We start from the raw sequence: 144179 nt of genomic DNA, 5'->3' as shown, positions 1-144179 counted from the left end.
CACTTGTGGGGGGTTTACACTGTTTAGGCACATCAGGGGCTCCCCAAACGCAACATGGCGTCCGCTAATTATTCAAGCAAATTTTACATTCAAAAAGTGAAATGGCGCTCCTTCCCTTCCGATCCCTGCCGTGCACCCAAACAGTGTTTTTTCCACACATATGGAGTATTTGCGTGCTCAGGGGAAATTGCAAAACAAATTTTGGGGTCCATATTTTCCTGTTACCCCTGCGAAAATAAAAAAAAATGGGTCTAAAGTAACATTTTTGTGAAAAAAGTTAAATGTTAATTTTTTTCTTCCACATTCCAAAAATTCCTGTGAAGCACCTGAAGGGTTAATAAAGTCCTTGAATGTGGTTTTGAGCACCTTGAGGGGTGCAGTTTTTAGAATGCTGTCACTTTTGGGTATTTTCTGTCATAAAGACCCCTTAAAGTGACTTCAAATATGATGTAGTCCCTAAAAAATTGGTTTTGTAAATTTTGTTGGAAAAATGAGAAATCGCTGGTCAACTTTTAACCCTTATAGCTCCCTAATAAAAAAAAATTTGGTTCCAAAATTGTGCTGATGTAAAGTAGACATGTGGGAAATGTTATTTATTAACTATTTTGTGTGACATATCTCTTTGATTTAAGGGCATAAAAATTAAAATTTTTGAAAATTGCAAGATTTTCAAAATTTTCGCCAATTTTTTTTTTCCACAAATAAACGCAAGTGATATCGAAGAAATTTTACCACAATCATGAAGTACAATATGTCACGAAAAAACATTCTCAGAATCAGGGGGATCCGTTGAAGCGTTCCAGAGTTATTACCTCATAAAGTGACAGTGGTCAGAATTGTAAAAATTGGCCTCTCCCTCTTCCTCCACAGCTCCGGTGTCTTCCACATCTTCTGACTCTGTGACATCTCAGGGAAGAGAGCAGGAAGACGACGACGCTGAGGAGTCCAGAGCTGCAGTGGCCAGCGAGGAACAAGGAGAGGTAAGTATTTGATTATTTATTTTTATGTTTAGAGCATTATATGGGGCATTATATGGGGCCCATTCTGCATAGAGCATTATATGGAGCCCATTCTGTATGGAGCATTATATGGGGCCCATTCTGTATGGAGCATTATATGGGACTCATTCTGCATAGAGCATTATATGGGGCCCATCCTGTATGGAGCATTATATGGGACTCATTCTGCATAGAGCATTATATGGGGCCCATCCTGTATGGAGCATTATATGGGGCCCATTCTGTATGGAGCATTGTATGGGGCCCATTTTGTATGGAGCATTATATGAGGCCCATTCTGTATGCAGCATTATATGGGGCGCATTATTCTGTATAGAGCATTACATGGGGCCCATTATTCTGTATGGAGCATTATATGGGGCCCATTATTCTGTATGGAGCATTATATGGGGTCCATTATTCTTTATGGACCATTATATGGGGTCCATTATTCTGTATGGAGCAATAAATGGGGTCCATTATACTGCATGGAGGACTATGTGGGGCTCATAATACTGTATGCAGGACTATGTGGTGCCCATAATACTGTATGGAGGACTATGTGGTGCTCATAATTAGAGATGAGCGTTGTTCTACTCGAACTGTTCGCCAATCTCAAATTCGAGCTGTTTTGGGCGGTGTTCGAGCCGTTCGGCGAACACGAACAATTTGAGAAAAATTCGGCTGTTCGAGGTTATGTTCGATAACTGTTCGTGCACCAAAATCATAACTGGATTTTTTCTCAGTAATGATGAAAATTAATGTTAATACGCAGTTTGAGTGTACAGCGGGGTGGGGGGAGGGGCAGGGGATGGATCTCTGCAGGAACAATGAAGATCTCCATTTTTTTTTCTCTTTCCCGCATTTACAGTGGAGAGGTGCAATCTGTCAGCCTATCAGCAGCGCACACACGGAGCGAAGTGCTTTTTTTCACACAAGCAAGGGCATGTGTCATTGGCAGTGTATGTCACATGTCCTTGCCCTATAAGACCAAGCCATTTTCCCCGTCGCCACCATTTTCTCACTGCTGCAGCTGCGTGTTAGACGGCACCGCTGTTGCTGTGTGCGCTATACCTTGTTAATTTCAAGCCAATTTTCGCACAAATCTACAGATAGCTTGGGAGTAGGGAATAGTTGTGATTGCAGTCCTTTTAAGGACTAGGTTACAGCATTTCCTACGACTTTTATCAGGCAGGTCTGTGCTCTTAAATAGATAGGTTGTGGGAGTAAAGACTAATTGTAATTGGAGTCCTTTTCAGGACTAGGTTACATCAGTTCCTATCAGTTTTTGCCAGGCAGGTCTGTGCCAGTGCTGTGCAAGTTTTTTTCACAGCATTTGGCTGAATCTAGCAAAGCTAATCCTTTTTGGCCTATTGCAGAGTGTGTTAGTCAGTGGAGTAGCCTATCTGTGTTGCAAGATATACCACCTGTGTATAGAATACCAATTTTTTTACTGCACCTAGTGAAGTAAAATATTTTGGGCATAGCATCATTCTATTAGTCCATCTATACTGACCTCCATCAGGTTGGAAACTGAATATAATTTTTTTCTGCATCTAGCTCTGAAAAAATATTTGGCCTTCTAGCAGTGTGTCGGACTTTCTCTATTAGTCCATCTATACTGACCTCCATCAGGTTGCAAATTCAAAATAATTTTTATCTGCATCTACAGTACCTCTGAAAAAATATTTGGGCTTCTAGCTGTGTGTGGGACTTGTTGTATTAGTCCATCTATACTGACCTCCATCAGGTTGCAAACTGAATATATTTTTTTCTGCATCTACCTCTGAAAAAATATTGGGCTTCTAGCTGTGTGTGGGTCTTGTTCTATTAATCCATCTATACAGACCTCCATCAGGTTGCAAACTGAATATAATTTTTTTCTGCATCTAGCTCTGAAAAAATATTTGGCCTTCTAGTAGTGTGTGGGACTTTCTCTGTTAGTCCATCTATACTGACCTCCATCAGGTTGCAAACTGAATATATTTTTTTCTGCATCTACCTCTGAAAAAATATTGGGCTTCTAGCTGTGTGTGGGTCTTGTTCTATTAGTCCATCTATACTGACCTCCATCAGGTTGCAAACTGAATATAATTTTTTTCTGCATCTAGCTCTGAAAAAATATTTGGCCTTCTAGTAGTGTGTCGGACTTTCTCTATTAGTCCATCTATACTGACCTCCATCAGGTTGCAAATTAAAAATAATTTTTATCTGCATCTACAGTACCTCTGAAAAAATATTTGGGCTTCTAGCTGTGTGTGGGACTTGTTGTATTAGTCCATCTATACTGACCTCCATCAGGTTGCAAACTGAATATATTTTTTTCTGCATCTACCTCTGAAAAAATATTGGGCTTCTAGCTGTGTGTGGGACTTGTTGTATTAGTCCATCTATACTGACCTCCATCAGGTTGCAAACTGAATATATTTTTTTCTGCATCTACCTCTGAAAAAATATTGGGCTTCTAGCTGTGTGTGGGTCTTGTTCTATTAATCCATCTATACAGACCTCCATCAGGTTGCAAACTGAATATAATTTTTTTCTGCATCTAGCTCTGAAAAAATATTTGGCCTTCTAGCAGTGTGTGGGACTTGTTCTATTAGTCCACCTATACTGACCTCCATCAGGTTGCAAATTCAAAATAATTTTTTGTATGCATCTAGCTCTGAAAAAATATTTGGCCTTCTAGCAGTGTGTGGGACTTTCTCTATTAGTCCATCTATACTGACCTCCATCAGGTTGCAAACTGAATCTAATTTTTTTCTGCATCTAGCTCTGAAAAAATATTTGGCCTTCTAGCAGTGTGTCGGACTTTCTCTATTAGTCCATCTATACTGACCTCCATCAGGTTGCAAATTAAAAATAATTTTTATCTGCATCTACAGTACCTCTGAAAAAATATTTGGGCTTCTAGCTGTGTGTGGGACTTGTTGTATTAGTCCATCTATACTGACCTCCATCAGGTTGCAAACTGAATATATTTTTTTCTGCATCTACCTCTGAAAAAATATTGGGCTTCTAGCTGTGTGTGGGTCTTGTTCTATTAATCCATCTATACAGACCTCCATCAGGTTGCAAACTGAATATAATTTTTTTCTGCATCTACCTTTGAAAAAATATTGGGCTTCTAGCTGTGTGTGGGACTTGTTGTATTAGTCCATCTATACTGACCTCCATCAGGTTGCAAACTGAATATATTTTTTTCTGCATCTACCTCTGAAAAAATATTGGGCTTCTAGCTGTGTGTGGGACTTGTTGTATTAGTCCATCTATACTGACCTCCATCAGGTTGCAAATTGAATATAATTTTTTTCTGCATCTAACCCAGCCAATAGTTTTGGCCTAATACCACAGTTTGGCCACTCAGCTCTGCTCGGTTACCATCCATTGTTTTTTTGTGCAAACAACTCCAGAGTTGTGAATTAGTTAACCACCAAAATGAGTGGAAAAAGGCCTGCTGCTGGTGGAAAGGGGAATAGGCGTGTTGGGAAGGGGAAAAAAGGTTGTGTCCGTGGGGTAGGTGTTAAAGCAACAGTAACATCTGCAGAAGAAAGACCATCTTCCAGCCAAACTAAAATGTCTACTTCTTTTAGCGGACAATGTGATAAGATCCCTTTCTTACGGCCACGCCAATCGCTACAAATTCCAGATGAGGCACAAAAACAGCAGGTGCTTCAACGGATATCAAGTGCTCCTTTAAGTGGGCTCTCCTCCACATCAACTTCAACATCACAAATACTCCAGTCCTCAAAGGTGTCACCCAAATCGCACTTGCTTCCTCACAGCTCCCAAATCTCCAGCTGCCCGTCTGAGTATGAGGTAGAACAGATGGTTGAGTCTGCAGAGCTGTTTACTCATACTATAGCCTGGGAATCAGAGGTCGACTCCAGCGCTTCTGTGAATCCAGACGAGGAAATGATCTGCACTGATGCCCAGAATCTTTATGAGTCGGATCCAGGACCAGACGCAGAAGGTTCTGACCATAATGTAGACCCTCATTCCCAAACTGTAACTCCTGTTGGTGGAGACAATGAGGAAGACGATGATAAGACTCAAATACCTGATTGGAGCGACAACTTTAGTTTTTTGTCAGGGCAGGAACAGGTTGGCTCTGAGGACGACGGGTGTGATAACACACAGGGTGATGATGATGAGGTTGGAGATCCCACTTACTGTCAACCCACAGTCAGCCAAGAGATGAGGTCAGCAGAGGAGGTGGAGGAAGATGCTAATGACGACGAGGTCAGGTTGCGCCTTCCTGGACAGAGACGTAGTACTGGAAGCACGTCAACAACTGCATCCTCAAACACAACTCTGCCTCTCACCACAAGTCGTGGTGGCTCTTCAGGTCGCATGGGTGCTAAGCCTTGCATAGCCTGGGCATTTTTTCAGATCGATAAAGATGACCCAACTCGTGTTATCTGTAACATTTGTCAGCAAAAGCTAAGTAGAGGCCAAAAAATACATAGTTTGAGTACTTCATGCATGAACCGGCACATGGACATGAAGCATAAGTTGCAGTGGGAAGCTCAGTGTGCTACAATGCGGCCTAGCCGGCCGGGCCAACCACCGTCTGCCATATCTTGTGCATCCGCGGCCTCTTCATCCTCTGTGACTGGGGGGACAGCAGTCACACCTGTTTTGGGGCGCAGACCTGCCACCTCTTTACCCGCAACAGCCAGCGTGATTGGCAGGTCATCATTTTCTTTGGAGGTGGTAACACCAGCTGGTGTTGAGCGCTGTCCGACATCGATAGCACCACCTTTGGATCAAGGCAACCTAACATGTCCGCCTGCATCTTCCTCACAGACCGGCAGTTTGCCGGGGACACCCTTATCAACCCCGTCTAAGCACAATAGCCAGCCCTCGGTCCCTCAGATGTGGACAAGTAAAAGACCATTTCTTCCTAGCCATGAGAAAGCTAAGAGGTTGAATTTCACCATCTGCAAGCTCTTGGCTACAGAAATGCTGCCTTTCCGCCTGGTGGACACAGAGCATTTTCGAGACCTTATGTCCGTCGCAGTACCCCAGTACCAGATGCCCAGTCGGCACTACTTCTCAAAGAAAGGTGTGCCTGCGCTCCACCAGCATGTCGCACACAACATCACCGCTTCTTAGAGAAACTCTGTGTGTGACAGGGTGCATTTCACCACAGACACTTGGACGAGTAGGCATGGACAGGGGCGTTACATGTCGCTGACTGGGCACTGGGTAACTATGGTGACAGCAGGACAAGGGGCTGCTGTCCAAGTCTTGCCGTCCCCACGAGTTGTGCGTCAATCCTCTTTATGTCAAAGTTCCTCCACTGCTTCTGCCTCCTCAACCTCCTCTCGGTCTTCCACCTGCACCCAAAGCCTGTCTGGTCATGCCACAAGCTTTCTAACTGCGCAGAAGGGATCCTGCACACCTCCTTACTATGCTGGCAGTAAGGCTCAACGTCATCAGGCGGTTTTTACATTGAAATGTCTGGGAAATGTGAGTCACACAGCTGAGGAGTTGTGGTCAGCTCTGGAGAACCAATTTCATGAATGGTTGTCTCCACTGGACCTGAAACCAGGGAAGGCCGTGTGCGACAATGCTGCAAACCTGGGTGCGGCCCTTCGCCGGGGCAATGTCACACACGTGCCTTGTATGGCTCACGTGTTGAACCTGGTTGTCCAGCAATTTTTAGCCCACTATCCCAGACTAGATGGCCTTCTGCAGAGGGCACGGTCGCTGTGTGCTCACTTCCGCCGTTCGCATCCCGCAGCTCAGCGACTTACATCTCTACAGAAGTCGTTGGGCCTGCCACTTCACCGGCTAAAATGCGATGTGCCTACCCGGTGGAATTCAACTCTGCACATGTTGCAGCGACTGTGGCAGCACCGACAAGCCCTGGTGCAATACGTTCTGACGTATAGCCTGGGCCAACGAGATTCAGAGGTGGGGCAAATCACGCTGGAGGAGTGGTCTCAGATCAGGGACCTATGCACCCTTCTGCACAGTTTTGAAATGGTGACGAAGATGTTTAGTGCTGATGATGCCATTATCAGCATGACTATTCCGGTGATTTACATGCTGGAGCACATGTTAAACAGAATTCGGAGTCAGGTGGTGGCACAAGAGGAGGTGGAGGAAGTAGAGGAGGAGGAGTTGTATGCGGAAGGGCTAACATCTGCAAGGTCCAGAAGGTCGGCAGCACCAAGGTGGCAGGCATGTGAGGGTGGGGGAGATGGTTTTACCAGGGCGCATGGTAGCAGCCAAACTAGTGAGGAAGGTGCAGGAGCCCAGGAAGAAGTGGAGGACGAACTGATGGAAGACTCATCAGATGAGGGAGACCTTGATCACATTTCTGTTGTGCGAGGTTGGGGGGAGAGGACAGAGGAAGGAAGAATGATTGTTACCTCGCCACCAACACAACAGGGACTTGGTGCTCCTGGATGCGCAACACACATGAGTGCCTTCTTGCTGCACTACCTGCAACATGACCCTCGAATTGTGAGAATTAGAAATAATCCTGACTACTGGGTTGCCACACTGTTAGATCCCCGGTACAAAAGTAAATTTGCAGAAATTATTCCTGCCATAGAAAGGGATGCACGCATGCAGGAGTATCAGCAGAGACTGTTGCAGAATCTTACATGTGCTTCTCCACAAAATACCAGTGGTGCACGTAGTGAATCTCACAGTTCCAACTTGCCAACCGTGGGACCGTCAAGTGTTCAGCACTCAAACCGTAACAGAACCACAGTATCTGCTGGTAACATCAATTTTGCGGAATCATTTCACCACTTTTTTAGCCCATCCTTTGCAAGGCCACAGGAGACAAGAAGTCTGACACATAGTCAACGCCTAGAGACGATGGTACAGGAGTATCTCCAAGTAAACATTGAAGCCACGACTGTGTCACTGGACCCTTGCTCTTTTTGGGCTTCCAATCTGGATAAATGGCCGGAGCTAGCCACTTACGCCTTGGAGATCTTGTCATGCCCCGCAGCCAGCGTTCTGTCTGAACGTGTGTTCAGCGCTGCTGGTGGTGTGCTGACAGATAAGCGCACGCGGCTCTCCACTGATAATGTAGACAGACTCACGTTCATAAAGATGAACAAATCATGGATCCGAAACGACTTTTCTACCCCTGTGTCATCCTGGGGAGAGTAAAAGCTTGATGATTGGTTAAAATCACCCTACCAACCGTTTTAAGCTTTCAAATTACTAATCATGTTTATCTGTATCTTGACTGGAAAATAATTTGGGCTTTGTAGCAGTGTGCAGCACTGATCCTATTAGGCCATCTATAATAAGCTCCACCAGATTTAAAATTAAAAATAATTTTTAGCTGCATCTAGCCCGGAAAATAATTTTGGGGCTCCGAGATGCGCAAGACACATAAGTGCCTTCTTGCTGCACTACCTGCAGCATGACCCTCATATTGTCAGAATTCGAAGTAATCATGACTACTGGGTTGCCACACTCTTAGATCCCCCAAACTTTTCGATCAACCTTTTTATTTTAATAAAGACCAAAAAAATGGTCATTTTTGAAATTATAAGCATTAGCAGGTTGTTAGAAACTGAAATCAAACAGTTTTCAACTCAAAACTTTATTCTAGGTGATGTTACATTTTCACATAGGACCCCTTGTTCGAAAGGAGCTTCTGAACTCTCTCGTCCATTGAATTTGTCAGGTTTTGGATGGTTTCTGCTTCAATTGTTTTGCATGAGGACAGAATACCCTCCCAGAGCTGTTGCTTAGATGTGAACTGCCTCCCGCCATCATAGACACTCCTTTTAATGATGCTCCAAAGGTTCTGAATGGGGTAGAGGTCAGGGGAGCATGGGGGTCACACCATAAGTTTGTCCCCTTTTATGCCCATATCAGCCAGAGATGCAGATGTTTTATGTGCAGCATGAGATGGTGCATTATCATGCAGAAAAATGATCTTGCTGTGAAATACACGGTTCTTCTTCTTGAACCATGGCAGGAAGTGCTGTTTGAGAAAATCCACATACATTATGGAGTTCATCTTTAGCGCCTTCAGGGATCCTAAAGGGGCCGACAATCTCTCTCCCCATGATTCCAGCCCAAAACATTACTCCACCTCCTCCTTGTTGGCGCTGTATCCGTGTTTGCGTGGGGTGTCCATCAACCAGCCATCCTCCACTCCATCCATCTGGACCATCGAGCGCTGCACGGCACTCATCCGTGAACAAAACAGTTTTGAAATCAGTCTTCATGTAATGTTTGGCCCACTGGAGCCGTTTCTGCTTGTGTGAAGTGGATAGAGGAGGTCGACAGGATGGCGTATGCACAGCTGCAAACCTCTGAAGGACCCTGCATCTTGTTGTTCGGGGGACGTTGGAGGCACAAGCAGCTTCAAAAACTTGTCTGCTGCTATGACAAGGCTTTTTTGCCGCTGCTCTTTCAACCTGACGTAATTGCCTGTAGGAAAGAGTCCTCAATTTGCCCTTATCAGCACGCACACGTGTGTACTGTGAATCAGCTACATACTTCTTGATTGCCAAGACACTTCATCCTGATCATCGCACAATGTTGATTGTAGTCATGCCTTGACCTAAACACTCCACAATTTGTTGCTTCTCAGCAGCCGACACATCCTTTTTCTTTCCCATTTTGGCAGAAAATGTAGGCTGCTTAATAATGTGAGAGAGCCTTCTTAAGTAGTCTTGCCTTTCATTGGACACACCTGCCAAACTAATTAGCACAGGTGTCTGCAATTGCTTACAGTGATATAAAGAGCCCTGACACACATCACCATCAATGAGTTTAACTGACAAACAAACAAATTCTTCCCTTATCACTCCTAAACACTTTTTGCATAATAATTTGGAACGCAGTGTACATGTGCTTTTCCACAAAACACCAGTGGTTCACGTAGTGAATCTTACAGTTCTAACTTGCCAACCGTGGTCTGTATGGAATTGTTCAATAAAGGGCCCAAAATTAAGATAACATAGATGGGAGAGGTCTCTATGAATAGGAATTCCTAAGTATTTGATACCCTGTGAGGGCCAGGCAAAGGGAAAGTTGGACTGGATGGAATCCTATATGGATTTGGGGAGGGAGACATCGAGGGCCTCAGACTTCGCTGCATTGATTTTAAAATTTTACCATGTAACAAAGTGATCTATTTCAGCCATAACAGCAGGGATGGATATATGTGATTGAGTGATATATACTAGGACATCATCAGCAAATAGAGAGCACTTGTACTCGGTGCCTCCCACCTCAATCCACCTAATATTGGGGTTATGGCGAATTGATGAGAGCAGGTGCTCTGTCACTAGGATGTATAAGAGAGGGGACAGAGGACATCCCTGCCTTGTCCCATTGGTGATTGTGAAAGGTGATGAAAATGTTCTGACGCACCCCCTGGGCCTTGGGACACCCGGAGCCGGACCCTTTTTGGTGGATGCTGGTGGTTGTAGTCTTCGTGGCGGCGACCCGGTTCCGTGGCTCAGGGCGGACAAACCAGTGGCGGAACTATTTATGTGGTTTTGATGTTTAAATGTCCGACTACGCCACCCGTGGATTGCGGTCAGAGTGAACCGCCGCTACAGGGCAGACCGCTGAGGCTGGTGTTGTGGGTGCAGCAGAGCGTAGCATAACTCCCCACGGGAGGAGTATAGCCTCAGGGCAGTGTATGCGGAGGATGGGGGTGATGGTGCAGGGCAGCAGCAGTAACGACACGGAGTCAGTGATGCAGTCCAGGGCCTTTACTCACAGTTCTTATTATCCAGACCACGTCTGCAGGTAACGGCTGCCCACGTCGTACTGTGCTCACCAGGTGAGGGGCTCAGACAACTCCCAGATAACTTTGGAGCACTTCACAGGACCCCCTTTGTGTGTCCTTTGTCTGGCCTTTCTTACCAACACTTCTGTCCGGCTGCCTCGGGCCTCCTCTTGGTAAACTTGGCGCCAGTTTCCCTGACCCTATGTGGTGCCTTCCTAGCGGGTGTAGCGAGGGGCTGCGCCACATAAAATGTCAGAGCCTCCGGTTTCTAGCTGAGGGTCGTTTCCTGCCTCCACTAGTTCGGGGACCGGTCTCCCCCTTTGGCCTGACCCCTCCACGCAGGTGGATTCGGGCGTGCGGTGGCGACTCGCCCGTCCGCACCCCTGGGATCCCTTCATTCCTCGTTCCTGGAGCCTTCTCCGCTCCTCTTCCTTCCTTCTCCCTCTTCCAGGCCTGGGCCTCTGTTACTAGGCCCGCCTCCGGAGCAGAGCTCATGCAGAGCCCCTGCTCCCTGCCACTTCTGCTCAGACTTCTCTGCACTGAACTAAGATGGTGCCCACCTTTTATACTCCCTTCTCAATGCACCCAGGAACTGCTTCCTCCCTGCTCCTGCACTACAGGGTTCCCCTTCCTCAGTGTTCCCTCCCCCCACTCCAGCCAGGGACAGGGACTGTCGTGCCCATCTCAGGGGCATATTGGTCGCCCTGCCCCACGGCAATGTGGTGTAATGCATGCAGGTGTCGGGTCCTGATCCACACTCCATCCTTACCTGAAAGTGAGATATCACACCTCTGGGTGAGGTGCAATACGTCTGTAGCAACCGAGCCCTCAGGGTGCTACAGTTCCATTTATCTTCAGCCTAGGTGACGTATTGCGATACAGGGCCGTGATTTTGGCTATAAAAGGGTCCCCTAGACCCCTACCCCAAGCTTTTTAAGAGAATCATATATGGCGTGCCAGGAGACTCTATGGAATGCTTTCTCAGCATCCAACGAGAGTATCTAATTACAAATTTTTAACTGCATCTAGCCCAGGAAATACTTTGTGCCTAGTAGCAGTGTCTGCTAGTCAGCGGATTATCCCGGCTGTTAAGCAAGCTACACCACCTGTAGTTTAGACACTTAATTTTTTCAAAGGAAATGCTTCGGGACCATGGGATACTTAGTGAAGAGCATCAGGAGGCACCCCAAGGCATAGGGGCTGGGACTGGCAGTAGGATGCCTTGCGGTGGACAGCCGAGCTCGATCCTTATAAAAGCTTTTTAACTGCAGCAGCTTTAGTGGACGCTACTGGAGCTGGAATTACCGCAGCTGCTGGCATGAGACTTGCCCTCCAATAGATCCTTGTAAATGGATTTAAAGTGTATTCATTCAAATTAGAGAGACAATTTAAATTAAAAAGCTTAGAGCTGCCTCCACCACAGGGGGGCTCGCTCGACCCACCAGCGGACAGGCACCAGTATTGGGAGAGGGGGGCTGGCCGTCAGGGTTCACCGCGGCTCTGGCACAAACCCGGCGACACGGAGGTGGCACGGGCAGGAGCGGACTGGCCGTGTCGGCTTCTCACTTTTTGGATTTTAGAAGGGCATGACATGCCTATATCTGTGTCTCCCCCTCCTTTTACTCCTCCACCTCTTTTATTTTCGCATGACTATATGTACTTGTCACTTTTCCATGTGTTAGTTATGTCTTCTGAGCAGTTTGTCAGCTTTTGGACACCTTTGAAGGTGTTTTCTATGTGTTTCTATGTGTTTTTGTTTGCCTGCCATTGGTTTTAACGGTGTTCGAAGGTGTTCGACGAACAGTTCGACGAACAGTTCGGCGAACACACGGGTGTTCGACGAACCGAACTCGAACACTACGGGGGTGGCTCAACACTACTCATAATACTGCATGAAGGACTATGTGGTGCTAAAAATACTGCATGAAGGACTATGTGGGCCCAGAATACTGTATGAAGGACTATGTGGGGCCCATTATTTTGCATGGAAGGCTATGTGGGGCCCAGTATACTGTATGGAGGACTATGTTGGGCCCATAATACTGTATGGAGGACTATGTGGTGCCCATAATACTGTATGCAGGAATATGTGAGGTCCATAATACTGTATGGAAAACTATGTGGTACTCATAATACTGCATGGAGGACTATGTGGGCCCATAATACCGTATGGAGAACTATGCGGTGCCCACAATACTGTATGGAGGACTATGATGTGCCCATAATACTGCATGGAGGACTATGTGGGCCCAAAATACTGTATGGAGGACTATGTAGTGGCTATAATACTGTATGGAGGACTATGCTATGCTCATAATACTGCATGGAGGACTATGTGGGCCCAAAATACTGTATGGAGGACTATGTAGTGGCTATAATACTGTATGGAGGACTATGCTATGCTCATAATACTGCATGGAGGACTATGTGGTCCCATAATACTGTATGGAGGACTATGTAGTGGCCATAATACAGTATGGAGGACTATGCGGTGCTCATAATACAGTATGGAGGACTATGCGGTGCTCATAATACTGTAAGGAGGACTATGTGGGGTCCATAATATTGTACGGAGGACTATGTGGGGCCCATAATACTGTATGGAGGACTATGTGGGGCCCATAATATTGTACGGAGGACTGTGTGGGGCCCATAATACTGTATGGAGGGCTATGTTCTGCCCATAATACTGTATGGAGGACTATGTGGTGCTCATAATACCGCATGAAGGACTATGTATTGGCCATAATACTGTATGGAGGACTATGTGGGGCCCATAATACTGTATGGAGGACTATGTAATACCCATAATACTGCATGGAGCACTATGTGGGGCAAATAATACTGTATGGAGGACCTTAACTGAGGCAAGAAAGGCCTTCAGTTGTTTGGATGTTGTTGTGGGGTCTTTTTTGACATCTTGGAAGAGCTGACGCTGCGCTCTTGGGGTAATTTTGGTCGGCCGGCCACTCCTGGGAAGGTTCCCCACTGTTCCATGTTTTCGCAATTTGTGGATAATGACTCTCATTGTGGGTTGCTGGAGTCCCAAAGCTTTAGAAATGGCTTTATAACCTTTTTCAGACTGATAGATCTCAATTACTTTGTTGCTCATTTGTTCCTGAATTTCTTTGGATTGCAGCATGATGTCTAGCTTTCGAGCATCTTCTGGTCTACTTAATTTTGCAGGCAGGCCTTATTTAAGTGATTTCTTGATTGAGAAGAGGTGTGGCAGTAATCACACAGGGCCCTGTAGGTTTGGATTTCTTTTTCCCTTAATAATAAAGACCTTCGTTTAAAAACTGCATTTTTTGTTTACTTGTGTTATATTAAATAAATGTTTCAGGTCATAATTTTTTTTTTATAAAATTTATTTAAGTGTGACAAACATGCAAAAGAATAAGAAATCAGGAAGGGGCAAACACTTTTTCACACCACTTTGTGTGTGTGTATGTATGTATATATATATATATTATAATATATATATATATATATATACACATACACATATACATACATACAGTGGTGTGAAAAAGTGTTTGCCCCTTCCTGATATCGTATTTTGCGGATTATAAGAAGCACTTTTTCCCCCCAAATTTGGGAGGAAAAAGGGGGTACGTCTTATAATGCAAACTTACGGTATTTTACCTGGGGAGGGGGGGGGCGTCGTCGGATCAGGGTCCCAGTTACATGAGGTTGGTGGCGGCTGCGGCATGCGATCTGCTCATGCTCCGGTGGCCATTTTGCTGAAGCACAGTGCAGGGCTATGTACGGGATAGGGAACCTCGTCTCTGCTGACTTCTGAGGACGGGGCCGCAGCATCACCCCGCTACCACCACCACTGCCTTGAATCAGTGACACCTCTGAGGACGGGGCCATGGCATCGCCCCGCTCCCGCCGCCTCCACCACCGCCTTGAATAAGCAACATTTCCTCTTAGAACGGAGCCCGCAGCATCACCCCGCTACCACCACCACTGCCTTGAATTAGTGACACCTCTGAGGACGGGGCCGCGGCATCGCCCCGCTCCCGCCGCCTCCACCACCGCCTTGAATCAGCAACACTTCTTCTTAGGACGGGGCCCGCAGCATCGCCCAACTACTGCCGCAGCCGCCTCCAATCTCTGGTATGTTGGACCCCCACTCACCCACCGCTGCCACCCAGGTAAAAAGGATTATAAGGCGCACCATTTTATTTAAAAAAAAAAACATTTTTATTCCTATTATGCAACCCAAAATTTGGGGTGCATCTTATAATCTGCAAAATACGGTTTTATATATATACAGTACAGACCAAAAGTTTGGACACATCTTATCATTTAAAGATTTTTCTCTATTATCATGACTATGAAAATTGTACATTCACACTGAAGGCATCAAAACTATGAATTAACACATGTGGAATTATATACTTAACAAAAAAGTGTGAAACAACTGAAAATATGTCTTATATTCTAGGTTCTTCAAAGTAGCCACCTTTTGCTTTGATGACTGCTTTGCACACTCTTGGCATTCTCTTGATGAACGGTGGTAGTCACCGGAAATGGTTTTCACTTCACAGGTGTGCCCTGTCAGGTTTAATAAGTGGGATTTCTTGCCTTATAAATGGGGTTGGGACCATCAGTTGTGTTGTGCAGAAGTCATGTGGATACACAGCTGATAGTCCTACTGAATAGACTGTTAGAATTTGTATTATGGCAAGAAAAAAGCAGCTAAGTAAAGAAAAACGAGTGGCCATCATTACTGTAAGAAATGAAGGTCAGTCAGTCCGAAAAATTGGGCAAACTTTGAAAGTGTCCCCAAGTGCAGTTGCAAAAACCATCAAGCGCTACAAAGAAACTGGCTCACATGAGGACCGCCCCAGGAAAAGAAGACAAAGAGTCACCTCTGCTTCTGAGGATAAGTTTATCCGAGTCACCAGCCTCAGAAATCGCAGGTTAACAGCAGCTCAGATTAGAGACCAGGTCAATGCCACCCAGAGTTCTAGCAGCAGACACATCTCTACAACAACTGTTAAGAGGAGACTTTGTGCAGCAGGCCTTCATGGTAAAATAGCTGCTAGGAAACCACTGCTAAGCACAGGCAACAAGCAGAAGAGACTTGTTTGGGCTAAAGAACACAAGGAACGGACATTAGACCAGTGGAAATTGTAGCGCCGGCGTCCCTGCCCTCTGCTAGGCAGGGACGCTGTTCCCCTCACCTCTCTGGTCCGTGCCCGGCGTCCTCCTCCCGCTCTGCTGGCAGCGCGCGCTCCTTCCCGGCCACTGTGCTTAGGGCGCGCGCGCTCTCCCTCCCTCTTAAAGGGGCCGCGCGCGCCGTCCTAAGGAGTCCCCGGCCAATGGCCGGAGGACTTCACCATATATAAGGCACCTCCTCCAAAATGGAGGTGCCCGAGCAATGTTGTTGCACTGTTCACTACTCTGCTTCAGCCCTCAGGTCCCGTTGCCAGATACCTGCCAGTTTCCTGCCAGCTTGCTGTCTTGTTCCTGCCTGATATTCCGCTACCTGCCTGCTAGCCTGAGGTCCGACGGTCTGCCTTACAACTCCTGTCAGTCTGTCTAAGGACCAGCTTGCCCGCTCACCTGGGAGCGCACTTCAGCTACCTGCCTGCTTGCCTGAGGTCCGACGGTCTGCCTTCCAACTCCTGTCAGTCTGTCTATGGACCAGCTTGCCCGCTCACCTGGGAGCGCACATCTGCTACCTGTCTGCTAGCCTACCTGGAGGCTCCGCCGTCACGTGCTGTGACCACCTGCCTGTCCAGTGACTCCTGTCCGCTCACCTGGGAGCGCTCATCTGCTGCCTGTCCGCTAGCCTACCTGGAGGCTCTGCCGTCACGTGCTGTGACCACCCGCTTATCCAGAGACTCTCGCCCGCTCACCTGGGAGCGCTCATCTGCCGCCTGTCTCTTGGTCTTCCTGGAGGCTCCGCCGTCATATGCTGTGACCACCCGTTTATCCAGTGACTCTCGCCTGCTCACCTGGGAGCTCAAGTCTACCATCAGCCGCCACAGGTCGTACCAACCCTTTACCCAGAGACTGCCCCGGTCACTTGCCGTGACCATCTGCCCGTTCACCCAGAGACTGCCCCAGTCACTTGCCGTGATCTCCTGCCCGTTCTTCCAGAGACTGTCCCGGTCACCTGCTGTGACTGCCTGCCTGGCCGCCACCCGCTCCCTTACAAGGACCACCCCCTTGTATAGTAGCTCAGAGGTTCCGCCTCCCAGACCCGTTACAGAAATCTGTGCTTTGGTCTGATGAGTCCAAATTTGAGATCTTTGGTTCCAACCACCGTGTCTTTGTGTGACGCAGAAAAGGTGAACGGATGGACTCTACATGCCTGGTTCCCAAAGTGAAGCATGGAGGAGGAAGTGTGAAGGTGTGGGGGTGCTTTGCTGGTGACACTGTTGGGGATTTCTTCAAAATTGAAGGCATACTGAACCAGCATGGCTACCACAGCATCTTGCAGCGGCATGCTATTCCATCCGGTTTGCGTTTAGTTGGACCATCATTTATTTTTCAACAGGACAATGACCCCAAACACACCTCCAGGCTGTGTAACGGCTATTTGACCAAGCCTGAGAGTGATGGGGTGCTACGCCAGATGACCTGGGCTCCAGTCACCAGACCTGAACCCAATCGAGATGGTTTGGGTTGAGCTTGACCGCAGAGTGAAGGCAAAAGGGCCAACAAGTGCTAAGCATCTCTGGGAACTCCTTCAAGATTGTTGGAGGACCATTTCTGGTGACTACCACTTGAAGCTCATCAAGAGAATGCCAAGAGTGTGCAAAGCAGTCATCAAACCAAAAGGTGGCTACTTTGAAGAACCTAGAATATAAGACATATTTTCAGTTGTTTCACACTTTTTTGTTAAGTATATAATTCCACATGTGTTAATTCATAGTTTTGATGCCTTCAGTGTGAATGTACAATTTTCATAGTCATGAAAATACAGAAAAATCTTTAAATGAGGTGTATCCAAACTTTTGGTCTGTACTGTATATAATATATTATATATATACACACATACACACACACACATATACACTGCTCAAAAAAATAAAGGGAACACTCCAATAACACATCCTCGATCTGAATGAATGAAATATTCTCATTGAAAACTTTGTTCTGTACAAAGTTAAATGTGCTGACAACAAAATCACACAAAAATCATCAATGGAAATCAAATTTATTAACCAATGGAGGCCTGGATTTGGAGTCACCCCCAAAATTAAAGTGGAAAAACACACTACAGGCTGATCCAACTTTGATATACTGTCCTTAAAACAAGTCAAAATGAGGCTCAGTATTGTGTATGACCTCCCTACAAAGCCTGGGCATGCTCCTGGTGAGGTTGCGGATGGTCTCCTGTGGGATCTCCTCCCAGACCTGGACTAAAGCATCCGCCAACTCCTGGACAGTCTGTGGTGCAACGTGATGTTGGTGGATGGAGTGAGACATGATGTCCAAGATGTGCTCAATCGGAGTCAGGTCTGGGGAATGGGCGGGCCAGTCCATAGCTTCAATGCCTTCATCTTGCAGGACCCGCTGACACACTCCAGCCACAAGAGGGCTGGCAATGTCCTGCATTAGGAGGAACCCAGGGCCAACCGCACCAGCATATGGTCTCACAAGGGGTCTGAGGAACTCATCTCGGTACCTAATGGCAATCAGGCTACCTCTGGCGAGCACATGGAGGGCTGTGTGGCCCTCCAAAGAAAAGCCACCCCACACCATTACTGACCCACTGCCAAACCGGTCATGCTGAAGGATGTTGCAGGCAGCAGATCGCGCTCCACGACGTCTCCAGACTCGGTCATGTCTGTCACATGTGCTCAGTGTGAACCTGCTTTCATCTGTGAAGAGCACAGGGCGCCAGTGGTGACTTTGCCAATCCTGGTGTTCTGCGGTAAATGCCAAGCGTCCTCCTGCCCGGTGTTGGGCTGTGAGCACAACCCCCATCTGTGGACGTCGGGCCTTCATACCACCCTCATGGAGTCAGTTTCTAACCGTTTGTGAAGACACATGCACATTTGTGGCCTGCTGGAGGTCATGTTGCAGAGCTCTGGCAGTGCTCCTCCTTGCACAAAGGCGGAGGTAGCGGTCCTGCTGCTGGGATGTTGCCCTCCTACGGCCCCCTCCACGTCTCCTGGTGTACTGGCCTGTCTCCTGGTAGCACCTCCAGCCTCTGGCCACTACGCTGACAGACACAGCAAACCTTCTTGCTGCAGCTCGCATTGATGTGCCATCCTGGATGAGCTGCACTACCTGAGCAACTTCTGTGGGTTGTAGAGTCCGTCTCATGCTACCACGAGTGTGAAAGCACAACCAACATTCAAAAGTGACCAAAACATCAGCCAGAAAGCATTGGTACCGAGATGTGGTCTGTGGTCCCCAGCTGCAGAACCACTCCTTTATTGAGTGTGTCTTGATAATTGCCAATAATTTCCATCTATTGCCTATTCCATTTGCACAACAGCATGTGAAATTGATTGTCAATCAGTGTTGCTTCCTAAGTGGACAATTTGATTTCACAGAAGTTTAATGTACTTAAGACTTATATTCTGTTGTTTAAGTGTTCCCTTTATTTTTTTGAGCAGTGTACTGATATATATATATATATATATATATATATATATATATATATATATATAAAAAAAATAAATCCTCGAAAAACCGATGCTGGTGCCATCAGTGTTTTGCATCAGTGCTTTCCATCAGTGCACAGTCTGTTTTTATCATCAGTGTTTTTACAGTATGGATAGAAAAAAAAGAAATTATAACGCTTCACCTATACTTTACAATGTTAAACATGTACAGCACATGGATGCCATCCATGTGCTGTACACGTTTTTTACGGATCCATAAACTTGTATTGCCCCTTGTCATCCCCTTTTTTAAAAATTTGGATTTTGGGGTCAGACAACCCTTTAAAGTCTTTTCTTCTCCTGACCTAAGTGCTACGACTACCCTGGGTGAGAGTGTCCTACCTAGTACTGCTCAGCCACATGTCCGCTGCCTTGGCGGTAGTTCAACTCCCGGATAAGATGCTCCATACCCCTGATACAAATAACTTTCTACTGATTATTGTATCTTAAAACCTGAAGAAGGACTTTATGTCTGAAATGCTGCTATAGTAATTAAAGGGGTTGTCCGGTCATAACATTGATGACCTTTCCCTGGATAGCTCATCAATATCTTGTGCATGGACAACCTCTTTAATATTACCATGAAACCGATGATATAACTAGAAATTCATCCGAAAATGTATGATTTTATCTTCAGAGAGTGGAAACTTCAACTTGTCCACAGCACCACAATGGATATTAATAAAAAGATTAAAAAAAAGTACGACCATGGGTCATGTTCTTCATTAGTGTCTCAGCAGGTTCAAAGTTTCATTGAAATGATTTCTCTGTAGGTAATAGCAGGTTTCTGCATCATGCACAATGGGAAACTGAAATTGCACAGCTCTCTATAACAGCAGAATTAAGGTATGTCCAATGACAAAGGTAATCTGTTGTGTCACGTGACAGGAATACTGGGACAAATTTATCAATACAGACTAGTTTACAGACAGTGCAACTTGGACTGGACAGTCTGAAAATTGCCAAATGTATTAAATTGGCTCATTCTGGTTGATACATTTGGTGCATCCTTTGATAATCTTTCCTAAGCTTACATCTGAAATTTGTACCAGAAATTTATGGCAAAATGTAGGCGTATGGGCAGACCTGCAGCGTTACATTGCAGAGAATAATATAATAAATGATAATCAGCACGGATTCATTAAAGATAGATCGTGTCTATCCAACATGTTGGGCTTCTACGAGGAGCGAAGTGCAAATCTGGATGTTGGTAATGCAGAGGATGTGATTTATCTGGACTTTGCAAAGGCATTTGATACTGTACCACATAGCAGCCTTATACTGAAGCTACAGAAGCAAGGACTTGGGGGAACTATATGCAGATGGGTAAGGAATTGGCTAAATGATAGGAAACAAAGGGTCGTCATAAATGGGACATAGTCAGCAGTGGGGACAGCAGGGATCTGAGCTAGGACCGATTCTTTTTAACCTCTTTATTAATGACCTTGGGGATGGGATTGACAGTAAAGTGTCAGTTTTTGCTGACGACACCAAACTATGTAGGATATTAAAGTCTGATCTTGACATTACAATATTACAGAACGATCTGGATAAGATGACTGAATGGGCAAACACTTGGTAGATGAAGTTTAATGTAGATAAATGTAGAGTAATGCACCTAGGGAGGAGTAATCCTATTGCTACATATACATTAAATGGGAGTATACTCGGGACTACAGAACAGGAGAAGGATTTGGGTATTCTGGTTACAAGTAAGCTGAGCAGCTGTACTCAATGTCAAGCAGCAGCCGCAAAAGCAAACAAGATTTTAGAATGTATAGAAAGAGATAAAATCCTGCGATCCCAATGTATTGTTACCCCTTTATAATCATTATAAATCACTGGTGAGGCCACATCTGGAATATGGGATCCAATTTTGGTCTACACAATTTAATAAGGATATTCAGAAGTTAGAGTCAGTTCAAAGGCAGCAACTAGATTATTACAAGGGATGGAAGCCTCTCATATGATGAGAGGTTGTAAAAGTTGGGCTTGTTTTGCTAAGAAAAAGGACTTCTCAGAGGAGATCTCATTTGCATGTATAAATATATATGTGGTCAGTACTGGCACATGACTTATTCCTTCCAAAAACCATACTATGGACCCGGGGGGCACTCATTACGGGTGGAAGAAAGGCGATTCCGGCACCTAAACAGGAAAGGATTCTTTACAGTCAGAGCAGTCAGACTGTGGAATGCCTGACTACAAGAGGTAGTAATGGCCGACACTATAACAGCTTTTATACAAGGGCTGGACGATTTTCTCGATACAGGTAACATTGTGGGTTACAGTTAAATTCGTGACAAAATGTACAATTGGAGAGGAAGGATGAACTTGATTGACCTACGTCTTTATTCAACCTATGTAACTATGGTGTTACTAAGGGACAAGTCGGCAAAGGGAATGTGGTAGTAAGCCATGCCCCTTAGACATACAACAAATAAATGTGATGCACAGCATGTAAAACTTTTTTGTGTGCAAGTTAACCCCTTTACTCCCAGCCTGTTTTCACCTTCCGGACCAGGCCAAATTTTCCAATTCTGACCAGTGTCACTTTATGAGATAACTGTGGAACGCTTCTACATATCCCAGTGATTCTGAGACTGTTCTTTCGTGACACATTGTACTTTATAGTAGTGGTAAAAATTTAGGTTGATATTTTTTGCGTTTATTTGTGAAAATATCGGAAAATTTTAACATTTTGCAATTTTCAAAACTTAATTTTTAAGTTTTTATAACAGAGTAATATCACACAAAATAGTTAATTAACATTTCCCACACATCTACTTTACATCAACAGAATTTGTGAAAAATGTCTTTGTTAGTAAGTTAGCAGGGTTAACAGTTTATCAGCAATTTCTCATTTTTTTAACAAAATCCTTGTTTTTTTTGATCAGGGACAACATCCCGTTTGAAGTGACTTTGAGGGGCCTATTGTGACAGAAAATACCCAAAAGTGACACCATTTTAAAAACCACATATAAGAGATTTATTATCCCTTTAGGTGTTTCACAGGAATGAAGGAATGAAAGCAATGTGGAAGGAACAGATAAAAATATATTTTCCCATAAAAATGTTGCATTAGCCCCATATTTTTCATTTTCACAAGGTTGACAGGAGAAAATGGACACCATAATTTGTTGTGCAATTTCTCCTGAGTACGCCGATACCTCATATGTGGGGGAAAACTACTGTTTGGGTGCACGTCAGGTCTCGGAAGGGAAGGTGCGCCATTCGACTTTTGAAGCTCAAAATTGGCTGTAGCAGACAGCGGACGCCATGTCGCTTTTGCAGAACCCTTGATGTGCCTAAATGGTTGAAACTCCCACAAGTGACCACATTTTGGAAACTGCACCCCTCAAGGAATTTATCTAGAGGCAAGCACTTTGAACCCACAGGTGCTTCACAGAATTTGATAACTTGGATCCGTGAAAATGAAAAAATACATTTTTCCCACAAAAATGTTGCTTTAGCCCCAATTTTTTAATTTTCACGATGTTAACAGGAGAAACCGCCCAATTTGTTGTGCAATTTCTCCTGAGTACAATGATAGCCCATATGTGTTAGAAAACTACTTTTTGGGTACATGGTGGGGTTTGGAAGGGAAGGAGCACCATTTGACATTGAGCAGGAAAATTGGTTGGAATCGAGAGCGTATGCCAGGGGTCCTCAAACTACTACCACATGCGGCCCGCGGAGGACTTTTATCCGGCCCGCCGGGCTGTGGGCAGAGGAGAGCGGTGTCAGCGCCCGCCCTTCTCCCCCGCTTTCTCAGAGCCCCGGCAGCCGGATACTTACCTCTCCCCGTGCCTTCGCAGATCCGCTGTCTTCCTGGTCTGCGCTCCCTGTGACGTCTCAGGTCAGAGGGCGCGGTGACGTCTTTACACCGCACCCTCGCGAGTGCTGTCACTGGCAGCGCAGAGCGGGACAACGCCGCCGCGACGCTGGAGTCCGGACCTGAGCAGCGGCAGCAGGCAAGGAGGGAGTGGAGTATTGGATTTTTTTTTTTTAATGTATGGAGGCATGGGACATAATATTAGGGGTGACATCCTGCATGTGGCATTATATGGGGGGGGGGGGTGACATCCTGAATGGGGCATTATACGGGGGGGTGACATGCTGCATGGGGCATTATATGGGGGGGTGACATCCTGAATGGGGGATTATATGGGGGTGTGACATGCTGCATGGGGCATTATATGGGGGGTGACATCCAGCATGGGGCATTATATGGGGGGGGTGACATCCTGAATGGGGCATTATATGGGGGGGGTGACATCCTGAATGGGGCATTATAAAGACAGGGGAGTGATATCTTGCACGGGGCATTATATGGTGGGAGAAAGGGAAATCCTGCATGGGGCATAATAAGGGGGGGGGGGACAGCCTGCATAGGGCATTATAAGGGGGAAACAGCCTGCCTACTGAGGACCTATGCTACCTATTGGGGACATTTACCTGCCTATTTGGGACATTTACCTGCCTATTGGGGACCTATGCTGCCTATTGGGAACATTTACCTGCCTATTGGGGACATTTCCCTGCCTACTGGGGACCTATGCTGCCTATTGGGTACATTTACCTGCCTATTGGGGACCTATGCTGCCTATTGGGGACATTTACCTGCCTATTGAGGACCTATGTTGCCTATTGGGGATATTTACCTGCCTATTGAGGACCTATGCTGCCTATTGGGTACAGTTACCTACCTATTGAAATACCGGTTGATTTAACTTTACTTGTTCTTCATTTTAAATATTGTATTTGTTCCTGTATTGTTTTTTTTACTACAAAATAAGATGTGTGCAGTGTGCATAGGAATTTGTTCATAGTTTTTTTCAAAAACGATATTCCGGCCCTCCAATGGTCTGAGGGACCGTGAACTGGCCCCGTTTAAAAAGTTTGAGGACCCCTGGCGTATGCCATGTCGTGTAGAGCCCCTGATGTACCTAAACAGTGGAAACCCCTCACAAGTGACACTATTTTTTGGAAATCACATCCCTCAAGGAATTTATCTAGAGGTGTAGTGAGCACTTTGAACCCACAGGTGGTTCACAGAATCTGGTAACGTTGAGCAGCGGAAATAAAAAAATTTCCATTTTTCCCACAAAAATGTTGCTTTAGCATCAAATTTTTTATTTTCGTAAAAGGGTTAATAGGACAAAAAGAATGTTAGTGTTTGTTAACCAATTTGTCTTGTTCATGCCAGTACCCCATAAATGGTCAAAAACTACTTTTGAGGTACAGTACAAAGCTCACAAGGAAAGGAGCGACATATTATAGTGCAGATTTTTCTGTTATGGTTTGCAGGTGCGATGTCACATTGGCAATGCCACTGACGTGCCACAACAGCAGAACCCCCCCAATAAGTGAGTTCATTTTGCAAACTACACTCAATGAATTCATCTAAAGGTGCAGTGATCATATTGACAACACAGGTGTGTCACAGAACCTTATATCATTGGGCGGTGAAGAAAAATATAATTACATTACCACAAACATGTTGTATTAGCCCCCGATTGTACATTTTCACGCTGGGAAATCGGTAAAAATGGCACCAAAATTTATTACACAATTTGAACGTGGTAATACCTCATATGTGGCTGTACAGTACTGCTTAGCCAGACGGCAAGACTCGGGAGGGAAGGAGTGCTATTTGACTCTTGGAGCACAGATTTTCTTAGAATAGTTTGTGGACTCCATATACAGAGCCTCGAAGTTCCATAACAGCAGAATCACTCTTCAAGTGACCCCATTTTGGAAATTACAACCCTCTGGGAATTTATCTACAGGTGTAGTGAGTTTTGACTCCATGGGTGATTTCCAGAAACAAACAGCAATAGATGTTGCTGAGTGAAAATTGCAAATCTGCCATTGTAGTGCCTTCACATTGCAGTGCTCATACATTGTAGTGTCCAGTACGTTGTAGTGTAGTGCCCAGTACATTATGACCAGCTCGTGCTTCTGGGGACATGTGCCCTGTAAATTAAGTGGACGCTCATCAACAGTACTGACATGTGGACGCTAAATGGTGGTTTAGGCACACTGAGGCTCAGAAGGGAGGAGGACATTTGGATTTGGGAGTCTGGAATTTGCTGGATTTCTTTTGGGAAGGGTGGGGGTGGTGGATGAACGATTTCGCTTTTCCAGAGCCTTTGTACTACCAGTAATGTGGAAGCCCCTTATATTTCCATTAACAGATGACAGACCTGAGTGGGAACTTGCTTTTTTTGTGGATTGAGTTGAAGCTTTTATTGGGAACACTTTACATAACATTTTGGATCACATTTATCCATCCGATGCTCTATGCTGAGCACTTACATCGGGGTTGTTACGGATCGGGGTGGTGGAACCTCTGTGCTGCGGTGCAAGGAGGGACCAAAGGGGCGTAACTAGGTATCAACTCGGACTGACCAAGGTCGCACGGCGGCTCAATCGACTCCGTGAACCAGGGAAGGAAAGAGCAGAGGGACCAGGTGCTACTCTGGACCAGTCCTTGTATGAGAGCAGGTGACTCCCACGGGTCAGAAGGCAGGGACTGACCGGTACAGCAGATGAGCACGGCCGGTAGGCTGATGGGTGATCCGGGTAGACGGACTGGCAGACACCACGGGTAACTGGCAGGAGCCTCAAGGTAGGCTGACTGGTAGGCATGGCAGGTGACTGGTATGTTCTCCGGGTAGGCAGGCAAGCCTGGCCCTTAGACAGACTGGCGGGTTTGGACCGTAGGCAGACTGTCGGGCTGGAGAGTGTACTTGGCTGGCGGAGACAGGTAGCAGGCAAAGGCTCCGGATAAGCGAACTGGCCAAGCCCATAGACAGACTAGCAGGCTGGGCTGTAAGTAGACTGTCGGGCTAGACTGGTAGTCAGGCTGGCGGACTGGTAGTCAGGCTGGCGGACTGGACTGGTAGTCAGGCTGGCGGACTGGACTGGTAGTCAGACGAGCAGCGGGACCTGAGGGCTGAAGCAGAGTTAGTGCACTGAGCTACAACCTTGCACGGGCACCTCCATTTTGGAGGAGGTGCCTTTTATATGAGAAGTCCTCCGGCCATTGGCCGGGGACTCCTTAGGATGGCGCCAGGCCAGGAGCGCGGCGGTAAGGGGGACAGCGTCTCTGCCTGTCAAGGAGCAAAGACGCCCATACTACAGGGGTTTCCATCTAAATAGCTAAATGACGTAATTCAGATGACACCCCCTACATATCCATTCACTATAATGAGGCAGCAGAGTTACTCTGGACTCTGTATTGCCTCTGTTTAGCAGTGCCCTTTTCAGAGGCGCACAAAACTGTGGCCCGACCACGCTTTTATGCACGCTTAAAAAGACAGACACCACTGGATCACAGGCCAGACAGCGTCCACAGTGCCTCCATCTGCCTCATTACAGGGAATCTTCTGCTGGGGGTCTGTCTAAATCGCGTATTTCAGAGATTTACACGGAAACCCCAGTGTAAGCTCTCAGCGCAGGATAAATGGGAGCAGGCTCCATCTTACTACGTTCTTTGGGAGGCAGAATGAACAAAACAACAGCAGGTCAAGAATTGGTTTTATTTATTTTTTACGCCGTTTCTCGTGCGGTATAAGTGATTAGACGGCTTTATTCTTCGGGTCGTTGTTATTATAGCGATACCACATCGATAGGTCTTGATTTTATGTACACAAAAACAATTTTATAAAAATAATTGTTTTTACATTGTTATATACCGAGAGCTGTAACTTTTTTATTTCTCCGGAACTGTATGTTGGCTTGTTTTTTTGAAGGACAAAATGACTTTTTCAGTGATATTTTTATTTACATTCGATTTTTTGATTGTGTTTTATTCCACTTTTTGTTAGCGGGATGATGAAAAAAGTATTGTTTTTTTTTTCATGGTGTTCACTGAAAGGATTAACTAGTATGAAAGTTTTATAGATCGGGTTGTTCTGGATGTGGCGATACCAGCATTATAGGTCTACGAATGTAGTACAAGTACAGCAATGCTCACCCTACCCTGCTCCAGTGATGCCTCTACACTGCTGCCCTGGTGATTGCTTTCAGACTGTTGCAGAGCTACTGAAGAGTGTTTGCAGCGGTCACGCATGTAGTAAACAATCATTGGGAGCAGTGGCAGAGTCATCGATGGAGCAGAGAAGAGAGAGTATTGCTGTACTTGTTATTTTTAACATCCAAAAGTCAATGGAATGAAGAAAGTTGAAAAAAAAAAACCATTACAAGGGTAAATCTACACATTCAAATAACTTTTCAGAACAAGCTGTCAAGTGCGTTCATGAGGAATAGCACTATATTTGGTCATTATGTGACTTGTATCCATAATTTTCACCAGTTTTCTCTCTGCAGGTTCTAATTCTATTGATTCTGAGGTAGTGGAAGGCGACCAGCTCCCAAAATGCCTCTCATACACAAAACACAAGGACTTCCTGCTCTTTTTTTTCATTGGTAGCGTAAAGACAGGATCTGCAGAGGAATGGAAGAAATTATACAGCAGTACTGATCCGTGTAGCTGTGAATCCAGCAATGGGATAAACTACCTAGAATCTGTTATCTGTCTCACACTCTGCTCCTCACACCTTCTCCCCTTCCCATAGAGAAGAATAGGAGGTCTAACCTGATACCGCACTCAGCGAGCAGTTGATCTAGCCTTGAGCAAGATGGGTTTCAGCTGTTTCTCAAAGTGAATGAGGAGTTCAGGAGGTAGAGGAAGAAGTGGTTTCATAAAAACAGATTTCTCTGATAAATTATATTGCAAAGTTTTATATTTGCTTGTACTGTTGATGCATGAAAACTTTATTGAAAGTAGTTCCTATTTATCTGTCTTGCTATACCTTTATAGATGGGCACTGGATCTTTTATATGCCTGTTTGCACTGTACATGCACCATTCAGTGATATGTGCAGTGCAAAGAAGTTTCTATGTTTTGGGGTATGCAAATTGCCTCTTCAGAGAGGAAGAGGACTAGAATGCTAGTGCCACCTATTGGAAGTATAATCCTATAAGTCAGTATCAACGCTTTAAACAAGCCTTGCCACATGACTTAGGATAAAAGCCAAACCAGAATCTCAATTTGCAGAAACTGTGTTTCGGGGTACTGCTCCTCATCAGTGCATAGTGTGAGATCTGGTTTGGCTGGGTGAGAGGTGACTGGGATCTACTGTAATAAGAGATCTGAATTACACTAATTGTACGGTCGGAATTTATTTTTCTATATGGGGCTTTAAAAAAAAATATGTGTGCTGGCCTTTTTTTAATTTCGTTTCCTGTAATCAGTATTTTTGGGCATGTGGCCTCCTTGGGCTGTGCATTATATACTCCGATCTCCACAGGCTGTTCGCAACGTGGTCAAACCCTGGTCCTGCTCTGCTCTGGTCTATTTTGAGGCCTGGTTGTCACATAGACAGGTGAATCACTACAGTAGAAACCATGCTGATTGGGTATACCTTGTCGTGGTGGGATGGCTTTTATGCTTTTTCTTAATCAAAAAACACCATTAATCTGCAAATATGGGGTTAATCTGCAGGTTAATAGTGTGCTAAAGCAGTGCAGCCGCCGCAGTGAACACCTTGCTATGGGGACGAAATGAACTTTATTCCTCCCGGCAGCCTCGGGCTTTCAGTCATAGAGGTGGGCTAGGCTTTAGTCACCTCTCGGTACATAGTGAGCGGAGGGTATAACCACGCCGGCACTGACTGACAGCCAGCTCGGCACTGACTGACAGCCGGCTCAGCACTGATACACTGCACCCCATATCTGCAGGTGAATAGTGGTTAGTGACATGACAGGTTCCCTTTTACCAAGTACCTTATGTTTTTCCCATCTGTTACTATTTATTGACTTACTGCAGTGTGGCAATGCATGTTTTTATTCTAGGTTTGGCTTGTTGATGGCCACAGGGTACATGTACACCTGCATATTACCCTTATACTAACAGGTGCCCTGGCCCTTGTTTTTGGTTTGGTTAAAAAATAATTAGTTAGGTTTTCTCCAAGAGTTCCCCATTTTTAATGGTTGCAAAACCCGGATTAGTAAACAGCACATGTGCAATTCCTCACCACTGAAGAAGCTCTAGAGGTGGGAATTTACTTAATATTTTAGTAATTTCACTATACAACCTATACTTCTGTATTAGCTATGTAGTCTACATAAAACATACGCCTTCAGTGTATATAGAATTATTCAGAAACTTTTTATCATCTAGAAATATACATTGAAAAATATCTACAAAACTAAAGTAATAATTTAAAAGATACAACAACGACGACACTGGTTATAGGAGAACTCTTCAAGGAGTCGATTGTCACCTAAGTTACTAACACACCTATGAACAGATGTAATGTACTAAAGTCAGCGCAACGCTGGATCAAGATCTAGAAGTCTTGCTGAATGTCACATAACGCACTGGTCAGCCGCTTCATCTTCTCTTCCATGGCTTTCTTACTGCTTGCAGTTTCTTGTAGCAGGTGGCGCATTTCTTCCTCTACACGATAAACCTATAATAGTAGGGTAGGAAAAACATATGTATGGACACTGAAATTAAAGCAGTGTGTAAAAAGGTCTATTCTATGAAGGCAGCACGGTGGCTCAGTGGTTAGCATTGTACAGTGGCTCAGGTGTTAGCACTGCAGTCTTGAAGTGCTGGGGTCCTGGGTTCAAATCCCACCAACATCTGCAATGAGTGTGTATGGGTTTCCTCCCACACTCCAAAGACATACTGAGAGGGAAATTAGAATGTGAGCCCCAATGGGGAGAGAGCTGATAATGTCTGTAAAGTGCTGGAGTATATGATGGTGCTATATAAGCAAGTAAAGTAAATAAAGTTTCCACATTACCTGCATAAATATCCAAGTAATATATAGTCTATAACCTGACAAAGTATAAAGTTGACAAACATAACAACTTGCCCCTTTCACATAAATAAAAAGTAATTGCTAAAAGCAATTTACATCGCATTTTCCTATCGGACCTGAAACGCTTTCCTTTGGACCACTAGAAGGTTCGCTCACAGCGGGAGGGCAGAGTTATAATTAAGAATCGCAAGGAAAAAGGAAGATCATTCTTGGCTGCATTTACCCCTTAATGACCACGCTTGTTGATAGGTGCTGAAGAACCATCATTTTTTTCTTTTTTGGTTTTTATTGCTGAACAAGAGCTTGCTTTCTGCGGGAGGAGCAGTACTTCTCTAATTGTACTATTTTGGGGCCTAACTGTAATATACCAATAGAAGACCATTGGATATTATTAGGCCCCCAGCTGACGTGGTAACCCATCGGCACCTTGTGATTACACTGCAGATTCTAATGGCATACAGAAGAGAGCCCCCCCCTCCCTGAGAAACACTTTGGATGCCGTGGTCGCTACTAACTGTGGCATCTAATGGGCTAAGCTGCTGGCATTAAAGGCAACTCCAATGTCGGCCATTGTTGCATGTGCCCGGCTTGGTATTACAGCCGCACTTCTGCTGGATTTTTGTGAATACAGTGAGAAGTACTGACAAGAGCATCTCATGACGTGTATATATAAATCATTCATCTTTAAGGGGTTAAATAACTATAGACTCCCAGCGCCCTTCAGTCTAGATTATGCACTCCTCATTTATAATCATGAATGATGAATAATAATCATTGAACCCTAATCTGCTCTTTCAGTCTGAACCGCTCTCCTATGAAGTCAACTAGCAATTTATAAATCTTCGAAATGCCTCCAAGGTAAATACCCCACTTAAAGTGTAACTAAACCTTTGATGACATTTCGGTTCCTGCGACCTCACTCATTGTGCACCCCCACGTCCACATAGAAGAGTGGAGTACAGATACAATGTAAAGCCTATACTCGTGCTCCCCTCTGTGTGTATGTGCTCAGGCTCGTGATCCCCTCTGTGTGTATGTGCTCAGGCTCGTGCTCCCCTCTGTGTGTATGTGCTCAGGCTCGTGCTCCCTTCTGTGTGTATGTGCTCAGGCTCGTGCTCCCCTCTGTGTGCATGTGCTCAGGCTCGTGCTCCCCTCTGTGTGCATGTGCTCAGGCTCGTGCTCCCCTCTGTGTGCATGTGCTCAGGCTCGTGCTCCCCTCTGTGTGCATGTGCTCAGGCTCGTGCTCCCCTCTGTGTGCATGTGCTCAGGCTCGTGCTCCCCTCTGTGTGCATGTGCTCAGGCTCGTGCTCCCCTCTGTGTGCATGTGCTCAGGCTCGTGCTCCCCTCTGTGTGTATGTGCTCAGGCTCGTGCTCCCTTCTGTGTGTATGTGCTCAGGCAGTAGCTATGCTCTCCTGTTGCTTGAGTAGTTCAGTATTTTCTTATTTTATTTTATTTTTTTTTTTGAGTGATTGGTGGGGGTCTCAGGACCAGGACCCCCACCAACTGCTTGCAATTAAAATGACACAAAAAAGTGTTAATAGCTTATTTACTATTTAAGGGGGCTGTTGGGTGAAAACAAATTCTCACCTATCCACAGGGTAGGTAATAAAATACTGATTGCTGGAGGTTCAAATGCTGGGAACACCAGAACAAGGAACTTTTATCCCCATTGGAATGGAGCGGCAGTGCAGATACTCGATTTCTGCTCCATATATTCCCTATGGGGCTGCCAAGCACTGCGTCGGGCTTTTTCCAGCACCCCAACAGAGAATGAATGGAGCTATGGTCTGGCATTATCATTGCCACTTTATTCTAATGGGTATAAAAGTGCCCCACAGGGAATAAAAATTGCCCGATCTGCCAACCAATACTGGTCCCAGCAGTCGGTCTCCACCGATCAGTATGTTATCACCTATCTTGTGGATAGTCTACAACTTGTTTTTACTTGACAACCCCTTTAAGGCTCTGACTAAATGCATACAGAAAATACATTTTTCAGACAGCATAGAATGTTATAGTTGGAGGGGACCCCCAGGGTCATCGTGTCCAACCCCGTGCTCAATGCAAGATTCACTAAACCATCTCGGACAGACATCTGTCCAATCTCTGTTTGAAGACGTCCATTCAAGGGGAACTCACCACCTCTCAATGCAGCCTGTTCCACTCATTGATCACCCTCCAAGTCTTCTTAAGATACAAACTCTGTACATTTCAAACAATGATGTTGCCCATACCAACCTCTCAGATCATTGTCCGCCTAACCTCTCCTAGAATAGTGGCAGCTGGATTACAACTGAGAAATGCAGTTTTTGATTACTCCATGAGGCCAAAATACTAAGTTGTATTATACAATATATTACTAAACAGATCTGTCAGACCTAATGAGTCTGGTATAATTACTTTGAAAACCCAAGTCTGAGCACATTTCCAAAGCGCACACAGGTGCACACACTATATGGGCAATGGTTTTAGGACACACGGTTTAATAATGCAATAATAGGTTTTTCCTTCAGTCCCATTGCCCCCGGTGTATGACCTCCGCCAATCGTTGTGCCGCCTGTCTCTACTAACATTTCTTAAGATCTCACTGATATCAGCGTGGCCCTGTAATAGAAGTCACCGGTGTAACAAGTCAGGTCAGAAAATGTCTGCCCTTTTTATATATTCCCCATCACCTGTGTATGATATTATTGAATAAGTGGAAGGAACCACAGCAACTCAGCCATAAACTAGAGACTATGTAAAGTTACTGATTGGGGTCATCGAGTGCTGAGGCGCATAGTGCTCAAGAGTCACCAGCGCTCTACTGACTCCATAACAGCAGAGTCCAAACCTCCTCTGGTGTTACCATCAGCACAAACACTGTGCCAGGAAAGTCATGACATGGGTGTCTGTCCATTGCCAAACAGCTACATACAAGCCTTACATCACCAAGCACAATGCCAGGCATTGGGTGGAATAGATTAAAGCAGCCACCATTGGGCTTTGAAGCACTGAAAACCTGTCCTTTGGAGCGATGGATCACATGTCTCTATTTGGCATCTGATGGTTGAGATTGGGTTTGGAAAATGCCAGGAGAACGTTACCTGGCTGACTGCACTGTGCCAACTTTAGCATTTGGTAGGGGTATAATGATATGGGGATGTTTTTCTAGAGATGGCCTCAACCCTTTAGTACCTGGGAAGGGAAATCTTAAAGTGTAACTATTAGTGTTGATCAAGCACTGAAATACTCGAGTGCTCTGTACATGAATCGAGCACGTTGGACACTCAGACGTGTACAGAGTCTAATACCGGGCATAATGTAAATGAACGTGTAGCTCAAGCATTTTTCTGGAGCACTCTCGCTCTCTCAGAGGATTTGTTAAAGGGGTTTGTAATAAATAAATAAAAAACACATTTAAAATATTAGACATTTTTCTAAATACCTTTATATAGCAAAAATGTAAGCTTTATCTGTCAGGATTCCAAGATGACAGCTACCACCAATAACAACCCATACCAAAATTTCAGAGGACACTCAATAGGAGTAGGACGGCCTGCGTGAAGCACAAGATAGAGGTCACGGCGGAGGAGCGTCCGGTCCGGCATCGTGAACACACAATCCTCTGTTCAGTCTACCTGACAGGACGCCGGACTAAAGCAGAAGATGAACACTGTCTTTACATGACGGAGAATGATCATCTCAGTCATCCTGGCAGTGTTAGGGCGTCTGTCGGGCATCCCGTAGCCTGTCCTACAGCGTGTCCTGACAGGTGCCATGTTTAGAATCCCGACAGCGTGCACTAGATAAAGCAGACCTCTTTGCTACATAAAGGTAGTTAGAAAAATGTTTAATATTTAAATGTGCATTATTTATTTCATTTATTTAATTACATTTCTTGGAGAACCCTTTTAAATTCAGCTAAGTATTTTAGAAAGCATTACTAGACCGGGCAAATAAAGACACCTACTTTCTCATTGGCTGCATCCATGTCCTTTTGCTTCTGACTTGTTACTTTAACAAGCTCGGCCTGATGGGCGGCCAGAATGGAGTCCAGCTGTCTCCTAAAGGAGTCATCCACAGAATGAAGCTTCTCCGTCACAACCCTGTGCATACAGAAATAAGCGGTGAAAGGTGAACTGTGCCCTCCACGCCCCTGATCATTACTTTATATGAAATGTCTGACTGGTCAAGGAAGTGAGAAGATGTAGAACAATCTCCTAATTTCTGGCTGTGAGCTCTTGGGACTGAACGCCCCAGTGTTAGATGAGGCAGCCATATCTACCCCTGTCCCATTCGTCTGTGGACATTCATGCATTATGCAGGAACCCAACATAGATTTTCGTTTGCAGAAAATCCTGCACTGAACTAGAGAAAGAAAAAGCTGAGAAACAAAAAAAGCCAATTGTGTAACAAACATACAAAGCCAGACCGTCTCTCTGCGCCCCCCCACCCCCCATTTTGTTGTAGTACTCTTTTGGAGCATAAATGATATGGATAGACGATAGACAGTCATTAAACATCAAACAAGGTTACTAACCATTTTGATAAAAAGGTGGGCTTCACTGCCTCCTTACAAAGTTTCTTTAAACCAAAACCGCTTTCTACTTACTTATGGTTATGGAGGCTTTTGTCTCTCTCTTCAATCAGCTTCTTCTCCTTGGCATCAAAATTCTCTTTCATCTGCCTGACTTGTGTTTCAAGCTGGCTTAGTAATTCCGCTTTATCCTGCCACTTCTTATTCATTGCACTATGAATAGAAAGAGCAAATGCCTGAAATGAGCCAAGATTCCACATCAAACAGCACAAGCGACATTTAGGGAAACCTCTGCTCCGCCAGCGGCCTGATCACCTGGAAGCTTTCTTCACATCCAGCAGCTCGGCCTCCTTTTCTTCTAGCTGGAACTTGATTTCTTCTTTTCTTTCTGTCTGCCGCTCCAGCTTCTCTTTCAGTTCTTGCAACTGTGTTGCTCTTTCATCGTTTTGCTCTCTTAATGTCTTCTCCATCTCTAGATTTTCAGCACGTAATTTCCTTATTCGTTCATCCCTTTCCTGCAATCCCTGATAAAAGAATGTGCAGCAATGTACCGATCCAAGTTATACTTGTAGAAAACAGTTTCTTCCAGGTCAGATGGGAAGCAGAGACACCGGTGGGGGATGCGGTATCGATTATGTTATTAATATTTTTTTGGGTACCACCAAGACCTCATTTTTTTTTTTTTTTTACTTGTGGACAAACTCTTTTGAATATAGAATTTTCTTCTCGATTTGTGAATTGGTCAGGAAAAAAATACCAGCGATTGCCATCTATACCTACAACAAGCTAAACATAGATGTGCACGTTTCCCATTTATTCCTCCATGTTCACTGCTATAACCTACCATACGTTGGAGTCTGTATAAAGAAAGACATATTAAGCAGGCAATTCTTCAATTAGTCAGCACATAAGTTTCACAGATATTTAAAGGGAGTCTGTGTGCAGGTTTTGATGTGTAATCCGAGAGCAGCATGATGTAAGGGCAGAGACCCTGATTCCAGCGATGTGTCCCTTTCCACATTGTGTTTTGCTGTTTCGTTAAAATCAGGTGTTTTATGAGCGTGAGATTAGAGGACTAGCGGCCTCGTGCCTCCTGGTCCAAACACGTCCCCAGTACTGATCAGCAGCTGTACATAGAAAGCTCCAATCAGGGGTGTAGGTGGGGTTATACACACTCAGCATTTGAGCTCTGCTACATCTACAGCAGAAAAAAATGATTTTATTACCACTTCTGCAACAAGTATAGTAAGTGATACATCGCTGGAATCAGGGTATCCGTCCCTCTATCACGCTGATAGCAAAAACCTGCAGATACAATCCCTTTAAAGAAACCAGTGCTTTATCTAGAGCTGTGCAGACTTTAGATGTAGCAGCTCATCTCCCCGTCTGACAATAGGATCGGAAGTTGAAATTCGAAACGCAGATCTTTTCACCACAAACATAATAATTTGTTGGGGAAAAGTCTGGAGGCCTCCGTACTCATTAGATGGTCAAATGATCCCAACAAAATTGACTGATGCTATCAACCTGTCTAAAGTGTCTAGAGGCCTTAAATGGAATCGGCCAGTAGGTTTTTGCTATTTAATCTAAGAACAGCATATTATAAGACAAGAGAGACTGATTCTGGGGATGTGTCACTTATTACTGTGTGTGCTGTAGTTTCAACGCAATCAGTGTTTTATCAGCAGGAGATTATCACTGCTCCACTAGGTCTCACTTGCAGGCCAGTCTGACTAATCTGTGTAACCCCACCCCCTCCATTGATTGTCAGGTTGCAGACAATGCACACAGAAAGCTGTCAAACAGGGGTGTGGGCAGTGTTATACACAGCCCAGAATTCTGACCACTGCCACATCTAGAACAGAGAAAACAGGGATTCTATCAAAACTGCACCAAGGTGTCTAGTAAGTGATACATCGCTGGCTTCAGGGTTTCTACCCCTACATCATGCTGCTCTCATATTACATAGGAAAAACTTGCTGACAGACTCCCTCTAAGTTTAAACAAGACAAGACTATTCGGTTATTTTTTTTTTTTTTAAGTGCCACTGATCATCCATCATTATGTTTAGACAAGTCAAAATAAAGGCACTCCATGCACAGTCCCTGTCTCATCACATCAGCTAGGAGCCATTGCACATCTATATAAAGATGCAAATTTGAGTCCTTTCTGCACTCCATGCCAACTCCTGCAGCGGAAGCCCCCTTCCCATTATAATATATATATTATATATTAAAAAAAATAAAGCTCGCCAGAGGATTTTATGCATATGCCTGGCCGTCCTAGCATTATCTTGCAGCTTTCGGGCATTACATTTTCTCCTGATCTCTACCATTTTCCTCTGGCAGGTAGATGGAAGGGCAGAGCCTGTTGTGGGATGATCAGTGGGGGGAGGCTCCTGCTGCGGCCAGCGGCTTACAACCAGCCACTTGGCTACAAAGAAGGAGATTTGGAGAAATGGCATAATTATGTGAATTCTGTACATTATTTTCTCAACTCTGGTTCATGTATGAGGGAAGATCTAATCAAAGGAAAGGTGGAGATTAATGCAGGAATTGTTGGGTTTTTTTTTGTATTTTTTTTTCTCTAGGCTTGGTATTCTTTCAGATGGATCTAGATGAGCCCCATTATTTGTGAGCGGAGCACTGTAGGCCTTAACCACTGATCCTGCTATCCTAACTCTTCACAACGTCTGGTATAATACTACTAAATGATGAATCTCTACAACACGAGCCACCTAAATGAAATACAATCACTCCTGTCCAATAAGCTGTGACTGACAAGTACCGGGCACGTCTGGGGCAAGCTATATAAACCAAAATACTCATGGACTCACTTCTTTTAGTTTCCGGATGGTCTCGGTCTGATCATCCACCATTTTGCTTTTGATCCTCAGTGCATCATTATCTCTTTCATTTTGCTTTTTCAATGTCTCTAGCTCTGCGGAAAGGACGTCAATTTTTGCTTCCAGCCTTCCTCGGTCCTGGGCCAATGCAACACCTGGAAAATTAGTTTGAGGATTTCAAGGGACTATTTCTAAAAGAGGTTTTTCTCGTCTCGGGAAATAAAGTGTATTCGGTGTATCACAAACTTTCTTATACACTTTGAGTATTCATTTTTCATTTTTTTTTTCTTTTAAGATAAATGTTAGCTTTGATTGGAGGGGAACCCTTTTTTTAGCTGCTAGAAAAGGTTGCAACAAGACGCCTACACGGTTGGATGTGGCTGCCACTGACTCCAACTGTATAGAAAAATATACGCAAGACAAAAAGTGGTACATTCATCGGAGAAAACTGCAGTCTGACACGTTTTTCTGTCCTGTTGAAGAACAATATCCAGACATGCACTGCTTTTCAGTAGAAGTCAACAGGATCCAACTGTATAGGCATCCAACTGCATCCTGGTCCAGCAGCCAAGTCGGTAGTCCATGGCGGCTGGAGCAGAGACCTGCCAACCTTCTCCTACCTGCTGATATTCCCCAGCGCCACCACAGATTAGAAGACCTGACGCCACGTCATCATTGCAGAGTGACGCACACATGACGTCACACCGGGCCTACTAATCTAAAAAGATGCCAGCAGCTAGAAGGTTGGCATGGCTATGGTCCTACAGACATGGACTACCGACTTGGCTATTGACCAGGGTGCTGCAAATATTTTTGTTCGACTCTAGTAAACTTGCATTATTACGAATTGTAGGAAAAATGCAAGATTTTTCATTTGATACAGGTTATGATTACATACGGTAACATGAATGTTTTAGCATGTATACCTGTGTAATTATTACTAGACAAACAATGTCCAAGTCTCAAAACATGCATTTTTTTCTATGGTCTGATCTCCCACAATGTCAACGAGGACCAGATATTGTGTCTCGTGTGTGAAGCATATCGTCCCATCTATCGTGAAGACATTTAGGGTTTCATTACGAAGTACAATGGTACAACACAATTTAGATATAATCTGGTAGGAGCCATAATACAAACCTCTTTATGGCAGCCTCATAGTCGGGGTCTGGTGTTTGGATCCCCCACTATAAGCTAGATTGATACTGTCTACGTTGGCCTCCATGATACCATTAAGAAAGAAAAAAATTCTAAAAGTTCTGTGAAACTGAATAATAGGATTCAATGGCTTCACCTTGCTGAGTTAATTCTTGTCCCCAGATTTTCCTTTCAGCCTTTAATCCATCGATCAGGGACTCTTGGGCCGTGAGCTGTGATAGGAGTTTGGATTTCTCCTGCTTCAGAAGCTCAATCTGAACAGTTTTTCGTTTTTCTTCTTCCGCCACCATTTCCAGGCTGCGTATTCTGCTCTATAATAAGAGTAGTGTCAATATTAATCAAGTGCTGTGTATATACAGCGATCAACGCCTAATCATAGATAATAGCTCATATATGGGGCAACATGAACACTGGATTTGTGCAGTCTTCACAGTTATTCAGCTTTTTTTTCATAATCTACAGAAGATCTGAATAGTAAGAAAAAATGAATGTAAATGTGTCCTAAGCAATTATGTGATCCCTGGTCATCCAAAGCATCACATGTTCTTAGTATGTGAGATGGGGATCACTAATGGTGCAGGCCCCTTGCATCCACTGAAGCTCAGCGTCTTCCACCACACGTGAGATCATGGGGCATCTTGGTAGAGACATCACCTAAGGTAGTGATTAACATTGGTGAGGTCTGGGGATCCGAGAATGAAAAGTGTCAAAACCTATCCATGAGATAAAAATTCCTAGTCTTTCCAAAATATGCGGTTAGGAATTTCGTGACTTAAAACCAGAAACTTTAAAAAGGGAATCTGTCAGCAGGATTTCACTATTTATATGCACATGTAGCTCTTTCAAATACAAAGTCCAGCAATACCTTTACATGGCCAGTCCTTTCCTCTTTTATTGAGAAAAGGAGATTTTTGTGTACTCACCGTAAAATCTCTTTCTCTTAGCCTCTAATTGCGGGACACAGGATCTTGGGTGTTATGCTGCTGTCCACTAGGAGGCGGCACTATGCTTATCTGAAAAAGATTAACCGTGGCTCCTCCTCTGCAGTATACACCCCCGGACGGCATCAGCCTACTCCAGTTTTGTGCAAAAGCAGTAGGAGGAACGTAACATGGATAACATAACCATGCCTATAAGAAGGCAACTATGTAAGAACTCAAAGGAAAACCAACATGACAACTCAACATAACGGCCCGGAACGGGCAACAGGGTGGGGGCTGTGTCCCCCAATTAGAGGCTAAGAGAAAGATTTTACGGTGAGTACACAAAAATCTCCTTTACTCTGTCGCGTCATTGGGGGACACAGGACCATGGGACGTCCCAAAGCAGTCCCTGGGTGGGAAGCAATGGACGAATATTGTGTAGACGGGTCCCTATAATTAGGGTACTGCCGCCTGCAGAACACGTCTGCCCAGGCTCGCATCTGCTGAAGACTGGGTATGAACGTTGTAGTGTTTTGTAAAATTGTGTAGGCTGGTCCAGGTGGCTGCCTTACACACTTGTTGTGCCGAAGCCTGGTGCCGAAGGGCCCAGGATGCCCCTACCGCACGTGTAGAATGTGCCGCAATACCTGCTGGAATAGGCGAATTTTTGAGGCGGTAGGCCTCTTGTATGGTGGATCTGATCCACCTGGCAAGGGTAGCCTTAGAAGCTGGCAGACCCTTGCGGCCACCTTCCAGAAGGAGGAAAAGATAATCAGATTTCCGGAAGTGCGCAGTCCTAAACACATAGATACGCAATGCCCTTACAAGGTCAAGCGTATGCAAAGCCTTTTCCACTCTATGAACCGGAACCGGACAGAGGGATGGTAGTGAAATTTCTTCATTGAGATGAAAGCTGGACACAACCTTCGGAAGGAAGGATGGAACCGTACGGAGTACTACCTTGTCCTGGAAAAAAATCAGGAAGGGCTGTCTGCAGGAGAGTGCTGTGAGTTTTGACACCCTGAGTAGCGAGGTGATTGCCACGAGTAAAACCACTTTATGGGATAGAAGACGGAGTGGGACTTCCCTAAGGGGTTCAAAGGGTGTTTCCTGTAATGCTGTCAGCACCAGGTTGAGGTCCCACGCTTCTAGAGGTCGTCTGTAGGGGGGAACCAATCGGGAAACCACCTGGAGAAATGTTCTTACTTGCGGTTTATGAGCAATGCACTTTTGAAAAAGCACAGAAAGAGCTGACACCTGGCTCTTAAGGGAGGCCAGGGATAGTCTGGCTTCCAGACCCGCTTGGAGTAAACCGGAGTACCCTGGGAAGGGAATAAGGGAGTGGGGTCTGGTTACAAGATTCGCACCAGGCAAAGAAAGCTTTCCAGGTACGGTAGTAAATGTTAGCAGAGGTTGGTTTTCGTGCTCTGATCATGGTTTTAATGACGTCTGGCGAAAAACCTGCCTGGGTTAGAACCCAGGTCTCAATGGCCACGCCGTCAAATTGAGGGCCTCTAAGTTCTGGTGGTAGAACGGGCCTTGTGACAGAAGATCCGGGCGGTCGGGAAGACGCCAGGGAACGTCTGCTGTGAGTCATACGATGTCGACGTACCATGTACGCCTGGGCCAGTCCGGTGCGATCAGGATGGTTGGAACTCCCTCCTGTTTGATCTTTCTCACCACTCTGGAAATCAGGGGGAGAGGTGGAAAAATGTACAGGAGCTGGAACTGGGTCCAGTCCTGAACCAGGGCGTCCGCCACTAGCGCTCTCGGGTCACGTGTTCTGGCCATGATGTTGGAGACTTTGGCATTGAGGGGAGACGCCATTAGGTCCACGTCCGGAGTGCCCCAACGATGGCAGATCTGTTGGAAGATTTCGGGATGGAGAGCCCACTCTCCCGAGTCTATTCCTTGTCAGCTGAGGAAGTCTGCTTCCCAGTTGTCTACGCCCGGAATGTGGACCGCAGAGATAATGGAGCTCGTTTTCTCCGCCCAGTGAAAGATGCTGCAGGGCAGGTGCAATCGGTATATGGAGGTATGCTGCATCTTGTATGTCTATGGAGGCGAGATATTCTCCTTTTTCCATGGATGCAATGATTGACCGGAGGGACTCCATACGGAAGTGACGTACTCGTACATATTTGTTGAGTTGTTTTAGGTCTAGTATGGTCCGTACCCCTCCTCCTTTCTTGGGGACTACGAAAAGATTGGAGTAGAACTCCTGGAAGCGCTCGGCTGCGGGGACAGGTATTATGACTCGTGCTTGAAGAAGCGATGAGACCGCTTGGTGGAAGGCGCGAGCTTTTGCTGGCGGTTTTGAGGGAACAGAGTCTGTTTGGTGGGTTGGAAGTGAACTCTATTTTGTATCCTGAAGACACTAGTTCCCTGACCCACCTGTCTTCTGTAATAGGTAGCCAGACTTGATGAAAGAGTAAAAGTCGGCCTCCTACAGGTGGGGTGTCTTCCTGAGTCCGTGAGTCATGATGAGGAGAAATTCTTAGATTTTCCTCCTTTTGATATTGAGTGGCCTGCCTTTGACTGCCAGGATTTGTCCGACTTTTGTGTCGGCCTCGAGTCTTCCCTGCATGTGAAGCGGCTGTTATTTTGTGTTGGCCGTGAAACGGACCAGCCGGAAGAGCTCCGAAAGGATCGGAAGCGAGCTTGGTTACGCTTGTTATAATTGCGCTTGGGCTTCAGTTGGGGAAGAGAGGTACTCTTACCCCCGGTGGCATTGGATATCATCGTGTCCAAGCTTTCACCGAAAAGTCGACCGCTGAGGTATGGAAGGTGCGTGAGGGACTTCTTTGAGGCTGCGTCCGCTTTCCATTCACGCAGCCAAAGGATACGCCGAATTGTGATGGCGTGTGATATTGCCCCCGCTGCACCCCTTGCAGAATCCAGAGCTGCATGAAGCATGTAATCTGCCACAACTGCTATCTGAACTGCTTGGTCCGACAGTTCAGGGGCAGAAGCTTGGAGGCCAGTTTGTAGATTCTTTGCCCAAGCCAGTATGGCCTTGGCTGCCCAGACTGAAGCGAACGCGGGGGCTAGAAAGGCCCCTGTGGTTTCGCAGATTGAGCGAGCCATAATTTCTACCTGCTGGTCTGCTGCATCCCTGAGGGTTGAGCTATCTGGCAGTGAAAGAAGTGTCTGTGCTGCCAGCCTGGAGACTGGGGGTCTACTGCTGGTGGGTCTGTCCATTCTTCGGTGGTTTCCTTTGGAAATGGGTAACGGGCCTCCAGAAGCTTGCGATTGGTAAGCTTCTTGTGAGGCTGTGAGAATTGTTTTGTGAGGATAGATTTAGATTCTGGATGATCCAAGAAAACCTTATGCGGTTTGAGAGCTCCATGAAATGAAATCTTATTTTGTGGTGCGTCCGGGATCGGATCAGAGATGTCCAGCACCCGATGTATGGACGAGATTATGTCCTCAACTAGCGCAGCATTGCTAGGTGGGATTGGAGTTAGGGATCCATCAGTTTCCTTGTCGGAGTCAGAATCGCAGATGCCTTCTGACTCTTGTGTATCACTAAGGTGTCTCCTAGGTGACCCAGAATGGGGGATTTCTCTGGACGTCTGAGGTGATCCTCCTTGCGACACTAAGCGAAAACTGGAATAGGCTGATGTCGTCCGGGGGTGTATACTGCAGAGGAGGAGCCACGCTTAATCTTTTTCAGATAAGCATAGTGTCGCCTCCTAGTGGACAGCAGCATAACACCCAAGGTCCTGTGTCCCCCAATGAGGCGACAGAGTAATCAGTGTTTGAATTGATTGATATGCACATGGCTATGATACATCTGAAGCCTCTGTCACTCCAGCTCTATTCCCCGCTTCCTCCTGCTTGACTGATTCCTTTGCATGGAATCACACATCATAGAAGCCATCAGTCAAGCAGGAGGATGTGGCACTGGATGGGGAATAGAGCTGGAGTGACAGAGGCATCAGATCTACAAATGGCCTTTTCAGCATATCATTTCAAACACTGATTTCTCTACATGCAAATATGCAGATTTGAAAGAGTTACATATACATATAAATAGCTTGGAGGGTGAAATCCTGCTGAGATATTCCCTTAAAAAGGTGAAGACAATATATACAGTATATACACACACAAAAAGCAAACCTACTTTGAGAGAATTTATGTTTTCTTGCTTTGCTTTAGTGACGTCTGCTATTCTGGTCTTCTGCTCCTTCACCATGGTAGTGAGCTCCTGAATTAAACTCGCAGATTGCTTCTCTTTATGGCGGCTGTGAGAGAGCGCTTCTTTATGCTCCGCTAGCTCTGCCGTGACGTTATCAAAGCAATCTTTAACCTATGACATGGAGAACCACATTTATGTCCTACAAATCCTGTGGTTGTGGTAATTAACAACTCATTAGAAATGTACTTTACTTGATAAATCCTCCTACAAGTCGATGTGATTGGTTACGAAAAATGGCACAAACTGCTCCAAATTTGTCAATATGGCCCATGTGCCTAGATAAATCCGGCACATTTAATGACTCTCATACTTAATCACTTTTATAGACACTTTTCAAAAAAGTTTCTAGGTGGAGATACAAAGTGTGTAAAGCACATAATACATTGCAGGAAGCAGGTAATTGTGCTGCAATCTGTGACAGAAGTCTGAAGTGATGACCTATACTTGCCTTTATTCGAGACGCTGAGCTATTGTCTCTAGGCTGATAAGAGCAGCCATTACCACTGACCGTGTAGCGAATTATTCTTGCTGTGCGTCATTATCCACAAATCCATTACAAGTTTTCCTTTTGAACTTTAGAAAATGACAGTATTCATGGTAAGACCTGCTTAATTTAGACCAACGATTCTCAAAAACAGCACAGCTTTGGTCAATAGGATGATGACTTCAATAGAGAGATATGGAGGAGATGACAGGAAGATCGTTGTACGCAGAATTTTCTTGCTCCCTTACAAGATTCATTAGGAAACATTTTGTATCAAAGCAGAATTCAAGGTCACAAGGATGTAAAATAGACACGGGAGACCCATGTAAAGTTTACGCTCTTGTGTCTAGGCACGAAAGAAATGACAAAGTTTTCGCTTCCATTACATGAACTGTCAGGAAAGATTGTTATAGAACTCTGGCCAGAAATATAAGATGATATCAAGTCAGCAGCAGAATATTCACAAAGTTTTTAAACATTAGGAAAGAGAGGATTAAAAAAAATACCCTAAATTTTGTTATTTTTTTTGGAGTGAGATCCCCAATTACTGATCTGGTGGTTTTTGGTGGGTAAACAGGTTTTCATTTTTAGACCTATGAGCCTATTGTAAAAGAAGCAGTTCTCGCCTCAGTGGTTACCTGCAAGGCCAGCCTAATTCTTCCATTGCAGCGACATGTGACCACTGCAGCCAATCACTGGCTGTAGCGGGTCACTACTGAGGCCAAGGACTGGCTACAGTGTCACATGTCCCCGAGTCAGGAGGTTCGCAGGAGATTAGGTAGCTAGGGTTAGGGTTGGGATCGGTAAGGCGAGTACCGGTTCTTTAACTTTTTAACCCATTTGGAGTCTTCATTAAAAAAAGCTCACTCACTTGACAACCTCTTAAAGTATGTATAGGTTTTTAAGCCTAACTGGATGAAGACGTCTGAGGAGACGTACGAAGAACTTTCCTGCACAAAATCTGGGATCTCACAGCTTGACTTGCCCTCACCCAATAAAATGTCAACTTCCCATTTAGACGTCTCCACATTCATCATACCGCAATACCTCTTTAAATCTTCCAGATTCAATAATTAGGGCAGTACGAAATTCGTCTTCTAGATCGGTATATTGCTGTGACAGCGCACTCATCTTCTCCTGAAACTCCTTTATCTGCTGATTATGGAGGCGTTCTGCTCTAGACACCTCCTTTGCCACAGCTTCTTGGATCTCGGGCCCATGTAAGGACACTCTTGTATCAAGCTCCTTTCTAGAGATGAAGAACACACATGGTGATGTACAGATAACCCAAAAAATGGTAATGTAAGCAAGGATTCATGAATCTGGATTTTGCTTAATCTCTACACCTCTCAGTTCCTGAGCTATGGTCGCCTCCTCCCTGTATGTAAATCTAGAACTGTTAGCCAACCGGGCATGGTCCTTTTGAAGAAAAATGTCCCCAAAGAAAAGTTGAGGGTGGGGGAATCTACACCCCTTTGACTGACAAGACTAGATTTACATAGGGGGGCCAAAAAGAATAGCATATATTAGGGACATAGAGGCACAGGAAAAAAAAAGCCAGAATCAAGGGAACAGAGGCACTTACACCAGAAAAAAAAAAGAAGACATTTAGGGTAAGTGACAGTGTCTCTTTAAAGGGAATCAGTCAACAGGTTTTTGCCAAGTTCAAAAGTAGCTGTATAAATCTATATGCAGTTAGCCCCCCCTAGTGGTGGCTGATGTCAAGCAGAATTACAGAATTTATTAAAGGGAAACGGTTAGCAGGTTTTTGCTTTGCAACCTGAAGACAGCATGAGATAGGGGTTAAAACGCTGAACACAATGATGGGTCACTCATCAGGTTGTGTGCTGTTTACTTACAATAAAGGTTTTATCACTAGGACATTATCTTTGATGGGACTGGACTGGCTGTCTCATGCCAAGTTGTCTGACCACCCCCCCGCCCTCCTCTTGTGGTAAGCAGCTCACTGTTTATAGACAATGTACATACAGAGCCTGGTGTGGGTGGTGCTAGCTTTATCAGCTCTGCTTCATCCTATATGTGTATATATATATATATATATATGTATATAAAAAATACACATACAGTGGGGGAAATAAGTATCTGATCCCTTGCTGTTTTTGTAAGTTTGCCCACTGACAAAGACATGAACAGTCTATAATTTTAAGGGAAGGTTAATTTTAACATTGAGAGATAGAATATCCAAAAAAAACAAAAAAAAAACACCAAGAAAATCACATTGTATAAATTAGATACATTTATTTGCATTTTGCAGTGAGAAATAAGTATTTGATCCCTCTGGCAAACAACACTTAATACTTGGTGGCAAAACCCTTGTTGGCAAGCACAGCAGTCAGACGTTGTTTGTAGTTGATGATGAGGTTTGCGCACATGTCAGGAGGAATTTTGGTCCACTCCTCTTTGCAGATCATTTCTAAATAATTCAGATTTTGAGGTTGTCGCTTGGCAACTCGGAGCTTATACTCCCTCCATAAGTTTTCTATGGGATTAAGGTCTGGAGACTGGCTAGGCCACTCCATAACCACCTTACTGTGCTTCTTTTTGAGCCACTCCTTTGTTGCCTTGGCTGTATGTTTTGGGTCATTGTCTTGCTGGAAGACCCAGCCACAACCCATTTTTAATGTCCTGGCGGAGGGAAGGAGGTTGTCACTCAGGATTTTACGGTATATGGCTCTATCCATTCTCCCATTGATGTGGTGAAGTAGTCCTGTGCCCTTAGCAGAGAAACACCCCCAAAACATAATGTTTCCACCTCCATGCTTGACAGTGGGTACGATGTTCTTTGGGTCATAGGCAGCATTTCTCTTCCTCCAAACATGACAAGTTGAGTTTATGCCAAAGAGCTCAATTTTTGTCTCATCTGACCACAGCACCTTCTCCCAATAACTCACAGAATCATCCAGGTTTCATTGGCAAACTTCAGACGGGAATGCACATGAGCCTTCTTGAGCAGGGGGATCTTGCGGTCTCTGCAGGATTTTAAACCTTTAAGGCGTAATGTGTTACCAATGGTTTTCTTGGAGACTGTGGTCCCAGCAGCCTTGAGATCATTAACAAGTTCCCCCCGTGTAGTTTTAGGCTGATCTCTCACCTTCCTCATGATCAAGGATACCTCACGAGGCGAGATTTTGCATGGTGCCCCAGATCGATGTCGATTGACAGTCATTTTGCATTTCTTCCATTTTCTTACTATTGCACCAACAGTTGTCTCCTTCTCGCCTAGTGTCTTACTTATGGTTTTGTAGCCCATTCCAGCTTTGTACAGGTCTATGATCTTGTCCCTGACATCCTTAGAAAGCTCTTTGGTCTTGCCCATATTGTAGAGGTTAAAGTCTGACTGATTAATAGAGTCTGTGGACAGGAGTCTTTTATACAGGTGACTATGCAAGACAGCTGTCTTTAATGCAGGTAACGAGTTGATCAAGAGCGTCTTACTGGTCTGTAGGAGCCAGAAAAAAAAAGTATTTAGTCAGCCACCAATTGTGCAAGTTCTCCCACTTAAAAAGATGAGGTCAGCCTGTAATGGACATCATAGGTAGACCTCAACTATGAGAGACAAAATGAGAAAACAAATCCTGAAAATCACATTGTCTGATTTGGAAAGAATTTTTTTCTCAAATTTTGGTGGAAAATAAGTATTTGGTCAATTACAAACAAGAAAGATTTCTGGCTCTCACAGACCTGTAACTTCTTCTTTAAGAGGCTCCTCTGTCCTCCACTCATTACCTGTAGTACTGGCACCTGTTTGAACTTGTTATCAGTATAAAAGACACCTGCCCCCAACCTCAAAAAGTCACACTCCAAACTCAACTATGGTGAAGACCAAAGAGCTGTCGAAGGACACCCGAAACAAAATTGTAGCCCTGCACCAGGCTGGGAAAATTGAATCTGCAATAGGCAAGCAGCTTGGTGTGAAGAAATCAACTGTGGGAGCAATAAATTAGAAAATGGAAGACATACAAGACCACTCATAATCTCCCTCAATCTGGGGCTCCACACAAGATCTCACCCCGTGGGGTCAAAATGATCTCAAGAACGGTGAGCAAAAATCCCAGAACCACACTTGGGGACCTAATGAATGACCTGCAGAGAGCTGGCACCAACGTTACACAGGCTACCATCAGTAACACACTACACCGCCAAGGACTCAGATCCTGCAGTGCCAGACGTGTCCCCCTTCTTAAGCCATTACATGTCTGGGCCCGTCTGAAGTTTGCTAGAGAGCATTTGGATGATTCAGATGAGTATTGGGAGAATGTCATATGGTCAGATGAAACCAAAGTAGAACTGTTTGGTAGAAACACAACTCGTCATGTTTGGAGGAGAAAGAAAGCAGAGTTGCATCCAAAGAACACCATACCTACTGTGAAGCATGGGGGTGGCAACATCATACTTTGGGGCTATTTCTCTGCCAAGGGACCGGGACGACTATTCCGTGTACGTGAAAGAATGAATGGGGCCATGTATCCTGAGATTTTGAGTGCAAACCTCCTTCCATCAGCAAGGGCATTGAAGATGAAACGTGGCTGGGTCTTTCAGCATAACAAGGATCCCAAGCACACCGCCAGGGTAACAAAGGAGTGGCATCGTAAGAAGCATTTCAAGGTCCTGGAGTGGCCTACCCAGTCTCCAGATCTAAACCCTAGAGAAAACCTTTGGAAGGAGTTGAAAGTCTGTGTTGCCCAGCGAGAGCCCCAAAACATCACTGCTCTAGAGGAGATCTGCATGGAGGAATTGGCCAACATACCAGCAACAGTGTATGCCAACCTTGTGAAGACTTACAGAAAAAGTTTGACCTCTGTCATTGCCAACAAAGGATATATAAAAAAGTATTGAGATGAACTTTTGTAGGTGACCAAATACTTATTTTTCACCAAAATTTGGGAAAAAAAATTTCTTTCCAAATCAGACAATGTGATTTTCAGGATTTGTTTTCTCATTTTGTCTCTCATAGTTGACGTCTACCTATGATGTCAAACACAAGTCTCTCGCATCTTTATAAGTGGGAGAACTTGCACAATTGGTGGCTGACTAAATACACACATATTATTATATACATACATACATACACACATCTGACAGTCACAGGTACCTGTGTGCGTGTACACTATGTGTATGCTGCCGACAGTCACAGGTACGTGTGTGCTCGTATACATAGTCACCAGGCTGCTAACAGTCACAGGTACCTGTGTGCTCGTATACATAGTCACCAGGCTGCTAGCAGTGACAGGTACATGTGTGCTCGTATACATAGTCACCATGCTGCTAACAGTCACAGGTACCTGTGTGCTCGTAGACATGGTCATCATGCTGCTGACAGTCACGGGTACCTGTGTGCTCGTAGACAGTCATCATGCTGCTGACAGTCACGGGTACCTGTGTGCATGTACATATGTGTGCTGCTGACAGTCACCTGTGTGCTTGCTCCCTGGAAGTAAGCAATTCGTGGAGCTGCTGGATTTTTTCTTTGTGCTGACGTACAGATGAGCGAAGCAACTCGTTTTCTCTCTGGGACGCAAACACTTTAAGTTCAGCTTCCTGCACGCGTTTCATCTGTAAGGATGTGTATAGCTGTCATTTATATGATTAAAAAAAACGTACAAAGCATTCTCATTGTACCACTAGAAGATAAAGGAGACCAAGAATAAATGATCACTTAAAAGGGAAGTTAACATCAGAAAATGCCCTATTATTTAAATCAAGATTTTGTGTTAAAAGTAATTTTTAATCAATGGTTTTCTTTTTCATCATCACAATCAGTATTAAAAATAAATATTAGAAATCTTACAATTTTCACTTTGGCCACTGGGGCTTTTTAGACACTAATTTCCTGTTTGAGGAAATGCACTTGTACCTTAAAAGGGGTTCTCCGAAAAATGTAATAAAATAAATGAATAAAATATGTTTAAATATTACATACCTTTATTTAGCAAAAAGGTAAGCTTTATAAAGTGCACTATCAGGATTTTTAATGTCAGCAGCCATCTTTAGCAACTTCCCAGCGGACACGCAGTAGAATGTGTTGCGTAAAGATATCTGCTCGAAACAGCAGCCAGGTGAGAGCAGCGTCCTGTCGGGTATCGTGAACACATCTTCCTCTGTTCACTGAACCTGACAGGACAGGAGCTGCTGTAATAAACAATACAAACTGTCTTCAGCTGGGAACTTCTACTCAGTAAGTCTGATAGAATCCTCTTATTATCGTGAGTATCCGGAGTACAAATGTATGTATTGTTAATTCCAACAGCTCCATGCCATCCTGCCCTCCACTAAACCTGTCAGGCTGACTGCGATAAATGTTCAGTGTTTAGCTTTAGTCCGCTCCGCTTCTCCATGGTATCCCAACAGCCTCAACTGCTGCATTGTGCGACGGTGGCCTTCACTTCACCCACACTCCTTGCTCTGGCAACAGATATGGTTGAGGAGTGGGTCTTCTTTCTAACAACTGCCAATCCCACCTCTACGCTCCCTACTTTTGAAATTCATTCAGTCTGTATCTAAGCTCCCTCCAACCTCCCGTCAGATAAAGACGCCCCCCCCCCCCCTCGGGCTTGGCCACTCCCTTTATTGACCACTTCTCCACTTTCTCTCTGCTGACATTCCCACTATCATCATGCCAGCCTACAGCCTCCAATCTCCTGTCCCTTCCGTCATCCGTCTTACTTAGTGGACCTGCACAGCCACCCACACAGACAAACATACATTAGACCTCATCTTCACCTGCCTCTGCTCCCTATCTAACCTCACAGCCTCACCTCTCTCCCTATCTGACAATCATATACTCACTTTCTCATCCTGGTCCTCCTCACCTGCCCCCCCCTCCCCCATATTCAGAAACGAGCACACCTCCACAGGAACCTCGCACGCCGAAACATTCACACACACTGACTCTATTCTACCGCTGTCCTCTATATCTTCACTCCACGACACAGACAGTGCCCCATTTTCTACCACCACCACACTGGCATCAGCTATTGACTCGGTCGCCCCTCTCATGCATGGCAGAATGCGACGAAACAATAGACAACCCTGGCACAATAACTTCACTAAAAAGCTTTGCAAAGTGTCCAGAGTTGAGGAGAAGCGTTGGAAGAAAACACACTCACATTCAAGACAGCAACTTTCACATTCAAATCGGCCCACACCTCAGCTAAACAGGTCTGTTTCACAACCCTTATATCTTCTTTATCCCACAACCTTAAACAGTTATTCAACACTTAACTCCCTCTTCCGCCCTCCCTCATCTCTGCAGAAGACTTTGCCGCACATTTCAAAAATAAGGCAAGTCTTTACTGCCCATCTATCACAACCCTTTTATATAAAAGACCACTTCTCCTCCCCACCATCAATGAACAAGAGCTCACTCATGTCTTCTCTCCAAATTGCACATCACCACTTGTGTGCTTGACCTCATCCGATCTCCTCCCCAACCTCACCACCATGCTTATCTTGGCCCTAACTCATCTTCTCAACCCATCGCTAACCTCTACTGCCTTCCCTTCTGTTTTCAAACATGCCACGATCATACCCATCTTGAAGAAGCAATCCTTCCAATCGACCTCTACGTCCAGCTATCTGCTCCGGTTCGTCTCCAAACTCCTCAAACAGCATGTCCATGCTGAACTTGCCTCCCACCGCTCCTCTATCTCACTCTTTGACGACCCACAGTTCAGCTTCCGTCCTCACCATTCCAACGAAACTGCCCTGACAAATTACTTGCCAAAGCTAATAGACAATTCTCTATACTCAATGGTATAAAGCTAAGGTAGGGGCGCTGGTAGGTAAATCTATTGTGCCAGCAGCAAATAGGACAACTACCACAAGCTGTCTGACGGGAACTAAAAGAAAGATGATAGATATTTGCGCAAGGTTAATAGACTGGGTTTAGGACACAAGAATGAAGAGGTAAAAGTGTATGTGCTGGTAAACTGTGTCAAGTATTAGGTCATCACCTTTCTCATTCATAGATGATGACCTAATACATGACATAGTTTACCAGCCACCTATGTCAGAACTCCACCATCCAGAATACATGGTTGTGGATTACTCCATTTACCAGGCAAACGGACTAGAAGTTTTAAATACTCTATTTCATGAATAAAATTTTACAATTCCAGCACATACACTCTTACCTCTTCATTCTTGTGTCCTAAATCCAGTCTATTAACCTAGCGCAAATATCTATCATCTTTCTTTTAATTCTCTATTCTCCTCCTTCTAGACCCGTCCTCTGCCTTCGTCACAACCACTCCCTCCTACTACAAATGACCTCTTCCCTTGGCATAAAAGACCTTGCCCTCTCCATGGACTCCACATGCCTTTCCAACTGCACATTTAGCATCTCTCACTCCCAACACTACCTCCTCATCCCGTCCACTCTATGTTGGTGTCTCTCAACGCCCTGTTCTGAGAATTCTACTCGTCTCAATCAATACCTTTGGCTTGGGAAAACTCAAAGTCCCATATATACGCTGATGATACTCATATCTATCTCTCCGGCCCTGATGTCACCTCTCTGCGGTCAAGAATCTTATAGTGCCCATCAGCCATATCCTCCTTCTCATCATGCTTCCAAAAGCTCAATGTGGATAACACAGAACTCATCATCTTTCCTCCATCTCACCTAACTTCCCTACCCGATCTACCTATCACAATAAATTACAGTCATATGAAAAAGTTTGGGCACCCCTATTAATCTTAAGCTTAATGTTTTATAAAAATTGGTGTTTTTGCAACAGCTATTTCAGTTTGATATATGTAATAACTGTTGGACACAGTAATGTTTCTGCCTTGAAATGAGGTTTATTGTGCTAACAGAAAATGTGCAATCTGCATTCAAACAAAATTTGACCGGTGCATAAGTATGGGCACCCTTATCATTTTCTTGTTTTAAATACTCCTGCCTACTTTTTACTGACTTACTAAAGCACTTTTTTTGGTTTTGTAACCTCATTGAGCTTTGAACTTTATAGCCAGGTGTATGCAATCATGAGAAAAGCTACTTAAAGTGGCCACTTGCAAGTTGTTCTCCTGTTTGAATCTCCTCTGAAGAGTGGCATCATGGGCTCCTCAAAACAACTGTCAAATGATCTGAAAACAAAGATTATTCAACATAGTTGTTCAGGGTAAGGATACAAAAAGCTGTCTCAGAGATTTAACCTGTCAGTTTCCACTGTGAGGAACATAGTAAGGAAATGGAAGAACATAGGGACAGTTCTTGTTAAGGCCAGAAGTGTCAGGACAAGAAAAACATCAGAAAGGCAGAGAAGAAGAATGGTGAGATCAGTCAAGGACAATCCTCAGACCACCTCCAGAGAGCTGCAGCATCAACTTGCTGCAGATGGTGTCACTGTGCATCGGTCAACTATACAACGCACTTTGCACAAGGAGAAGCTGTATGGGAGAGTGATGCGAAAGAAGCCGTTTCTGCAAGTACGCACAAACAGAGTCGGCTGAGGTATGCAAAAGCACATTTGAAGAAGCCTATTTCTTTTTGGAAGAAGGTCCTGTGGACTGATGAAACCAAGATTGAGTTGTTTGGTCATACAAAAAGGCGTTATGCATGGTGGCAAAAAAACACAGCATTCCAAGAAAAACACTTGCTACCCACAGTAAAATTTGGTGGAGGTTCCATCATGCTTTGGGGCTGTGTGGTCAATGCCGGCACTGGGAATCTTGTTAAAGTTGAGGGACGCATGGATTCCACTCAGTATCAGCAGATTCTTGGCAATAGTGTTCAAGAATCAGTGATAAAGTTGAAGTTACGCAGTGGATGGATCTTTCAGCAAGACAATGATCCAAAACACCGCTCCAAATCTACTCAGGCATTCATGCAGAGGAACAATTACAATGTTCTGGAATGGCCATCCCAGTCCCCAGACCTGAATATCATTGAACATCTGTGGGATCATTTGAAGAGGCTGTCCATGCTCGGCGACCATCAAACTTAACTGAACTGGAATTGTTTTGTAAAGAGGAATGGTCAAAAATACCTTCATCCAGGATCCAGGAACTCATTAAAAGCTACAGGAAGCGACTAGAGGCTGTTATTTTTGCAAAAGGAGGATCTACTAAATATTAATGTCACTTTTCTGGTGAGGTGCCCATACTTATGCACCTGTCAAATTTTGTTTGAATGCAGATTGCACATTTTCTGTTAGTACAATAAACCTCATTTCAAGGCAGAAACATTACTGTGTCCAACAGTTATTACATATATCAAACTGAAATAGCTGTTGCAAAAACACCAATTTTTATAAAACATTAAGCTTAAGATTAATAGGGGTGCCCAAACTTTTTCATATGACTGTATATCATGCTTTCCCCTGTACAGCAAGTCCACTGCCTCGGAGTAACACTCAACTCTTCCCTGTCCTTCAAACCGCACATCCAAGCTCTTTCCACCTCTTGCAGAATCCTCAAAAATATTTCCAGAATCCGTCCTTTCCTCAACCATGAATCTACTAAAATGTTAGTGCATGCCCTCATCATCTCCCACCTCGACTACTGCAATATCCTTCTCTGTGGCCTACCTGCTAACACTCTGGCACCTCTCCAGTCTCTCCTTCACTCTGCTGCACGATTAATCCATCTTCTCTCCTCTGCAAATCACTTCACTGGCTCCAAAGTTCACAGTGTATCCAATTCAAACTATTGACATTGACCTACAAAGCCATCCATAACCGATCTCCTCCATACATCTTTGAACTAATGTCCTATTACCTTCCCTCACGTAATCTTCGGTCCTCCCAAGACCTCCTTCTCTCCTCCACACTTATAAGTTCCTCACCCAATCGTCTCCAAGACTTCTCCCGAGTATCCCCCATCCTCTGGAATTCTGTGCCCCAACACATCCGATTATCCGCCAGTTTCGGAACTTTCAGATGGAACTTGAAAACGCATCTCTTCAAGAAAGCTTACAGCCTGCAATAACCCTGGTGCCACCTAATCACCACCACCGGAGCTACCACACCCCCTCTCCCTAACCTACTGTCCTTCCCCATTATCCGGTAGACTGTAAGCTCACAAAGGCAGGGCCCTCTCCCCTCTGTACCAGTCTGTCATTGTTAGTTTGTCACTGTAATTTATATTTGTATTTTGTATGTAACCCCTACTCATGTACAGCTCCATGGAATCAATGGTGCTCTAAAAATAAATATTAATAATAATAATAATAATATTATATTATTATGCCTTGGGGGATTCATTAAATAAATAAGTAAAATAATAATTACTTCCTGGACCAGCACCTCTTTTCCACTCTCAATGCTGCCCCCCACCCCTCCCAGAAATAATGAATCTAAAATTACGTCATGGCCGGACATTCCTTACCTCCAGTGCTTCTTGCTGTATTCTTTGCGTCTCTAGTTTGGACATTGCATCTTCAATATTTTTGAGGCTTCTTTGGTAGTCCTCTTCTCTACTAGCAAATTGTTTCATTTCATTTGCCAGCCTTTCGTTTTCCTCTTTCAATTGGTGAACGAGTGCTTGCAGTGTAGTTTTGGCATTTTTCTCCTTTAAAAGTAATTCTTTAATACTGCAAAAAAAGAACAACGAGTATAAAACAGCGTAACCTTTTTTTCTCTGCTTACAACACTAGCAAAATCTTTAGGTATAATGAAAAGTTGGATCACAGTGTCTAATAGTTGTAGAGAGTTCTTTTGAAAAGGGTGTTCAGAAAAAATATATACAGTACAGAATAAAAGTTTGGACACACCTCATTTAAAGATTTTTCTGTATTTCCATGACTATGAAAATTGTACATTCACACTGAAGGCATCAAAACTATGAATTAACACATGTGGAATTATATACTTAAAAAAAAAGTGTGAAACAACTAAAAATATGTCTTATATTCCAGGTTCTTCAAAGTAGCCACCTTTTGCTTTGGGGTCATTCCACATCAAGTGGACCAGTTTTAAAAATCGTCCCCACTCGACCTTCTCCGATTTTGTTGAAAATTTATAAGGATGTACATGTATGTTTGAAAAGAGGTTCTGTAAATTTTTAGGGCCAGATCTCAAATACATTGGGCACTGTTGACCTTTCACTGGAGGTTCCACCAAGCCTGCGGCTTCAGCTAAGAGGATTTTGCAAAATTTGGCACATAGCCATTAGAGTTCTATACTGGCTATGATGCTGAAATTTGGCATACTAGCTCAACTTTTGCTGCTAAACACGATAAAATTATTACCGGCTATGACAAAACAATATTTCGGCCGCAATTTTGTGTCAAAGTAGCTTGTAAAACGCGTCGCATAAAATTTATGCCAAACTTTGCCCATATATAACTCAAGACCAAAAACCAATAGTAACTGGTGCTTTGCCCTGTACACCAAACATCTACATGACTTTGCATTGCTGCAGTATCACGGTCAAACCATATGTATTTGTGGAAATATTCACACCCACATATGATGAAAAACTTAAAAAAAAACGAATTTTACCTAGTTTTAGGTCAAATTTCTCGCAAAGGGTACCCCTAAAATATATTAATTCTGATATCATTAGAAAGAGCACATTTTTCTCTACAAGGATCATTGTTTTTTTTTTTTTTTGGAGTCTCTCAGTTTAAGAAAAGAAAAATGCCACTGAACATGGTGTTATTTATGCGCGTAATGCATTGATTTTGTGTTTGATTTTCAGATTCTTATCACATGTTACAGAGTTGTATTGTTGCTAGCAATGTCTATTATAATCAAAAACCTATAAACCTTTTTGTTTATGAAAAGTTATTGACTATTGTTACATTTTAATGCATATATTATTTATTTTTTAGCGATGGAGAATGAAATTGATGAAGAATCGGCCCAGTGCTCTATCGGCCTTGCGAACAATTCGCAGTGCCACTTTAAGACATTCACCCATAGCAAGGATGAGTTGAAATTGTTTACAAGCTTTGGATTGAATGAACAGAAATTGCTGCGTCGACGAGTGGGACAAAATTTTGACGAACATTCACAAATCTGTTTACACCATGAAGCTTCATTCTTGACCAAATATGAGCATTTGCAAAAATCGTGTTGCAATCCTTTTGGGAAGAAAGGTCATAACACCAAAAAGAATTTGCGAGCTATCAATTTGTTAGCAGCTGACCAGTTGAACGAATTTACAAAGAATGATGTGAAGCCTGGCCAGAAGATGTGTACATCATGTCGAAAAGAATTTGCTAACAGGAAAAAATCAGCTGATCGAGTTCCCTCTGAATCAGATCCAGATGGAATGGAATGTTCTCCTGAAAGTCTAAATTCAAGCTTAACATCCATTGGCATCTCTCCTCTGAAATATCCACGGGTAAGCCAGCGGGATTCACTTGGAAATGCAAGGAGAAAGATAAGACACGTACAAAATGCATTTTCTAGCAAGATTGCTTCAATTGGAGGGCTTGAGCCGAAAGACATTGAGCAAACAAAAACAGCACAGTGCAAAATGTGTCTGGATTACAATCACCTTTTGGCAGATTTGAAGCAAAAGCTGCAGGTGTCCAGTTGGGCAGAAAAGGTCCAAATCTTGACATTGGCACCTAAAAGTTGGTCCATTAAGGCTATATCAGACGAATTTGGTGTCTCTGAACGAATGGTCAAACAAGCTCGAAAGCTTAAATGTGAACATGGGATCTTAGCCTTACCTAGAATCAAGTGTGGCAAGAAAGTTTCTGAGGAAGTGACGAAAAAGGTGCAGGCATTTTTTGAGGATGATGAATTCAGTCGAATGTGCCCTGGTAAAAAAAGACTATGTATCAGTGCGAATAGCAGGAGAAAAAAAGCAGATGCAAAAGCGACTATTACTGAGCAATATGAGGGAAATGTTTGTTGCCTATCGGGATCGGAATGGCCCTGAAATTGGATTTTCCAAGTTTTGTGAGCTTCGGCCAAAGTGGTGCGTAACCGTTGGATCTGCTGGAACACATTCCGTTTGTGTGTGTACCATTCACCAAAATGTCAAACTAATGCTTGCAGCATGCCCAATCAATGATGACTACAAAGAGCTCATATGCAAAATGGTCTGTGGAATTGAATCCAAGGACTGTATGCTTGGCCGTTGTGATAAATGCCCGGGTCCTGAAGTTTTAAAAGAATTTCTAGTCAATGTGTTTGTCAACAGTGACCGTGAAGATATTATTGAGTTCAAACAATGGATTCACACTGATCGAGACACGCTTGATACCAAACAACTGACTATAGAAGATTTCATTGAAGAATTGGTTTTGAAAATTTCTAAACTTTGTAGCCATCACTACATCGCCAAGCATCAAAGTAGCTATTTGAAATCGTTGAAGGAAAATCTGAGACCTGGAGAGCTTGTGATCCTTATGGACTTTGCTGAAAATTACTCATTTATTGTTCAAGATGCCATTCAAGGTTTCCACTGGGAAAATAGTCAAGCTACAGTACACCCATTTGTAATTTACTTCAAGGAGTTAAATGGTGAAGCTGCACAGAACATCAGCTTGTGCATAATCAGCGATTGCTCACGACATGACACAGTTGCAGTCCACACTTTCTTAACAGTAATTGTGGAGTATCTCAAGACTCTCATCTATGGGATTCGTCATATCCACTACTTCAGCGATGGATCTGCAGCCCAGTACAAAAATTTTCTCAACTTGTGCCACCACAATGCTGATTTCAATATCAGCGCTGAATGGAATTTTTTTGGTACCAGTCATGGAAAGTCGCCCTGTGATGGGATTGGAGGGACAGCAAAGAGGTTGGCAGCTCGTGCCAGTCTTCAACGCCCAACTGAAAACCAAATACTGACCCCGGTGTATTTATTCAACTTTTGCAACGAGCAACTGCATGGAATCAAATTTTTTTTTGTTCCAAAAGAAAAAATTGACGAAATACGGGTAGTTCAAGAGGAAAGGTTCAAAGATGGACATACAATTGCTGGAACAAGACTCTTTGATGACTGCTTTGCACACTCTTGGCATTCTCTTGATGAGCTTCAAGAGGTAGTCACCGGAAATGGTCTTCCAACAATCTTGAAGGAGTTCCCAGAGATGCTTAGCACTTGTTGGCCCTTTTGCCTTCACTCTGTGGTCAAGCTCACCCCAAAACATCTCGAATGGGTTCAGGTCTGGTGACTGTGGAGGCCAGGTCATCTGGCGTAGCACCCCATCACTCTCCTTCTTGGTCAAATAGGCCTTACACAGCCTGGAGGTGTGTTTGGGGTCATTGTCCTGTTGAAAAATAAATGATGGTCCAACTAAACGCAAACCGGATGGAATAGCATGACGCTGCAAGATGCTGTGGTAGGCATGCTGGTTCAGTATGCCTTCAATTTTGAATAAATCCCCAACAGTGTCACCAGCAAAGCACCCCCACACCATCACACCTCCTCCTCCATGCTTCACGGTGGGAACCAGGCATGTAGAGTCCATCTGTTCACCTTTTCTGCGTCGCACAAAGACATGGTGGATGGAACCAAAGATCTCAAATTTGGACTCATCAGACCCAAGCAAAGATTTCCACTGGTCTAATGTCCATTCCTTGTGTTCTTTAGCCCAAACAAGTCTCTTCTGCTTGTTGCCTGTCCTTAGCAGTGGTTTCCTAGCAGCTATTTTACCATGAAGGCCTGCTGCACAAAGTCTCCTCTTAACAGTTGTTGAAGAGATGTGTCTGCTGCTAGAACTCTGTGTGGCATTGACCTGGTCTCTAATCTGAGCTGCTGTTAACCTGCGATTTCTGAGGCTGGTGACTCGGATAAACTTATCCTCAGAAGCAGAGGTGACTCTTGGTCTTCCTTTCCTGGAGCGGTCCTCATGTGAGCCAGTTTCTTTGTAGCGCTTGATGGTTTTTGCAACTGCACTTGGGGACACTTTCAAAGTTTGCCCAATTTTTCACACTGACTGACCTTCATTTCTTAAAGTAATGATGGCCACTCATTTTTCTTTACTTAGAATTTGTATTATGGCAAGAAAAAAGCAGCTAACAGTCTATTCAGTAGGACTATCAGCTGTGTATCCACCTGACTTCTGCACAACACAACTGATGGTCCCAACCCCATTTAGAAGGCAAGAAATCCCACTTATTAAACCTGACAGGGCACACCTGTGAAGTTAAAACCATTTCCGGTGACTACCTCTTGAAGCTCATCAAGAGAATGCCAAGAGTGTGCAAAGCAGTCATCAAAGCAAAAGATGGCTACTTTGAAGAACCTAGAATATAAGACATATTTTCAGTTGTTTCACACTTTTTTGTTAAGTATATAATTCCACATGTGTTAATTCATAGTTTTGATGCCTTCAGTGTGAATGTACAATTTTCATAGTCATGAATATACAGAAATATCTTTAAATGAGAAGGTGTGTCCAAACTTTTGGTCTGTACTGTATATTGGCATTTTTCTTTCTTAGGTTATATGAAAGGATCTTATACCCTTGTTCATTTTAAACTAAAAATTCCTTTAAAAGGCTAAGGACACATTTGACCTGGTAATGTTGTTTTTAGCTATATTACTTGTTACCTTTAGTTAATAAAATTGCCGTCTGCAATCTTTATCCAATTTTCAGATCTCCTGAAATGCTGTTTGCACAGTGATCCAAGTTTCAGATTTATCACTTATGAGAGTGTCACTCCCAGTATTATAGGCTGGATGTAAGTGTGTGTATCCTGTCTTCATTAGCTCAGCTTCTATCCTGTACTTATTAAATCCTCATGTGCTTTCCTACTTTTTAATAGACTGCCATGTCTTCAATCTCAGATGTTTTTTCTCCCCTGTCCATGCTATGGAAACTTACATACAATTTCTTCCCCTCACAGTTGCCATCTCTAACACTGAGAGAAGGGAGAAAGCCAAGAAAACCAATAATGGATTTGTAACATTTTTGTAAGCACTGAGCTAGGTAAAGGACTTACAAACATATGAAGCAGCAACATTTTAATGAACCCTACTGTGAAATTTGCAGCAAGTTAATTAACAAATTAATAAACATCTGTGTGAAGATGTACCTAGCTTTATGCCTTTTAATGTTCAAACAATAATGAATGAAGGTAGATTTATGCAAGGTCAATGGAAAAGGGAACCTATAAAAGGTATGACGTGTTATATGAAATGGGGAATTAGATCTACCGGTAATTCTGTTTCCTGATAGTCCATTAGGACAGCGCACCATGAGGTAGTCTTCTTTGACTTATGACGGGACAGGATCACAGGGAGGTTACAAGGTCGCTCCCACCTCCACCCTCCAGTGTCTTTCAAATTACCATAGAAGGATGGATGCAAATGGTCTATATCCGTGTTTCCCAAACTCCAGTCCTCACGGCCCCCCACAGGTCATGTTTTCAGGATCTCTTTAGTATTGCACAGGTGAGAGAATTCCTGATGCATTGATGGAATTACTATCACCTGTGCAATACTAAGGAGATCCTGAAAACATGACCTGTGGGGTCCATGAGTACTGGAGTTTGGGAAACACTGGTATATATGAACCAACAGAAACTTATCTGCAAAACATAAAGGGAGGGAAAAAATGGTGCTGTCCTGAGGGACTATCTGGAAATTACCCCTTTTCCAATATGTCCATCTGGACAGCACGCCAGGAGCAATACGAAATGAATAGCATCAGGGTGGGTACAGAAGCCCTAAAGGAACAAAGTCCTGGGCAAGAACTAGGCTACATATAGAAACTGTAGAACCAACAACAGCCTCAAACAATATATATGATCCCTTCATAGATATAACACCTACCATGATAATGAAGGAGCAAAAGATCAAAAGAGAACATATAAAAGATAGAAGTTTATTGTATACATTATATAAAAGATTTATAGAAAAATAAAGTGTATACAATTAACAGAGACACTGCACATCAGAATTGCAATAGACAGAGCCCGCTGAGCCCAACTACAACACAAATGTACCTCACCTCTAAGTCTCAGAGACAGATATTAAGGATGGAAATAAATCATAGTGACCCCCTATAGGCGGTCTTGTGAAGCCCATGGCAGGTAACAACTTAGTAAAATACTGGTTGTCATAAAAAATGTCCTCAATACAGCACTAATCACAAATCATTATAAAATACAGATAGAGTGGGATCAGTACTCCTAGTGCAAGAATCCTTTACCTGTGGACATGGAGGCGGTTGTGTGTAGGAAACTCACAGAAGCCCTCAACTACAAAACACAAACGTACCTTAATATCTGTCTCTGAGACTTAGAAGTAAGGATGGAAATAAATCATAATGACCCCCTGTCTGCTGTCTTGTGAAGCCTATGACATGTAACAACTCAGTCAAAGGTTGGTTGTCATAAAAAAATGGAGGCAATTGTGTGTAGGAACCTCACAGAAGCCCTCGACTCGCGTTTCACCACAACCGCCTCCATGTCCACAGGTAAAAGGATTCTTGCACTATGAGTACTGATCCCACTGCATCTGCATTTTATATTGATTTGTGATTAGTGCTGTTGAGGACATTTTTTATGACAACCAGTATTTGACTGAGTTGTTACATGTCATGGGCTTCACAAGACCGCATATAGGGGGTCACTATGATTTATTTTCATCCTTAATATCTATCTCTGGGACCTAGAGGTGAGGTACATTTGTGTTGTAGTTGGGCTCAGCGGTCTCTGTCTATTGCTATTCTGATGTGCAATGTCCCTGTTATTTGTATACACTTTATTTTTCTATAAATCTTTTATATAATATATACAATAAACTTATATCTTTTACATGTTATCTTTTGCTCCTTCATTAATGTTATAGGTGTAGATATAGAAACTGATCTGTAAAATCAGAAGAAAATATAAACAATAGAATACTGCACTACTGCAGAAGGTGCACAGACTGGCAGATGGCTGAGGGACCCTATGAGAGGTGTCATGGTTCCATTGGTTGAAAAAAAGACCTAGGTCCATAAGGTTCAACCAGACCGCTTGATAGGGGAAAGGCAGAGACCACCCCAAGTCCGTATCTGATACAGAGTCTGATGTCTGAGGGACCTCTGCCTAGAGAGGTGTTGGCCTCGGACCGCTTGACAGGAGGAAGGGAAGGCCGTGATCCCCTGATCCCACAGGATAAGGTATCTTCACCCTAGAAGCAATGCTCAGGCTGTGTGCCCACTATGCGTTTTTTAAGCAATTCCGCTGCAGAAACGCTTAAAAAAACACTTCGTAGAAGGTCTGCCATGTTCCCAATGATAATCCGCATGTGCTATGCACATGCTGCGGAAATTTCCGCTGCGGAAAAATCCTCAGCACTACCAATTATTTTGAGGAAGCGCTGTGTTTTCGCTGCCATTGACTTGCATTGGAAAGCATGGAATCCGCATCACTGCATCAGCAGATGCGGAATCCATGCGTTTCAATGTGTGGATCGTACCCGGGTTTGGAGAAGAGGAGACTCTCCTCCGGACCCGGGTACCATAGTACCTGTAAAAAAAAAGAATAAAATAAAAAATATACATTATACTTACCTTCTGATGGCCCCCGGTGTCCTTAGAGATGTGTCTCAGCTTGCCGGCAGCTCGCAATGGTCTGAAAAGGACCTGCCATGACGTCATTTAGTCATGTGACAGGTCACGCAACCGCTGACGTCGGCAGGTCCTTTAGTGTATCGCGAGCTGGCGGCAAGCCAGGACGCATCGGATAAAGACACCGGGGGGCCATCAGAAGGTAATTATATTTTTTACCATTCTTTCGGTCACACTATATAAATCTATGCCGGTTGCATGGATTTATATAGTGTGACCAAATTGTCAAGCACTTTCCAAGTGATTCTAAAATCGCTTGGAAGGCACTTGACAACCCGCATGCGGAAATGCATGTGAAGAACGCTTCACATCCTCATGCCCCTGGCAGGAAAAAAGCATGTACAGTACAGACCAAAAGTTTGGACACACCTTCTCATTTAAAGATTTTTCTGTATTTTCATGACTATGAAAATTGTACATTCACACTGAAGGCATCAAAACTATGAATTAACACATGTGGAATTATATACCTAACAAAAAAGTGTGAAACAACTGAAAATAGGTCTTATATTCTAGGTTCTTCAAAGTAGCCACCTTTTGCTTTGCTGACTGCTTTGCACACTCTTGGCATTCTCTTGATGAGCTTCAAGAGGTAGTCACCGGAAATGGTCTTCCAACAATCTTGAAGGAGCTCCCAGAGATGCTTAGCACTTGTTGGCCCTTTTGCCTTCACTCTGCGGTCCAGCTCACCCCAATCCATCTCCATAGTCACCGGAAATGGTTTTCAGTTCACAGGTGTGCCCTGTCAGGTTTAATAAGTGGAATTTCTTGCCTTATAAATGGGGTTGGGACCATCAGTTGTGTTGTGCAGAAGTCTGGTGGATACACAGCTGATACTGCTAATGAATAGACTGTTAGAATTTGTATTATGGCAAGAAAAAAGCAGCTAAGTAAAGAAGAATGAGTGGCCATCATTACTTTAAGAAATGAAAGTCAGTCAGTCCAAAAAATTGGGCAAACTTTGAAAGTGTCCCCAAGTGCAGTTGCAAAAACCATCAAGCGGTACAAAGAAACTGGCTCACATGAGGAACGCCCCAGGAAAGGAAGACCAAGAGTCATCTCTGCTTCTGAGGATAAGTTTATTCAAGTAACCAGCCTCAGAAATCGCAGGTTAACAGCAGCTCAGATTAGAGACCAGGTCAATGCCACACAGAGTTCTAGCAGCAGACACATCTCTACAACAATTGTTAAGAGAAGACTTTGTGCTAAGGACAGGCAACAAGCAGAAGAGACTTGTTTGGGCTAAAGAACACAAGGAATGGACACTAGACCAGTGGAAATCTGTGCTTTGGTCTGATGAGTCCAAATTTGAGATCTTTGGTTCCAACTACCGCGTCTTTGTGCGACGCAGAAAAGGTGAACGGATGGACTCTACATGCCTGGTTCCCACCGTGAAGCATGGAGGAGGAGGTGTGATGGTGTGGGGGTGCTTTGCTGGTGACACTGTTGGGGATTTATTCAAAATTGAAGGCATACTGAACCAGCATGGCTACCACAGCATCTTGCAGCGGCATGCTATTCCATCCGGTTTGCGTTTAGTTGGACCATCATTTATTTTTCAACAGGACAATGACCACAAACACACCTCCAGGCTGTGTAAGGGCTATTTGACCAAGAGGGAGAGTGATGGGGTGCTACGCCAGATGACCTGGCCTCCACAGTCACCAGACCTGAACCCAATCGAGATGGTTTGGGGTGAGCAGGACCGCAGAGTGAAGGCAAAAGGGCCAACAAGTGCTAAGCATCTCTGGGAACTCCTTCAAGATTGTTGGAAGACCATTTCCGGTGACTACCTCTTGAAGCTCATCAAGAGAATGCCAAGAGTGTGCAAAGCAGTCATCAAAGCAAAAGGTGGCTACTTTGAAGAACCTAGAATATAAGACATATTTTCAGTTGTTTCACACTTTTTTGTTAAGTATATAATTCCACATGTGTTAATTCATAGTTTTGATGCCTTCAGTGTGAATGTACAATTTTCATAGTCATGAAAATAAAGAAAAATCTTTAAATGAGAAGGTGTGTCCAAACCGCATGCGATTTTTCTGCCAGAGATGCAGAAAAGCTCAGGAAAAAATACGGAGCATTTCTGCATCGTGGGCACATAGCCTCATGCAACTATCCTCTGGAGGGACAGGAAAACACTGGAGGGTGGAGGGGCCTTTTAACCTCTCTATGATCCTGCCCCAGTATAAGTCAAGGAAGCCTACCTCCTGGTGTGCTGTCCGGAGGAAAACACTGCAAAATATAGTTTATCATGGGTTTTGAGCATGACATTTCCTTTCATTTCAAAGAAAAGTAATGTTTTCTCTTGATCTTTCCAAAGAATTTTGCAAAAAGTGTGCAGCACATTTGCCTGCAGTTGGAGCTATTCTCCAACACTTAAATGGATATTCTCAAGTTATTAAATTGCTTTAATTAGACAGCAAGAAAATAAGCAAGTTTGTAACCAACTTGCGTTTATCTGCTTTTATTCTTCTGCAATGTGAGCTTTTATTTTTCATACTATACAGCTGATTTCCATGGAGTTGGGCCACTAGAGCATGCCCAAACCTTGGCCAAGTGTGTGCAGTAGTTACATTCCTGAAAGGGAGTTAACTCTTAACATACCAGACACCTCTCCAGCCCACTGATTTCTATACACCAGTTAACTGCTCACCTCCTACCCCATTAGCTACTGAGTTGCTGTTATAAATCTTGCAAAATCAAATAAGTCTGCAGCAGCAGTTCCCGTAATTACGGCTCTCACTTTCCTAAGCCGTGTGCTTGTTAAAATGCCCTGTTATCTCTATGTGTAAATACAGCGATAACAGTGTAGACTCTAGAACAAACCACTGATAGCCAAATGTGTTACAGCAGAACTTCTGCTGAGCTTTATAGTTCTACTAATACTATAGCGCTGCTCCTTAGTAGAACACTAACTCAAGGAGTGCCCGCCCTACCAGAAACTAGGAAGTGAAAGAGACTGTAAGGAGACTGCATAGCTCTGAGCTGTGCAAGAAACAATTTGAGAACACCCTTTTAATGTCTAGGTTCCCTCCAGCACAACATATTGCTTACAGCCGCAGTCTCCCTGTGGGTATCTTTAGTGTTGCCACAAGCATGCCTGTGGGTATCTCTAGTGTTGCCGCAAACACGCCTGTGCAGTCTCCTATTGGATGCAACAGTAGCCAAAGCTCTCCCGCTTCAGACTATCTCCCAAGATACTTAGCACTCGTCCCCCAACGTTGTGTGACTGAGCAATAAGGTTCTTCAGGTTCGTATCTGAGCTAAGGTGAACTTCCAAGTTGCCTAACCTTTACTGACCCAGCTTGTATTCGGATGCACCATCCCTGCCTTTTGTCTGCCCCAACCCTCTGCTCATCTACCGATTTTAGAGAACTCGTCTTATCCTGAGCTAGGATTGTGTGACTTTGCTTCACTGCTCCCCTTTTGGCGATCCATAATATAATGTATCAGTCAGTTGTTTCTAATGGAGACTAATCTAACATTGTGACCTGGAGATTCCCTGCAGCAAATTAATGTATAAGGGTTAAAGGGTGAAACCAGGGAATTCCTTAGACTCCACTTCTCAGCTTGGCACAAGTCAAGTCCACTGCAAACCAAAGGATCCACAGCTACCCATACAAGACTTGTATAAGGACTACGGGACTCAAGTAGAAAAGATAAAATGTGGAGCCGATTTCCTGCAGGAATTAATCAGATGCCACCTTGCCACTGTCCACCGCAGGTTTAAAGCCAAAAGCAGTGACTCCAAGCAATTGCTCCATTTTTCGTCTGCACCAGTTTTTACTTAAGTGGCCCTTACTTGTTTTTAACCAATAAGACTAAAGCACTCATATTTTTGGCACCAAAGAGCCACATTGAAAAGCACATACTTGTACTTAAAAAGGAACTTGTTAGCAGTCTATAACTTGTATGTCCATATTAATAGGTTAAATGTGGTGACAGATTCACTTTAAAAAACAAAACAAAACTCAAAAGTTAGAATAAACTCACTTAAGCAAAACTCTTAAAGGGTAAATGTCGCTTCCCCAGTATAATACCAGACTAAGGACAATGACTTCCATGTGAGTTTGCAATTATAATCTACATTCAAGAACCTTCTACTCCTAAAAAAAATGGCATGAACCAAAATGCCATTTCATTCAATACTCTACTATCCACAGGATATTGATTAGATACATATGATCCATGAAATACATTGATGTTTACCCACCGATCAGTAGTGTACATGGCCACGCTGTTAATGTCTTTCTCTTCCTTTGCCTGGCTTTGTAACCCTTTGATATTTTCCGTTAACTTCATCACAAGTTGTTCAGCCTTCCACCTCCGCTCCCGCTCCACATCCAATTCCTGAACGAGCGCCTGCAGAATAATAGTAAGTAGGAGTGGATTTAGAATTCAATTATTTTTGTTACTTGCAGATGAAATATACAGGACAGCCTCTTACCCTGTACGTGGATTCCTCTACTGCTTGGCTACCGGATCCTACCCCATCTCTTATACTTAGTGGAGATCTAGACGTTCCTGACAGTTTGACATTCCCACGCTCTGCGCCGTGCACTCTATCTGAAGAAAAGCTGCTTGGACTTTCAGCTTTCCTTGTGTTTTGCCTTGGTCCACTAGAAAACAGTGAAATACCATTACATGAGTTTCCCCCACCAGGTAATCTACTTTCTCCTCCCCCTCCCCCCACATCACCACCCAAAGAAAAAAAAAAAAAAAAGCTGAAGTCTGGTTGCACTTTTAAGTAATTTTTCAGAATCAGTCGTCATGTATGTACATGATGAATAACACTTTCTGGCTATTATATAACTTGTATTCTATTTTTTACCAGTTTCCTCCCCTGTAGGCTCTAATCACTAGAAGCCTCAGCAGTCTCTCTGTTGGTGTTCTTGCTCTTTCTCCATCATACTGTCCCTCCCCCTCCATAGACTTCTATAGACAGCAGGTCTAATTTAATCCATCACTGAAGACATATCAGTAGACAGACTTTAGCTGTTTATAGAGTGCTGTTCAGTGCAGGAGAAAAGAAGTGACTGATAAAGTGCAGAAAGAGGCATTTTTGTGAACTAGGATACAGTATGTGTCATTAAAGGAAATATGTCAGCAGGCTTGTGCTATATAATCTGAAAGTAGCATACTACAGAGCAAGAAAATAGAATTGGACTTACCGGTAATTTTGTTTCTAATAACCCACCACGACAGCACACAGGAGGATGTAACCCCACCCTAATAGGGACAGGAAATAGGATGAGGTTTAAATAGCCCCCCCACATCCTCACTCCAGTGTTATTACAAAAGGACCACAAGAGTATAGATGCTTCAAATTAATTTTTATTTCTACTGATCAAGCCGTCGTAGAAATAATAAGCGAGGGGGAGGGAATTACCAGTGCTGTCATGGTGGGTTATTAGAAACCGAATTACCGGTAAGTCTAATTCTATTTTCTCTAATAACCCCCCATGACAGCACACAGGAGGTATACCAAAGATATACTAGGGAGGGACAATAGCCTGAAGGACCTTCCTTCCGAAGGCTAAATCTCCAACAGACATTAGTTCTAGTCTGTAGTGTTTGGAGAAAGTATTAATTGAGGACCATGTGGCAGCTCTGCAAATCTGTTTGATGGATGCGCTTGCTTTTTCAGCCTAGGAGACAGATATCGCCCTTGTAGAATGGGCCTTGAGCTTTGCTGGAGGAGGTAGATCCTGGATCTGGTAAGCCTCCGTAATCGCCCTCTTAATCCAGTTGTCTATTGTGGATTTTGCGGATTTCTTTCCTTGGTTTGGACCTTGTGTATGGACAAATAGGTTCTCGTCTTTCCTTCCTTCTTCTGTTTCCTGAAGATAGTGCAGTACTATTCTCCGAACGTCCAGAGTGTGGAATTCCATCTTTTTTGTATTTTGGGTTGTCACAAAAAGATGGAAGGATTATCTGTGGAAATTTGAGACCACCTTAGGTACAAATGAAGGGTCAAGTTGGAAAATTAGATGATCTTCCAGGATTCTCAGGTAGGGTTTGTTGACCGAAAGGGCCTGTAGTTCACACACTCTTCTGGCTGTAGTTATTGCCACCAGGAAAGCCGTTTTCCAGGTCAGCCTGTCCAGTCTTTTGGTTGATAAGAGCTCAAAGGGTGGAAGGGTTAACCCTTTCAGAACAATGTTAAGGTCCCAGGGGGGAACCAGGTCTGTTACTCTAGGGTGGATGCGGGTGGCTGCTGTCATAAATCTTCTCACCCACTGATGTTCCGCTAGTCTTTGATCGAAGTATGAACTTAACGCTGCTACCTGGACCTTAAGCATAGGTGGATTATAATGAGGGCAATCTGGGCTACCGCCCGGGGCTCCAGGCCTCCAGGGGGCCCGGGGTGTCCATGGCCAGATTGCCCTCATTATATGTGCGGCGACGTGGCACATACCGGCAGAAAGTGGTGGTGGGGCCCCCGGACCGCTCCCCCAGCAGCGGCGCACGGCCGCTACTTCTTCTTCGCCCGGGCCAGCACTGCAGCTGTTAACTTCCCTGTGCTGGCCCGGCCGCGTCACAGCTAGGAGACACGGCCCTGTGCGCGGCCGTGTCTCCTAGCTGTGACGTCACGCAGTGCGCGCTCGGCCTGCACTGCTGCACCGGAGAGGAGCAGGAGGACTGGAGCCGGGGGATGGTAAGTGTGTCAGTGAGATGGCGCCGTGCGGCCTCCCGCAGTGTATAGATGGCGCCGTGCGGCCTCCCGCCGTGTATAGATGGCGCCGTGCGGCCTCCCGCCGTGTATAGATGGCGCCGTGTGCTCAATATTGAGTTATACAATTAATGTAAAGCTATGTGCCCATGATGCAGAAATGCTCCGGATTTTTTTTGAGCGTTTCTGCATCTCCCTGGCAGAAAAACCGCATGTGGATTTTACATGCGTTTTTCCTGCCAGGGACAAGCGGATGTGAAGCATTCTTCACATGCATTTCTGCATGCGGGTTGACAAGCGCTTTCCAAGCTATTTTAGCATCACTTGGAAAGTGCTTGACAACTTGGTCACACTATATAAATCCATGCAACCGGAATGGATTTATATAGTGTGACCGTAAAAGAATGGTAAAAAATAAAATATATAATTACCTTCTGATGGCCTGCCGACGTCAGCAGTTGCGTGACTCGTCACATGACTAAATGACGTCACGGCAGGTCCTTTTCCGACCATCGTGAGCTGCCGGCAAGCCAGGACGCATCGGATAAAGACACCGGGGGCCATCAGAAGGTAAGTATAATATATATATTTTTTATTTTATTCTTTTTTACAGGTTCCATGGTACCCGGGTGTGGAGCAGAGTCTCCTCTTCTCCAAACAAGGGTACCATCCGCACATTAAAACGCATGGAATCCGCATGTACAGATGCAGTGATGCGGATTCCAATGCAAGTCAATGGCGGCGAAAACGCCGCGCTTCCGCAAAATAATTGGTAATGCTGCGGATTTTTCTGCAATGATAATCCGCAGCGGAAATTTCCGCAGCATGTGCACAGCACATGCGGACTATCATTGGGTAACATGGCAGACCTTCTACCAAGCGTTTTTTAAGCGTTTCTGCAGCGGAATTGCCGCTGCGGAAACGCTTAAAAAACGCACAGTGGGCACACAGCCTAAAAAAAAAATTATTATAATTAATATTGTGCCAAATTAATTTCACGTGAACTATCACATGATCTATCACAGGGGATCATGTGACGTACGTGTGTGTGTGTGTGTGTGTGTGTGTGTGTGTGTGTGTGTGTGTGTGTGTGTGTGTGTGTGTGTGTGTCCTTCTAAACTGCCCGGGGCCCTTGCTACTCTTAATCCACCCCTGACCTTAAGAGTACTAGGTCTGAGACCTTTGTCCAGACCTTCTTGTAAAAAGTCTAGAATCTGAGCCACATCAGCCCTATGAGGGTCTGGGCGCATGAGTGCACACCACCTTAAGAAGGTTTTCCAGATCTTATGGTAAATGATGTTCGTTACAGGTTTCCTGCTCTTCTGGAGAGTTTTGATGACTTTCTCTGAGAGGCCTCTTGTCTTTAATATCAGGAATTCAGAAGCCAGGCAGTTAGGTGTAGTCTCTCGGGATCCGGATGGTGAATTGTTTCCCTGAAGAAGGAGATCCTTGATGGGAGGAAGGATTAGAGGGCTGTCCACACTCAGACTGGTTAATGTTCCGAACAGACCTCTTTTTGGCCAGCGAGGGGCCACTAGGATTACTCTGGTCCCTTCGGTCCTTATCTTCTGTAAGGTTTTTGAAAAGGATAGGTAGTGGGGGAAAGGCATACGCTAGTTTGAACCCCCATTTGAAAGCGAATGCGTCCACGCCCAGGCAAGGGCCGTTTGGATCCAGGGAGAAATATTGAGGTACTTTCGAGTTCTGGTGTCCAGCGAAGAGATTTACCTCTGGATAGCCCCATCTCTCGACTAACATCTGGAAGACGTCTGGGTTTAGGCTCCACTCTCCTGGATGAATCTTTGTTCTGCTTAAGAAGTCGGCCTGGATATTGACTTAACCTTTGATATGAAGAGCTGACAAGGATAGATGCTCTTCGGCCCAGGAGAATATTCTTGCTGAGATTGCTTTTAAGCTTTCGTATCTTGTGCCCCCTTGATGACGAAGGTGGGCTATCGTGGTGAGATTGTCTGAAAATATCTGTGAGATTTCTGGACCAGAGGCTCTGCTGCTCTGAGGACTTCCTCTACGACCTTTAGTTCTCTGAAATTTGATGAGCGCTGGCTCACCTCTTTGGTCCATATACCCTGGAATAGCTCTTGGGAGATCATGGCTCCCCATCCCTTTTCGCTGGCATCCACATATATGGTTACCAGCGGATTCTGGATCCATTGTACTCCTCTGTTCAGATTTTTTCCGTTCAGCCACCAGAATAGAGAAGTCCTTACTCGTGGTGGTATAGGGATTCTCCTGTTCTGAGACCGTGGGGATCCGTCCCAATTCGTAAGGATGTGGGTCTGTAATGTTCGGGTATGCGCCTGAGCCCAGGCCACCATCTGAATACAGGATGTCATAGACCCGAGGACCGACATGGCGTCTCTTAAGGATACTGATCTTTTGGTCCTTAGGACATTGATTTTTCCTTTTATCATGACCTGTTTTTGTTTGGAGGCAGGAATGACATCTGGCTGTGCTGGCTGTGGGAATCCAATAGTACCCCCAAATTGTTTTTGTCATGGAGGGAACCATCTCTGATTTTTTCTGGTTCACTAACCAGCCCAGAGACGATAGGATCTGAGTGGTCAACTGTAGATGTTCTCGGAGTACTGGTACTGAGGGCCCGATTAATAACAGGTCATCGAGGTATGGTACTATTGAAATGTTCTGACCCCTGATATAGGCCATGACTTTTGTAAATATTCGCATGGCTGATGAAATTCCATATGAGAGAATATTGAATTGATAGTGGACTATTTGATCCCCCTGAGCCACTGTGAATCTTAGGAACCTCCTGTGAAGTGGATGTATGGGGATGTGGTAATATGCATCCTCGAGGTCGATTGTGGCCATGACATGGTACTGTCCTATCAGGGGGACAGTCGACTTGATGGATTCCATCTTGAATCGTTGGTAGTGGATATACTGATTCAGTGGCCTTAGATTGATTATAACTAGGTGTAAGCTATTTGTTTTTTTTTATTAGGAAGAGTCTGGAATAATGTCCTATGCCTCTCTTGTAGGAACCAGGGATATGACCCCTGAGGACAATAGGTCTGTTAAGACCGGATATCAGGGTGGCCTGACGACTCTGTGGAGAGGAGAGCGGTGTTAACCTTATCCTCTCTGGAGGATAGGAGGAGAAATTTATTTTTACTCCGAACTCGACAACCATCAGGACCCATGGGTCTGAGCAGATTTCTTTCCACAGAGGGAGAAAATTCGAGATGCGGCCCCCGACTGTCCTGACGTCATGGTCTGTTCTGACGTTGGTTTTGGGAGAGAAAAAGATTTTTGCCTCCTCTACCTTTTGGGTAGCTCCATCGTCCTGTTTTGCCTTTACACCTATATTGAGGGGTCTGCCCTTGGGAGGGACGAAAAGGCCTCTTCCTCACATTCCTAGGTTCCGGGAGGGCCTTCTTGTCTGAGGCCTTCTCTAGAAGATCATCTAGGGCTGGCCCAAACATATATTTCCCCTTAAAGGGGATGGAACAGAACTTCATTTTTGATGCCACGTCGCCGTTCCAGGATTTCAACCCTTCTTACAGAGTTTGATAGCCCAGATGCTCTTGCCGCCACTCTCACGGATTCTGCAGAGGAGTCTGCTAAAAACCCCGCAGCCTTCTGTAGAAGCGGTAGGGATGCCAAGATGTCTTCTCTGGGGATGTCTGAAACTAGGTGTTCCTCCAGTTGATCTAGCCAACGAGCCATTGATCGAACTACGCCCGTAGAGACTGCATTGGTGCTTAATAGTGTTGCCGAGGTCTCCCAGGATTTTCTGAGTAGTCCCTCCATTTTGCGTTCCAAGGGGGTCTTTTAATTGAGAGGAATCTTCAAAGGGCAGTGTGGTTTTGTTTGCTACTCGTGCAATTTGGATATCCACTCTTGGGACTTCAGACCAGCATTCTGCGTCTCATTGTCTACAGGAAATCTATCCCTTAACTCTGTAGGGGTATTTAATCTCTTTTCTGGAGATTCCCACTCCTCTAAGACTAAGTCCCTAATACTGTGGTGTATAGGGAACACCAATTTTTTCCTGGAAAGTAGCCACCCAAAACATCTGATCCTGTACTGTTTGGGGCACTTTTTCTTCCTCGACCTCCATAGTTCTCCTTACTGCCATGAGGAGTTCCTCCAAACTATCTGATGGAAAATAATAGCTCTCTCGTTGGGAGTTATCAGGGGTTGGACTTCATTCACCTTCCTCTGGAAGATCTTCCGAGACATACACTGCTCAAAAAAATAAAAGGAACACTCAAATAACACATCCTAGATGTGAATAAATGAAATATTCTCATTGAATACTTTGTTCTGTACAAAGTTGAATGTGCTGACAACAAAATCACACAAAAATCATCAATGGAAATTAAATTTATTAACCAATGGAGGCCTGGATTTGGAGTCACTCCCAAAATTAAAGTGGAAAAACCCACTACAGGCTGATCCAACTTTGATGTAATGTCCTTAAAACAAGTCAAAATGAGGCGCAGTATTGTGTGTGGCCTCCACGTGCCTGTATGACCTCCCTACAACGCCTAGGCATGCTCCTGATGAGGTTGCGGATGGTCTCCTGTGGGATCTCCTCCCAGACCTCGACTAAAGCATCTGCCAACTCCTGGACAGTCTGTGGTGCAACGTGACATTGGTGGATGGAGCGAGACATGATGTCCCAGATGTGCTCAATCGGATTCAGGTCTGGGGAACGGGCGGGCCAGTCCATGGCTTCAATGCCTTCATCTTGCAGGAACTGCTGACACACTCCAACCACATGAGGTCTGGCATTGTCCTGCATTAAGAGGAACCAGGGCCAACCGCACCAGCATATGGTCTCACAAGGGGTCTGAGGATCTCATCTCGGTACCTAATGGCAGTCAGGCTACCTCTGGCGAGCACATGGAGGGCTCTGTGGCCCTCGAAAGAAATGTCACCCCACACCATTACTGACCCACTGCAAAACCGGTCGTGCTGAAGGATGTTGCCGGCAGCAGATTGCTCTTCATGGCGTCTCCAGACTCTGTCACGTCTGTCACATGTGCTCAGTGTGAACCTGCTTTCATCTGTGAAGAGCACAGGGAACCAGTGGCGACTTTGCCAATCCTGGTGTTCTGTGGCAAATACCAAGCGTCCTGCACAGTGTTGGGCTGTGAGCACGTCGGGCTCTCATACCACCCTCATGGAGTCAGTTTCTAACAGTTGGTGCAGACACATGCACATTTGTGGCCTGCTGGAGGTCATTTTGCAGCGCTCTGGCAGTGCTCCTCCTTGCACAAAGGCGGAGGTAGCGGTCCTGCTGCTGGGTTGTTGCCCTCCTACGGCCCCCTCCACATCTCCTGGTGTACTGGCCTGTCTCCTGGTAGCGCCTCCAGCCTCTAGACACTACGCTGACAGACACAGCAAACCTTCTTGCCACAGCTCGCATTGATGTGCTATCCTGGATTTGCTGCACTACCTGAGCAACTTCTGTGGGTTGTAGAGTCCGTCTCATGCTACCAAGAGTGTGAAAGCACAAGCAACATTCAAAAGTGACCAAAACATCAGCCAGAAAGCATTGGTACTGAGATGTGGTCTGTGATCCCCACCTGCAGAACCACTCCTTTATTGAGTGTGTCTTGATAATTGCCAATAATTTCCATCTTTTGTCTATTCCATTTGCACAACAGCATGTGAAATTGATTGTCAATCAGTGTTGCTTCCTAAGTGGACAGTTTGATTTCACAGAAGTTTGATTTACTTGGAGTTATATTCTGTTGTTTAAGTGTTCCCTTTATTTTTTTGAGCAGTGTATATCTGCTCTTGAGAGTCTTCCTCCCCTCCCTCTGGCGGGCTAATCTTCCTCTTTTTGGCTGCTGAGGGAGTAGATGTAGAACCCTGACTAGGTGAGGGTGTAGGGAGAGTGACCGAGGCTAAGGAGCATCTGATCTCCTGACGTACAATCCCCTTTATCTCTTCCATTAAGGAAGGTTGTTCCTGCCTGATAATCTTCTCCGTACAGTCCTTGCATAGGGCTTTCTATTGGAGGACGATACTTTTTTTGTACAGATGGGACATCTGCGTGACGGTTTAACTTTTTCTCCAGATGCAGGTTCCTTGTCCCCCTACAAGAGAGGGGAGAAGGGGACGGGAGCTATAATCACTATTTCCTGCATCTGGGAGATGGACTACCAGTGCCATACTTACTGGGACCGGACCGGTACTGGGCTCTACAGATGCAGAGTGAGAAGCTTCAACAGACATGGTTTTGTCCTACCTGTTGATGTCTTCCTGTCCAGGGCTCCTTTTATGGGCAACCGGACCAGCGCCTCCCTGTTTAGAGGGCTCCTCCCCCGGTGTCCAGGTGAAGATTTCTGATCACCGGCGGCATTCCGCTCTTCTTCCCCCATAGTCTTTTGATGCGGTTCACAGTGGAACACAAACTGCCGGAAGTGACACGTCATCATCCACCGCCCAGGGTCCGACGTCACTTCCGGCGCTCCACATCCGGGAGCCGGCATCGCCCGCATATCCAGAGGGGGAGAGGAGGAGGAGATGGACCGGAGAGCTCAGAGAGGCCTCCTGTCAGAAGATCCTGCAGACCTTGCCCGAGAGCGTGGACTGCAGGAGGGGGTCCCGAATCCGGAGGAGAAGGAAGCAGCGCCCTGAGGAGAAGAGGTAAAGACCGCTCAATCCTCCGCTGCCCGGCTAGTAGCTTTCCCCCAGTGCCTGTCGCCGGCCCAGCACACCGGGGATGACCTCTTCATCCCTGATAGGGACAGGAAATAACACTGGAGGGAGGATGTGGGAGAGGCTATTTAAACCTCTTTGTATTTCCTGTCCCTATTAGGGTGCGGTTACATCCTCCTGTGTGCTGTCGTGGGGGGTTATTAGAGAAACCCTAATTTCAGCCCTAAATTCCTGTTTTATCTGTTGTGGATGTTGCAGTACTCAAAATGATGAGCTCTGTATAACCCCACCCACACCCGATTGTACACAGGAAGCTGCCAATCGGTGGTGGAGGCAGGGTTACACAGATTAGCCTGACTGGTCTGCACGTAAGACCTAGTCAAGCAGTCATAACCTCCTGCTGATAAAACACTGATTGTATTGAAACTACAACACGCAGTCTAATAAGTGTCACATCCCTGTAATCAGGCTCCCTTGCTCTAGATTATTCTGTTCTCAGACTAAACCTGTTGACAGATTCCCTTTAATAGCTCCATTTGACTTCCTAAATAATGGTCCATATTCGTATTCTCTGTACAGTGCAACAGAATATATCCAGGCCTCACAGCTTATAAAATAGCAGAAATATCAGAAAAAAAAACTACATAAACCTACTAGTATACCTGCTTAAAGATTTTGTCTTGGTTTTTTGAAGACTGTTGCACTTTGGAACATGGCCGTTCTTCCTAGAGCTGGGGATTTTGCTCCTTTTTGTTCCAGAAGTTTTCACGTTCTCTTTTCTGCTTTCACAGTCGCTCTCTGTTGTGAGGTCAGTGTCTCTCTTAGGTTTCAAGATTTTTTCTTCCCTCTCAGTTTTGGAATTAGAAGACTGGAATATATAAATGAAAAGCCGTAAAATATGAAGAGAAGAAAAATCTGTGTGTTGTGCAGCATACTAAATCCTGCTATCAAACCTTCTTCAGAAGCTCGGATATCTGATCTTCTAACTTCTTAATCCTCATTTCTCGCAGCATGTTGTTGGCATCTTGATTTTTCATAAATTCTTGCTCGGAGGACGAAGTAGCATCCGTATAGCTACTTTTATATCCTGAGCCAGAGGTAACAGGTCGCTTTCGGTACGGAGATAAAACCTGATCAATTTGGGGTGTTACAACTGGAACATTTGTAGAATTCTAATGATACAAATGAAAATATTATTAAAAATAAAGATAACTGTTTGCGGACCATCCAACAACCTAAAATGTCAGGCCAATCTTGCATACAACTCTGCAATGACTTGAGCAGCTGGAGAAGAAGAGAGCCGGTTATCAGTGACGGCCGGACCCCACATAGCGGAAGCAGAGACGGCTTATTACCATTTCTGCCTTCCTCTACACAGGGTGCTGAATAAGCCCTGCGTGTACAGTATAAGAAACGCTGACACTTTCTCTCCAGAAGATATCTTTTCATCTTCTCTGCCCACAACGGTCAAATGCAATGATGATGTCTGACAGAGTCTGGTGATTTTTCAATGCGTTGGGAAGCATTTTGATCAGTTTGACAGTGCCGGCTTCACTTCTGAATTCAATGTAATTTAATGAAAAAAAAAAACTCTACCATGCAAGAAACACAAAACGTGAACATGATGGGTTGTCATGACAGCCAGGGGTCTGCAGAAGACTCCCATGCCGGTCATTATGATATTCCTGTGAAAGACTGCTTTCATAGGAGATGGGGATTTTCGCTATACATAGCAGCCTGTGCTATACATAGCAGGGCTTCAGCACTATCATACGATCGCTGCTTCAAGTCTCCTAAAGGGACTATAAAATACGGGGAAAAAAAAAAAAAGAGTCAAAATCACCCCCAAGTTGAAAATAAAACAATTTAAAAAAATACACATTTGGCATCGCTGTCTTCAGAAATATTTGATCTATCAAAATATAAAATAAATTAATCAGATCGGTAAAAAGCGTAACGAGAAAAAAAACTAAATGCCAAAATTACATTTTTATGGCAGTTGCAATAACAGGCAATCAAAATATTGCATCTATTCCAAAATGGTATCAATAAAAATGTAATCTCAGTGCGTAAAAAATAAGCCATCACACAGCTTCAGATCCTAAAAAAAGGAAAAGCTACAGGTCTTGGAAAATGGCGACAAACCCAGAAACTTTCATACAAATTTCAGTTTTTTTTTTTTGTTTTTTTTTTTACAACCTAAATAAAAAATAGACTATACATGTTTGGTATCTGTGTACTCATACTGACTTGGTGAATCATACTGCCAGGTCAGTTTTACCATATAGTGAGCATGGTAAATAAAAACCGCAAAACACTATTGTGGAATTGCACTTTTTTTTTTTAAATTTCACAGCTTAGAATTTTTTTCCTGTTTTCCAGTAACAATATGGTAAAATGAATGGTGTCATTCAAAAGTACAACATATCGACAAAAATATATAAAAGTCAAGGCTCCTGGAAAAAGGGGAGGAAAAAAAGAAAACGGGAAATGGCCATGGTGTGAAGGAGTTAAAGATCGGACAGTTTTTACCGATTTTGCACATGTGATGGTTTATGAACTAATCATCAGAAAAATAACCTTTTTTTTTCTGTTTTTTTGTGTGTCAAATGTAATTCTTTTGCAATTGTTTTCTTTTCTAAAAACAATCTGCATGTTAAAAAAATCTTGCAATTTTTACACTGGCCCCTGGGACTATTTTAGACTCCTACTTCATGTTCTGTACATATCACTTTTCAGCAGCCTCATTATCATCACAGGCAGGATAACAATGACTGTTAAAAGGATCCACCAACCCCAATAGGTGATGTCACAACTTTCCTTGTCCCCCTCCATTGTTGTAATACAAGAAATGGGGTCACCGTCAGCCTATTGCTCCAAATGTACAGTACAGACCAAAAGTTTGGCACACCTTCTCATTTAAAGAAATTTCTGTATTTTCATGACTATGAAAATTGTACATTCACACTGAAGGCATCAAAACTATGAATTAACACATGTGGAATTATATACTTAACAAAAAAGTGTGAAACAACTGAAAATATGTCTTATATTCTAGGTTCTTCAAAGTAGCCACCTTTTGCTTTGATGACTGCTTTGCACACTCTTGGCATTCTCTTTATGAGCTTCAAGAGGTAGTCACCGGAAATGGTCTTCCAACAATCTTGAAGGAATTCCCAGAGATGCTTAGCACTTGTTGGCCCTTTTGCCTTCACTCTTCGGTCCAGCTCACCCCAAACCATCTCGATTGTGTTCAGGTCTGGTGACTGTGGAGGCCACCCAATCACTCTCCTTCTTGGTCAAATAGCCCTTACACAGCCTGGAGGTGTGTTTGGGGTCATTGTTCTGTTGAAAAATAAATGATGGTCCAACTAAACGCAAACCGGATGGAATAGCATGCCGCTGCAAGAAGCTGTGGTAGCCATGCTGGTTCAGTATGCCTTCAATTTTGAATAAATCCCCAACAGTGTCACCAGCAAAGCATCCTCACACCATCACACCTCCTCCTCCATGCTTCACGGTGGGAACCAGGCATGTAGAGTCCATCCGTTCACCTTTTCTGTGTCGCACAAAGACATGGTGGTTGGAACCAAAGATCTCAAATTTGGACTCATCAGACCAAAGCACAGATTTCCAGTGGTCTAATGTCCATTCCTTGTGTTCTTTAGCCCAAACAAGTCTCTTCTGCTTGTTGCCTGTCCTTAGCAGTGGTTTCCTAGCAGCTATTTTCCCATGAAAGCCTGCTGCACAAAGTCTCCGCTTAACAGTTGTTGTAGAGATGTGTCTGCTGCTAGAACTCTGTGTGGCATTGACCTGGTCTCTAATCTGAGCTGCTGTTAACCTGCGATTTCTGAGGCTGGTGACTTGGATAAACTTCTCCTCAGAAGCAGAGGTGACTCTTGGTCTTCCTTTCCTGGGGCGGTCCTCATGTGAGCCAGTTTCTTTGTAGCGCTTGATGGTTTTTGCAACTGCACTTGGGGACACTTTCAAAGTTTGCCCAATTTTTCGGACTGATTGACCTTCATTTCTTAAAGTAATGATGGCCACTCGTTTTTCTTTACTTAGAATTTGTATTATGGCAAGAAAAAAGCAGCTAACAGTCTATTCAGTAGGACTATCAGCTGTGTATCCACCAGACTTCTATACAACACAACTGATGGTCCCAACCCCATTTATAAAGGCAAGAAATCCCACTAATTAAACCTGACAGGGCACACCTGTGAAGAGAAAACCATTTCCGGTGACTACCTCTTGAAGCTCATCAAGAGAATGCCAAGAGTGTGCAAAGCAGTCATCAAAGCAAAAGGTGGCTACTTTGAAGAACCTAGAATATAAGACATATTTTCAGTTGTTTCACACTTTTTTGTGAAGTATATAATTCCACATGTGTTAATTCATCGTTTTGATGCCTTCAGTGTAAATGTACAATTTTCATAGTCATGAAAATATAGAAATTTCTTTAAATGAGAAGCTGTGTCCAAACTTTTGGTCTGTACTGTACATGTGAAATTTGAGTTTAGAAAATCCGCAGAAGTCAGTGTGAAAACTGCAAGAATTTTATTTTTAACACTGATTATGGAAAAAAATGCTGTACATATTTCCCTATGATGATGTATTTTTGTATGACACATTACTAGAATGTATCAGGAGAAAGGCAGTTCTCTTCAATTAAAAAAAGTACACCTACGTGTCAATATAGAGCTCAGAATAGTCACCTTCATGTCCTTATCTGCAGCGTCACTGTCACATGTAATCAGATATTCCAGGAACTCCAGATTCGGCAGATCTGCTGAATCTATGTCAAATCCAATACCAGATTCACCCGATCTACTTACACCATCAAGGGCTTTTAACTGTGACACATTTCCAAGAATTAAATCTCGGTATCCTAAGCAGAAAATAATAAGATTCTTTAATGAAAGCCACAAAAGTGACAAGCAATGAAATGATTACTTCTCTTGTACTGATCCGGACTTAGGGGCTGTCTGGGCAAATATTATTCATAACCCATCCTCAGGATAGGACATCAATATCAAATTGGTGGGTGTGGGACACTGGGCACCCCCACCGATGAGCTGTTATTAGCTCCGGTGGCAGCCAGATGTAAACATTAACAGGGCTATCCGGGACTATTTTATTTTTTGGTTATAGGCCTAAGAACTTACCTTCCTGTTGTGCCCGGCGACGATCTCTATCGGCTAAGAGCGGTCACGTACTGCTTCTGTGGCTTCCAGAGAAGTCATGTTGGCAGATAAGATGCTTCTCTTTCGCTCTGCTCTGTTGACTGGGCGTCACTGCCAAGGTCATGCTGACTGATATCTGGCTCCCTGCTGCCCAACTGCAGGGAGCCGGCTGTCAATCTGGTTGATATTGGCAGTGACACCTCATTGACAGCAGACTGGAAGAGGTAGAGCTGCTCTGTTGACAAAAGGTCAAATGAAGCAGCAGAATTGTTGGCATCAGCAGTCCGTGACTGCCCTGAACCAGCGCCGGGCAGAACAGGCAAGTAGTTAGACAGTACTTAGCACCATGAGAAAAAAAAAATGAAATAGTTCCAGATAACCCCTTTAAACAGAGGTGAACACCATTCTTCCTTTCAATGTGTAGCGGTCACTGCTGGGTACTGTAGATCAATTCCAGTTAATAAAATTAAGAGCTGATCTGCAGTACCCAGCAAAGCCTGCTACACACTGAACTGAACTTTGCTGTTTGGCTCCAATCGAAGTCTACATCCAGATGGGAGTCTTTACTCATCACATGGTGTATATATATTCATTCAATCCAAGTGAAAATTCCAAAGTTTATATAATGAAATCATATGCAATGAAACAGAAGAATATTAGTGCCCATTTTTATCCAGTCAATTGGAAAATTGTTCATGGCAGGATTCTGTAATGTACAAAAGGCAGTCCATAAATGGAATAGAAAGTACAGGAATCAAATATCAATGGCAAGAAAATCAAAAGGTATGAGTTGATAAGAATACATTATACTATTATGCTAGTATCAAAAAATAATCTCAAAAACTGTCCGGAACTGAATGGGATGAATCACTCAGTGGTTAGCACTGCAGATTTGCAGCGCTGGGGTCCTGGGTTCAAACCCCACCAAGGACAACATCTACAAGGAGTTTGCATGTTCTCCCCGTGGGTATCATCCAGGTTCTCCGGTTTCCTCCCACACTCCAAAGACATACTGATAGGGAATTTAGATTGTGAGCCCCAATGGGGACAGTGATGATGATGTTTGTAAAGTGCTGTGGAATTAATGGCGCTTTATAAGTAAGCATAATAAATACATTTTGAAAACGCTGCAGTTCTTAAATTCAGTCAGGAAAAAAAAAAATTAGTGAGTGCATGAGATTGCTAAGATCTCATAGCTTTTGCTTGTGCTGTAAAAGGCATCTTATATGCATAAAAAATGCTGCATGTGAACATACCCTTAATGAGCTGTTGTGCAGACTATAAGCAGGGAATGGTTTTCATTACTACTTTACCTTCTGTAGAACACACAGGGTTGCCTTTTCCATCCTGCTCCAACGTCAGGTGAACTAAAGAGTGCAATCCCACCATGGTGTGCAATACTTGGTCTATGCTGCTAATGCAGTTGCTGTGCAGATACAAGTGGCTAAGTCTGTGGTTTCGTCCATGAAGGGCAAACAACCCTGAAAAAAATTACATTAAGAAAACACATAAAAAATGAACTTTCTATACAGATAACCTGAGAAGATACTACTGCAGTGTGAGAATTGCTACTTCTACAGCCAGTGATGGAAATTAAAAGGGTTGGTCACTACTTTGCCCTAACTGCCTTCGATAAGTAGCTCACTAAATACCTTGCTTTGACAGATCCTGCTGTAACCTGAGCTGCTCCCCTGGAGACACGATCTCTGGCTGAGAATCTGCTGCTTCCTCTGATGTCACGTCAGAGTCTCCCTCACTTCCAGGCTCGGGAAACTGATGGGGTGGGTGGGGCTTGCTGCAGTAGTGGGTGGGTTTGTCACATGGGTGGGCAGGGCTGTATTCAGCAGAGCTCACTCAGGTTTCTTTGAATGCAGCCAGCTCTCCCTGCATCTATATGTATGCACACTGCTGGCTACTCTGTGTAATGTATATACACCCTGCTGTATTCCCATTATAATGTGAATACATTCAGATAACTCCCTATCCATCCATTGATCCATCCCATCATCTATATCACTAGGGGGAAGTAGGGGACAGTCTTTATTATCAGGGTCGGTGTAATGGTGCTTTGTGCATTACTTCCATTCCCTGCAGTGTCCTGTACAGGAGATGGGACTGATGCTGTGTGTGACACTGGGGAAGGAGTGGGAAGGGTTAGGGCGCAGTTACAGGTCTGTGCTCACTGTTGGCTTGCAGCCCAAAACAAGGAATGATGGGAAATGTAGTAAGAAGAGAGCTGAGGATTCTGAAGAGGTACTGATCACTATGATAAAAGACCTGGTGCCAGGGCACAGGAAGCAAAGCAAAAAAGACATAAAACAACACGAAACTTGGCAGAAAAGGTATACGGGGATATTTAGGAGCATTATCCTTAGGCATTTATGGCAAAACCAGTAACTGAGTTGGGATAGTGGACAAACACTTTTAGGGTGACCACAGACGGGCAGATATCGCCTTATTTCAATCTTAAAGGCCATCTGCTTATTGCTGGAAACGTCATGCGTCTCTGATGCAAAATGAGAAGGAAGGTTGTATTATACATGCGAAAGATAGTGTGCTGCTTTGCGAGTTCATGTCAGATGCTACAAAAGCATAATTCCATTTTCCTTTTTGCCAGTCGTGATAGGCGTAGCCATCTTAAATCTCAAAACTGGCATTTTGTTGGGATACGTCATCACAATCAGATAAGCGGAGGCCTGACTCCCGCCAATCAACTGAATAAAGTACACAGGAAGTGACAGTGTGTAGTGGCCGTTTCTGGTAGTTCAAGTTCTTTCCCATTGTCTTATAGATCATTAGTTGTAAAGTCCTGAAAAACCCTTTAAATGGACTCTGTCAGCAAAGAATGACTGTTCAAACCAAGTACAGGCGCTCAGTGCATCATGGCGAGGCCAATCATTTAACTACATCTTCCAACTATTCCCGGCAGAGCTGTATATCAAAAAAGAGGAGGGTGAAGACTGAGTGAAAACAAGCAGATGGGAAGGTGAAGTTAAAAGTTTGGCCGCCATGATGCACCGAGCGCCTGTACTTGGTTTCAACAGTCATTCTGTACTGACCGAGTTCTTTTAACTTAAAAGGGGTATTCCCATCTCCAAGATCCTATCCCAATATGTAGTAGGTGTAATAATAATAATAATATTAGCAAATACCTCCAATTAGAAATGTAGTATAGTATTTTTGATTCACTATCTCTTTCCTCATGGGCAGGCATCATAGGACCTGAGGTATCCATGGTTACGACAACTAGCAACTAGCTAACTGTGACTATCAGTGGACGTAACCATGGATACCCAAGGTCCTGCGATGCCTGCACATAAGGAAAGAGATGGTGAATCAGAAAAAATATACTACATTTCTAATTGGAGGTATTTGCTAATATTACAATTATTACACCTACTACATATTGGGATAGGATCTTGGAGATGGGAATACCCCTTTAAGGGAAAGCTCTCATGAAAAAATGATCTATTGCTTAAATCAGGTTTTTGTGTTATATATTTAACTCCTTTCTGACGCGTGACCTAATAGTACGTCATGGTGACCTGGGCCGATTGGACCAATGACGTACTATTAGGTCATATGGCGATTTCGCCCACACACAAGCGGTGTGGGGCGATCGCCGCCGGGTGTCAGCTGTGACAATGTGCAGGGAGCGGTCCCTCAATGCTGCGATCAAAGTTGATAGCCGATACTCACCTCTCCTGCCGGCGTCCAACGCTGTCTGCCGTGGCTCCTGGATGTTGCCATGACAACATCCAGGTCACCAGACAGCAGGAAGATACTGTGGTCAGGTGCAGTGCATGAGCAAAGTATCTTCTCCCTCTGCAGCAGTGACAGCCTGTATAGCACAGGGAGCTGCTGCTGCTGCTCTCTATGCTATACAGGCGATCTGAAAATAAAATGTGAAAATCCCATAGTGGGACAAGGTGTAAAAGTAAAAAAAAAAAAAAAAAAATCAGAATGTGAAAAAAAATAAAAAAATTAAAAAAAAAAACAAACAAAACAAAACTGAAAAATAATCCAAAAAAATAAAAATATATTGTACCCATAAATAAATATTGTTGTGGGGGGGGGGGGACGACGACACACAATATAAGTACCCATATATGGTATTGCCGCATCCGGAACGAACTGTCGTATAAAACTGTCCCACTAGTTAACACGGTAATAATGCAAAAAAAAAATGCTTTATTCATCATACCGCCAAACAAAAAAATGCAAAAGACACGATCAAAAGGGTGAATGGAAATAAGTGGTACCGCTGAAAACGTCATCTTGTCCTGCAAAAAACAATCGGCCGAAAAATCAAAAAGTTATAGCTCTCAGAATAAAACCAATACAAAAAAAAATATTTTTTTCTATAAAAGTTTTTATTGTGTAAAAGAGCCAAAACAAAAAAAAAAAACAATATAAATGTGGTACCGTTGTAGTCATACTGACCCGAAGAATAACGCTGCCTTACCAATTTTACCACATGCGGAACGGTATATAAAAAAAAAAAATAAAAAAAAACCCACAATTCCGGAATTGTTGGTTTTTGTTTATTCTCCCTCCCAAAAATCGGAATAGAAAGATCAAAAAATGTCACGTGCCAAAAAATGGTACCAATAAAAAAGTCAACTTGTCCCGCAAAAAACAAGCCGTCACATGACTCTGTCGGACGAAATACGGGAAAATTATAGCTCTCAAAATATGGCGATGAAAAAACTAGTCTTTGCAAAAAAAGCGTCTTTTAGTGCATGACAGCTGTCAATCATAAAAACCCCATATGAATCTGGCATCTCTGTAATCGCACCGACCCGAAGAATAAAGCGGTCTAATCACTTACACCGCACGAGGAACGGCGTAAAAAATAAACTCTAGGGTTGGGCTGTATTAGGGTTGGGATTGTTTCAAGAGTAAAGAAAAAAAAAATGACGACGATATGGCGACTAATGTTGAGCGCAAGTACTCGCTACTTGAGTTTGTATAGGGTGCTCGGTTGTGCACCGAGTATCACGGGTGCTCAAGTGACATGCTCGAGTCTCCTCCCCATATGTTTTCAAGCTGTTATATAGCCAAAAAAACCTCGCTGGGATTGCCTGCTATGCACGAGCGATCCCTGCATGTTTTTTTTTTTTGAGTGTCTAATAATCGTGAAACATGCAGGCGGGGACTCGAGCACGTCACTTGAGCACCCGCGATACTTTGTGCATACCCAAGTACCCGATGCAAACTCAAGTAGCGAGCACTTGCGCTCAAGACTAATGACAACTTAGAATTTTGATAACATTAGGTCATCATATTGAATGTGTTGTACCTCTGGGTTCAAAATGTTCACTATACCCCTTTGATAAAATCCTTGAGGGGGCTAGTTTCCAAAATGGTGTCACTTGTGGGGGGTTTCTACTGTTTACCCGCATCAGGGGCTCTCCAAAAGCAACATGGCGTCCGCTAATTATTCAAGCAAATTTTACATTCAAAAAGTTAGCGCGCCTTCCCTTCCAAACCCTGCCGTGCGCCCAAACAGTGGTTTTCCCCACATATGGGGTATCTGCTTACTCAGGAGAGATTGCGCAACAAACTGCCCAATAATGCAAAATTGGGGGCTGAAAAACATTTTTGTTGCAAAAATGTGAACATTTTATTTTTACGGCTCAATGTTCTAAACTTCTCTGAAGCACCTGGGGGTGCAAGGTGCTCACCACACATCTAGATAAGTTCCCTGGGGGGTCTAGTTTCCAAAATGGTGTCACTTGTGGGGGGTTTCCACTGTTTAGGCACATCAGGGGCTCCCCAAATGTGACATGGCGTCCGCTAATTATTCAAGCAAATTTTACATTCAAAAAGTCAAATGGCGCGCTCTCCCTTCCGTACGCCCGAACACTGATTTGCCCCAACATATGGGGTATTGGCGTGCTCAGGAGAAATTGCACAATACATTTTGGGGGTCCATTTTTTCCTGTTACCCTGGCAAAAATAAAAAAATTGGGGTCTAAAGTAACATTTTTGTGAAAAAAGTTAAAATGTTCATTTTTATCTTCCATATTCCAAAAATTCCTGTGAAGCACCTGAAGGGTTAATAAATTTCTTGAATGTGGTTTTGAGCATCTTGAGGGGTGCAGTTTTTAGAATGGCGTCACTTTTGGGTATTTTCTGTCATAAAGACCCCCTCAAAGTGACTTCAAATGTGATGTGGTCCCTAAAAAAAAAAAAAATGGTTTTGTAAATTTTGTTCTAAAAATGAGAAATTGCTGGTCAACTTTTAACCCTTATAGCTCCCTATCAAAAAAAAAGGTTGGTTCCAAAATTGTGCTGATGTAAAGTAGACATGTGGGAAATGTTATTTATTAACTATTTTGTGTGACATATCTCTGATTTCAGGGCATAAAAATTACAATTTTGAAAATAGCGAATTTTCTAAATTTTTGCCAAATTTCCGTTTTGTTTTTTTTTCACAAATAAATACAAGTGATAAAGAAATTTTACCACAATCATGAAGTACAATATGTCACAAAACAAAAAAATCTCCGAATCAGTGAAATTCGTTGAAGCGTTCCAGAGTTATTACCTCATAAAGTGACAGTGGTCAGAATTGTAAAAATTGGCCTGGTCATTAACGTGCAAACCACCCTCGGGTGTAAAGGGGTTAAAAAACAGAAAATTGGTTAATGTTTTCTTTATTTAAAATTACCATCTTTATATTTTAAAAAAAAAAAAAAAAATTTCACACTGGCCACTGGGGGCATTTTTACTCTGATACTTCTGGTCTTTTCAGGGAGAATTTTCAGCAGTGACAGGATTGCCAAGTAACACCTCTATATACAGCTAATAGCACAGGATCCACCACACACAATAGTTGATGTCACATCTCACCCCACTCCCCCCCCCCCCCTAACTTTTACACCCGCTCATTAGATGCTTCAATAGAAAATGATAGGGTCAGGGTCTGACCACTGTGGCTAATGTACATGTGTTATTTCCTATAACAGGAAGTTAAGAGTCTAAAAAAATCCACTGTGAAAATGTCAAGATTTCTATTTTTTTTTATATAGATTGTGATATGTTAAAAAAGGCAAAAAATATTTAAAAAAATACAAAGTAACACAAAACCCTGATTTAAACAGGTTATTTTCTGAGTATGTGCACAAGAGCTTATGGAGTAATTAAACCCTTGAGAGCCTCTTCCTATTCATATTTATTGTAAAACCGCTTTGCTGCTCATATGTTCAGTGTCTTGAGTGTTTTTTCCCCGCTTCAGTTTTTGACAAAATGCCTGGTGAGGTCAAAAAGGGAGTGAAAAAAAAAGTTCTGTGAAGCGGCTCCTGATGGAATCCGCCCCAAGCTAGGCACTGTCTAATAAAAAGCCTGCAAAAAAACCTCTCCAAAACAGTTCTGAAGAGTTTTTTGGGGTACGTGCACATGGCATGTTTTTCCTGAAGCGGCTTCACTGACTGTTCCTCCGCCGGCAACTTTAACGCTGTACTTTCAAGTGTGCAAAGAGGGTGGCTGACAAAGGAAGCCGCCTGAAGAATGAGCAGGTCACTTCTTTTAACTGTTTCAGTTTCCGAAACTTGAAGCGGTTAAAAGAAGTGACATCAGACAGAACATGTCATTTTTACATTGCTGTGCATCATGTTCATTTTTTGCGTCATTTTCTCAAGATGCCATGTGAACATACCCTTGGAAGGAGTCTACTTTGCAGTTTTCCAATAAATCTTGGGTCCGATACATCAAAGTGTGTACACTAGAAAACTGGGGTAAGGCGTCAATCACTTTGCATGGTTGCTAAACTGCGCAGGCATTTTGCACCGTTTCAAGCGGCTATGCCAAGATGGGCGGAGCTAGAGGAGCCAGGCGAGAAGGGGCGTGACTATGTCCGCCCATCAAATTCAAGGAAAGTGGTGGCATTTCTTGTGCCATTAATGTTACTCCAGTCCCTAACTAGAGTAACATTTTGGGGAGGCACGAGCCACTGATAAGCTGCTCAGAATTCATTAAGTGGCACGAGACTCAAATTAATTTGGCGCATCTAATTTCAGCACACCCCTCGTTAGTACTGCATACCAGTCATTCAATGGAAACACTTATGGAGGAGCTTTTTTTAAGCAGATATTAAAGAATATAGACTTCAAAATCAAAGAGTATTCAGTATTTGAACAGGTTTATGATGTAGATTTTAAAGCAGGTCTGCTAAAAAAAATAAATTAAAATAATGCACGTAAACACACTCAGTGTGAACATACCCTTATTATTATCGCCGGTGTATAAAAATCTGTTATGTGACGGACAGTTATGTGACGGACAAGTGTATCAGACGTATCATGTATGTGTCTCAGAGATGGGTTAATAGTCAATGACTGGTAGCAGAAGTCTTAAAATCTGTGAGTAACCTGTCAGTACGGATCTGCAATGAATTTATCGCTTACGGCCTCATTCGGACAAGTATGGACCTCGATACACAGAAGGGCTGCGGGTCTCATGACCTAAACATGACAGCCTCATAGACATATATGAGGTGTAAAATTCCTGTCGGTAGACCGGCAGCCAGTCCATACACAGCCCATAATACACATTTACTATATTGTAGGTGCTGAAACATCCTGCAGTCCAGTGCGGCTCCAGTCACTCAAAAGACAATCCCAAAGCTCTAGTCCCCCAATACAGTATATAATTCAGCTAGTATCACTTTAAAAGGATCTGTCAGCAGGTTTTTGTTACGTAATCTGAAGACCGCATGCTGTAGGGGTTAAAGCACACGATTTCTGCGATGCCGCTCTTGCTTACAATGACTGTTTTAGCACCAGTAGTTTATCATTGCTGTGACTAGCTGGTGTGTGAGCCCTGGGCTGACACGTCCCCTCCTGTGATAGACAGCTCATTGCCTATGAACTTTGTACATGGAGATTCTGAGGAGGGCGGGGTTAGCTGTGGTGTGGGCGGGGTTAGCTTCCTCCGCTCTGCTTCCTGCTAAATCTAAAAGCTGTGATTGTGTCAAAATGGCTGCACCCAGTAATCTAAGTGATACATTGTTGGATTTAGCTTCTCTTTGCCTACATCAGGCTGCTCTCAGATGAGGTAGCAAACACCTGCTGACAGATTCCCTTTCAGTATTGTTCCTTTCTATCAAGATATTCAGGATAAACTTCTGTTCATTTTGATCACCATGTGATCATGTGACCTATGAAAATCGAATGGGTCTTATATTCTGTGAACGGAGTCACCATCTCAGACCTAAAAACTGCCAGTGTGATAAAATTACATTGACTGTATCCTTGACGTTCTCCAAGGGTGGTGGTACGGGGTCTGAAGCGCATACTAAAGGTAATTATGAGTTACACAGTTATTATATAGGAGATCATGGTTCAGTTTACTGTATATAAGAGAAGTACAGAGTGTGTCAGACAATCAGGTGGGGGTGCAGCTAAAGAAAAAACAAAAAGTCATGTATCACTTAATGGACTGCTTATTGCAGTTTTGATATGATCACTGTTTTCTCTGCTGCAGATCTACCAGTTCTCTGAATGCTGAGCTCTGTATAACACCACTAATTGGCAGCTTCCTGTGTACTCTGTGCATAGGCAGAAAGCTGCCAATCAGTAGTGGGATTATACAGAGTTCATACATATGGACTAGAGAGGAGTGGATCAATTCATGGGACTAGTTCAGTATCCAGGTCAGTGGTACCTGGCGGCTAAACAGGAGTCCTGCGAATTTCTTTCCTTCCGGAGTTCCCCTTACGCCATTTAATCAGTATGGGCTGGTGCAACGCCATCTGTGCAACATGATGCACAGATGACATTGCGGGAGCACTGGCAATTCAAATGCAGCGCTGGGGGACGCTGGAAGGTAAGAGATTCACAGGACTCCAGTCTAGCCGCCAGGTACCACTGAATTAGTCCCGTGAATCGATCTACTCTTTAATCTCCAGGACTTCATGACAGCAGGTTTACTAGACCTATAATGATAATCTCCTGCTGATAAAACAGTGATTTTATGAAAGCTACACTAAGCAGCTCAGTAAGTGACACATCACTGGAATCAGGGTATCTGTCTCTATTCTCATATTAGGTGGCAAAAACACAGTGGCAGATTCCCTTTAAAGAGGACCTGTCGGAGGAGAACATCGGTCTTTGACCCTTTGTGTGGTGGGCCACAGAAGAATAGTTACAGTGATAGCAGCCTTCTTGACAGATTCTCTTTAACGGAAATGCAGGTCTCTATAAGTGGTCCTGTCTGTGCCAAGAGCGGGATCACATTAATAGGAGCAGGAGAATATGAATTTATGCATCCACTTTCCTATTCCGGAGGCCTCGGATTTCAGAGGCCAGTAAACTGAAATGTTAATATGTTAAACAATTTGAAAACCAATCTGCGGTTCTTCATTGTGTACAAAGTGATATTATCATAAAGATGTCACTGTCACAATCCATTACACTAACTGGGAGGAGGACGCCATCGGACGCATTACCATGTCTCGCTAGAAACGTCTGCTCATTAATAACACCTCTTCACTGGCAATGCAACAGCTAACCGCGGAAATGAGGAGACGGGGGTTATAGATCCACTTACCACTCAGGTCATGTATGCGATTGTAGGAGAAGTTCACTTTCCTCAAATGTGATAAGTTCTGCAGCCCTGAAAACATAGGAATCATGTGTAAGAATATCACAGGCAAAAAAAGGCAAGTAAGTGAGAACAACTCCACCACCCCCAATAAAGTCACTCCATGAATGTGCACAACAAATACTGACACCCCTGATTTTATTATTATATATATTTTTTAATAGAAAATGAAGGAGGTTGTTAACACTGGTGTAAATAGATTAAGAATTGTGCCATCAGGGCACCACCGGCAATCAGCTGTTATCGGTGCCAGCACAGACCGGAAGTCCTTACCTGTGGAGCTTGGCCGTCCATCTGTAGTGGCCGCCCCGGGGTACTACACATCCGCCTCCCATTTAATTGAATAGGGCAGGATGTGCAGTAACAAGGGTCGGCCACTACTACTTGATGGCCAAGCACCGCAGGTAAGAACTTCTGGCCTGCCGCCGTCGGCCCCGATAAGGGCTGATCGGCAGGGGTGCCATGTGCTGGACCCCAGCCGATCATACATTGATGCCCTATTCTATGGATAGGGCATCAATGTGAAAGTAGTGGACAACCTCTTTAATATAAGACTTGTGTCTTTTTTCATCCTTAAAACTATGAAACTTTGAAGCTTTAGTTACACTTCTAATGTGAATCTTTAGACGGTAACACATATTAATGTTTTTAAGACAACTTCCGGTAGGTGACAACTTGCGGATATGTGGGGGTCCGACAACTGGGAGGCACAAGAATGCAGCTGGTTCATTTCAGAGCCCCGTTCTCAGGATCACTGGGATCTCTGGGAAATGTGATAGCTCTCAATGATGGATCATGTGCTTTTAAGAAAGTGCTTTGAAGAGTTTGTCTGATGGTACAGCGCTGCGCTCCGTTGTGGGCCATATAGGGGGTGCTGAGCAAATCAAGCCTCCCTAGTACCTATAGACGGGGTTGTCTTGGAACAGTTACCGAATGCATAAAAATAGAAACGTGACATGTCATTTATCTGTATTATTAAATGACATTTTGCTTTGTTTTTAATAAAATGAGAATTATTTTTTTTAAAAAAGGAAAACCTTCCACAATTCAACCAGCAACCTACTGAAGGTCACATGGCAGAAATTAACTACTTGGACAGCAGCGCCACGTAAAATAAAAATGAAATATACTCCAAATCACAGACCAGCGATGCGTGTACTGGTGCTCAAGTGACATTGTTATTGCCGACCAGCTGCAGTTTTTTTTTCTTTTAGTGGTAAAAAAAAAAAAAAATGAGGGAAAATTGTAGAGAATTTTTTTTTTGCGCTCGTGTCATTTACCGAGACTCGCAACAACTTTTATACTTTTCCATTGACAGACTTGTAGGACGCCTTGTTTTTTGCGTGGCCAGCTAATGTTTTTTACCGATATCATTTTGGGTTAGTACATATGATGTTGTGATCACTTTCCATTGCATTTACTGGTGGAAGGGGTGAAGTTCGGGGCCAAAAAACTAATTCTGGCATTTCAATTTTTTTTGCGTGTTACAGCATTTACCCTGTTTTGTTAAATAATGTTATACTTTGGTAAATCAGACGTTTACAGATAGGTAAAGACGGATTTTGGTAAGAACTTACCTGTAAAATCCTTTTCAGCGAAGGAAGGAAGGGAGACACAGACATTACTAGTGGGTAGGCGGAGCCCACACAGGATAGAACACCTCAGAGTACAAAAAAGTGTTGTCCGGCCCCTCCAGCTTGGGCTCCTCCTACTCCAGCTCTCCAGTCCGTACACAAGCTAAGGAAGAGCAATTAACACCAGCGGAGCAACACAACCTCTTCTGAAAAACTCAGAAGAAAGCAGGAAGACAGGTTATGCATATAACAGAAAAAAAACCACACAGTCCCAGGTACTACTCACTGGAGCTGACCACTGCGATGAGCTGGCAATGCTGGAACAGAGCCTTAGCGCGCCGACCCCAGCCCAGATAACCGCCATCAGAGAAGGGTCACGCCGCATCTGAAAACAATAATAAACTTCTGCCATGGGAGGGAGCTGTGTCTCCCTTCCTTCCTTCGCTGAAAAGGATTTTACAGGTAAGTTCTTACCAAAATCCGTCTTTCAGCAGCAGAATGGAAGGAAGGGAGACACAGACATTACTAGTGGGACGTCCCAAAGCAGTCCAGAAATTAAGGGTGGGAAAAAACAACAGAGGCAGATTCCCAACAACTTAGATAAATGCGCAACCAGCGCTAAACACAAGTTAAAGAGATAACCTAAACTACAGCCGCCTGCAGGACCCTACGTCCTAAGGCCGCATCAGCGGAAGCACTGACGTCCACCTTATAAAACTTTGTAAAAGTGTGGACGGAGCGCCAGGTAGCCGCCCGGCAGAGTTGAGCTGCCAAGGCCCCTTGATGAAAAGCCCACGATGAACCCACAGCTCTCGTGGAGTGAGCTCGAATCTTAATTGGGCAAGGCTCGCCCTTAAGTCGGTAAGCCTCTAAAATGGCCAACCAAATCCATCGAGCTATAGTGTCCTTGGAAGCTCGTTGACCACGACGACGACCTGCTGGAATCACAAAAAGTGAGTCCGACTTCCGAAAACCTTGAGTAATAGACAAATAGAACTTTAACGCCCGCACTAAATCCAATGTGTGCAAGGCCCGTTCCTTCGCATTTCTCGGTTCTGGACAGAGCGAGGGCAACACAATATCCTGGTTAACATGAAATTGTGACACCACCTTAGGTAGAAAGTCGCCCTGTGTGCGAAGCACTACGCGATCCGGGTGAAACTCCAGAAAAGGAGGCGAGCAAGAAAGAGCCGCCAACTCAGAAACCCTTCTCAAAGAGGTGACCGCCACCAGGAAGTCAACCTTCCAGGAAAGCAATGAAAGGCTAACAGAGTCCATAGGCTCAAAAGGCCCATGTTGAAGAGCCTCCAAGACAAGATTGAGCCTCCAAGGAGTCACAAGTGCCTTCCGCGGCGGAAACTGACGGGTTACCCCGCGAAAAAAGGAACGTACGTCCCTACGCGAGGCGATAGCCTTCCGAAACAGCAAGGATAGAGCGGAAACCTGACCCTTCAGGGTGCTAACTGCCAAACCCTTGTCCAGCCCATACTGCAAAAAGGCCAACAAATTGGGAATGGAAAAAATCCTGGGGTTCCTTGAAGAACCCGAACACCACGAGAAGAAGGCTTCCCAAGTCTTGTGATAAATCCTAGTGGTAGCAGGACCTCTGGCCGCTCGCAGAGTGGCAATGACTTCGGCTGAAAATCCTTGACGGGTCAAGATTTCGGTCTCAAGAGCCACGCCGTCAAACGCAGAGACTTCAGGTCCGGATGACGAATGGGCCCTTGGGTTAACAGGTCCGGGCGAAGTGGAAGTGGAAGCGGAGGCGCTGCCAGAGGCGACACCAGCGTTGAGAACCACGTCCTCCTTGGCCAATCTGGGGCCACCAACATAGCCGAGACTCTCTCCAGTTTGATCCGACGTAACACCAGAGGAAGTAAGGATATCGGCGGAAACACATAGATTAGCTCGAATTGGTCCCACGGAGCCACTAGAGCATCCACCGCCACAGCATCCGGGTCCTTGTACCTGGACATGAACGTCGGTAACCTGGCGTTGAACCTGGATGCCATCAAATCCACTTGGGGAGTTCCCCAACGGGAGCACAGCAATGCAAAAACTTCCGGATGAAGACTCCATTCTCCGGGATCCACCTTCTCGCGACTGAGGAAGTCCGCCGTGATATTCTGAACTCCTGGGATGTGAATCGCGAAGATGGCTGGAACCCTGGCCTCGGCCCATACCATGATCCGAGAAACCTCCATCATGAGCCTGGAGCTCCTCGTCCCACCTTGATGGTTGATATACGCGGCCGCCGTCGCGTTGTCTGTCTGCACTCGGACTGGCAGACCGCTTAAAAGGACCGTCCAGTGTTGGAGGCAAAGGAAAATCGCCCTCAACTCCAGGATGTTGATCGGCAGGACAGACTCTTCTGACGACCATACTCCCTGAACCCAGAGATCGTTCCAGACCCCCCCCAGCCCGTCAGACTGGCATCGGTGGTTATGACCGACCACCGCGGAAGGAGGAAGGACTTCCCCTGGGATAACGCTTCTGGATGTAACCACCATCCTAGAGACTCTCGCACCCTGTGTGAGATGATGACACTGCGATCCAGCGAAGCCTGCGATCGATCCCAACGATTCAGAATGAGCATTTGGAGACCCCTGGAATGAAATTGAGCAAACGGGACCGCCTCCATTGACGCCACCATCAAACCCAGAAGGCGCATACACCTTCGAAGGGACATTGCTGTCGAAGACTTCATAACCCGTACATGTTGACGAAGACTTGCTTGCTTGTCCGGAGGCAAGGACACCACTGCCCGTACCGTGTCGAAGTGCATCCCCAAAAACAGGATAGACTGCGAAGGTTCCAGAGATGACTTCTTCCAATTGACTAGCCATCCGAAGTCCTCCAGGAGCTGAAGGGATAGGTTGCGAGCCCTTACCGCCTCCTCCTCTGTGGACGCCACAATCAAAAGGTCGTCCAGGTAGGGAAGAATTGTAACCCCCTGCCTTCGAAGGATCGCCATGAGAGGTGCCAGAATTTTTGTAAAAACTCTGGGCGCTGAGGCCAACCCGAATGGCAGGGCCACAAACTGGTAATGGTCCTGACCTATGGCAAAATGTAGGAAGCGCTGGTGGGCCCTTCCGATGGGAATATGCAAATAAGCGTCGCGAATGTCGATTGACACTAAAAAATTGTTCTGCGACAGAGCCGCCACAACCGAGCGAAGCGACTCCATGCGGAATTTCCAGGTCCGGACATGCAGATTCAATTTTTTGAGATCCAGAATGGGGCGAAATTTGTCCTCCTTTTTGGGGACCACAAAGAGGTTGGAGTAAAACCACCTTCCCCAGTCCTCCGGCGGAACCGGCACCACCACACCATTCTGCAGAAGGGAATCGACCTCCCGCCGTAGAGCGGCAGCTAGCTCGGGCTCTGACGAAATGCGAGATTGGCAAAATCTGTCCGGGGATCGAGAAAGAAACTCTATGAAATAGCCTGCCGACACAACCCGCGTCACCCAGGCGTCTGAAACGTGGGACGCCCAAGTCGACTCGAATTGGAGCAGGCGACCCCCCACTCGAGGACCCTCGAGTGAGACCCTGGCGTCAGTCCGCCTTAGCGGGCTTTTTGTCAGCTTCCTGTTTGTCTTGACGGAAGCTCTGTTACCAGGGAGTGCGGGATTTCTGAGAGGTCTTTTTTCCTGAAAACGAGGGACGACCCGATCCCCAAGAGGGCTGACCGAACCGTCCCCTGGGCCGAAAGGGCCACCGACTACTACCGGCACTAGACTTGCCAGACGCAGAAGCCACAGCTCTTTGCTGCGGTAAGGCCGTTTCTTTTGCCTTGGCCTTAGCAATCAGTTCCGTGAGGTCAGACCCAAACAGCTGCCCACCCTTGTAAGCTAAACACAGCAAACCTTGCTTGGAAACTGAGTCTCCGGTCCACTGCTTAAGCCACAGTGCTCTTCTGACTGTGACAGCCGAGGATTGCGCCCTGGACAGCAGTAACGTAGTATCCAGAACTGCATCTCTGCCATATCGCGCTGCCTCTTCCAACAACCTGAAAAGCCCTTCTACCTCGGATAGCGGGGATCCATCTTGCCACGCCGTCCGTAGGCGGTCCAATCACCTCAGGGAAGCTTCACCAGCACACATGGCTCCTAACGCCGCTCTGAATCCATGACCCGCGGCCTCGTAGATGGATTTAGCCGCCATCTCCGTTTTTCTATCTAGCGGATCCTGCAGACTCGCCTTCCCTTTAACAGGAAGTAATGAAGATTTGCTAAGCTGGGATAAAGGGACATACACTTCAGGAGAAGGAATCCAATTAGCAATCGACTCCGTAGAACACGGATACAGTGCCTCAAAAAACCGTGTCCCCTGAAAACGTTTATCTGGACACAAGCGTTCCTTCTCCACCGTCCCATCAAGTTCATCCAGAGATGGTAACGTTGACCGCGACCTATGCGACTCCTGAAACAGCCGGGCCGACTTACCAGGGCATCTAGTTACCTCCTCCGGTAACTGTAACGCCTCCCTCATAGCTCCAATAAAAGTATCCACACGGCCCAAAAGAGAGGCAGAGCGACCCTGCCGACCCTCTTTATCCGAATCGGACATCTCCCCAGCAGAGCTTGAAGGGGAACAGACAGTTGGGATCTAGCTGACACCCAATGACCCAGAAGGTCAGACAGGCTATCAATAGAACGAGTGAGAGCCTCCATTTTAACATCACTGAGCCCCCCGACCTGCGCTACACTTGACGCCGTCGAGGACTCCTGCGAGTCAGATACGCGAGACTGATCCTGTAGCGGACCTGGGAGACGGTCCGCGCCTCCTGGACCCTGATCTGACATGCCCTCACACAGTATATAGCAGGCTTAAACCTGTCAGTAACTAGGACCGTGTGGCTTCTAAAAGGAAAGAAACGAACGCTGAAGGGTTAAAGCTCTTAAAGAGAGAGCTACCCCAGCTGTCCCCCAATTAAGGGTTAACCGCCTACCAGGGGGTTAATGCAGCAGACTCCCCACAACCTCTGCTAAATGAAAGAGGTGTGCGAGTCCCAGACAAAAAAACCTCTATATGAGGTAGTAGCTGCAGGGCAGCACAGTCTGCCACCTAATTGTGCCGCAGAAAGGTGCCCTGCGCTGTGGGGGTGAGGAGGTTAAGCTTCTGCCATGACAGGCAGAAGCGACTCACCCAGCTGGCCGCTGTGCAGTGTTCCTTCGGTTCTGACGGGAGGAGAGGAGAGTGAGGAGCCGGAGGAGGCCGTCAGCAATGGCCGCCGCGCAGTGAGAGAGAGAAGCCGGAAGGGGAGGGACAGGAGAAAGCGCGCGCTCAGAGCGCTACCTGCCCGTGAAAAGACCGGGAAGGCGCGAAGCCACGCCCCCCCGCCGGCATTCAAAAAAGCGCGTGACTCCTCCGCTCTCCGCTCCTGCCCCGCTTCACATGTCCTGCAGGGATCCACCTGCGGACAAAAAACACACAGTCACCAACAGTACACATGTAACAGCGGCCGCCGCAGCAGCCGCTGAAGCACTCAAACACATTTACCAATGCTGAGTACTCACCCAGCTGAGCGCCACAGGGACCCCTAGGGATTTGTGGCGCTGTGGCCCTTAGCTTCCCCCCAGGGCGGAGCGCGCAGGGACCCCAATGGCACGGTTTGCGTCTCCACCGGGAAGCGTCCCTCATCCCCCGGGGCCGGCAGGGTTCTGCAGGGACCACCATAAAAGGGTATGCAGATCCGCCAGGGGAGAGGTGGGGGTCCAGCAGCGCTGAGACCCCTGAGACCTCTAAACCACGGGGGGTCCAAGTCTCCGTCCGATAAAAATAAAAAATTTTCTGAGGAGCTGCTCCGGCAGAGACTATCCTCTGCGACCTCAAATTTTAGACTGGGGAGCTGGAGTAGGAGGAGCCCAAGCTGGGGGGGCCGGTCAACACTTTTTTGTAATCTGAGGTGTTCTATCCTGTGTGGGCTCCGCCTACCCACTAGTAATGACTGTGTCTCCCTTCCTTCCATTCTGCTGCTGAAATAGGAAATGGTAAAGGGGTTTTCTAATTCCGAAAAAAAATGAAGGCATAAATACGCTTAAAATAAAAACCAGTGGCATAATCAGCGCATGATGCTCTAGAGGTCTGCACTGGAAGCAATGCCTTCTCCATTTAGGAGTAAGAGGTCAGCGGCAGCCTGTGATTGGATGCAGTGGTCAGGTGACTAGAAAAACAAGATGCGTTCTTCTAACCACGGCACATGGATAATCCCTTTAATTTATTATGGCCTATATATTTATTATGATAGTTGATGGTAGGACAACCCTTTAAAGTGGATTTTTATTTGTGTAGTTTTATTTTTTGGTACCAGCATAGAGATGCTAACGCAGTACAAATAGTCAGGGTGACAGATGGCGCCAATTTTCCAATCAGTTTCTCCTCTATGGAAGAAAAGGAACAGCATTAATCTGAATGTAACATAGGGTTGTTTCATGAACATGAAGATGACAGAGCTGTACTTACCACCTGCCGGCTCTCCAACGCCGCCTCCGGTCTATGGCGATATTGCCAATGTAGATGGCACCAGACTGCTGAGACCCGGTCATCACTGCGGTCACATCAACAGAGACAGGAGGCAGCGGTGGAGAGCCAGCAGAAATGTATTAGGTTTTGTTATGCATAAAAAGCCAATGGATTAAAATACAATGAAACGAAGAAAAAAAACCTTTAATAGAGACTTCCTTTGCTTAAAGAGAACCGGTCATCACGATTTAGCATGTTTAAGCAAAGGTATGGCCATAATGGCGCTGTTACACAGTTTCAACAGATACAGTTAGTGGAGAAATCCATAACCTGGTTGATCTTTAATCTGCATTTGATGTTTTTGGGTAATAAGCTTTCGGTGCACGGGGGCAGGACTGTGGGTAGGATCTTCGGCTCTGCCCAGGTTCCTCCGTCTGCCTCTGGTATCGGTATCTGCCTTCTTTTCTAAAGTTTGTGCCAGTGCCGTCTTAGACGGTAGCGACGTCCGCGGGAACCCCAGAGCTGAGTCACGCCTCACTCGATGTGACATCAGCGGGGGACACGTGCTGCCTGTGAGCGGCCACCAATAGCGCCGCTCACAGGCAGAAACAGCAACAGGAGGTAATTAGAAAGAAGCTTCTATTTATCATTAAAACACATTGCCATACACGGTGTTCCAAATTATTATGCAAATAATATTTTCTCAGATTTTCCCAAATTACCTATATGAATTGCAGTCATTGTACTTTTCCAGTCAAATAACTATTAGAGTACAATTGAAAGATTTTTGTACAAACTGCCTATGATAACAGTATATTTTTAAAAAAAATAAAAAACTCAAACTGCACTCAAAATGCATGTTCCAAATTATTATGCACAGCAGAGTTTTCAACCTTTTCATTTTAATAAAGAACAAAAAAATGGTCATTTTTGAAATTATAAGCATTAGCAGGTTATTACAAACTGAAATCAAACAGTTTTCAACTCAAAACTTTAGTCTAGGTGATGTTACATTTGTACATAGGACCCCTTGTTCAAAAGGAGCTTCTGAACTCTCTCGTCCATTGAATTTGTCAGGTTTTGGATGGTTTCTGCTTCAATTGTTTTGCATGAGGACAGAATACCCTCCCAGAGCTGTTGCTTAGATGTGAACTGCCTCCCGCCATCATAGACACTCCTTTTGATGATGCTCCAGAGGTTCTCAATGGGGTTGAGGTCAGGGGAGCATGGGTGCCACACCATAAGTTTGTCCCCTTTTATGCCCATAGCAGCCAGAGATGCAGATGTGTTATGTGCAGCATGAGACGGGGCATTATCATGCATGAAATGATCTCGATGGTCCAGGTGGATGGAGTGGAGGATGGCTGGTTGATGGACACCTCATGCAAACACGGCTACGGTGCCAACAAGGAGGAGGTGGAGTAATGTTTTGGGCTGGAATCATGGGGAGAGAGATTGTCGGCCCCTTTAGGATCCCTGAAGGGGTAAAGATGAACTCCATAATGTATGTTGAGTTTCTCAAAAAGCACTTCCTTCCATTGTTCAAGAAGAAGAACCGTGCATTCCGCAGCAAGATCATTTTCATGCATGATAATGCCCCGTCTCATGCTGCACATAACACATCTGCATCTCTGGCTGCTATGGGCATAAAAGGGGACAAACTTATGGTGTGACCCCCATGCTCCCCTGACCGCAACCCCATTGAGTACCTCTGGAGCATCATCAAAAGGAGTGTCTATGATGGCGGGAGGCAGTTCACATCTAAGCAACAGCTCTGGGAGGGTATTCTGTCCTCATGCAAAACAATTGAAGCAGAAACCATCCAAAACCTGACAAATTCAATGGACGAGAGAGTTCAGAAGCTCCTTTCGAACAAGGGGTCCTATGTGCAAATGTAACATCACCTAGAATAAAGTTTTGAGTTGAAAACGGTTTGATTTCAGTTTGTAATAACCTGCTAATGCTTATAATTTCAAAAATGACCATTTTTTTGTTCTTTATTAAAATGAAAAGGTTGAAAACTCTGCTGTGCATAATAATTTGGAACATGCATTTTGAGTTTTTTAAAAATATACTGTTATCATGGGCAGTTTGTACAAAAACCTTTCAATTGTACTCTAATAGTTATTTGACTGGAAAATTACAATGACTGCAATTCATATAGGTAATTTGGGAAAATCTGAGAAAATATTATTTGCATAATAATTCGGAACACAGTGTATTTTTAAAAGTACTAGACAACCCTTTTAAACATGCAAAATAGTGATAGCAGGTCCTCTTTCACTAACAATATGGTCAAGAAATTATAAACATTTTTTTCACAGTCCTACACAAAGGCTATAACTTCACATGTAAAGCGCCATGGAATAAATGGCGTTATAATATTATTATTATCTAACCTTCTATTGCCGTGAGCCTGTTACAGGACAGATTCAGGCTTTGTAGACGTATCAGGGAGTCCAGACCTTCAATTCTGGAGATAAGATTTGATGACAAGTCCAGGTGCTGTAAACCATGAAGATAGGAGAGGCCTTCAATCCTGCAGATCTGATTGCAGTGTAGATTGAGTGACAGGAGGTGGGGGTTCAAGGTAACGTCCAGCAAACTAAGGGGATAAAAAGGAAGACTAGTAAACAATCAGATCTACTAAATGAGAAAACTGGACAAGTAATAGGCGGCAAAGGTCAGAGCTAAAGAGGATTTGTCATTTGACCCCTCTGCACTGTGTAGCACCACACCTGTAGTGATGGGACTAGCCCTTTAAATAAGATCTCCATGATTTATAGGGATAAAATCTTGGATAAGACAACAGCGATGGGACTTGATATGCAGAAATGAAATGTACAACTCCTTTAATCTTAGGTTACATGATGCCCCATTTCCAGCTGCACCATCTTATCCTGCACGGCTGTCAGACGACTCTGCACCCATTCACATAAAAGGGGGTTGTCTTAAGTTCATGAATAGTTAAAATTGCATTGCTTGTACAAACAAGCAACTTTGCAATTCAACCCTTCTTAAGCCCCCGTCTCACATAGCGAGATCGCTGCTGTGTCACGGTTTTGGTGACGCAACAGCAACGTCGCTATGTGTGACACTTTGCAGCGATCAGGCCCCTGCTGTGAGGTCGCTGATCGTTGCAAAGTGTCCTGGACCATTTTTTGGTCGTTGGCCTCCCGCTGGCCAGCACACATCGCTGTGTGTGACCAGCGGGACCAACGATCAGGCTGGTATCCATGGTAAACATCGGGTTACTAGGGGCACGCGCGCACTTAGTAACCCGCTGTTTACCATGGATACCACTCTGCTACCGTGCGCGGGAGGTTACCGTTCACCTTAGCAGAGTCGTATCCATGATAAACATCGGATTACTAAGTGCGCTTGTGCCCCTAGTAACCCGATGTTTATCATGGATACGACTCTGCTAAGGTGAACGGTAACCTCCCGCGCACGGTAGCAGAGTGGTATCCATGGTAAACAGCGGGTTACTAGGGGCACAAGCGCACTTAGTAACCCGCTGTTTATCATGGTTACGAGCCTGCTCCTGCTTCAGCAGGCTGGTAACCGGGAGCAGGACATCGTGGAAAGATCCTTTCCACGATGTCGCTGCTCCCCTGATCGCTGGTGAGCCTGCCTGTTTGACAGCTCACCAGCGATGTATTAGCGACGCAGCAACGATCCCTGACAGGTCGTATCGTTGTCGGGATCGCTGCTGCATCGCTTAGTGTGACGGGGCCTTTAGAAATCCTCACCATTCTCAAGAACAAAGAGTTTTTTAATTTTCTAGTGTTCTAGTGTACAGCTTGTATCCTAGGTTACCGGCCACTCTGCAGCCTCAGAGTGGTTGGTTACCTAGGCAAGCAGTGTGCCGCACAAGCAGGCTCTATGCTTTACAGCAAGCTCATGCAGTTCTGAAGCTGGCCAGATCACTTGACCAGAACCAGTCCCACTTCACTTCTTCCATGCTGCAGAGGCAGTCACTTCTTGCAGACTTGGAGAGCGCTCAGTACAGACCAGCAGCGCCACCATGACGCTGGTCTGAACTGTCAGTCTTCAGAATTGCACCACGCGGAGCCATGCAGGAGACCGGGGACAAATAGTGTTAGTAGTGTAGCTCCACTAATCATAATACTTTAAAAGGTTAATCAGAGCTTCTGCAGACTATTTCTGTGGGATTCATTGATAGGATTTCTTGTTTATTCCTGTGGGATGCCTGAGTCACCATCATATGCGTGGCTATTCAACTACTTGTATAAAGATAAGTGGTCTTAGAGTGAGGACCTTAGGGCCTGTTCACATCTCATTTTTTGTGTATAGCAAAAAAAAAAAAAAAAAAAATGATCTCAACGTACATGGTGCGTGCGTATAGCTGCTTTAGTGATAAAAGGCCAAGAGAGCGTTAATTAAAGGGTTTGTCCAGCCTTAGACTACAAGTCTGCAGTCACTCTAGGCACACTGAGGATTCCTCGGTGTGGGCAACGGGTGGTCATGTGATTTGCATTCTCCCGGCCACATACCGCGCACGCCGCTCCCATTAGAAAATCCTCACAGCGTGCAGTGTGCGCAATGTGAGGACTCACAAGTCTGCAGTCACTTGTGGTAACTGCAGACTTGTAGCCTAAGGCCGGACAACCCCTTTAAGGTCCTCATCTGATCAATATAAGTCAGCATGCCAATGGCTTCGTACGGACTAGTGAAGTAGAACTCTGTATACAGATCTATCCGTGCTTTATACTTTTCTTTTAAATTTAGGAGCCTAAAGGCCATAGATGCATCGGTGGCAGAATGTCATCTGTGACAGGCATTCGCTGAAAGAATATATCATGGACATTTTATGATGTAGCTGTAAAACATATCAACTGGTGATGAAGACCTTAGAAGCAATGCCAAGTAGTAATACCTGTCACCCAGAGGCTTTCCCCGCCCCATGAAAAGCTCATAATGTCAGTGTTATAAGGAGCCATTATAGCCATGGGTGATGGATCTCACTGTGAGACATCCATGTAACACACACTTTAAACAGAGTCAGAAAATCTGACATGAACACGGCCTGGGAAACATCGTATAGAGAATCTGTTACCAGATTTCAAAATATTAACTGCATACATTATGAGATATCTTGGACCTAATGAGGCTGGTGTACCTACGCTGAAAATCCACTTCAGAATAGTTGCATAATCCTGATAGTAAGATGTGCATTTAATGAGTCCAGTTAGAGACAGCGCTCAGAGTCCACGAGTATCCATTCACCTCCCTCACACCCTGTCAGTCAGTTTAGCTTGCACTGAGCAGTGTGAGATCTCAGCAGCAGAGCGGTGGGCCATGAAGCAGCTCTCTGGCTAGATTGGCAGAAAATAAGCATAAACCTTCATAAAGGATTATACAGCCATTCAGACATGAATTTTCAAAATAAACAGCAGCCTCATTGGGTCTAAAAAGATCTAATTAATGTCTGGGGTTTGTATTGTGAAATCGTATGGCAGATCCTCCTTAATTGTTAACAGAGGTTGTCCGGGAATATGATATTGATCTGCAGTATTTAGCAGTGGCCGTGCCGAGTGCGGATCAGCTCCCTTCAATGCTTACGTCTGGATGCTAGTAACAGGTGATTGGCAGTTGTGATGGATGGTGGCATTGGGTGTCAGACCGCCCCCGATCTGATATTGATGGAAGTATTGCAGAGTAGGTCCATCAACATTACATGCCCAAACAACCCCTTTAATATGCAGCTTTGGGACTCTTACCTTGTGATCTGTTTATCCATCAAGCTCAATTCCTTGCCATCTTGATTCCAGGCCGCCATCTTTAATATGGCCGGATCCTAAACACAAAGTATTTTGTTAACAAACATTTAGACATATAAGACCACCACCAAACCAGTCACAGGGCGGTAGTGGGGCAGTCAGGACTCATTATAGGCGCCTCTAGTCTGAGCTGTGGATACCGCAGACACCTTTTCAGCGCTGCCTGTTGCAGTGTAATCAACTCCCAGATGACTGATGGTCTTACTGACCAAAAAGTCTTTTTTAAATCTGGAATTTCTATGAACAATAAAATAATTCAGTCTGTTTGAAGAAGCGAGTGCCAAGGCTTTCTTACACTGGACCCATTATAGGGCGGTAGTTGGCAAGGCTGTGGAGTCGGTAAGCCAAACTTCCGACTCCTCAATTTCCTTGACACCAACTCCGACTCCCCCATACATGGCTCATGTTTAAGTGATAAATTTACTGTAGCACAGATTCATCTCAGCTAAAAGTCTAGACCCTTAGATCAGGAATAGGACAGACATTTATAGGACATTTTATTACTTTCCCAAATTCTTATGAAAAAAATATTCCCCACAAACTGCATTGAATTACTGTACCCAATTTATTATATATTTTATGAGTCTGAGTTGGTCCATTTTATCCCGACTCCACAGCCCTGGTAGTGGGGCAGTGAGGACCCATTATAAGGAGGTCCATCTGAATGGACCGAGCATTGGTAGTTCCTCGGTTGTCTACTCCTCTTGAGAGCAGACTGCTGACTGGCGGACAATGGACTACAAATACAAAACCAAGAACCAAAAGGCTCAAATAGTAGTGTTAAATAGGTGTATCAAAAAATGCAAAAACCACAGAGAACATAAAGTATACACCTTAAGATATAACTTTTAATAGATATTTTAAAAGATAATAGCAATAATTCAGGACAAAAATTCAGATACAAGTATGGGGAAGGAAAGGCAATAGGGCAGCACAAAATGGCAAGCAGACTAACCCTATAGGCCCTAAGGGAGGAATGCCCTACCTAACAGCGGAGTAATCACCCTAATGTGTCGGCGTGGTGTCCCCGCTCCACGGAGGCTGTCCCTTGCCTGTCCCTAGCACGTCCCTATACAGACATACAAACATGAAAACAAAACAAAAAATAAACCGGTGTCCCAAAATTGGGAGACCTGACAGTCATATCAAAAGTTGATATGCTGTAAGAGTAAAGAACCATGCATCAGTTATGATAAGATGGGTAAGGAGTGTCAACAAGATAACTTATTCTATTGAAATGACCACAACAATCAATGTCAATGCCCCAAGAAGGTTAGGGCTACAGTTGTAAAAAATAGAATTGACAGAGACCATGTATCCCTATCAATAAATATAGAATTAGAATAGCTTTTTGCGTCTCAGTTAACCCACAAAATGGCCGAAAAAAGGTATCTGCAGACCACTTTAGTAATCATATAATAACAGTGTTAGTCAAATATTCTCATTGAGGTAATATAACAGCAGTCAAAAAAAGAGACTGCTAGATAACAGACATGTGATGCTGAAACATTCATGGTAATAATGTGCACTACACTCCCAATACTTAGTGCAATGTGCTAAATAAATTCACATCACAGCAATCACGTAATAACAAACTGTTAGATTGCAGACTTATCTGATGCTGATTGCTTCATTATCACTATATAAAGATGAGGTCCCAGTCCCAACGCGTTTCGCCCCCTCCTAGGTCAGGGCTCATCAGGGGACAATCACAGGAGTACACCATAATAGGTAGTGCTGGATGGAGAAGTAAATATGTCCCATCAATTGAATCAACAAGCCAAAAGAGTCAGTGACCCATCAGGCTTAAATACACCCCCTGCAATACTTGTACAGGAAACACCTGTCAGCCGTATCTAGCGCGGTTGAGCAATCACCACCATGAGGCACTGCTGGAACGCTGAGTGCGTGCCAACGGCGATTTGTTTCTTCTGCATGTGGCAATGTAAGTCAAATCCGCCGCGTGAGCTCAATGGAACGCATATGCGTGTCACCAGTACTTCCGCCCGCGGCGGACACATGACGTCACTTCCGCCGCTCGATCATGGTGGAAAGCAGATGCGTCTCACCAGCGCTTAGAAAGAGCAGGAAACACCAATTCTATAAGTTATAACAAGCGCAAGATCAGGAAGTTATGAACAAAAAATAAGACACAAATAAGATCCTAACACTAGGCATAGAAGAATTGTTGATGAAAAAAGAAACGGTCACTAGAAGAGGGGGAAATATAGAGGTGTAATAAAAAGTTATAAGCCCACTAAACTGTATGTCCTGAGGGCCTAAATACAAAGACTAACAGGAAATACTAGTAGTCTGATTGTCCAAACTTTCATGGACCAGGATACTGACCATGAGACAGTAAATGTATATATAAGTCCAAATGACATAATGCCAGTATTGATTCCTATAAGTGGGTATGCTAATAGAACGAATAGACTTAGACAAAGCTAGAGAAGTTTAGTTGTTCATTTATACCTCCTGGGTTTTGGGATTCCAGACAGAAAATCCATCTACATTCCCTCTGCGGGATCACTTTATCCCAATCGCCCTGGCGGGCTGAAGGGCTAATCACTTCAACAGAGCGAAACGAAATAGAGTCTAGATTACCACCATGATAAGTGTTTATATGTTTCGCTAGGGGCGTCTCCCTTTTGTGTCTGATGTCACCTAAATGTTCCCCAATACGGATTTTGAACTGCCTTTAAGTTTTTCCAACATAATCTTTTGGGCATGTGCAAGTACAGAGATATATTACACCTGTAGTTGTACAATTGGCAAAGTGTCTGTTCTTATAAATACGCTTAGTTACTGCACTAAAGAAGGTTGTAGACGGCGAAAAAAACTTACAGAAGCTGCAATGACCACATCTAAAAGGTACCAACCGATCTTCTATCTAACCAGGTACCCTCCCTCCTAGGAGGGGTAAAGTGGCTATGTACTAGGTGATCCCTGATCGATTTACCCCTCCTAAAAGTGACTGAGGGTGAATGTGTAATCCACTTCTTAATATCGGGGTCAGTTTGCAATATACCCCAATATTTTCTCAAAATACTCATAATTCGTGGATGTTGGTCATCAAAAGTACCAATCAGTCTGGTCATGGATTCAGGTTCTGATCTGGTATGAGGTAGCAATAGTTTGGACCTATCTTGTCCAAGTGCATTCTTATATGCCGCCTTGACTATGTCGGCTGGGTAGTCCCAGCATAAAAACCTTTCTTTGAGAGCTACAGCCTTCTTACAGAAGTCAGAGGTTGAGGAAAAGTTCCTTCTTAATCTTGAAAACTGACACTTCGGGATCCCTCGTTTTTGTGGGGTTGGATGATAACTCCCCCATTTAAGGAGACTGTTAGCTGCCGTAGGTTTACGATAAATTGAGGATCTCAAAAGGCCCGACTCATCAATTGAAATCATCACATCAAGGAAAGCAATCTTTTTATCACCTATTTCATAGGTGAATTTTAAACCTGGGTTATTAGCATTCAAGTATTGCATGAAAATCAATGAAAGATGACTTATCACCAGTCCAAAGGATGAGGATGTCATCTATATAACGGCCCCAAAATTGAATAAAGGGGCCCCAGATGACATCCCCATCCCGAAAAACAACCGTGTCCTCCCACCAGCCCAGGAGCAAGTTAGCATACGTGGGAGCACAAGGGCTCCCCATTGCTGTGCCCCTGAGCAGGTGGTAAAACCTGCCATGAAAAAGAAAATAATTGTGTCTCAACACATAGTCAAGAAGTTGAATAACAAATCTATTATGCGAGATGAAATGATTGCCTCTCGTACTTAAAAGACTCCACTGCCGGCTGTATGATGGATACTAGAATATAATGCTTCCACATTAATAGATATTAACATGGTGCCTGGATCGACAGTGATACCATCTAATTTAGACAGAAGATCGGTTGTGTCCCTAAGATAGGAGGGGAGAGCCGTAACAAATGGTCTAAGAATCTGCTCCAGGTAGATGCTACAGTTTTGACTTAAGGCATCAGTACCCGACACAATCTGTCTCCCTTTCAAAGGTGGATAACCCTTATGAATCTTTGGGAGCACATAGAACGTTGCAATCATTGGATATATTGGGAGCAGAAATAAAAGTTCAGTTTTGGAGATCATCCCATCAGTTTTGGCTTGTTGAAGTATTTTTGACAGAGTCCTCATAAAGTCCATCGTTGGATCTTTACGTAATGTTTGGCAGGTAGTGGCATCCGCTAGGATGTCCATACATATTGTCACATAACTATCACAGTCAAGGATAACTACATTACCCCCCTTGTCGGAGGGTTTGATCACCAGAGAGGTATCCTTATTCAGATCTTGTAAGGCTCTACGTTCTTCAAAAGTAAGATTAGAATTGATTTTATGTAATTTAGGGTTGATCTTTTTAATCTCCTCAGTGACTAATGTTGAAAAAATATCAATACTACTGACTTCACCCAGGGGTGGCAATTTAGAGCTTTTTAGCTTCAAATCTGAGAAGGGGCCTTGTCCCACATCATGGGCACTTTCATCAGCCAGATGTGTTAATAAATAGACATCAGAGAGCTCATCCATCCCAATCCCCAATTGTTGACATTTGGCTTTGTCATTCAGAGTAAAGAATTTTTTCCATCTGAGCTTCCTCAAAAAAAAGATTTAAGTCTTTTACCCAGGTAAAGGGATCAAACCGAGTAGTAGGTACAAAGGACAGGCCTGCCTTTAATACTTTCCTTTCAGTGTCAGTAAGGACATGTGATGATAAATTAATAATAGTACTATCGGAGTTATCCACCTTTTGGTTAAGTCTCCGTTGATCCCTTGGTCGCTGATGATCTCCCAGAGTGCCCTATCTGTTGTAGGCTGCAGTCCGATCTCGTAAAAAATATCGACTGTCCCTGCTCTCTAAAAAAGAAGTCGTACCTGAGGGAGATGCTAATGAGGAAGAGGAGGAAGAGGAGGAATACGAGGGTACCTGACCCAAACGCTCTCGACTTAACCATCTCCTATTCTGGCCTCTTCTCCCATGACCTCTAGATCTAGTCACAGACCTGAACACTTCCCTCCTTGAATGTTCAGTGTCAGACAATTCTAGATCCGAGGATGAAATATCAGCTGGGCCACCCGGTTTATTGGAGAGAGCAGGATAAGCTTGTTTATCCTTAAAGTCGGCAAGATCTCTTAAAAATCGTTTGTGCTTACGATCTTTCAAAGTAAGCTGATATTTTTCAACTGATACCTTTAGGTTCTCTTCTCTAGTGCAGAAATCCAAGGAAGTTTTAAACTTCAGAGAAAGTCTGTATAGGAACAGGCAAGGGACAGCCTCCGTGGAGCGGGGACACCACGCCGACACATTAGGGTGATTACTCCGCTGTTAGGTAGGGCATTCCTCCCTTAGGGCCTATAAGGTTAGTCTGCATGCCATTTTGTGCTGCCCCATTGCCTTTCCTTCCCCATACTTGTATCTGAATTTTTGTCCTGAATTATTGCTATTATCTTTTAAAATATCTATTAAAAGTTATATCTTAAGGTGTATACTTTATGTTCTCTGTGGACAATGGACTACACGCATCTGTATCGAAGGCAGCAAAAAGGATTTTTACAAGAAGGGCTCGCTCACACGACCGTATAAATCGAACAAGTGCAATCTGATATAAAAAAAAAAAAGGTATTGCACTCAGACCAATGTTATTCTATGAGGCAGTGCTGATCAGCGTATTTTTTCTCATATGTACAGTGGGTACAGAGTATTCAGACCCCTTTAAATTTTTCACTCTTTAATTGCAGCCATTTGGCAAATTCTAAAAAGTTCATTTTTTTCTCATTACATTCTGCACCCCATCTTGACTGAAAAAAAAAACAGAAATGCAGAAATTTTTGCAAATTTATTAAAAAAGAAAAACTGAAATATCACATGGTCATAAATATTCAGACCCTTTGCTCAGTATTGAGTAGAAGCACCCTTTTGAGCTAGTACAGCCATGAGTCTTCTTGGGAATCATGCAACAAGTTTTTCACATCTGGATTTGTGGATCCTCTGCCATTCTTCCTGGCAGATCCTCTCCAGTTCCGTCAGGTTGGATGGTGAACGTTGGTGGACAGCCATTTTCAGGTCTCTCCAGAGATGCTCAATTGGGTTTAGGTCAGGGCTCTGGCTGGGCCAGTCAAGAATGGTCACAGAGTTGTTCTGAAGCCACTCCTTTGTTATTTTAGCTGTGTACTTAGGGTCATTGTCTTATTGGAAGGTGAACCTTCGGCCAAATCTGGAAGAGGTTTTCATCCAGGATATCTCTGTACTTGGCCGCATTCATGTTTCCTTCAACTGCAACCAGTCGTTCTGTCCCTGCAGCTGAAAAACACCCCCATAGCATGATGCTGCCGCCACCATGTTTCACTGTTGGGATTGTATTGGGCAGGTGATGAGCAGTGCCTGGTTTTCTCCACATATACCGTTTAGAATTATTACCAAAAAGTTCTATCTTCGTCTCATCAGACGAGTGAATCTTATTTCTCATAGTCTGGGAGTCCTTCATGTGTTTTTGAGCAAACTCTATGCGGGCTTTCATATGTCTTGCACTGAGGAGAGGCTTCCGTTGGGCCACTCTGCCATAAAGGCTCGACTGGTGGAGGGCTGCAGTGATAGTTGACTTCTGGAACTTTCTCCCATCTCCCTACTGCATCTCTGGAGCTCAGCCACAGTGATCTTGGGGGTTCATCTTTACCTCTCTCACCAAGGCTCTTCTCCCACTATTGCTCAGTTTGGCTGGACAGCCAGGTCTAGCAAGACTTCTGGTGGTCCCAAACTTCTTCCATTAAGGATTATGGAGGCCACTGTGATCTTAGGAACCTTGAGTAATGCAGAAATTCTTTTGTAACCTTGGCCAGATCTGTGCCTTGCCAATCCTTATACTCACCTGTCCGGAGGTGTCCCCCGCCGTAATCCTCTGACCGCTGACGCCAAGAAGCATGAGCAGCTCCAGCGAGCAGGGCCCAGAGCTGCACTGAGCTCAGTGAATGACAGGACACCGCTCCTGAGCTCAGTGCAGCTGGAGCGGCTCATTCTCCCTGGTGTCAGTGGTCAGATGATTAGAGCGGGGGACATTTTCGGACAGGTGAGTATAAGGATTTTATAAATTTATTCTTATTGTTACACATGGATAGGGGGGCAGGCCGTGGTGGAGGGGGCTAGAGCGGGGCAGGCCTAGTGGGGGAGGGGGGGGGGCTGGAGAGGGGCAGGCCGCACGGGGGGGGGGGGGGGCTGGAGAGGGGCAGGCCGCACGGGGGGGGGGCTGGAGAGGGGCAGGCCGCGCGGGGGGGGCTGGAGAGGGGCAGGCCGCGCGGGGGGGGGGGGGGGGGGGGGCTGGAGAGGGGCAGGTCGCGCGGGGGAGGGGGGGGCTGGAGAGTGGAGAGGGGCAGGTCGCGCGGGGGAGGGGGGGCTGGAGAGGGGCAGGTCGCGCGGGGGAGGGGGGGCAGGTCGCGCGGGGGAGGGGGGGCAGGTCGCGCGGGGGAGGGGGGGCTGGAGAGGGCCAGGTCGCGCGGGGGAGGGGGGGCTGGAGAGGGCCAGGTCGCGCGGGGGAGGGGGGGCAGGTCGCGCGGGGGAGGGGGGCAGGTCGCGCGGGGGAGGGGGGGCAGGTCGCGCGGGGGAGGGGGGGCAGGTCGCGCGGGGGAGGGGGGGCAGGTCGCGCGGGGGAGGGGGGGCAGGAGAGGGGGGGCTGGAGAGGGGGGGCTGGAGAGGGGCAGGTCGCGCGGGGGAGGGAGGGCTGGAGAGGGGCAGGTCGCGCGGGGGAGGGGGGGCTGGAGAGGGGCAGGTCGCGCGGGGGAGGGGGGGCTGGAGAGGGGCAGGTCGCGCGGGGGAGGGGGGGCAGGTCGCGCGGGGGAGGGGGGGCTGGAGAGGGCCAGGTCGCGCGGGGGAGGGGGGGCTGGAGAGGGCCAGGTCGCGCGGGGGAGGGGGGGCTGGAGAGGGCCAGGTCGCGCGGGGGAGGGGGGGCAGGTCGCGCGGGGGAGGGGGGGCAGGTCGCGCGGGGGAGGGGGGGCAGGTCGCGCGGGGGAGGGGGGGCAGGTCGCGCGGGGGAGGGGGGGCAGGTCGCGCGGGGGAGGGGGGGCTGGAGAGGGGCAGGTCGCGCGGGGGAGGGGGGGCTGGAGAGGGGCAGGTCGCGCGGGGGAGGGGGGGCTGGAGAGGGGCAGGTCGCGCGGGGGAGGGGGGGCTGGAGAGGGGCAGGTCGCGCGGGGGAGGGGGGGCTGGAGAGGGGCAGGTCGCGCGGGGGAGGGGGGGCTGGAGAGGGGCAGGTCGCGCGGGGGAGGGGGGGCTGGAGAGGGGCAGGTCGCGTGGGGGAGGGGGGGCTGGAGAGGGGCAGGTCGCGCGGGGGAGGGGGGGCTGGAGAGGGGCAGGTCGCGCGGGGGAGGGGGGGCTGGAGAGGGGCAGGTCGCGCGGGGGAGGGGGGGCTGGAGAGGGGCAGGTCGCGCGGGGGAGGGGGGGCTGGAGAGGGGCAGGTCGCGCGGGGGAGGGGGGGCTGGAGAGGGGCAGGTCGCGCGGGGGAGGGGGGGCTGGAGAGGGGCAGGTCGCGCGGGGGAGGGGGGCTGGAGAGGGGCAGGTCGCGCGGGGGAGGGGGGGCTGGAGAGGGGCAGGTCGCGCGGGGGAGGGGGGCTGGAGAGGGGCAGGTCGCGCGGGGGAGGGGGGGCTGGAGAGGGGCAGGTCGCGCGGGGGAGGGGGGGCTGGAGAGGGGCAGGTCGCGCGGGGGAGGGGGGGCTGGAGAGGGGCAGGTCGCGCGGGGGAGGGGGGCTGGAGAGGGGCAGGTCGCGCGGGGGAGGGGGGCTGGAGAGGGGCAGGTCGCGCGGGGGAGGGGGGGCTGGAGAGGGGCAGGTCGCGCGGGGGAGGGGGGGCTGGAGAGGGGCAGGTCGCGCGGGGGAGGGGGGGCTGGAGAGGGGCAGGTCGCGCGGGGGAGGGGGGGCTGGAGAGGGGCAGGTCGCGCGGGGGAGGGGGGGCTGGAGAGGGGCAGGTCGCGCGGGGGAGGGGGGGCTGGAGAGGGGCAGGTCGCGCGGGGGAGGGGGGGCTGGAGAGGGGCAGGTCGCGCGGGGGAGGGGGGGCTGGAGAGGGGCAGGTCGCGCGGGGGAGGGGGGGCTGGAGAGGGGCAGGTCGCGCGGGGGAGGGGGGGCTGGAGAGGGGCAGGTCGCGCGGGGGAGGGGGGGCTGGAGAGGGGCAGGTCGCGCGGGGGAGGGGGGGCTGGAGAGGGGCAGGTCGCGCGGGGGAGGGGGGGCTGGAGAGGGGCAGGTCGCGCGGGGGAGGGGGGGCTGGAGAGGGGCAGGTCGCGCGGGGGAGGGGGGGCTGGAGAGGGGCAGGCCGCATGGGGGGGGGGCTGCTGGAGAGGGGCAGGCCGCGCGGGGGGGGGGGGGCTGGAGAGGGGCAGGCCGCGCGGGGGGGGGGCTGGAGAGGGGCAGGCCGCGCGGGGGGGGGGGCTGGAGAGGGGCAGGCCGCGCGGGGGAGGGGGGGCTGGAGAGGGGCAGGTCGCGCGGGGGAGGGGGGGCTGGAGAGGGGCAGGTCGCGCGGGGGAGGGGGGGCTGGAGAGGGGCAGGTCGCGCGGGGGAGGGGGGGCTGGAGAGGGGCAGGCCGCATGGGGGGGGGGCTGCTGGAGAGGGGCAGGCCGCGCGGGGGGGGGGGGGGCTGGAGAGGGGCAGGCCGCGCGGGGGGGGGCTGGAGAGGGGCAGGCCGCGCGGGGGGGGGCTGGAGAGGGGCAGGCCGCGCGGGGGGGGGGCTGGAGAGGGGCAGGCCGCGCGGGGGGGGGCTGGAGAGGGGCAGGCCGCGCGGGGGGGGGCTGGAGAGGGGCAGGCCGCGCGGGGGGGGGCTGGAGAGGGGCAGGCCGCGCGGGGGGGGGGCTGGAGAGGGGCAGGCCGCGCGGGGGGGGGGCTGGAGAGGGGCAGGCCGCGCGGGGGGGGGCTGGAGAGGGGCAGGCCGCGCGGGGGGGGCTGGAGAGGGGCAGGCCGCGCAGGGGGGGGGCTGGAGAGGGGCAGGCCGCGCGGGGGGGGGCTGGAGAGGGGCAGGCCGCGCGGGGGGGGGGCTGGAGAGGGGCAGGCCGCGCGGGGGGGGGCTGGAGAGGGGCAGGCCGCGCGGGGGGGGCTGGAGAGGGGCAGGCCGCGGGGGGGGGGGGGCTGGAGAGGGGCAGGCCGCGGGGGGGGGGGCATTGGGCTGAAGAGGGGCAGCCCTGTTATTCCTGCACCACAGATCACTGTCGGGAGAAACAGGACAATCCCTTTCAATAAAGCTCAGGTCTTAATGAATGAAGGAGACTGCTATAAAGGCAACTCCCCACTCCCAGCATTCCCCTATAAGAGCGCACTACATGGGGCTACACCACAGCTGCTGCACATTACTGAGGCACCAAAGCCCCAGAGGAACCTAGTGTGAATTATGTACAGCGGGTCGGTGACAGACGCATATACCGCACTCACCCAGGTCTGCACAGGACGCAGCTCCCGCTGTATTAAGGCGGCACGTTACACAAACCGGAAGCTGTTGGCGGCATGGCAACTATACGCTTTCACCACATAGCTCCGCCCACCTAAAGTGTTACAACCAATCAGTGAACGGCGCTGCAGAAGCGGAAGGACGCAATTGTTTGTTTATAAATTGAGAAGTGTGTGTGACAGTGAGGCTGCCGGCCGGGCGCGGAGGGGACAGGTAGCTGGGGGACGCTGATTGGCTGGGGCTTAATCACGTGGGAGAGACACGCATAAGTGACTTATGAAGAAGTGGAAAATAAGCATCACTTCCTTTAACCACTTCGGTACCGGAGGGTTCACCCCCATTCATCACTGACGCTACTTTGGTGATGATGATTATTTTTATTATTTCTATTTTTTTTGTTGCAAAACATTTATGTGACGTAGGTTTACGAGGGTGTTTTTTTGCGGGATAAATTTTATTTCTAATTGCACCTTTTGGGGTGCACGGGACTAACTGAATAACTTGGGAGGGGTTGAAACAAACAAAAACAGCAATTCTGTCATTTTTTTGTCAGTCTAGGTTTTTTTTACATTTTTTTTCAATGTTCCTGATAAATATTGTGTTCCTTTCATGCGCCGGATCGGGTCGATAATCACTTTATTATGTTTTGACACTTTTTTCACACTTCAAGAAAAAAAAGTGTTTTTAAGAGCCAAATCCCAGGAGCCATAATGTTCTTACCCGTCCGTGTAGTCGGGAGTCAGATTGTGTTTTGTGGGACAAGTCAAATCTTAAAGTGGCGCTCCGATCTGCGCTCCGATCTGTGCTCCTAGCAATTATGATAACAATCACTGCACTTCCAGATATACTTCGGTGCACAAGTAGGACCCCAATCCTTTAAACAGTGTAAGAAAGACTTGGCACTTGCTTCTTCACATAGACTGAATTATTTTATTGTTCATAGAAATTCCATTTTCAATAAAGACGTTTCGGTCAGTAAGACCTTCATCAGTCGTTTGGGAGTTGATAACACTGCAGCAAGCAGCACTGAAAAGGTGTCTGCAGTATCCACTGCTCAGACAAGTGGCATTTTTCCTAAATTGTGGCAGCCGCTTTACTCACTGCATACCCGATAACTGCATAGCAGACCCGCTCCTTTCTAATGGGAGTTTGTCGTTACTGTGGCCCTGCTCTATGTGTCTTTAAATTGTTATTGGGGTTTTTCCCAAATTTTGGCAGCCCTTGCAGTCACAGCATAGGCATTACCACTATAGGAGACCCACTCCTGTATTATGGGAACATATTTTTTTTACTGAGGTCGTCCTCTATGTCTCTTCAAAGGGGTATTGGGGTGCGTCCAAATTTTTGGCAGCCCTTGCAGTCACTGCATATGCAATAACAGTATAGCAGACCCACTCTCTAATAATGGGAACAACAAAGAAAAGCCGACTGCTGGCCCTTTAAGAATAGTAAGGGCCGCCTGATGGCCGTATAAAAATTGAAACAGACAGCATAGCCAGAACAATAGACAGAATTTTTAGAAAATAGCAAAAGGCAATGGTACTCACCAGCCAAGGTTTCAAGAAAAAATGCACACCAGGTCACGGCTGGCCCCCTTTTGTTAGAAGGAGGTAACACAGGTGCAGAATGCTGATGAACAATCGCCCTCATCCACTCTCACTGGAGGGGCGACTGCCCAGCACTAAAACTGCACACAGATGAAACTTGCAGTAGGGTGCAATTCACACACTCGCGGCACCGTGCCTAGCCAGCATCCTATTACACGCCCCTACTATTCGACTAGGCGGGATGCCCGGCACCCTATCCGTGCATCGCAGAGTTGTGAAGCCCCAACTCACAAGGTCACCATTACTGGGCCTGGCCGTGCCCTGGCAGATAAAAAAAGTGCAAAAAATATCATATGAGGTATTAGTTGATATTTTGGCCAAAATACGTAAGCTCGCAACCCATCGTCAAGGGTCCTCACGGTTTTGCGAGTCCCTACTCTAACATTAAAAACAGACAGCATAGCCAGAACAATAGACAGAATTTTTAGAAAATAGCAAAGGGCAATGGTACTCACCAGCCAAGGTTTCAAGAAAAAATGCACACCAGGACACGGCCGGCCCCCTTTTGTTAGAATATAGTCTGTGACTTTCAGAGTCCCTCCTTCATAAATGAAACAGGATGTGTCTGATGATATCTCACACACCACATGGCCAGATAAGGTTGTAAAATGTTAAAATGTGAATGTATTTTTCACCGTCGAAAGCAATGCAAAAGTGCAAAAACACATCAAAAACGCTACATGTGAATATAGCCCAAGGTGTGGAGGAGCATTTTTGGTTTGGGCTATTTATTTTGCCTTATATACAAGTCATTGCCCTGGAAAGAATGTTCCTTAACATTTTTTCCAAGGAAAATCCACTTTGGATTTGTCTTGTATGTTTTATTGTGAGTAGGTAAAAGTGGCGTAATACTTTGACAACATTGTTCACAGTAGTGACCTGGGAGTCAGAAATGCTTCCAGGGGTCTTCCCCACTTCCCCATGCTGTTCCCATGTCATTTGAGCACTGTTCCCATCGATTTGGGCAATTTTTAGGCCCTCTGTAGACTGTCGGGGGGCAGCCTGAAAAATGCTCAAGTTTCCCATAGACTTACATTGGGCTCGTTGCTCGGGTCGAGCACGCGAGTATTCCAATGTGCTCGAACCGAGCAACGAGCACCCGAGGGAACATTTTTGTCCTCTCCGGAAAAAAAATAAGGGCGTCTGTCATTTTTTTTAACCTGAAGAAACTTCTACAGATTATTTTGACTGTAATTATCATTATTTTACAGTTCACAGTGAATGTAGCTGATGTCGTTATATCAGAATTATGGGCTGTAGACATGGATCACTTATAATCATATTGATTTATTATGGTTTTCCAATGTGTCCGTAAAAATATTGTTTGCCTGTGATTTTTTTTTTTGAGAATCTGTCCAGCAAAAAAATAAAAAGGTAAGTTGGCAACCCTGAGAAGGGGATGAGAACGTACATTCACACTGACACTGTGAGTGCTCTCAGCTCCTGCTGTGTCAGTGTGTGCGGGACTGAGGACTCATTTCAAGCAAGGCTCCAAAGTGAATTCCATCAATCAACATAAGGTGCGGAGGATTGTAATTGAGGGGATGGAACGGTTCACTGAGCCCATGGCCACACCAAAAATGCACTGAAGCCCCCTCATGTACATATACAGTAAAACAGTTTTTATGTAAAATCTATGCAACAGGTATGATTTCTATAGAGGATAAGACACCTATATGAAGGTATAAGTTGTTTACTTTGAGTATTAGGAGTGACAGACTGCATTTTATTTTTGGATGTGGAATTAATGGGGGGAAAAAGCAAATCCTCAGTTGCTTTTTACATTTTTTTTTTGTTAATGATTCTCACTATGTGGTTTTTAACCTCATCCTGACATATGACCTACGCAATGGCGGACACAAACAGAAAAAGGCCCCTGTGCAAGAACAATATATGGGCCCTTTCCAACCAAAGAGCTCCTAAAAATGCAAAATTGCACCTCCCTTGGAGGTAGAAATGGGCCCCCTTACCTCCTGGGCCCCTGTGAGGCTGCACATGTTGCACCAATGATATGTCTGCCCCTGGACATACGATTAAGTCCAAGGTTTGATCCCTGTCTTTAATGGAGGCTCAGGAGCTGAGCATGTATCAGTGCCGGTGGACACTAGCTGTGTTACACAGCCATCATCTGCTTTTGACAGCAATGAGTGGAGCTGAGCTTCGCCTGTTGCTGTTCACTTTTTAAATTGAACCTGTCAGGTCGCCCATGCCCTCCAACCCGGCAGCATTCACCTATGTACACATGTGGTCAAAATTGTTGGTACCCCTTGTTTAATGAGAGAAAAACCCACAATGGTCACAGAAATAACTTGAAACTGACAAAAGTGATAATAAATTAAAAATCTTTGAAAATGAACAAATGAAAATCAGACATTGCTTTTCAACCCTGCTTCCACAGAATTATTTTAAAAATTAAACTCATGAAATAGGCCTGGACAGAAATGATGGTACTCTTAACTTAATATTTTGTTGAACAACCTTTTGAGGCAATCACTGCAATCAAACGATTCCTGTAACTGTCAATGAGACTTCTGCACCTCTCGACAGGTATTTTGGCCCACTCCTCATGAGCAAACTGCTCCAGTTGTCTCATGTTTGAAGGTTGCCTTTTCCAGACGGTATGTTTCAGCTCTTTCCAAAGATGCTTTATAGGATTTAGGTCAGGGCTCATAGAAGGCCACTTCAGAATAGTCCAATGTTTTCCTCTTACCCATTCTTGGGCGTTTTTAGCTGTGTGTTTTGGGTCATTATCCTGTTGCAAGACCCATGACCTGCGACTGAGACCAAGCTTTCTGACACTGGGCAGCACATTTCTCTCTAGAATCCCTTGATAGTCTTGAGATTGCATTGTACCCTGCACAGATTCAAGACACCCTGTGCTAGATGCAGCAAAGCAGCCCCAGAACATAAGAGCCTCCACCATGTTTCACAGTAGGGACAGTGTTCTTTTCTTGATATTCTTCATTTTTCCATCTGTGAACTTAGAGCTGATGTCCCTTGCCAAAAACTTCTATTTTTGTCTCATCTGTCCATAGGACATACTCTCAGAAGCTTTGTGGCTTGTCAACATGTAGTTTGGAAAATTCCAGTCTGGCTTTTTTATGATTTATTTTCAACAATGGTGTTCTCTTTGGTCATCTCCCATGAAGTCCACTTTGGATCAAACAACGACTGATGGTGCGATCTGACACCGATGTTCCTTGATCTTGAAGTTCACCTTTAATCTCTTTAGAAGTTATCCTGGGCTCTTTTGTTACCATTCGTATTATCCGTCTCTTTGATTTGTCATCAATTTTCCTCCTGTGGCCACGTCCAGGGAGGTTGGCTACATGGATCTTAACTTTCGGAATAATATGTGCAATTGTAGTCACAGGAACATCAAGCTGCTTGGAAATGGTCTTATAACCTTTACCTTTAACATGCTTGTCTATAATTTTCTTTCTAATCTCCTGAGACTACTCTTTCCTTTGCTTCTTCTGGTCCACTGAGTGTGGTACACACCATGTCACCAAACAGCACAGTGAGTATCTGTAGCCCTATATACAGGCCCACTGACTGATTACAAGATTGTAGACACCTGTGATGCTAATTAGTGGACACAACTTGATTTAATATGTCCTTTTGTCACATTATTTTCAGGGGTATCATCATTTCTGTCCAGGCCTATTTCATGAGTTTAATTTTTTTTTTAAATTCTGTGGAAGCGGGGTTGAAAAGCAATGTCTGAACTTCATTTGTTCATAGATTTTTTATTTATTATTACTTTTGTCAGATTCAAGTTATTTCTGTGACCATTGTGGGTTTTTCTTTCATTAAACGAGGGGTACTAACAATTTTGACCACGTGTGTATGAGTAAATTCCCTGCCTAACCATGGAAAGAGGACTGACTAGTTTGGGGCAACTAACGCGCTATCAACTAGTCAAAGGCCTCATTAGCATAGCAAATGGGGACATTATAAATGCTTTTTTTTATCCCTTGTTTTCACTCAATAACATTATACAGGGCTGGTTAGGCAGGGAGTTTGCTCATATGTAGGTGAATGCTGCTGGGTTGGAGGGCATGGAGGACCTGACAGGTTCCCTTTTAAATGCCACTGACAATCTCTGACAGCACCATTTAAAGCGCCTGAATCAGGGAAGGCGGCATTTCACGTAGCCTGTGCCCCCTCCCCCAGCACAAAACGATCTAGGGGTTCCAATAGGTTGGCAAGGCAAATGTGGGCCTGCTGAAGGATCTCACACCTCCCTTGACAGTGTTCCTGTGAAGACAAGCCTGTAGCTGGCATTCATAGTAGACTGTTACTTTTACTGTATACTGCAACATTGTTGTATTGGAGTATACAGCAGTATAAATAATTGGATGATTCCAGGTTCAAGTTTCCTAAGGGGGCTAAAAAGTAAAAAAAAATGTTTAAAGATAAAATAAATAAATAAAAAAAAGAAAATATATATTATATAGAACTCAAATCCACTCCACTTTTCCAGAATAAAAAATAAAGGAAATACCAATATACAGTACAGACCAAAAGTTTGGACACACCTTCTCATTTAAAGATTTTGCTGTATTTTCATGACTATGAAAATTGTACATTCACACTGAAGGCATCAAAACTATGAATTAACACATGTGGAATTATATACTTAACAAAAAAGTGTGAAACAACTGAAAATATGTCTTATATTCTAGGTTCTTCAAAGTAGCCCCCTTTTGCTTTGATGACTGCTTTGCACACTCTTGGCATTCTCTTGATGAGCTTCAAGAGGTAGTCACCGGAAATGGTCTTCCAACAATCTTGAAGGAGGTCCCAGAGATGCTTAGCACTTGTTGGCCCTTTTGCCTTCACTCTGCGGTCCAGCTCACCCCAAACCATCTCGATTGGGTTCAGGTCTGGTGACTGTGGAGGCCAGGTCATCTGGCGTAGCACCCCATCACTCTCCTTCTTGGTCAAATAGCCCTTACACAGCCTGGAGGTGTGTTTGGGGTCAATGTCCTGTTGAAAAATAAATGATGGTCCAACTAAACGCAAACCAGATGGTATAGCATGCCGCTGCAAGATGCTGTGGTAGCCATGCTGGTTCAGTATGCCTTCAATTTTAAATAAATCCACAACAGTGTCACCAGCAAAGCACCCCCACACCATCACACCTCCTCCTCCATGCTTCACGGTGGGAACCAGGCATGTAGAGTCCATCCGTTCACCTTTTTTGCGTCGCACAGAGACACGGTGGTTGGAACCAAAGATCTCAAATTTGGACTCATCAGACCCAAGCACAGATTTCCACTGGTCTAATGTCCATTCCTTGTGTTCTTTAGCCCAAACAAGTCTCTTCTGCTTGTTGCCTGTCCTTAGCAGTGGTTTCCTAGCAGCTATATTACCATGAAGGCCTGCTGCACAAAGTCTCCTCTTAACAGTTGTTGTAGAGATGTGTCTGCTGCTAGAACTCTGTGTGGCATTGACCTGGTCTCTAATCTGAGCTGCTGTTAATCTGCTAGCACTATGCACTTTACTGTTGTCTTTATTTAAATACTTGCAGTATATCTATATGGAGGTTGGTCCTAATGAATTGATTTGTTGTATGTAAACTGTGATAGCTGGTACCCACCCCTGTGTCCTTTTGTTTGTGTTACCTTTCCCTATTTTATCTCTATTATGTGGCTTTTAGTATATTGACTAATAAATGTTATATTTTACAAACAATGTAGTTTGCGTGTCACACATGTAGGTTTGGCTTTAATAATAGTTTAATGTATGCCATGTTTGCGGAAGGAAAAATGGGATCACCTTGAGATATTTTAATAAAGATTGGCACCAACATTGGGGAGATTTCCACCACCAGCAATTTAAAGAATTCGTTAGTATAGCCATCAGGGCCAGGGGCTTTGTTTAGACTCAAGTTTTTAATTGTATTGGTGACCTCCTCTGCGGATATAGGTTTATTCAACATGCACCTTTGTTCCTCTGAGAAGGTGGGCTTGGTGCTATTTTTACCCATTTCCCAGTGTGAAAATGTAAAATCTAAAACAAAATTTTGTTGGTAAAAATGTAATAATTTTTTTCACTGCCCAATGGTATAAAATACTGTTACACACCTGTGCCGACAATATGATCCCCTTTATGAATTCATTGAGAGGTGTAGCTTGTAAAATGGGGTCACTTATGGGGGGTTTGGCTGATCTGGCACAGGGGCTCCACCAATGTGACATGGCACCCTCAAACCAGTCCAGCAAAATCTGAACTCCAATATGGCACTTCTTCCCTTCTGAGTTTTGCTCTATGCCTGAAAAATAGTTTTTGATCACATATGGGGTATCTTCATACTCAGAAGAAATTGCACAACAAATTGTATGGTGCAAGTTTTCCTGTTACCCTATTGAAAATGCAAAATTTAGGGCTAAAAAAAACATTTTTGTGGAAAAATGTGATTTCTTTATTTTCATGGCTCAACGTTATAAACTTCTGTGAATCACCTGGGGGTTCAGGGTGCTCACCACACATCTAGATAAGTTCCCCGAGATGTTTAGTTTCCAAAATGGGGTCACTTGGCGGGGGTTTCCACTATTTAGGCACATCAGGGGCTATCCAAACGTGACATGGCATCCGCTAATTATTCCTGCAAATTTTGCATTCAAAAGGTCAAATGACGCTCCTTCCCTTCTGAGCCTTTCCGTGCTCCCAAACAATAGTTTTCCCCCACATATGGGGTATCAGTGCACTCTAAAGAAATTGCACAGCAAATTGAATGGTGCAATTTCTCCTGTTACCCTTGAGAAAATGCAAAATATGGCTCTAAAAAAAATTTGTGTGGGAAAAATGTGTTTTTTTATTTTTTTTTTATTTTCATGGCTCAACATTATAAACTACTGTGAAACACCTGGGGATTCAAGGTGCTCACCACACATTTATGCAAATTCTCTGAGGGGTCTAGTTTCCAGAATGTTGTCACTTGTAGGGGGTTTTAAATGTTTAGGCACATCAGCGTCTCTCCAAATGCGACATGGCGTCCGCTAATTATGCCAGCAAATTTTACATTCAAAAAGTCAAATGGTGCTCCTTCCATTCCGAGCCCTGCCGTGTGCCCAAACAGTGTTTTTTTCCCCACATATGGGGTATTGGCATGCTCAGGGGCAATTGCACAACAAATTTTATGACAAGAGATTACCGGAGGCGCTCCCGTGGATAATGATAGAGACTCCATTGTAAGTTTAGCGGAAACGTTCCAATAGGCGCATAGGTTCAAAATATAAAAATGTATTTTGAATTAAAAACCACTCAAGGGATGAGTGGTTGAAATATAAGCATATAATGGCACAACGCGTTTCTGCTCTCTGATTACATCTTGGCAATAAAAATGAAAAAAGCATATACAGAATGGGAGGAATAGAGCTAAGCAACAGTACATGTGAAAAAAGACTTAGGTATACTAATAGATCATAGACTGAACATGAGTCAACAGTGTGATGCAGCAGCAAAAAAGGCAAATACAATTCTGGGATGTATTAACAGAAGCATACAGTCTAGATCACATGAAGTCATTATCGGACTTTACTCCTCTTTGGTCAGACCTCATCTGGAATACTGCGTCCAGTTTTGGGCACCACATTTTAAAAAAGACATTGACAAACTGGAGCAAGTTCAGAGAAGAGCGACCAGAATGGTGACCGGTCTGCAAACCATGTCCTATGAGGAACAGTTACAGGATTTGGAAATGTTTAGCTTGCAAAAAAGAAGACTGAGAGGAGACTTAATAGCTGTCTACAAATATGTCAAGGGCTGTCACATTGTAGAAGGATCATCTTTATTCTCATTTGCACAAGGAAAGACTAGAAGCAATGGGATGAAACTGAATGGGAGGAGACACAGATTAGATATTAGAAAAAACTTTTTGACAGTTAGGGTGATGAATGAGTGGAACAGGCGGCCACGAGAGGTGGTAAGTTCCCCTTCAATGGACGTCTTCAAACAGAGGCTGGACAGACATCTGTCTGAGATGATTTAGTGAATCCTGCTTTGAGCAGGGGGTTGGACCAGATGACCCAGGAGGTCTCTTCCAACTCTACCATTCTATGATTCTATGATTCTTTATCAGGTGCATGTTGAGCTATACAATATACAAGCTTTAAATACCCTATTTGTATAGTAAGGGGTGGGGCTCTCTCCCCCTGCATTGAGCTGAACTTCATTATATCAAACAGCCTACACCTTCCCACCCGCATACAGGCTGCACGAACACTCCATCCCAACCACATATAAAAAAAAAAGCCTGCCAGTATCCAAAACATGACCCGCATACACATGAAATACACAATTAATTGAAAGGATTCTATACAAAAATAAAACCAAGAGAATAACCAAGGTGAAAATGAGATTCTCACAACCCAATATGATGTATTGGATTGATAAAATAGATCTCTAAAGGAACCATTTTTGATTTTTAGTTTTACATTTGCATTCCCCATTTACTTCATATTCATTCATAAATAGATTCATGTTTTGTATAGTTGGCCTTTAGATATATAGAAAAATATATGTATGTATGTATTATAAATAAAGGGACGATAATAAGCAAAAAAAAAAATGTATAATTTAAAAAATAAAAAATTTCTTTTTTTTTCTTTCTTTTCTTTCCTTTGCAATAGAATAAATATATTAAAATGGCACGACCCCCCTCAAGTCCGAAAGCCTTTCCTCCAATGTGAATTCAAACCATGGGCTATATTTGTTTATATTTTATATATTCCATCTGTGAATAAAGAATATTGCAAATGTGAAACTGTTTTGCTTTGATAATGGCTAGTAAATAACTGTTTTATAACACTATGTTTGTATAGTTTATTGTCATTTTGAGATTGAAAAATAAATAAATAAATAAAAAATAAATGAATAAATAATAAAAGTATATATAAAAAAAAAATTTTTTTGTAGAAAATAAATAAATAAATAAAAATAAAATAGAAATAAATAGGGGACTCATATAATTTATTTCATAAGGAAAGCCCTACTAGAGTTGCAACAAATTATCAATCACAAGTTCGAAATATACGTACCTACAGTATATCTGAAACTAACAGGATTTTTATTTTGGCTGTGGGTGATTGATTCCATCTACTATTAAAGGATGGTATTAGACAGACTCTACAACCTCATTTAAACTGTCCGGATGGAGACTCCCTAGTTTATAAATCCAGAAGTATTCTTTGAAATTAAGGGTGGCTCTTCTATTTCTGATACCTGCAGGGATCTGTTCAAGCGGTGTGACTACTATAGAATCAAAATTTTTTATTATGCACTAATGTGATGTGCTTGTGACGCGCCCCCTGGGACATATTCCTTTTTGAGGGGAATACCCGGCACCGGATCAGATGGGGGGGGTTGTAGTCTCCGAGCGGCTGTGACCCGGTCCCGTGCCCAGGGCGTCAAGCTCAGTGTTATGTGGCAGTCCTACAGATGTTATTAAAGTTCTTTTGTGTCGACTACGCCACCCGTTGTGATGCGGTCACTGTGGCCGCCGCTGCTGCAGGGTCCGCTGAGGCTGATGGTGGGTGCGCAGCTTGGTGAGATAACCCCCAACGGGAGGGGTATAGCCTCAGAGGGGACAGGCGCAGAGGATGGGGGTTGTGGTGGTGCGATGCAGCCGGCAATGAAGACAGACTCGGGTTGTGCAGTTAAGGGTGTTTACTTACTGCTGATGTTGTACTGGTCACTCCAGCTGCTAGTGACCACCCGAGCCGTGCTGCGTCCACCAGGTCCTGGATCCGGCCAACCCCCAAACAAGTCCGGAGCGTGGCCCTGAGCTCTCCCTCTGTCCTTTCTTCAGCCGTCCCCACCAGGGATTCACCTAGGTCCAGCTCCCTCGGGCCTTCTTTTGGGACACCCTTGGCCCTGGGTTCCCTGACCCTTCATGTGGTGTGCCTTCGGGGTGAATGTGGTGGGTGACCGTGACAGACACTGCCCACGGTCTCCGGTCTCTGGCTGGGGATTGTTTTTGCCCCCACCAGCTTGGGTTCCGGTACCCTCTTGCTGACTCCTCACCCGGTGCTCTAATTTGGGTTCTTGGGTCCCTTCAGTCTTCCCCCTCTGGGTCTTTCTCTGCTCCACTCTCTCTCTCTCCAGGGCTGCTGTTTCCTTCTCTCTCCTCTCCAACTGACTTGTTCTCAGCGTCTGACCCTGATCTAAGTTGGTGCCCTCCTTATATATCCCTCTATGTGTGAGCTCAGGTGACCAGCACCCAATGAGCTCCTATCACTACCCAGACTGCTCCCCCTATCTGCCCCTACACTACATGGGATGTACCACCCCCCTCCCACTCCAGCCAGGAACAGGCTCGGTTGTACCTGCACATTTCTAAGTGGGAGTACCGTCGGCCTGCTCCTCTGGAATGGGATGTATGTAGTGCATGCAGTCTATCTGAGCTCAGTTCCACACTCCTTCCTTACCCGGGAGTGGAATATCACACCTCTGGGTTGAGGTGCAATACCCCTGTAGCAGCCGAATCCTCAGGGTGCTACACTTGGATAGACTTTGCTTGAGAAAGCCTGTTTTGGCATTAGGAAAAGCAAATCCCGGCACTCACGTGTTGATGGTTGATTCATTTATTCCACAATTCACAAGACGTTTCAGCCTGTCCAAGGCTTTGAAAAAAGCCTTGGACTGGCTGAAGCGTCTTGTGAGTTGTGGAATGCATGAATCAACCATCAACACGTGAGTGCCGGGATTTGCTTTTCCTAGAAACATTGTTTTCCTCGTGCACCACCTTAGCTATACGGAGTGCCGACTATATTCTCTTGATATTGTTTTGGCATTATGCCTGTAGCCGTTCATATGGTTCCGCAAGGTCTGAACTGTGCGTCCCACATAACTGAGCCCACAGTTACATGTGACTGCATATATAAGAAATTCAGAACCACATTTGCAGTAACCTGAGCTATTTTATCGTTTGGGGCTCTCTTGTCAAAGTTGATAATTCTACAACAATAAAATTTTTTGTTCCCGCATTTAAAGATTCCCAATTTTCTTTATCAGGCCTCTGTACAGTATAAATATTTTCATTCCTCAACAGACTGGGCGCTATGCTATTTTTTTTTTATAGTTTTGCCCCTTCTAAACACTATATTTGGTCTCAGGGGGACTAGATCTTTTAAAATGGGATCGTTCCTAACAAGATACCAATATTTATGTAATATTTTACGAATGATGTGGTTTCCTTTATTATATACTGTAATGAAACTATGTTTCCAGTCAGATTTGCTCTTCTCTGGATTGCTTGGTGGTTTCTGAATCAAACAATCGTTTTGAGTGAGCGCTAGGTTATTTTGATAGGAGGTTGCAATTAAAGCTCTAGGGTAACCCTTTTCTTTGAGTCTTGTGATCCTATGTGTTTGATTGTACCTGGTAATCTGCTGTTGAGGTAAAGTTACGCCTAATGCGCGTCGGAATTGACTAGAAGGGATATTTTTCTTCCACTTGGGGTAATGTGCGCTTGAGTAATCAAGGTATCCATTTGTGTCTACCGATTTGAAATATGTTCTACTTTGAACAAATTTTATGGTCCATTTTTTCTTGTTACCCTTGTGAAAATAAAAAAAAATTTGGTCTAAAGTAAAATTTTTGTGAAAAAAGTTAAATGTGTATTTTTTTCCTTCCATATTCCACTAATTCCTCTGAAGCACCTGAAGGATTAATAAACTTCTTGAATGTGGTTTTGAGCACGTTGAGGGGTACAGTTTTTAGAATGGTATCACTTTTGGGTATTTTCTAGACCCCTCAAAGTCACTTCAAATGTGATGTGGTCCCTAAAAAAATGGTTTTGTAAATTTTGCTGTAAAAATCAGAAATCGCTGGTCAACTTTTAACCTTTATAACTTCCTAACAAAAAAAAATGATGTTTCCAAAATTGTGCTTATGTAAAGTAGACATGTGGGAAATGTTATTTATTAACTATTTTGTGTGACATGACCCTCTGATTTAAGGGCATAAAAATTAAAAGTTTGAAAATTGCAAAATTTGCACAATTTTCGCCAAATTTCCAATTTTTTCCCAAATAAACGTAAGTCATATCAAATAAATTTTAGCACTATTATGAAGTAAAATATGTCACGAAAAAACACTCTCAGAATCACTGAGATCCGTTGAAGCGTTCCAGAGTAATTACCTCATAAACTGACACTGTAATTGTAAAAATTGGCCTGGTCAGGTAGGTGAAAACAGGCTACGGGGTGAAGTGGTTAATTAACTGACCCCTAATGTTATGGCTGGAGCTGCTCCTCTGTGGTGCCGCTGTGATGTTAGGTAGTAATGATGATACTACGCTTTTCCAGGTTTACACCAGTCAGTCTGGAGCACAGTTCATTCTTTGCGATGGTACATTTTGAAAAAAAAAATTATCACAGCAGTAAGTTGTTCACAACACAACGATATATCCTCAATGTGGGAACTCAAGCAATGGGAGGTCTGCTGTATACATCACATAGGAGACACTGAGACTGCTGTATATACAGTACAGACCTAAAGTTTGGACATACCTTCTCATTTAAAGATTTTTCTGTATTTTCATGACTATGAAAATTGTACATTCACACTGAAGGCATCAAAACTATGAATTAACACATGTGGAATTATATACTTAACAAAAAAGTGTGAAACAGCTGAAAATATGTCTTATATTCTAGGTTCTTCAAAGTAGCTACCTTTTGCTTTGATGACTGCTTTGCACACTATTGGCATTCTCTTGATGAGCTTCAATGGGTAACTGAAAAGACAGTAACAGATTGCAAGCTTTCGAGACTACTCAGGTCTCTTCATCAGGCATAGTATACCACAAAATCTGAAGAGTCACATATTTATACACAATAAGACACACAAGAAAAAAAAATGCAATAGGTAAGACAGGTGATGAAAAGCAGAGTTATTATGGAAGAGATAAACAGTTCTGGCTATAAATATTTTAGCAGTTAATAGATAAGGAGTGTGAAGGTTTTATTGTCCTTTGACCAGGTCCAATGCTGTGATGGCCTCACAATTCTGAGGGGCACATTCCTTAGTTGATGTAGAATGACATAAATCCATGCGACACATTCATTCCTGCTCTGAAAGTGTTAAATGTCATCATCAGTTTATATTCTGAGATTCTTCTTTCTGTTTGAGATTTGAAGTTACCTTTTAATACCAGTAATTTCATATCTTTTATGCTGTGATCAGGGGAACAAAAATGCTTGGCTACAGGCAGATCTATTCTTTTTTCTTTTATTGTGTGGCGATGATGATTCATCCTTGTTCTAAGTTTTTGCCCTGTCTCCCCTACATAATGACCCCCAGCTGGACATTTGGTACATATAATTAAGTACACATATTAATTACTGATAATAGTAATAGGCATAAGTTCTAGACCTGCGGAGGTGTGACAACACCTTTCTGATACATGAGAATATACTCTTAGTGGTTTACATATGTATATTTTCTATACACAACTCCTAGTATAACACATCCATATCTTAGGTAGAGACATAAGGAACATTTCTTTTCCTTATCCTCTGTCTTCTAAAGTGAGGAATCCCCTATTCTGTTACATAGCCTTGTAATCAGCGGTGTAACAATCAATACCGCAATTACAAGAGACTGACCACACTATTAAAATTACACTGTGGACTGAATGACCACAACATTTAAAAGGACTGACAGTCCACAGGGTTTGAATTAGTTGTGGACTGACTGACAACAGCATCTACACTAGTCTAAGGATTTACTGGAAGACAGCAATCACTGGAAAAGGACATCATACTTTGAAGTATAGAAGGAAGAAAGCAAAGAGGAAGACCAGCTGCCAATCCAAAGGATTGACACTATCAAGATAATGGTGAAGAAAACCCTAGTGGACCGATCTAGTCTTGCACAAAATTGATCTTCCCAAAGATCGTTAATTCATCCAGTCGTCATGGCTCGAGTTTCAAACGAAGGCCGTTAATAATAAAAGATGGACTGACTGACCACAGCATTCACACTAGTTGTGGACTGCCTGATCATATTTACAGTAGACTGTGGGCCAACCTCTGTCTTCTAAAGTGAGGAATCCCCTATTCTATTTCATAATGGTGAAGAAGACCCTAGTGGACCGATCTAGTCTTGCACAAGATTGATCTTCCTAAAGATCGTTAATTCATCAAGTCGTCATGGGTCGAGTTTCAACCGAAGGCCATTAATAATAAAGAATGGACTGACTGACTGACCACAGCATATACACTAGGTGTGGACTGCCTGACCACATTTACAGTAGACTGTGAACCGATTGAGCATAAAATTTAAAATAGACAGAAGATCAATAAACAGAACTCAAGGCACAGAGCACTAACCTCACACTAGCTGAATGTACATCTGGCAGAGATCTGGGACAAACAGCTCAGTTAAGTATCCAGGCAGTCAACTTGGATAATGAACACCTGAAGATAGCCAGTACCTCCCAGTCTCAGGTTGAACAGCCGAGCTGTCAATCACCACACTAACAGCTATTGCACGCCCATGTAGCAGATTGGATGGTCGAGCTGTCAATCACAGTACTGACAGCTCCAGCATGCCCCTGAACAAGATTGGACAGCTGAGCTGTCAGTAACTGCATCCTAGACACAGTGAGGGGTGGAACCGTGAAGATTATCCAAGCATGCTCAGGTGTTATCCAGGTATATTATCTCTGCTAATATGCTCGAGTCCCTGTAGTAGCATGTTTTGTGGCAGTAGGCAGACACAACACATGCTGGAATTGCCTGTTTGTTAGGTAATCCCTACATGTGTTGCATCTGTCTACCGCAGCAAAACATGCTATCGCAGGGACTCGAGCGTATTAGCAGAGCACTACAAGATATTCGGATAACACCCGAGCACGCTTGGATAACACCTTATCTGACCATGCATGCTCAGCACTACTGGCAACTAGTGATGAACGAGCATGCTCGTTGCTCGAGATTTATGAGCATGCTCGGGCGAGCACCTATTATCTTCAGCATGCTCGGGGGTTAAGTTTTTGTCGCTCAGTGAACATGATTTGCGACTGTTTGATAACTTTAACACATGTGAGGAATGCCTCTTTTTCCAGCATTCCTCACATGTATTAAAGCTGTCAAACTGTCGCAAATCATGTTCACGGAGCGGAAAGCTTAACCCCCGAGCACGCTGAAGATAATAGGTGCTCGCCCGAGCATGCTCGTAAATCTCGAGCAACGACCATGCTTGATCGTCACTACTCGCAACCCATCAGCAACCTGCAACTGCGTCACATGGTGCTGAAGGAAGAAGGTGAGTGCATGCGCAGGCCACCGTGCTATCTAAATGCTGCTGTCAGTGATTGACAAGGGTACTTAAATACTTAAAACAGCAGCAATCAAGGCGAGCTCTGATCACTGCTGTTACAAGCAGACTCCGGCGATGAATCACAGCCGACATCTGCCCGGTATGGTGAAGGCTCAGCTCCTGATCCTGCTCCATAAAAGCACAACCCTAAGGTGACAGTTAAGGTTAGCAAATTTCACTTGTCTGTTCCTAAATATGGAAAGACAAATGGAATTCCCTAACACATGTGAAAGAGCCGTAATAGATTTAGTAAATGTGCCCCAAGTATGTGAATGTTATTACACACCACAATGCACCATTACATACATGCATCTTACAAAAATACATATAATTTCAGATACGCAAACATGCAAAAACACGCAGACGCGCACAAACGCGCCAGTACATGAATACATCATCTGAACCACCATCTGTATCTGGTACATCAATTGTAATGTCAAGTCAACCCCATATACCTTTGTATAGTATGAACCTACAACTGCCAGAATGTAATTAACAATAGAGATACTGGGAGTTGTTGTTACCAGTCATCATCCGACTGTGGACCCTACAAGAACCACAGTACTGATGAGATGCAGGCAGGATGACAAATACACATTTACATCCAGGTATCTTACCTGAGACGGTTTCTCTGATTAGAGTCGTTCTCTTTCTTTTCGTCTCCATCTTGTCCAGTCTCCATGATGACTTTTCCCATCCACAGCTCGCCTCTGCAGACTTCCATCTTGTCCAGTCTTCTGCAGCACATCCCCACACGATGCCCTTAAAAATAGCAGTGTTATTATAATGCTCCTGAATAAAAATATCTGCCCTACGCTGAGCGCCTGAATAAACCTAACTCTCACAATGCTCGCTGCACAAAATATGTCCCACACTCTACTCCTCTTATGGTACATGCCCTCCACACAGCCCCCTCCTTACCATACAGGGCCACCTCTTCACACTGTCCTCTCACACGGTGACTCCCCCTATACTGCCCAGTCTCTATACTGTGCCCCTTCATCACACTCCCCCTCCTCAGCATACTGTTCCCTCCTTGCTGTGCCCTCACACTGTCCCCACCATACTGCCGCATCTCTATACCTTCCCTCACACTACCTAGTCTCTGTTCTGTGTCACCTCACTATTTTCTCCCTCCATACTGTCTCCTCACACCATTCCCCTACTCTCCATACTGTTTCCTCATACATCCCCCTTCCCCATTCTATTCCCGCACCCATTCCCACCCCTCTCCTCGTTCACCATACTGTTTCTTCACACATCTCCTCATACTGTCTCCTAAAATTTCTCTCCCATCTTTCCCGAAATATAATATATCTTCGGAAGAGCACACAGACATGCACAAAGACACACACAAACATGCAGAAGCGTGCTTACACACACAAAAACATTCACACATACAGACACACACTAAGGCCTCTTTCACACGTCAGTATCTCCGGTACGTCTGATGACAGTTTCCACACGTACCGGAGACACTGACACACGTAGACCCATTCAAGTGAACTATGTCATTCCAATGTGTTTCCACGGACCATGTGTCAATAGTCAAAACACGCTGACATGTCTGTTTTACCTGCTGCACGGTCCACAAAGTGTCCCACACTAATGACACATGGATTACATCAGTACCGGCGCCTGGGAATCAGTGTACAGGTAGCGCGTTCCCACGCGCTGGGTGCCAAATGCTGTCCTCATCATTGTTCCCTGCCGTCGCTGCGATCAGCACTATCAGGGACAATGATGAGAGTAGTTGTGTCTGCTACTGCAGTGTCCAACTGTAAAAAAAAAAAAAAAAATCCTTATACTCACCTACGTCTCCCTCGCTGTAATCCATGCCACCAATCACACCGAGGAGTTGGGGAGAAAGGACACTGCTCACTTAGCGCAGCTCTGGGGCTCAGTCACTGCAGGAGTCATTCTCCCCGGCTCCTCTGCTGTGCGGTCGCATGGATTGCAGTGGGGGACACTTACGACAGGAGAGTATAAGGATTTTTTAAATTTTATTCTTATTTTTACACCAGGACACTGCGGGAGCAGACACTACTACTCTCATCATGGTCCCTGTTGATGCTGATTGCAGCTCCGGCAGGGAACCATGATGAGGGCAGTGTTGGGAACAGCATGAACTGTACACTGATTCCAAGGCGCCGGTATGTGTACGTGTACTCCTGATGCAGTACACGGGCGGCATACGGTTGTCACACAGGTGCACACGGACCTCTGCGATATTGGTTTCTCCAGTACTGGAAATATCAGGATGTGTGAAAGAGCCCTAATATACACACACGCAGATACACACACTCACAGAAATGGGGACACGTATACATACGTGTATACACTCATGTATACACAATCAGCCATGCACACACAGAAATGCATATGCAGTCATGTACTCTCAGACAAACACATACACAAAAATGACACATGCACACACGCAGGGAAGCACGCACACATGTGTGAAGACATATACACATGTAGACACGCACACGTAGACACACAGACATGCGGACACTCAAAGACATACATGCGCAGAAATGCACATGCTAACACGGATGCACGTGCAGAAATGCATGCGCAGACATGCAAAGACATACACACACAGAAATGCACACGTAAACACAGACACGTGCATGCAGACACATGCACAGAAATACATAAGCAGACACACACAGGTACATACATAAAAATTCATACAAACACACACAAATATTACCCTACCTTGGCTTGTCTCCAGTCCGGCCCATATACTTTGTTGAAGCGCTCCTACAGCAGGAGACTGCAGTGCTGCGTGGTGAGTGACGTCACTTTTAGCAGACATGGCTGCGCCCGCGGCTGCTAAGTGTGACGCTGCTGTGCAGCCGCTGCTCTCCGGCTCTCCTGCTCCCTGTCCCCGCCCGCCACTATCCTGGGCATCGCAGTGGTTAAAGGGCCCGCCGCCACTATGTTCCCCCCCATTTTTTTTTTAAATTCGACGCTTACTCCTACTCTCCTCTTCAAGGGCCCACCGGGGATGTCCCCGGCACCCCGCTAGGATGTTCCCCACAGCTCACCCACACTCAGTATGATGTCTCTCAAAGCCCACTCCCCACTCAGTATAATGTTCCCCACTTCCTCCCACTCAGCAAGATGTTCTCCACAGCACAGCCCTCAGTCCCCACTGCTACTGACATTAAAAAAAAACAACATTACTCACCTTGCTCCCATTCTCCCCGGCATACTGCTTTGTTCTAAGCAGTGCAAGTACTGAGGCACTGATCTTGTGAAGTCATCGCACGTGCAGTGCACTGCAGCTAACCCAGTTATGCAGACAACATCAAATGCTAATATATAGAGTTGAAGAGTTGAAACCAGAAGTTTACATACACTATATAACAAGACACATATGCACGTTTTTCTCAATATCTGACATGACATCAGAATAAACCTTTCACGTTTTAGGTAAATTAGTATTACCATTATTTTTAATATTTGCCAGATGCCAAAATAATGAGAGAGAGAGAATGTTTAAAGCATTTTTATTACTTACTGCAAAGTCAAAAGTTTACATACATTTCATTAGTATTTGGTACCATTGCCCTTACACTGAAAGACTTGGGTCAAACGTTTGGGATATCCTTCCACAAGCTTCTCACAATAGTTGGTCGGAATTTGGGCCCATTCCTCCTGACAAAACTGGTGTAACTGATCCAGGTTTGTAGGTCGCCTTGTTCACACTACTCTTAACTTAAGTTCTGCGGTAGAGCAGGGAGCTTGCTGTTCTGTAGATTGCAGGTCGGCCTATAGAACGTCAGGGTGATTCAGTGGATAAGACTCTGACGTCCTCTGAGTACGCCAATGCAATGACATCAACAGGTTGTTCCACCCACGCTTTGGTGGTGGACTCGTCAGGATCCTGGATTAGGTGAGTATATGAGTTTTTTTTTTCATTTTAATTAGTGCTTGAAGTGTCGGGAAATCATATCATAAAGTATGGGGGACCTTTATACTATGTGGGGACTACTGTGGTGGGCCCTCATACAGTGTGGGAGCTATTGTGAGGACCAGGATCAGCGTCAGCACCCGGCACCCCCGGGCAAGGGCCGAGGCCCTGAGCAAGTGTGGGGGGGGGCCACTCGCGGTCGGGAACCCCAGCACTTGATGGGGCCGGTGAATCGAGAGAGCGCGATGCCAGCGCCCGCGAGTGGGCTCTCCTGCTGTGCTCAGGGCCCCTGCACTTATACTTACCTCTCCTCGATCCTCTACACCTCCAGTGTCTTCTGACATTGTGACATGTCAAGGACAGAGGGAGCAATGATATCAGTCAAGTGCGATCTCTGCTCTGACAGTGCAGAGAGCCGGAAGAGGCTGAGGAGTCCTTGCCTGCCACAAGCAAGGAGAGGTGAGTATTTGATTTTTTTTTTTAAATGTATAGAGCTATATATGGGGCCCATTCTGTATGGAGCATAATATGGGGCCCATTCTGTATGGAGCATAATATGGGGCCTATTCTGTATTGAGCATAATATGCGGCCCATTCTCTATGGAGCATAATATGCGGCCCATTCTATATGGAGCATAATATGGGGTCCTTTCTCTATAGAGCATAATATGGAGCCCATTCTCTATGGAGCATTATATGGGTCCCATACTGTATGGAGTAATATATGGGGCCCATACTGTATGGAGCTATATATGGGGCCCATACTCTATGGAGCATTATATGGGGCCCATTATTCTGTATGGATCATTATATGGGGTTCATTATTCTGTATGGAGCATTATATGGGGCCCATTATTCTTTATGGGGCATTATATTGGGCCCATTATTCCGTATGGAGTATTATATGGGGTCCATTATTCTGTATGGACCATTATATGGGGTTCATTATACTTTATGGAGCAATATATCTGACTCATTATTCTGTATGGAGCACTATATGGGGTACATTATTCTGTATGGAGCAATATATGGGGCCCATTATATACTATATGGGGCTCATTATTCTGTATGGAGCATTATATGGGGTCCATTATCCTGTATGGAGCATTATATGGGGTTCATTATTCTGTATGGAGCATTACATGGGGCACATTATACTGTATGAAGGACTATGTGGTGCCCATAATACTGTATGGAGGTCGATGTGGTGCCCAAAATACTATATGGAGGACTATACTGTCCGGTCTAAAATGAAAACATTTGAATCGCCGGTTTCTGAGCTGTTGTAGAATTTACAATAGATATCACTCATGTAAGAAGTAAGTGAAATCTTTGGTATTGTACTATCCAGGGCCGGCTCCAGGTTTTTGTGGGCCCTGGGTGAAAGAGTCTCAGTGGGCCTGTGGCACCTCTGAGGGTTCAGTCGCCACAGGGGTACTGCACCTCAGCTTGAGGTGTGGTATCTCCTCTTCCAGGTAAGGATGGAGCATCTCTCAGGACCCTACTTCACCACTCAACACTACACTACTCCTGTCCTGTAGGGGGCCTAAATGCACCAGGGTGCTGCCCCGGGCCGGGAAAGAGGAGATGGGGGGAACCAAAGATAGGGGGAACCATGTAGTGGGTGAGGGTGGAGGACACACTTTAAGGAAACACTGATTGTTTCATATTTAATCTACGGCCATCTTAAGTTCAAGGTCTTTGATTGTGATCTTCGTCTCTGGATGTGCTGCAGCTGACTGAAAAGGTCTTTGATTGCGCTGCAGCTGACTGAAGATACACGGTCCTCGTACTCTGGCCTTGAGACGAAGAGCGGGTTAGAGTTAACCACTGTCTCTACCCGGTCAAGGTCCTGACCTAAGAAGGCCGGGAGGGGAGCAGAGGAGTTAAGCTCCACAGGCAAAAGGATCCCCATATCTGACTTTGTTACTTCACGTCTCAATCGGAAAAGCCCGGAGGCCTAGTGGATCCCAGGGGGATATGGACGGAGCGGCATACACCACCTGTATCTCTTAAACTGCGTTTATCCAGTGGGACCCAGCCTTACACCACGTTCATACCACACACAGTCAGGAGAAGACTCAGTGGGAGAACTAACCAAGGAGAGGAACACACACCAGAGGGGTCTCGACAGGTGCTCCTGATCTACCTGGAAAGTGCTGAACCCCCTTCCCGGTGGCCGCAGTAGGCCGCGAGGAGCAGAGGGAAGCTTTGTGGCTAAAGTTCATCTGAAAGTGAGTAAAGACCCTGGATGACTTCACACACCGCCTCAGCCTGTTATTTCCTGCGCGGCACTGAAGCCACCATTCCTTTCTCACACTGCCCTGAGGCCCGCTCCGCCTGTGGGGAGCCGTCCCATCTTAGCTGCCCGTAACACCGGCCTCAGTGGACTGAAGCAGCGCTGGTGTCCATCACCTGAAACCGCAGGTGGCGTAGTCGAAATACCACTCTCACTTAAAAGCCCAATTTTTTATGAGGCAGTCCTGGGCACGGAACGGGTCAAGGCCACGACTGCATCCCCCTCCCCTACCACCGACCCAGCTCTGAGTAACCCCCACAGGCCTCTCTGGAGGCTATGGGCATAAAAGGGGACAAACTTATGGTGTGGCACCCATGCTCCCCTGACCTCAACCCCATTGAGTACCTCTGGAGCATCATCAAAAGGAGTGTCTATGATGGCGGGAGGCAGTTCACATCTAAGCAACAGCTCTGGGAGGGTATTCTGTCCTCATGCAAAACAATTAAAGCAGAAACCATCCAAAACCTGACAATTTCAATGGATGAGAGAGTTCAGAAGCTCCTTTCGAACAAGGGGTCCTATGTGCAAATGTAACATCACCTAGAATAAAGTTTTGAGTTGAAAACTGTTTGATTTCAGTTTGTAATAACCTGCTAATGCTTATAATTTCAAAAATGACCATTTGTTTGTTCTTTATTAAAATGAAAAGGTTGAAAACTCTGCTGTGCATAATAATTTAGAACATGCATTTTGAGTGCAGTTTGAGTTTTTTATTTTTTGAAAAATATACTGTTATCATAGGCAGTTTGTACAAAAACCTTTCAATTGTACTCTAATAGTTATTTGACTGGAAAATTACAATGACTGCAATTCATATAGGTAATTTGGGAAAATCTGAGAAAATATTATTTGCATAATAATTTGGAACACAGTGTAATGCCCCATGCAGGATGTCACCTCTCCCCCATATAATGCCCCATGCAGGATGTCACTTGTCCTCCCCATATAATGCCCCATGCAGGATGTCACTTGTTCTCCCCCATATAATGCCCCATGCAGGATGTCACTTGTCCCCCCCATATAATGCCCCATGCAGGATGTCACTTGTTCCCCCCCTCCCCATATAATGCCCCATGCAGGATGTCACTTGTTCCACCCTCCTCCACATATAATGCCCTATGCCTTCATACATATAAAAAAAAATCAAATACTCACCTCACTTCTCACATGCTGCCGCTGCTCCGGACTCCTCAGCCGCGTCGCCGGCATCTTCCCACTCTGCGCTTTGAAGGCTCAGGAGAGAGCGCGGTGTAAAAACGTCACCGCGCCTTTTGACCTGAGACGTCACAGTGCAGCAGCAGCGGAAAACACCGGACCTGCTGAGGAGGCATGGGGAGAGGTAAGTAATGTGCTGGGGTCCTGAGCAAGAGGGAGGGGAGGGGGTGCGGGCGCTGGCATCGACACCGCACCGCTCACGGGTCCCATATCGCGGCGGGGTGCCCGACGGTGAGTGGGCCCCCCTGCTTGCTCAGGGTCCTGACACTTGCCCGGGTGCGCCGGGTGCCGACGCCGGGCCTGGTACTATCCCTATATTTCTCTGTTATCTGTGCATCATGAATCGTGGTATGTGTTAAAGGGCCCCACTGAAACACTTTCGCCCAGGGCCCACAGAAACCTGGAGCCGGCAATGGTGGGGACCCTCATACAGTGTGAACATGTGAAAGACTGTAGTTACTTTTTAAGTGCAGAATCAAAGCTTTTCTGTACTATAAATAACACATTAAAACGCTCCTTCAAATCTGCACCAAAAAAATCATCAAATAAAGGCATAAAATGCCGTAACAGTGCAATAACCAGAGAAGATTATTATTATTATTGTGTAGATTGGTGTTGGCACCTGAAGAAAAGAAAAGAACACAGTATTTATGCAACGTGTGAACACAGCCTTATAGACACCAAAAAGCAACATGTCATATAGTGAAGCTTACATAAAAATTAGAAAGTTCTGGCTGCTATGTCTATGAATAAATGAATAAAAAATAAACCCAAAAGGTCCCAACTAGAGATAAGCATGACGCAATGATGACAACGCACCGGCGCTGGATAATCCTGCTCTTCTTTCTTGACATGAGTACACTGCAATAACACATCTGCAATCTTGCACACTCCTGAAGCCTACTCACATTGTACATATCAGACCCTCACAGACACTAATCTGCCCCCTATCTCACCTGTGACAACCGTTTTCAAGCCCGTCTGCTACCCTTTGTAGTGGCAATCCTTGCCCTTTCTCCAGTGGTAGACACAGACAAAATATCGTCTCTATACAAGAACAGTATATGGGATGGGGACCCTTTGTTGTCCAATTGCTCATCCTAATGCACAATTCCACTTGTTTTGGAGGTGGAAGTGGCCCCTTTACTTCTTGGGTCAATATGTAGCTGCACAGGTTGCACCAATGGGATGTCCACCCCTGCCTCTCTATGTGACAGCACCACTCTCTTCCAGGTGTGTTAGTGTTCCCCACCTGGGAAAACTACAATAACAGAAGTACAAGATGGAGCTTTCTTCTGATTTCCTTTGGCCCATACTATAGCTCAGTATAGGTATTTTAATCTAATTTTTTCAATGTAAAATTCTGCACAACCCTTTAAGCTTTTATGCACAGGTTGATCGATGAGCATGGTAGCACGGATCAGACACAGTATAGGCTCAGAGTGGGTATGACAGGATTAGTCAGGAAGGTGTTAATGATATTATGCTCAAGGAAAGAAAGGTCTGGATAGGTGGAGGATATAGTCTGTGGGTCGGGTAGTAGAACAGAAAAAAAAATATATATATATTACAGTTGTGCTCAAAAGTTTACATACCCCAGCAGAATTTTTCCTTTCTTGGCCTTGTTTCAGATAATATCAATGATAACCAAAAAACTTTTTCTCCACTCATGGTTATTGGTTGGGTGAAGCCATTTATTGTCAAACTACTGTGTTTTCTCTTTTTAAATCTTAATGACAACCAAAAATATCTAAATGACCCTGATCAAATGTTCACATACCCTGGTGATTTTGGCCTGATAACATGCACAGAATTTGACACAAATGGGTTTGAATGGCTACTAAAGGTAACATCCTCACCTGTGACCTATTTGCTTGTAATTAGAGTGTGTGCATAAAAGCTGAGTGAGTTTCTGGGATCCAGACAGACTCTTGCATCTTTCAACCAGCCACTGACATTTCTGGATTGTGAGTCATGGGGAAAGCAAAAGAATTGTCAACGAATCTATGGGAAAAGGTAGGTGAACTGTGTAACACAGGAAAGGGATACAAAAAAACATCCACGGAATTGATAATTCCAGTCAGCAGCGTTCAAACTGTGATTAACAAATGGAAAATCAGGGGCTCTGTAAAAACAAAAACCACGGTCAGGTAGACCAACAAAGATTTTGGCCACAACTGCGAGGAAAATTGTTTGGGATGCAAAGAAAAACCCACAAATAACATCAGCTGAAATTCAGGACTCTCTGAAAATTACTGGTGTGGCTGTTTCAAGATGCACAATAAGGAAGGACTTAAAGAAAAATGAGCTGCATGGTCGAGTCGCCAGAAGAAAGCCATTACTGCTCAAATGCCACAAAGTATCTCACCTACAATATGCCAAACAGCACATAGACAAGCCTCAAAGCTTCTGGAACAAGGTAATTTGGAGTGATGACACCAAAATTGAACTTTTTGGCCACAATCATAAACGTTACATTTGGAGAGAGGTCAACAAGGCCTATGATGAAAGGAACACCATTCCTATAGTAAAGCATGGAGGTGGATCA

General features: G+C 45.0%; 1 protein-coding gene across 2 annotated transcripts; it reads right to left on the bottom strand.

Annotated features, from left to right (window-relative positions):
* Window positions 1–23613: 23613 nt before the first annotated feature.
* Window positions 23614–117355, bottom strand: LRRCC1 (leucine rich repeat and coiled-coil centrosomal protein 1). 2 transcript variants are annotated; one of them, XM_073679520.1, is made up of 20 exons: window positions 117237–117355; window positions 106750–106826; window positions 103405–103610; window positions 92911–92976; window positions 83670–83837; window positions 81889–82061; window positions 78127–78345; window positions 77836–78041; window positions 68291–68462; window positions 68057–68205; window positions 55695–55899; window positions 49777–49916; window positions 45390–45591; window positions 43784–43969; window positions 38871–39045; window positions 37568–37731; window positions 35047–35255; window positions 34807–34944; window positions 34165–34300; window positions 23614–29854 (listed from the first exon to the last, which is right to left on the bottom strand). In XM_073679520.1, the coding sequence occupies exons 2-20, from the start codon at window positions 106806–106808 to the stop codon at window positions 29732–29734; spliced, it is 3096 nt and encodes a 1031-aa protein (XP_073535621.1). In that variant the 5' UTR covers window positions 106809–106826; window positions 117237–117355; the 3' UTR covers window positions 23614–29731. The 2 variants fall into 2 exon arrangements, 1 of the variants encoding a protein (XP_073535621.1); XR_012320167.1 differs by lacking the exon at window positions 23614–29854 and having other exon boundaries at window positions 34170–34300; window positions 34735–34944.
* Between the last annotated feature and the right edge of the window lie 26824 nt (window positions 117356–144179).

Source organism: Phyllobates terribilis, unplaced genomic scaffold, assembly GCF_046119375.1.
Source record: "Phyllobates terribilis strain yellow unplaced genomic scaffold, ASM4611937v1 Scaffold_4__5_contigs__length_816908805, whole genome shotgun sequence".
Lineage (NCBI taxonomy): Eukaryota > Metazoa > Chordata > Amphibia > Anura > Dendrobatidae > Phyllobates > Phyllobates terribilis.
The sequence above is the reverse complement of the archived record's forward strand: the minus strand, read 5'-3'. Positions and strand labels throughout refer to the sequence as shown.

Excerpts from the sequence above, each read along its gene's own strand:
- LRRCC1 (XM_073679520.1), bottom strand. The coding sequence starts at position 106,808 with ATGGCGGCCTGGAATCAAGATGGCAAGGAATTGAGCTTGATGGATAAA. Across the intron at positions 103,611-106,749 it reads ATGGATAAACAGATCACAAG|TTTGCTGGACGTTACCTTGA; the intron begins GTAAGAGTCCCA and ends TTATCCCCTTAG. Across the intron at positions 43,970-45,389 it reads AATCTGGAAGATTTAAAGAG|GTTAAAGATTGCTTTGATAA; the intron begins GTATTGCGGTAT and ends TCCATGTCATAG.